Source organism: Cyanistes caeruleus, unplaced genomic scaffold (assembly GCF_971803275.1).
Source record: "Cyanistes caeruleus unplaced genomic scaffold, bCyaCae1.hap1.1 HAP1_SCAFFOLD_171, whole genome shotgun sequence".
In the NCBI taxonomy this organism is placed as follows: domain Eukaryota; kingdom Metazoa; phylum Chordata; class Aves; order Passeriformes; family Paridae; genus Cyanistes; species Cyanistes caeruleus.
Genome location: NW_028255959.1, coordinates 1 through 138985, shown reverse-complemented (window position 1 = coordinate 138985; position 138985 = coordinate 1). Strand labels below are relative to the sequence as shown.

The 138985-nt window shown below is 50.7% G+C and overlaps 4 protein-coding genes and 1 pseudogene across 5 annotated transcripts in view; all 5 read right to left on the bottom strand.

Moving 5' to 3' along the window:
• Positions 1-4062, bottom strand: part of LOC147645789 (axonemal central pair apparatus protein HYDIN-like) — a 56815-nt gene extending 52753 nt beyond the window's left edge. The window contains exons 1-3 of the mRNA XM_086874218.1: positions 3793-4062; positions 2648-2767; positions 1450-1563 (exon numbers count right to left, since the gene is read on the bottom strand). Of these exons, the coding sequence (XP_086730344.1) occupies positions 1450-1563; positions 2648-2722 (189 nt within the window). The 5' untranslated portion in view covers positions 2723-2767; positions 3793-4062. The remainder of the gene's footprint in view (positions 1-1449; positions 1564-2647; positions 2768-3792) is intronic.
• A 399-nt stretch (positions 4063-4461) lies between these two features.
• Positions 4462-9390, bottom strand: LOC147645788 (hypoxanthine-guanine phosphoribosyltransferase-like; annotated as a pseudogene).
• An 11655-nt stretch (positions 9391-21045) lies between these two features.
• On the bottom strand, positions 21046-78282 carry LOC147645787 (axonemal central pair apparatus protein HYDIN-like). 2 transcript variants are annotated; one of them, XM_086874216.1, is made up of 59 exons: positions 77908-78282; positions 76449-76568; positions 75251-75364; positions 73621-73740; positions 71708-71842; positions 70590-70789; positions 69367-69491; positions 67851-68055; positions 65952-66144; positions 65240-65339; positions 63877-63995; positions 62484-62707; positions 60510-60577; positions 59476-59708; positions 58559-58668; positions 57203-57338; positions 56590-56754; positions 55554-55706; positions 53484-53722; positions 52075-52333; positions 51307-51450; positions 49847-49987; positions 49052-49368; positions 47313-47478; positions 46705-46803; positions 45790-45999; positions 44837-44965; positions 43911-44088; positions 43234-43391; positions 42781-42902; positions 41696-41832; positions 40937-41058; positions 40658-40849; positions 40111-40263; positions 38804-39043; positions 38061-38204; positions 37454-37641; positions 37097-37279; positions 36739-36858; positions 35373-35532; positions 35095-35267; positions 34741-34939; positions 33954-34053; positions 33332-33425; positions 32679-32847; positions 32154-32392; positions 31766-31835; positions 30928-31132; positions 30323-30555; positions 29113-29261; positions 27972-28164; positions 27316-27424; positions 26472-26726; positions 25984-26126; positions 25416-25640; positions 24097-24257; positions 23131-23237; positions 22106-22553; positions 21046-21437 (listed from the first exon to the last, which is right to left on the bottom strand). In XM_086874216.1, exons 2-59 carry the CDS (start codon positions 76521-76523, stop codon positions 21275-21277), a joined length of 9711 nt encoding a protein of 3236 aa, XP_086730342.1. In that variant the 5' UTR covers positions 76524-76568; positions 77908-78282; the 3' UTR covers positions 21046-21274. The 2 variants fall into 2 exon arrangements, with proteins under 2 accessions (XP_086730342.1, XP_086730343.1); XM_086874217.1 differs by having other exon boundaries at positions 77622-77915.
• Positions 78283-78287: 5 nt separating this feature from the next.
• Positions 78288-83226, bottom strand: LOC111922339 (hypoxanthine-guanine phosphoribosyltransferase-like). Its single transcript, XM_086874220.1, has 7 exons — positions 82997-83226; positions 82374-82557; positions 81972-82034; positions 81133-81215; positions 80091-80137; positions 79341-79417; positions 78288-78428 (listed from the first exon to the last, which is right to left on the bottom strand). The coding sequence occupies exons 1-7, from the start codon at positions 83146-83148 to the stop codon at positions 78381-78383; spliced, it is 654 nt and encodes a 217-aa protein (XP_086730346.1). The 5' UTR covers positions 83149-83226; the 3' UTR covers positions 78288-78380.
• An 11631-nt stretch (positions 83227-94857) lies between these two features.
• LOC111945220 (axonemal central pair apparatus protein HYDIN-like) lies at positions 94858-137799 on the bottom strand. The gene is made up of 49 exons (XM_086874219.1): positions 137684-137799; positions 136292-136515; positions 134327-134394; positions 133291-133523; positions 132374-132483; positions 131018-131153; positions 130405-130569; positions 129368-129520; positions 127299-127537; positions 125891-126149; positions 125122-125265; positions 123660-123800; positions 122865-123181; positions 121126-121291; positions 120518-120616; positions 119605-119814; positions 118652-118780; positions 117726-117903; positions 117049-117206; positions 116596-116717; positions 115511-115647; positions 114752-114873; positions 114473-114664; positions 113927-114079; positions 112620-112859; positions 111877-112020; positions 111270-111457; positions 110913-111095; positions 110555-110674; positions 109193-109352; positions 108915-109087; positions 108561-108759; positions 107771-107870; positions 107149-107242; positions 106496-106664; positions 105970-106208; positions 105579-105648; positions 104741-104945; positions 104136-104368; positions 102925-103073; positions 101783-101975; positions 101128-101236; positions 100284-100538; positions 99796-99938; positions 99228-99452; positions 97909-98069; positions 96943-97049; positions 95918-96365; positions 94858-95249 (listed from the first exon to the last, which is right to left on the bottom strand). The coding sequence occupies exons 1-49, from the start codon at positions 137729-137731 to the stop codon at positions 95087-95089; spliced, it is 8373 nt and encodes a 2790-aa protein (XP_086730345.1). The 5' UTR covers positions 137732-137799; the 3' UTR covers positions 94858-95086.
• Positions 137800-138985: the final 1186 nt, after the last annotated feature.

Here is a 138985-nt window from a genome sequence, read left to right as displayed (position 1 = left end):
CTGGGAGAGCACGTCTGCCCAGGCCACACTTGGGAAACAGTAGCTCAGCCACCTCTGCTCTGAGCTGCTCAAGAGCTGCTGGGCCACACAGGGCAGGGTATAAAAGAAGCCATATAAAAGGGTATAAAGGGTATAAAAGAAGCCATATAAAAGGATATAAAGGGTATAAAAGAAGCCATATAAAAGGGTATAAAGGGTATAAAAAAAGCCATTTTGGTGAAGGGTGTGTGTGTGCTCAGCTCTCAGGGAGGGAGACACACACCCAGCTCAGCTGAATTGTCACTAATGAACAGTTTTCTTTTGCTTCCACAACTTTGTCCCCTTTAATTGTATTTAAAAGTTAGTGTGTTTCTAACAGAGGTAAAGGCAAAAATACAATAACACAGAAATTAGGAAAAAGACAAATGAGGTGAATGCTGAATGAGGATATGGGTCAGTTCTTTTCTCAGTAACTTGGGTAAGAGTAGAGTTAGTATCTCCTTTTCCCATGAGCTTTAAATGGGTGCTTTCTTGTATATCTCTATTATTGCTGTCTTATTTGATACCATTCTAGAGGCATGTCTGAAATGACACAACAGCAGCAAATGCTTCTGGAGCAGAGACATTGCTTTGAGAAAACTCTCCCCTGTTGTCTGCCTTCTCCAGCCACACTGCTGCCACTCCAGACACACCAGCAGCTCTCCTGTGGGACTGCACTGCTGAAGGGAGTGGCTGCAGCACACTGTCCCTTGGTTGTGCCCTTCTCTGAGCTGCCCCTGACCTCCCTCTCCAGGGCAATCCTTCACCACTTTGTTACTGTCTCTTGCTGCCAATTTCCTGCTCAGCACCCACCTCGGCCACCTACCACATCTGGACTGTGCAATGTACCCAGCCAGTCCTGCAGGAAAAGCAGCTTTAAACACACCTCTAAGTAGGCACTGATCCAGAGAAAGCACATCCATTCCCCCTGCCCAGGGCGAGTCCCCTGTACACCTGGCAGCCTGCAGAATCTCTCAGGCTCCCAACACATTGTTCCAACCCAAAGCATTCATGCAATTAGTTTTGTTAAATCTGCAGTCATTCCTGCAGCTCCTTGGCCTTCAGAGGCCAGCACTGCCACTGTGGATGAAATCCTATGACCCCAAGCATTTGATGGTGACCACAGCAAAGCAAGAGGTGGCTATTTCAGCAGGAGAATGGCAAATGGCAAATTTGTGCCTTTGTGTCCCCACCCTTCCCCCCACTGTTTTAGCAATGGCAGCTCCACTCCAGCAAACCCCAGCAGTTTCAGCAGAAGTTATTTGTGTTGGCTTGGTGCAGACCAGGACTCCAAGTCCACCACTACCAGCAGTTTGCAATGACAACAGCACCTGGACACTGAGGGATTTTGCTGGAGGCGAGCCTGTCACAAGCACACACCCTCTTCAAACCTTGCATCAGACAGAAAGGAAAAGAGCAGAAAAAGGCTACCTTCTGACCAGTCTCACTCGTGTGTAGAAATGGGCCAATTCTGGGCAGACTACTCTCCCCAGCACTGGCCTCATTCTTGTTGAACTTCTCTCTCGAGAATCTAGAGGGAAGCAGCTGAAAGGCAAAAAAAAACCCAGCAAAAGCATCAGAGATGTGCTTGTTCAGAAAGGCTTTTCTTGAACAAGTGGCACTGGTGACTAATTGGTGATCACATCATCTAGGACAGTCCTGGAAGCTCCCTAAGTTACTTGTTGAGATACTTAGCATCAGTAAATTAATAACAGAGCAGAATAGACATACTCCAAACACATGGCTGTGTCCCTCAGCTTCTCCATGATTTGATGGGACATGTTTGGGGATTTCTGCTCTTTGGGCATTTCTTTCCTCTTTAGGTTCACTGGATTGAGGCAGTGATCTTTTCAGAGAGTGGGGAGGAGCTGTCAGAACTCTCTAACTCCATCCCTGCACAACACTCAAAGCTCACAGCGAGGAGATAGCGCTGCTGGGTGAGTCCAGGAGATGCAAGAAAGCAAAGTGGTACCAAGAGTGAGGGGCACAGGAAAGTGTCCAGGTTTTAGTTCTCTCTGTTAATTAGCATTTGCTTGCTCTGTCTGGGCTCCCACAGCCCTCCACAGAAGAAAACACAGGGATCTCCTGGACAGAGCCTCAGCAGCAGGGCATCTTCAGTCAAGCGAGCTCCAGACAGCCAAGGGACCTTTGTGGCCCTGACTCCAGTGCTGTCTGCAGGGCTGGATCTGTGCCCCACGCAGGAGATGAGAGAGAACAGCTGCTCTGGAACCTCTGCTGCTGGGACCAGCCGTGTCTCTCAAGGCTTTGGGCAGAGTTGGAGCTGCCCAGGTGCTCAAGGGCAGCTTTGTGAGAGCAGCACAGTGAGTGCCCAGCCTGGCAGAAGGAATTGCTGTGACAAGGGCAGGGAGAGAAGCGCATGCTCAGGGCTCCAGCTGGACATTGGTTTCACTTGGCCCCGCTGGCACAGCCAGGGAAGACACTGGAGTGTCCCTGGAGCAACACACGCTGTTCCCAAGTGCACCAGGACAGCCCCCAGCAACAGGAGCACGGCACAGAGAGCTGGGGAGGGCTCTGCAGCCTCACAGTGCTGCTGGACAACAGGAGGGGCACGGAGAGGAGGGACACCAGGGGCATTTCCAGCCTTAACACAGCCCCAGAGGCTACTTACACTAAAAGACTTCAGTCTTTCCCTGAGCAAAAGCCGAGGAGGTGTCGTTGTCTCTTCTGGGAATCCAGAAGGCATTTTGAAAGCAGGAAGTCGCAGAAGATCAACAATGCCTCAAGAAAACTGCAAGGAGCAAGAATGGAACTGTGAAAATCCAGAATCCAATTCACGGCAGACTCAAGAGATACACTGATGCTAAAAAATTTATATTACTTAAAAGTAGCCAAGTGCTTGTTTGGTGTGAGTAGCTAGGACTGTTAGGCCTCTAGTTGAACTATATGGCTATGTTGTGCAATTCCAAAATGAATCACACTGAAACCTGGAGCTAAAAATCTGAATAACATTAATAATAGTTAGAGCAGACTGTAAAAGCTGTAGCTTTAATATTATTAGATTCAGTATTATACTACTACTACTACTACTATTATTATTATTATTATTATTATTATTATTATTAATTTAAATATTAATATTATTTAAAAATAGCTAGAATGGACCTCCTCTTCTTTAGGCTAAACACCCCTTGCTCTCTCAGCTGCTCCTCACAGGACGTGTGAGAGACTGGAATGTTATGGCTAATGGCTTAAATCTTGTTATAAAGCATTTTTTGCCCATTGTGACAAATTTGTATAAAGAAGCTGTGACCACCAAAGCCCAGCCTTCCCTGGAAATGCCTGCTGACTGGAACTTTGGACTGTGAGTTAAGCCACCTCTCAGGAACTTGTCCTATGATCTCAGGTCTGGGGAGAAGTCAACAACACTGAGGGAGAAAAATGTATCCACACCAAAGCCAAAGGCAGCAGCTGTCCTGAGAATCAGCTCTGTGTGGCTTCAGGCTGGGGAAGTCGCAGGCACAGACTCATCTGCTGAGGCCAGGTTTGCACACAAACCTCCCCTCAACAGAGGGGCAAGGAGGAAATTTTGGCCGTGTGGCATAGGCTCTGGTAAGAGGCAGTGCACACCCATCCTCCCTCCCACAAAGCGGCTCAGCTCTAAAACCTCCCCCCACAAGAAGGCCACATGCAGGGGACATTGCCATGAGGAGCAGCTGAGGGGGTGTCACAACCCATCCAAGGCCTCCAGCGCGCCCCCAGAGCCCTGCCTGAGGCCTTGCACCAGATGAGTGCAGGGGATGCAGAGTAACACACCAGATCCGAACATCCACAACACAATTCGGGGCACAGATGTGACAAAACCAAAAAGTACAACTTTAGTCCATCTCTGACTTCAAACAAAATTCGGCACTCCCTCCCAGAGACCAAAGCCCCGCGAATTCGGGAGTCCCTGGCAGAAAGCAAAGCCCCGCGAACTCGGGACTCCCTGTGAGAGCAATGCAGCACGAAGTGCCCCGCACAGCCCCATTCCCTGTGAACAATTCCCCTGGCGAGTGGCCCAGGGGAGCCGTGTGCCCGTGCCCAGGCTGCGCACACCCACCGAGGATCGCGGTCTCCACGCAACTGAGCCTGGAGCAGCAGCGCCGCGGCCGCTGCGGCCGCGGTTCCCCGGCAACCCCGAGCCCTGCCCGTGCCCCTGGCTTCCATCTCGGCCTCCGCTCGAGGCCTGTTCCGCCCTCGGAGCTCCCTCGGGCCCCGCCACGAGCCGAAGGAATCCGCTGCGGGGCCCGGAACGTGCCGGGCACGTTTCTCGCTATCGCCAGAGCCCCGCACCCAGCTCCTGCTGCTGCTGCTGCTGCTGCTGCTTCCAGCAGGAAAAATCCCAGCGTCTGCAGAGCTCGTGTTCAGCGCTGCCTACACGTGGCAATGAGCGAGCTGCAGCTCCTGGCACTAACGGGGAGCTTCTCCTGCTGCTCAGGGACACGCAAGTAGCAAAAGTCATTTCCTGATGGCATGCTTTAGATCACCTCAGCAGCAGCCAGAAATCAGTGCTCCAGAAGACTGAGATTATCACATCCTGTATTTCTCTTTGGCCTTCTCTTTCAAAATACAGATGTGCTACAAGAAAAAATAAAAAGTACAATATTTATCCATCTCTATCTTCCAATGAAGTGTAAGACTGATTTGCAGCTGTATTCCCAGCACTGCACTCAAAACACACTACAACCCTAATAGTTGGAAGTTTCCTACTTGCAGTAAACTCCAGCTCTTAGTATTCCTTGCAAGTTTATTTGCAATATATAGGTTGATATATTTGAAAGAACTTAGGTTTCTTAAATTACTGCATGCTCCTTAATGCTGCTGAGCAATGGCACAGACTGTTTGTGTCTTCAGCAGGACTGGTTTGTCTTAGGAAAAAGGCTTTGAAGTAAAAAACTTTCCCAGTTAAACAGAATTAAGGAAGTACTTTGGAAAACAAAGGAGGGAAAAATGATCAACCCTATCAGTTTATGATGTTTCCAAGGCCACTACTCTGTGCAGCCTGAAGAAGCTGTAATGGAATAAGGGAAGAGTTCTTACAGACATGTAAGATGTAAGACATGTTATCCCTAAGTGTATGGAAGACCTTCACACAGAGTCCCTGCAGGGCTGCTTTAAAGACCTGGTGACTGAAGAGCAACATAGGGTTGAACTAAGTCAGACAAATATCCAATCAAAGTCAAATGACAAGTTATTTTCAGATGGGGTCACAGATTGTGTGCTGCTCACCATCTTGGGGGCCCAGAATGTTCTGCAGCACGGCTGAGCCGTGAGACTTGTGGAGTAGAATTATAAAAAGGTGAAGCACAAACATTTCTCATGCACCTACACTGCATTACCAACTCGGCACCTTAAAAATGGTTTTGCTCCTTTATTGGAAGTTTCTAGCTGGAGTTGAAGGTTTTTTAATTGTTGAGAAGCTCTGAGTAGAAGCAAATCTTCTTGCTGGGTACCTGATACTTGGCAGTAGAGGAATGTGCATGTACTTACATTTAGATCTCTGAAGTATTCATTGTAGTCAAGAGCATATCCAACCACAAATTGATCTGGGATTTCAAAGCCTGTATCTATAAGAAAATACAGTTCTTTTTATCCTTCAGTGGTGTAAGCAGCTTTTAAATGCAGAGTTTGTATTCAACACACACTTGAGCTAAGAGTAAAAGGCATCATCTCTTTCAGGGTGCTTCCTTAAGAATCTGAGCTATAAATTGATGACAGAGGTTAGAATCTAAACCATTCCCATCAGTCAGTAATATAATTAAGGTTGTTAAGAGAATTCTGTTTATTAACAAAATAATTGTTTAACACCTGGTTATGAGTTAGTCCTGGGAGAAGAGACAAGGAATGAGATTTTACTTGAGTGAAAGTAGATGAACCGTGATTCAGTAGGACTTTTCAGTTTGGAAACAAGGCAAGTTTAATAATGCAGAGTCAAAACAAATGTCCTCCAGGGCCAAAGCAAAGCAACACACAGTTAAGGTTTGATTCATTTCTGCTATCTAAATAGTTAAATTTGTGTATCAAATAGCTAAACCTGCACTGAGGCCAGCCAGGGGAAAAACAGAGGGTGGTCATGAGGCCTCAGGATGCCATAGCTGGACATCAGTTCACAAGTTTTTATGTAGTTTCTCCCCATTTCTCTTGGCCTTCATGAAACTTCTGTGCAGTTGTCAGATGTGCTTGCCTGAAGGGAAATGGTAAGACTGTGTTTTGGAAAATACTAGAAAAACATGGTACTTACAGTCTGGTCTGTAACCTGGACTCTGACATGTCCTTTTGACGAGCAGGCTGTAAGGCAGAGCAGAGAAGGTTGGTTTTTAAAATATGTCTAAGCTGTAGACTTCCCTTCTGCCACACCTCCCCATAAGCTTGTAAAATCATGCCATTAAATTAAGGCAGTGAGATTATTTCACAGAAAGCAGTAATGTTCAGCCTTGTCGTGGAGGGAGAAGCAAAGGCTCTGATCTAGGTTCATTCTTTATGTCCAAGTGGCTCTAGTTTGTATTCAGTTCCCTCCAATCCTGGGTCTCAGGTCATTGCCCTTCCATGGAGCAATGCCTCAGGACACTGGAACAGCACAGAGGGGGAAGCATGTCCAAGTGGCTGGGAATGATTTTAGTGGGGAGGGAGGGAGAAAAGGACATTTCTTCTGCAAAATCTTATCTAGTCTTGGTTTGCCTGTGCCCTTCAGAAGAAACTGAGAACCTCCTGGACAGTCCCTAGAAGGCCTGTCTGAATAACTGGTGCATAAAGCAACTGTTTTTATAAAGCATTGTGATTACTTGACAGACACAGGGATATTCCACAAAATTTCCTTTTAGAGACCTACTACAAGCAGATCTAGAATGCTGCTTGAAGTCATCTTCCAAGTGCTGACAGACTCTTAGATTCTGGAAACTTCTAGAGTTGAGGATAGTAAGGGATATTCTGAGTGTTGTCATTCCAGCATTGAGGCAACTGAGGCGACGTTAGAAAACTTATGGAAAGACATCAATTTCCTTCAGCCATAAAGTAAGAAACAGGGAATCCATCAGACTTTATGGACACCATAGAAAGAGCCATCAAACCTTCCTTTATTAATTTGAGCAGTGAAGATGGTAGTGCACAGGGAAATTTCCCAGTTTAAGAAACACTTAATTTTCCCACAGCTGGGTAAGGATTGCTTCCTGCGTTTGCTTTCTCCCCCCCAAACTTCAAGCCAAACAAGCACTTGGCAGCATACAATGACTATTCACCCAAATGATTTGAATATGTTAGTTAGCAGCTATATCCTTGTACCTTACAACTTTTACCATCCTTGGTTTCTTGTCTTTTAGTTTTGAAAGCAGTGCTTTCATTGTTCTACCAGTCTCAATAATGTCCTGAAAGTGATAAAAAAAATGAATTATCCTTCAAGTTTGAAAGGAAAATCAGACTGTCAGTGGATTAAATTAGAGTATACCAACCTGGCAGCCCAGTAACTTCAGTAATTATTATTTTATATCTAATATGTATTCATTTGAAAAGAAGGGAGAAAAGAATCTGTGTCATTCCACCCCTCCTTCAGTCATTACTTACCTCTACTACTAACACATTCTGGAAGAGATTACATAGGGAAGGAAGGAAAAGAAAAAAAAAATACTTAAATGGCAATTTTCAGCAAACCAAACAGCCAAGAAAAGCACACTAAAACCCTCAGTTACAAGGAATTTGCCTTGATTTTCAAAGGAGATTGTCACTTGAACTACTGACTTGACTTTGGTGCTTACTGAAGAGTCTTTTTGTAAGTATTTCTGAAAGCTTAAATATGGTGCTAAAGGCACCTGTGTCAGGTCTGTATATTGCTCTGTGTACAGCACCAGTACTCCAGAGGCACTGAATGAGTCAGGTGAGTGTGGTTCATTTCTGGGGGTTCTGGGATAAAATGGGGAATAGGACCTTTGGGAGCACTCATTGCTGATCACTCCAAGTTTCCACTGAGATCAGTGGGAATTATTCACTGCTTCAAAGCCCAGCATTTTAAATCAGTGTTAAGAGACTGGAAGTATGCAGTATCAAAATCTTCAATAAAGATGGATTTCCTGGAAAACACACAAGAAGAGTTGTTTTCCTTTAAAAGCTGAAGATGCCAATTCATACCTTCCCACTTAGTGTAGACAGCTCCTCACCAATAAAACTGATTTTTTTCTGCAGGTGACTCATTCTAGAAGGAGAAAGAAGAGATGGAAGTCACATAAAGCATGCCCCCCAAAGTGTTGTCCTGGATTTGTTTGAAAGGTGAGCTGCTCTTGCTTCTTGCAAGAGGAAGGAGTTGGAGATCTGCCCCTGGCTTTGTCATCTTGAGTGTTCTGCTATGTTTATCCCAGTGAATATATAATATCCACCCTTTGGGGCAGATCAGTAAATCAGTTCCTTTTTAGTATGTAATTTGAAGAGAATGTACACATAAACTCCATTTTTGGGGGGTTCTCACACAAACCACCAGTATTTAGAATGCCAGTCTATGGAGAGAGTCAATTTTCCAAAGAAAAGAAAGTCACTCACACAGTAGCTTTTTATTCTGACAAAATCCACGGTAACGGGCACAGATTTATCACCATTTTGATTCAGTGCTTTTATATGGTCCAGCAAATCAGCAAAGAATTTATAGCCTCCTTTAAGGACACAGAGTGCAACAATGTGATGACTTCCCATGTCTTGCATGATATCTCCAGCCAAACGCTCTGTCCTGGGAGAAAGAAGGAAAAAAAAGGCAATTCTGGAAAGTGTTCTGTATATCAGAGCTGTTTGTGCATATATTAAGCAATGTTCAAGTAAAAATTCTGATCTTGCTGTTAGGTTTTTCTAACTAGCAAATTGTGAGCACAGCAAGTCGTAGGAAAATAAATTAGGTATTTGCACAGCATAAGCAAATTTAACCCATAAACACAAATATTGCAGGATAGGTGGGCTTCAAGAGAGGTGATGGAACATGGAAGCTTGACTGGGCTTGCAGAGGAATCCTCTCCATAAACCCCCTCTTATCCCAGACTTTAGGACAGAAGTGTTAGGGCTGCAGAGTTTCCCCGTTTCCCATGGACTGCACAGGGCAGGACCTCAGGCTTTTTTCATTTGGAGGGACAAAAATGGGCATCACTGTCCCTGTTCTCTCCTGTTTACCCTCATACCTGTCCAGGATGAGTCCGTGAGGAATGAAGACTCTTTCTAAATCCTCTTCATAATGCTTAGGAATGCAAAACAGATTTTTGTTGTAGCCGCTGTCCTCATCTCTTATCTGCAAGGAAAAGGGAAATACATCTAAAACTAGCAACCAAGTCATTCAAGAAAAAGCTTCCAGTCTGTGACAGTGTGAAGAAAAAATTCCTCCCCTCCAATAATGTGTCAAAATAAAAATATTTCTGAGAGTTTTTGATCTTTCTGCTAGAACAATTCACAATCTGATAACTGGAGCTGGTGGCTGAGTTGTGAATGGAGTTGTGAATGCATAACAAGTACTTTGCCCCAGTCATGATGAAATCAATTCTTGGCTATCATCAACTCATTCAAAAAGCCACCCAAAATAGTAACAACCTTCCCCTCTTGTTCCATTTGCCCTTCTGCAGAGCTCAGTAGCTTGCTCGTGTGGTAGACAAGCGAAAATTAAAATGTAAGGCAAGGAGATTGGGATTCCAGGTCAGCATGTCACTTTGGGGTGCTGCTCTACTGTGACCATCGTTCTCCACTGGGTAAAAGAGAAAGCTTTGCCTTCTAAGCATGATTTCACAGCTGAACCTTTGACATTCCAGCCATTAACTCTCTCAGAGGACAGGGGAGATGGCTCACCCAAAAGGAGAAGCTTTGGGATGGCAGTGAGAAGAGGGGAAGCTGCAGAGGGTGCCCATGGATGGGAAGAAGTTGTGCTGTTTGCCCTTGGATCAGAGTGCTCCTCATCGTGGCTGGGGACTGGCCATGGCTACATCCCATAGATTTGGCCTTTAGCCCTTCTGCCTCCAGGATTTAGGGTTACAGTTCTTTATCCAACGTGCTGCTTTCAGGTGGTTGCACCCAGAGGTGTCTGCATGTCTAGAAGCTCCATAATCCCCATTTGGGTTTCTCTTCTGGCCCCAAACAAATCTGTGTCTTTGGATTCTATCTCCCTTCAACACCGTGATGGATGCTTTGTTCATTTATAAAGTGGTGGTACAAAACCAGGCAAGGAAAAATAGAAGGAAGTAGAAAGAATTGTGAGTAAGATTAATATGTAAGTTTTAGAAATAAATTAAGAAAACCCCCCACAAATTCCTGAGATTTTGTCATGCTGATACTGCCCTGCTGTTGTTAGAAATACAGAACTAACTGAAAGAAAAATTCAGAGCTGGCTCAAAGCTTCTCTAGTGAAAAACAGGTTATCTACATACCAGTTACATTCCACAGAACTCAGTAAAACATCTTGCTAAAAGTGCAGACCTGTGGATTCAGCAGTAATAGCATAAAGTATTGCTAACACCAAGTTAACACCTGCAAACTCTTTACACAGATGAATTGTTTTTAATTCTCCTTTTCTTTGGCACAGGAGAGATGAGTGCTTAGGAAGAAAAGACAAATGGACTGTAGGAAACAGTAGTACGTTACTACTTGCAAAACTCACAGCAGCCAAAAGGAAATAACCAAATACTGCCATTTATTTTAAATTGGCCACAAATTGTTGCCGCCTGTTAGTTTACCTTCATTAAGTATGTTTGTTCACCTTTGTTGAGCTTAGAGTTGGTTTGCCCCAGTTACTCCCCACTATCCCGATATGGTTTGTTCCCAGTTGCCTGTCATTGTAAACCTCTCCCCTCTTTCCAGATTGTTCCCCATCCATCACTTTGGTCCTACCCCCAAGCCCTATCAATCTATGTACACCACACCTTTTGTTCTGGTTCCTTCCCTGCTCATCATCCCTTACTCGATGCCCTATTGGTTGTATAGCTATCCTCCCTCCCCCAAGTCCCTACCATTGGATTTGTGTATTGTAACCCCTTCCCACAACACCTCCCCTGCTGCCATATCATTGGTTGTTGTATGAGCCGCCCACGGGCTTTAAAACCTGGCGCACAGAGGTGCCCAGGGTCTCGGCTCGGACTTTCTCCTCGAGATCCCAGCCCTGTCCCTCATCGCCTTCTCCCTGCACCTGCTGGAATAAACTTGTTCCTGGGAAATTGGAGGACTCCGAGCACTCTCTCTCCCTTTACTGCACCTCATGTCGCCCTGCATACTACAGAGCCCAAGCCCAAAGGAGCTCTAGAGGTTCCAGGTCGAGCCACACAGTGCTCACCTGGTTCCCCACTCCTGCCGCCGACGCTTGGCACAAGCTAGCCAGGGCGTGAAGGGCCGAGCGGGCAGCAACAGCTGGCGCCCAACGTGGGGCCTCTCGCAAGGCGTGGAGACCCCCGGAGAGGTTGGTGGATCTACAAATTCCAGTGGATTTCACAGAGACCGTGAGCGGCAGCTGCTCTCGTAGTAGCAGACTCGTTTTTGCCGAGTTGCGCTCCCAGAGGTCGAGGCGGCAGCCGTCAGACGTGCAGACGGTCGCCTCGGGAGGTGTGGACGTCGCCTGCAACAGTCGTCCGGACTTGGGTGAGTGGTCCCTGTGTGTGGGACGAGGGGGCGCCCAGTGTGTGAAAACTCCCTCGGGGGGGAGTGTGTGTGTGTAGCCCGGTCCGGACCCGTGTTTTTATTTCGTTGATTTGTCGTTTGGTTGCAGGGGGCGGTGGGATTGCTGTGCCAGGGCTGACAAGATGGGAGCACGTCTTTCGGCACAGCAAAAGAGAGTCTTTTACCAAGTTGTGGGTACCCTTGAGTGGGGGAATAAGAAGTTTTCTCGTGGGAGGGTAAAGAGGTTTGTGAGATGGCTGTTCCTGCATTTCCCAAATGTGACCCCAGACAAAGCAAATTCTGTAGAATTCTGGAATGCAGTTGGATCAAAATTAACGGAGATAGTTAATGGAGGTGATAATTCGGTTGAAAAATTTGTAACATTATTTATTTTAATTCGGTCTGCTGTAATAGAGGAAAAGAAAATGCAGAAGCAGCCGCCACAAAACTCCCCAGTTTCCCCAGTTTCCCTATCCCCATGTTCCTCTCCCCCTGATCCCGAGTTGAGGGAGACCTGCAGAGCGACCTGCAGGGCAAGTTGTCCTGTTCAGGGATCCCCCAAGGGTAACAGGATCCCTGGCTCCCCACGTCTCTCCCAGAACCCTTGCCCTGGCAGCCCTGGCCAAGCTGCCAGAGTGTCTTCCCATTCCTCAGTTTCCCCAGTTAGCAACCCTCAGTTAAACGTTTCCCAGGTTACAAGTCCCCAGTTTTTACCCTCAGACCCCCATGTCTCAGTTTCCCCCAGTCTCCAAGGCTCCTCCATGTTCCCTGATTCCTCTTCTAACCCCCGTGCCTCAGTTTCCCCCAGTTTTCAATGCTCCCCTATATCCCCTGACCCCTTTCCTAACCCTCAAAATGGCCTCCAAAGGGCACAAGATGGTGGGGACCGCATGGTCGGACCCCCCCCTTGTGCTCCTTCTTCCAAGAACCCCTTTCTTCCCTCAATGACCAACCCTTTCCTCTCTAGCCCCTCCCTTCCATCCTACCCTGACTCCTCCCACCTCCCCTTGGGTGGTTCCTCCTCCTCAGGGGCGTGTCTCCAAAGTGTGACCTCCCAAAACCCCACCCCTTCCGGCCGCTGCTCCTCCCTTCAGCCCTCCTCCTCAGTCGGTCCTCCAGCCCCGCCTCTTCCGGCTTCTGGTTCCCACGCCCCTCCTCCCGGTTCCCACGCCCCTCCTCCCGGTTCCCACGCCCCTCTTCCTGGTTCCCACGCCCCTCTTCCTGGTTCCCACGTCCCTCCTCCCAGCTCCCACACTGTCCCATCCAGTTCCCACGCTTCGGGGACAGGAAGTGACAGGCCTGAGGACCAGAACCCGGAACAGGTAGTGATTCCCTTTGCCGCACCGGTCAGTTTTAGAGGAAGGGGAGGGAGGTACCGAGAATGGGAACCCTTCTCCTTCCAGACAAAGAGGGAGCTGTGCAAAGCCCAGAAAGAGTTCGGCAGGAGAAGTGAATACTTTAAGGGTTTATTAAAAGCCACCTTCTCCGCGAACGAGATGGTCCCCCACGACTTAAAAGAGTTGTTTGCCTGCCTCCTTTCCCCAGCTGATTATAGGCTGTGGAAACTGAGGTGGAAGAAGTCGTTAGAGGCCATCCTTCCTGAGCTGTTGCGCAGCGAGGAGTCCGCGGTTGACGCGGATGAAAACCCCCTCTCGATAGATCACTTGTGCGGTGAAGGGAATTGGGGGAAGCCGGAAGAACAGGCAAGGGTTTTACCACGGCCTGTCTTAGCTAAGATCACGGAGGCCGCAGAGAAGGTATTTAACATCCTGCCAGGGGGGGAACCCCTGGCCAACTTCTCAAATATTAAACAGTTCCCCGATGAGCCATTTACCGTGTTTATTAACCGTTTACAGGAGCAAATAGAAAGACAAGTTGATAAACCTGAGCTACAAGAGCAGCTTGTCTCAGAAATGGCTAAGGCGAACTGTAATGACATCTGCAAACAGGTTATATTTAGTTTGCCCATGTATCCACCGCCAACCTTGGACGTCCTCATTGATGCATGTGAGAAGAAAGTTCCGTTAGTGGGGGCGTCCAGGGTACCACCACCACCACAGGCGGCCAGGAGAACACCAACAGCGGCAGTGACCCAACACCCGTCGGGCCAGTTCATCCTTCCACCAGCAAGAACTACTCAGTGTTACCGATGTGGACAACTGGGTCCCATGGCGAGGGACTGTCCCACCGCCCACCCACGCCAGGGGCTCGTGGGAAATGGATCTGGGGAGAGGGTACTGGAGGGAACAGCTAATAAAAAACAAAAAAACTGAGAGCGCGGCGCGAACCTGCCCCGCGCGATGCAAAAAATGGGGCAGGTATCGCGGAGGTGGGGGGAAAGAATCATCGGACGTGGCAAATTTACCGGACGCGACACCTTATCACCGTCAAAGACATCCTCTTCCGGTCCCAGCACTGGACGGTGGTAGCTGTGGACCCACTGGAGGAGAACCAGCCAGGGAATGGACACGACTGTAAGTATATTGCCATCGGGGACACCAAGCACACACCCCCGGAGATTGAGATTTCTCCGATCACCTTCCCAGGTGGTCCGGAGAACCTCATTCTCCTGGCGCGCTGCACTCACCCACCATACTTCCTCCCTAAAGGCCAGATCATCGCCCAGTTTATCCCCATTCCCGAGGGTATCCCAGTAGACGACCACGCACCAGGCGTCTACTGGGCAGAAGTAGTGGGTGAGGATAAACCCATCATAGACTGCAGCGTCAAGCAGGGTGCAGAATCCTTACAGATGAAAGGTCTGCTTGACACAGGAGCGGATGTGACGATCATCCCCGAAAGGAGATGGCCGTCACATTGGGAGTTGCAACCCGTGGCAGGGAAGATACAGGGTATAGGGGGTACCCAATTGGCTCGCATTTCAAAGAGTGTGGTACAAATTGCGGGGCCGGATGGGCAATTGGCAAACTTACGCCCATTCGTTGCGGATTATCAGGTTCCCTTGTGGGGGAGGGATCTCATGTCTCAGTGGGGGGTGAAGATTGAAATCCCAAAAACCCCTCGGGATTTTTAGAAGCGGCCACTGTGGAGCGCCCTTTCCAGAAGTTAGATTGGACCACTAACGAAGCGGTCTGGATTGATCAGTGGCCGCTCAGGAAAGATAAATTGAAGGCGCTCAACGAACTCGTGGAGGAGCAGTTAGCGAAGGGTAATATAGTCGAGACCACCAGCCCTTGGAACTCCCCAGTATTTGTAATCCGTAAGCCGGGGAAAGACAAGTGGCGGCTCCTTCACGATCTTCGTGAAATCAACAAGATCACTGTAGACATGGGACCTCTTCAACCAGGGATGCCTTCCCCAACCATGCTCCCTCGAAATTGGCAATTGGCAGTAGTTGACATCAAAGATTGCTTCTTCCAAATTCCTCTACACCCTGAAGATGCCCCACGGTTTGCCTTCTCGGTGCCTACCCTTAACCGAGAAGCCCCAATGAGGAGGTTCCACTGGCGGGTATTGCCCCAGGGCATGAAAAACTCGCCGACTATCTGCCAGTGGTATGTCTCCTCATTGCTGTCTCCTGTACGTGCCAAAATGGGGGAGGTCATCATCCATCACTACATGGATGATGTCCTAGTGTGCGCCCCCCATGACGATTTACTCACACGCTCTCTTGACCGAGTGGTTAAAGTTTTAACATCCGCAGGTTTTCAACTCCAGGAGGATAAAGTTCAACGGATGCCACCCTGGAAGTATCTGGGTCTGCGGATTGCTGAGAGGACTGTTGTGCCTCAAAAATTGGCAATAAACAGCAATCCGAAAACCTTAGCGGACCTTCACTCGCTGTGTGGGACCTTAAACTGGGTCAGGCCTTGGCTGGGCCTTTCCACGGAAGACCTAGCCCCCCTCTTCACACTTTTGAAGGGGGAGAAAGAGCTGAGTTCTCCCAGGACTCTGACCCCAGAGGCGAGGAAAGCCCTAGAGAAAGTGGAGGATGCGCTTGTCGAAAGGCAAGCACATCGGTACGAGCCGACCCTGCCTTTTGAATTCATCATACTCGGGAGAATGCCACACCTCAGTGGGCTGATTTTTCAGTGGGACCAGGGCTCTAAGGATCCCCTCTTAATCATAGAGTGGGTTTTCTTGAGCCATCAAAGGTCCAAAAGTATCATCCGGCCACAGGAGCTGATGGCTCAGCTCATCGGGAGAGCTCGAGCTCGGCTTCGGGAGATGGCTGGATGTGATTTTGCATGCGTTCGAGTACCAGTCAGCTTGTCTCGGGACAAAGCGTCTCCAGATAGGCTGACAAAAGAAATGTTTAATCAACTACTTCGGGAGAATGAGACACTCCAGATTGCTTTAGATAGTTTTGAAGGCCAAGTTTTGGTCCATGCCCCTGCCCACAAATTTTTCAATTCTAAATTTGAACCGATTCCAAAAGAAATGCGGAGCAGAAAGCCCCTCAAAGCTTTGACTGTGTTCACAGACGCATCCGGGGCATCTCACAAGTCTGTAGTGACTTGGCGAGATCCCGAAACTCAGCAGTGGGAAGCAGATATTCAATATGTGGAAGGGTCTCCGCAAGTTGCTGAGTTGGATGCAGTCGTCAGAGCCTTTGAGAGGTTTCCTGAACCTTTCAATTTAATCACTGATTCGGCCTATGTTGCAGGGGTAGTTGCCAGAGCAGAGCACGCTGCTCTGAAGGAGGTCTCAAACCCGAAATTGTTTGAGTTGCTTTCTAAGCTAATATATGCTGTTTCCCACAGAAAGCAACCATTTTTTGTAATGCATGTAGGGTCACATACGGATCTCCCTGGCCCGGTAGCCGAGGGAAACCAGGTAGCTGATTCCCTCGCTGCCCCTGTTTCCATGGCTCAGCTCCCAGATCTGTTCCAACAAGCTAAGCTGAGCCATCAGATGTTCCATCAAAATGTGCCTGGTCTGGTCCGCCAATTCCACCTGCGGCGAGATCAAGCCAGAGCCATTGTGGCCACATGCCCACATTGCCAATCCACCGCAATGCCCTCCTTGGGATCGGGGGTCAACCCTCGAGGTCTGGGAAGCTGCGAAGTGTGGCAGATGGACGTAACACACGTCCCTGAGTTTGGCAGGTTTCGGTTCGTACACCTTTCCATCGATACCTTCTCAGGTGCTGTCTTTGCTTCTGCCCACACAGGAGAGAAAGCCGAGCATGTCTGTAAGCATCTAATGCAGGCTTTCTCTGTACTGGGGGTCCCCAAAGAAATAAAAACAGACAATGGCCCAGCATACACCTCCAGGAAACTGGAGGAATTCCTGCAGGAGTGGGGAGTGGAACATAAGAGAGGCATCCCACACTCCCCCACCGGCCAAGCGATCGTTGAGCGAGCCCATCAGTCGCTCAAGCGTGTCCTTTCTCATCAAAGGGAGACTGTGAAGGGCTGCACGCCACAAGAGCGGTTGTGCAAAGCCCTTTACACGCTAAACTTTCTCAATTGTTCCGAACAGGACCCTAGCCCTCCAGTGGCCCGGTATTTCAAGACCAACAAGAACTACCAGTTGCAGCAGCGCCCTCCAGTGCTGGTCCGGGACCCTGAGACCCAGAAGATCTTGGGTCCTTTTGATCTGGTGACCTGGGGGCGGGGGTACGCTTGCATATCCTCGCCCCAGGGACTAAGGTGGATCCCACAAAGATGGGTGAAACCTTACGTCCCCAGACATCCAAGCAGGCCACCAGATAGGGTCGAGGATGTCAGTGACGTCGTGTCCGGATGAGCCATCCCCCATCCCGAGGAGGAGGAAACAACCCAAGCCCCTTTTTGTTACGTCAACCTACCTTTTTCAGTTAAAGCTATGCTTTTCGTATGTTTTGTTTTCAGAAAGAGCCATCGGAAAGATGACCACCCCGATCGTTGCGCCAACCACTGCGCTCCTGATGATGCTGGTGGCCCAGAGACTAATGACTGGGTCACCAGTCTTTTTTCGGGATGGGGGGTCTCCGGATGGCTCTCGTCCATTTTAAAGACTGTTTTATGGATTGTTTTCATCGTTTTCATCGTTTTAATAGCGTTTGCAGTTTTAAAGAGATGTTTAGTTCAATCGCTTTTACATCTTGTATCCCCCTCCCCTCAAGTCAATTTTGTTAGCGCTCCTTCTCCTCCCTCTTCACCTCCTCCTTCTCCCGTACCCCAAGACTGGTTTGTTGAACCCTCTGCACCTCCTGCCGATGCAAACTCCTCTTTCTAAAAAAGAAAGGGGGAGATGTTGCCGCCTGTTAGTTTATCTTCATTAAGTATGTTTGTTCACCTTCGTTGAGCTTAGAGTTGGTTTGACCCAGTTACCTCCCCCACTATCCCATATATAGTTTGTTCCCAGTTGCCTGTCATTGTAAACCTCTCCCCTCTTTCCAGATTGTTCCCCATCCATCACTTTGGTCCTACCCCCAAGCCCTATCAATCTATGTACACCACACCTTTTGTTCTGGTTCCTTCCCTGCTCATCATCCCTTACTCGATGCCCTATTGGTTGTATAGCTATCCTCCCTCCCCCAAGTCCCTACCATTGGATTTGTGTATTGTAACCCCTTCCTACAACACCTCCCCTGCTGCCATATCATTGGTTGTTGTATGAGCCGCCCACGGGCTTTAAAACCTGGCGCACAGAGGTGCCCAGGGTCTCGGCTCGGACTTTCTCCTCGAGATCCCAGCCCTGTCCCTCATCGCCTTCTCCCTGCACCTGCTGGAATAAACTTGTTCCTGGGAAATTGGAGGACTCCGAGCACTCTCTCTCCCTTTACTGCACCTCGTGTCGCCCTGCACACTATAGAGCCCAAGCCCAAAGGAGCTCTAGAGGTTCCAGGTCGAGCCACACAGTGCTCGCCTGGTTCCCCACTCCTGCCGCTGCCCGCTTGGCACGAGCTAGCCGGGGCGTGAAGGGCCAAGCGGGCAGCGACAGTATTGCAATGCCATCGTGTTGCGGCATGTGTTCATTTTAATAGTTTCTTAATTTCTGGTTGTACAGCTAATGGTTTGTTCCTATATTCCTGTGTTCCCCCAAAGTTGGATTGCCCCTAAGTTGTATCCTCCCCTACGCTGCCTATCATTGTGACCCAAGCCCTTACCCCAAACCTTCCCTGCCTGTCACTGCCCCTTCCTTCCAGACCCTTCCCTGTCAATGCCCAGTTGGGCCAATCCCTGATTGCCCCACCCCCCTGTCAATCCCCCAATCCTCGAGGCCCCATTGGCCCGTGTGACCTGTTCTCTCCTCCCCCTTATCCTTATTGGTCCCTGTGCTGTTAATCCCGCCTGATGCTCCTGCCCTGTTGGCTCCTCATTGGTTGACAGGTTGTAGCCACTCTTTCTATTTAATCCCCAGCACAGAGTGCTTGTGGCTTTGTCCGTGACCCGTTCAGAGCATGTGCTCATTCCTGGGTGCTGTTCAGAGAGCCTTCTCCTCGTCCTTTCCCTCTTCCTTGTGCTGACAGCTCTAACGTGCTGTAGGGCAGCGGCTCGAAGGTTCAGCTCCTGCTGTGAAATTCAGGAGCTGTTCCCCACACTTGTCAGGGTGCCTTGGTGGTGGTGAGCTGGCCTGGGACTGTGGCACCGCATCACTATCCCTGAGTTTAAACAGGTTTCAGATACTATTTGTAGCTTATTCTTTTACATAATTTGTAGCAAAAGTGAAAAAATGACTGTGCATGTTGAATTTTCCTTTGTAAACTCTGGTTAGTGGCTGGACTGTTAGGTGTATGGGGATGCACATGATGATTTATGTACTTGTTCACTCTGTGTGGCTCCAGGCTTTGAGAAAGAATAATCCCACTTGGCATTTTGACTCAATTAGGTCTCAGGAATGATGAATCCAGAGTAACTTGTTGAAAGCTGCTGAAAAAATGTCTCTGAAGTTTACAGCACAGCTGAAGTGTTCAGAAGAATGAGAATTCAGTGATTGAATATCCAGTTATCCTATTGGCTATGTCTAATTGTTACCCACTGTTACAGTACAGTGCACAATATCACCAGGAAAATTGTGAATGTCATCTTCAGACTGCTCTATTAACCCACTGTATTTTTGATCAAAGTTACTTTCTACAAATTACCAAGCTCTTTTGCCTTTTTGACACTCTTGCTCTTTTCTTGTGAAGTATTTATATATATAATACAGGTAGCTCCTGAATCTGCTCAAGGAAAACAAAGTTAGCTTTTAGGTCTTCTAAGCTGAGGTCTGTTTGTTTCACCTGTTTGTGAAGCTGCAGTCCGAGAGCAGTGACAGAAGGGTTGCTGCTCTGGGAGCAGGGGTGCTTCTGGCTTGAATTTAAGCCCGAAGGCGTTGTACTAATTTACACTTCTTACAAGGGCTCTGTCAGTGCACAGAATTTCCGTATCTCTTAACAACATCTCTTAAAAATAGAAAAGATAACAAGAACAAGCTCCCCCCATGCCCTGTATGGTGCCTGCCATGGTTTCAATTCCCAGTGTGACGGCCAACTCTTCTCAAAAATGCTGGTGCAGAATGATTGTGGAACTCGCTTGGGGTTCTCTGGATGGTAACGTGAGGAACGCTTTCTCTGCAGCTGTTTTGATCTTTTCAAGGGCCGGCCTTGGCAAAACCCGGGCCTGGTCCTTCGCCTGTGCCCATTCCCCATCGCCGCTCAAGTGCTCGGTTGTTATTTTATTCCCAATGGCATCAAGGGCGCTGTCGGAACTTTGCAATAGCTCAGAACATTCGGCCTGTAATGACCTCTTCCATGCCCCCTCCCATGCAAGATATTCTGATGGGGTAAGGAGGCACGAAAATAAATCATGGAGGTCATACGGGACCGAGAGATTGGAGGAGAGGGTGGCCTTTAAAAGGCCCTTAAAATATTTGCTTCCCTTTCCAAACTCTTTCTGGGCTTTGCAGAGTTCTCTTTTGTTTTGAAATGAGAATGGCTCTCATTCCAGAAGCACACTCCCACATAATTGAACATAATTGGAGTGGCAAGAGGAAGGGTCTCCTGTTCTGGGTTCCGGTTCCTGGGCTCGGCACTTGTGGCTCACAGGGTGTGGGAACCAGAAGGAGGGGTGTGGGATCTGAAAGTCAGAAGAGGGTTGGCGGTGCTGCAGGGGAAAGAGGAGGGCTCAGAGGAGGGGCCATTGTGAAAGGAAGGGGTGGGGACCTTTTCAGGAGGAGGAGCCCAAGTGGAGAAGGAGGGGTCCGAGGGGACAGGAAGGGGAGGGACAACTGGAGGAGGAGAGATAACAGGGGGAGGAGCATCAGGGAAGAAGGGGTTGGAAGTAGGAAGAAGGAAAGGATTTTGGGGAGGAGAAGTACAAGGGAGGGGCCTGGCCATGCGGTCCCCATCATCTTGTGCTCTCCAGGAGCCATTCTGGGTACACCAGGGAGGAGAGGGTGAACGGAGTAACTGGAGACAACTGGGGGGAACCTCAGAATGTACTAACTTGGGGGTTTGAACTGGGGTAGTGGGGTTTAAGGAAAGATCTCTGGCACCATGGCTAACGGTTAACAACTTATTAGCAAGTGTTTATTTACAGTTAACTGAAACTTAAGTTATTTAACAAATTAACAAACAATTATTTAATTAACAAAGTTAATTAAAAGATGATGATGGCTGGAGCTGGGAAGGGCAGCTGCAGAGGTCGCATGTAAAGGGTGGGACACCATCAGCAGTAGGAAACAAGATGTTGCTGGCTCCTGCTGGATGCTCCAGCTGACACAAATGCTGTCACTGTGGTGTTGGTTGCCAGTGCAGCTGCTTCTTGTGTCCCTGGCCTTCCTCTGTCTGCTGTAAGGCAGAGCATTTTGGTTTTTCAAAACGCTTCCACTGCCGGGCTCTGCCTTTCAGAACCACCTGCACCGTCCTGTGAGTCTGCTCCAGGTTAGGAATGCTGGGGAGAAAGGGACTGGTATTAGCCAGAGAAACATTTCCAGCCAGACGCTTTTCTGCCTCCTTGCAGAGCACACAGCATTGCATCCTCCCTCTGTGCAAGCAGTGAGCAGCTCTGTGCCAGAAGCAGAGCTAGGGACTGGCTGGTCCCTGGGTCTCTCATTCAAGATCTTGCAACCCTCCAGGAGCTTAATGTTTCATACAGTGTCTTTTGCCAGTGTCTCCCTACCAAGGCCAGATGATCTCTCTGCGCTCCTGTGGGAGCTGCTGCCTCTCTGGGACTGCTTGTCTCCAGGCCCACCTCCCCATCCCGGTCAGAGGGACTGAAGGGAGGGTGTTAGGGGATGAACCAGGCTGTGCTTGGTGATGCCCAGCAATAGCACAAGAGGCAACGGGCAGAACCTGAACAGGAAGTTGCACCTGAACCTGAGGAAGAACTTCTTCCCTTTGCGGGTGACAGGCTGCCCAGAGAGGGTGTGGAGTGTCCCTCACTGGAATTATTGCAGAGCCCTCTGGACACTGCTCTGTGCCATGTGCTCTGGGATGACCCCGCTTGAGTAGGGAAGTGGGACCAGATGACCTCCTGTGGTCCCTTCCACCCTGTCCCACCCTGTGATTCAGTGATAGCCATCAGAAGTGTGAGTTGGCAAGTGTGTCCATGTTTCCCACCTGCACAGCATGGTGGTCTCAAAGTTCCCCACATCCTTTGGGGAGAAGAGCACATGAAAGGTCTTCTTCTGGCCAGGAGCGATGGTGCCGAAGTTGGGGTTGATGGAGAACAGTGACTGGTCATGGGTGACATCTGGGAGGACTTCCAGGGAGGAAGTGGCACGCTGCGGGGAGAGATTCCATTCCTTGGAGCGGCACCACTTCTTGGAACTCTTCTTCTGCTTGGCATCCAGCTGCTCTTCCTCAGAAAGCTGCTCCTGGTCAGAATCTTGCTGTTCCTGCTCGGAATCCTGCAGCTGTTCCTGCTCGGAATCTTGCTGCTCCTCGGCAAGCCACTGTAGGTGCCGCAGCTCAGAAGGATGCGTCTCAAAAGGATGGTCCTGCTCCCCCCGGAAAAGAAGCACCAGCTTTCTGCGCTGCCTTACAACAGGAGCAGAGATGAGCCCACCTGCAGAGAGGAAGAGGACACCATTCAAAGACAAAATCTGTGTTGCCAGCAACGCTGCCTCCTGCAGCAGCACATAGGTGGAAGAGAGCTGGGATGCACTCGGAGCATCTCTGGCCAAGTTCCCAGCAGGGAACAGAGCTTCTGGGAGCAGGGTCTCTGCTGCAGCACACACTCCTGTGCCAAAGCAGGAGCTGGTTTTAGACAGTGACTTTGCAGCTGCCCTGGAGTGGGGAACTGCACACAGACAGTGGCTGCAGGGCAGCTCACTCGTTACACCATTGCTCTCCCCAGACTCAGACTTCTCAAAGCAATGACCTGATGTCCCCCCTCCCAGTCCTGACCCAGCACGTGGCTCTCCCCAGAGCCTGGCTCAGCTCCTTTGCAGAGCTGAAGTGGCAGAGCAAGAACAAAAGGGGCTGAAAGGCAGAGGGGGCAAGGAGAAAACTCTCCAGCTGCAGCTGGGAAGATGCTGATGAAAGTGAACGTGTGGACAAGGAGGAAAAAGGAATTCAAGTTTTGGGGTGAAGGGGCAGGGTCTTCTCCCCAGGCCCTCAGCTACCAAGTGAAATGCCCTTACCCATCAGAGAGGTTGAATATGGCATCCTCACTGCTTCACTATCTGCAGGAGCAGCTTCCTCCCAGAAGTATTCCAGGGCCACCTTCCCTGTGTTGTGCATCCTGAAACTGAAAAGCAAGAAGGAGGAATTAAAAAAAAAAGTCCAATAAATAGAAAGCAAATAGTACAGTAACATTGTCTGAGGGACTCCTGCTACCACTTTCTGCTGAGGAGCATCTTCTTCCCCAGGCAACCCTGCCATGCTCAGACTGCTGTCCTTCCTGGGTGGCCCAGAAAAGTATTTCGAAGTCTGGAAGTTGAAGAGGAAAGGGCCAACATGGTGCCCAGGACATTGAAGCTAAGGGGCTTACTTTGGACTTTCTTTAGGTCTTGTTTGACTGCAAACTTATTCTTGAGCAGATGAGGACAGGTGACACGCAGTGAAAGCAAACCCGTGGCTGTTCTCAGCAGAAAATGGCAGCATTGAGCCTCTCCTGACCACCCTCTCCTGCTTGGCTTGGCATGCATGTGAACAAGCCTGTGCTGGTTTTGGCTGGGGTGGAGTTCTGGGAAGCAGGCACTGGGTCAGCCCTGGGCAAAGGTGTCACAGCATTGTCACAGTACAGCTGGTCTGGACTGGACACAGTGAATGTGGCCATAACACAAATCCAATTCAGCTGGCCTAGTTCATGCCTGAACGTGTTCCCAGGTAAGTTACAGGGGACCCTTGGCCAGCCCCATCCAAGCTGAGAAGTGAGCACAGCACTGGCCAGGAAGTTGGGCAGGAGAGAGATCTCAGCCAATGGCTGTCTAGCTCAGGAGATTTGCATTGGGTATTTCAGTGAGCTCTGAATAATGAACGAGGCTGTTTTGTCTCCTGAGCACCTGGAGCTCGAGTCGTGAGTTTTGTCTCCCCAGCCACGGCCAGCACAAAGTTCCACAAAGGCAGCTCCCGCTGGCAGGGCCCTGCCTGGCCTCAGCACTCACGTGGCTGTCCTTGTCTGGAAGGGCAAGGTGTCCTTGAGCTGAACCACGACTGTGTCCAGTTTGAACTGGGCGTAGGCAACCAAGGCACTGAGGCACAGCTCGGCCTCCTGGCCGCTCTTCTTCAGCACAGTGTGAGCCGGTTCTGGGACTGTCTCCACTGTCTGCAAAAGAGGAGAAAAGAATCGCTGAGCAGAGCCCAGAAAGTCAGGCTGAGAAGGGAATCTTTGGGCCTCCAACATCAGCCTCATAGAGGGACTAGAAAGGACCATTCACTTTTACTTCCCTGGAAAGATGACAGAATTGGGACTGTTGTGCTGCAGTAGTTGTTTCTGCCCACTGATCAAAGCAGTCCTAGCACAGCTGTTAATGTACCCATGGAGACTACAGCGGCGTTCCAATCCCTGTACTTCAACCTTGGAGAGGGACTGACTTTTTCCCTGGTCCCCTAGAAATCCAGCAGGTCTCAAAATTAGGGTTAAGTTCCCCTGCTGGAGCTCTGTGGGTGGAGAACCCCATGACTGCAGACTTCTAGGAAGCACTTTTTTCTTCTTGTCTTAGGAGAAAGTGCTCTCCAGATGTCACCTGTGGAGCAACAGCCACACTGCTGGCAGCTGGGGATGGGCATTTTGGGATGTGAAAGATCTCACTAGGAAAGTGTCCAACTGCAGATGTTCTGATAGAAAAGAGGATGGTTTAGAGGCCTTAAAATGGTCCAGAAACTTGGAAAGAGCCTTCACCCAAGCTGAGTGTGTTTGGCAATAATGACAATAAAAGCAAGAGTCTCCAGAGATGATCCTTCTCCGGACTCCTCCATACGGTCACACAGTGCCTGGGCTACTCCATGATGAGATAACCCTCCCAATACAGAGACCACAACCAAAATCTCTGGTATCCATGGAGACAAACCTTGGCGTTCACCAGCAGGTGCAGTAGAAGTGTATTTGTCTCCACTTCTAAAGAAGAGACAGAGTGCAGCAGACTTAACTCCTTGTTGGTGAAAAGGCACCAAATCATATGGAGAGATTTCAAACACCATAAAATGAGATAATCAAAAACATTGTCTCCCATTCAACATGGGCTGCAGCACTTGTGCTTGTGGCCCAGACTGATAGTGTGTGGCTAATGGTCTCTTGTCTAAAGGCTTTCCCTCTTGTGTGAGGGTCATGTGCATCCACCTCTCCCCTAGAATGCCCTGCTGGTGAACCTCAGGGCTGTCCAGTGTCCAGAGGAAGCAGGAGCTGCTCAGCCAGCAGTGATGGTGTTATGGTGGTTCTTTTTGGAAAAGCTGTGGTGGCTTTGTTTGCCATTTTGCTTCTTACCTTCTCTTTTTCAGGCCATTGGGCTGCTGGCTCCTGGTTCCCGGTGATGTCCTTCCACATGACAGTGCACATTTCGTCATCCCAGTCCGGAACATTCCATAGTGGCAGCTCAAATTTGATCTTGGTCACCTTACATTTCACAAGGTGCCTCCTGAAGGTGGCTGGGACATCTGATTTCAAGGTCACTGTGATGGCCTTGGTGCAGCCAGGGTGGAGATGTCCCACCTAGGGAGAATCAGGGAATCAAGACCAAACTGGAAGCACTGCCAAGGGCAGGACTGATATAGCAAAGGGGACTGATGTGGTGAGCAGCTGTGCCAGGAACCTGCACCTCAGTGTGGATTTCTGTGAAGTTTGATAGACAAAAGTATGAAGAGAAGGTACCACCTCCCATAACGCGAAGCCTTTTCTGCAAGGCTGGCAGCCTTGGCCCAGCCAAGCCAGGGAGTGCATCTCCTGTGTGGCACTGGAATGGGCTAGCACTGGCATGTGAGGTCTCCCTGCCAGCTCCCAGGAACGCCAGGGCAGGGCTTGAGCAATGGGGAAAGGCAGAGCAGCCCCCACTCACCCTGGGGGAGAACTGGAATGGGACGTCTGCCTCCCACTCGAAGCGCATGAACATCATGCCGGTGTGGTTGGTGATGGTGAAGATCCTGTGGCAGGGCTTCCCAACAGGACAGTCCCCAAACTGGATGTGGTTCAGTCTGACAGCTGTTAAGGAGGAAAGCAAGGGATCTCAGCATGCAGGGAGTTCCACCCCACCCCCCTCACATGCACAGACTCCTGTATGTTCAATGCTTCCTTGCTCCAAGCCTTCCTCCCTCTGGCAGGGAGCTCCCCAGGCAGTTCCCCATCCCACCACTTTCAGGGAAACACCCTGGCACACCCCTGAGCCAGCGCCATGCAGCACAGCACACACTGCTCTGCATGCATGGCTGCCACACCCACAGGCCTCCATGTCCAGGGGTGACAGCCCAGGCCTGCCTAGAGAGAGGACACACATGATCAGATATTTTCTTCTTCCTTGTTCCACCTTGGCAGCCTCTCCTCTCTTACCATCAATGATGTCTTTGTTCAAACTGCTCTTATCATTCCTCAACTGTGGGTCTTCCTCTAGACAGTCGAAGCTGAATTCATCCTTGTGGCCTTCACCCACCAGCTCTATCAGGGTCTTGTCAGAGTAGGTGTCCCCCACTAAAACGCGGATCTTCCCTTCCACACGTTGAGCCAGGGTGGGATTGAAAATGACATCAAACTCTGCCGATTGCCCACGATGCAGAAGCAGGAGAGGCTTCCCTGGGGGCTTGCTCTCTGCACAGCAATGGAAATCAGAATTAAGTGATACAGTTGTACAGAGGAAATATTTCCATATATGAGGAACAGAAGGTTGAAACCAGCTGCCTTCTGAGCACAGGTTGTTCTACCCGCAGTGGTTCCCGACCCTCTTCTTATGTTCACAAGACTGCCATCTCCAGACACATCACCACTTAAGCAGCTTAACCTCAGGTTGATGCCCAGCCCTCATTCCATCGCTTCCAGACAGCTCCAGCCACATGGAAAGCTGAGCCAAAGAGCACTTTGGGCTTCTGCTGGCTGCCTGTGTGCTCAAGGGCTGTGTCCGTTCAGGCTGGGACCTTGCCACATGCTGCAAATACCTCAGAGGCTGCACTGAGGCAGTGAGAGTCCCCCAGAACCCAGCCCACCACGTCTAGAAGAACACAAGAACTTCCTACTCCTTGCTAGGAGGAAACCCTGGAAAAGGTCCCCATGAAAAGCTCGGGGGACAGAGAGCCCAAGGAAAGAAAGTGTGTCCAACATCTGGCTGCAGCTCAGAGAAGCCAAGAGCAGGGCACACGTTTTCCCTCTGTGCACCATCGCACTTCATGGTTAACGAATTTACCATTTTCAACAGAGTCCTCTCCCACATCTTCAGTGTGGAATCTCTCCAGTGTGGAGCGCCTGGCTTTCAAGAAGAATGCTCCATGCTCATCCTCCAGGTGTAACATAAACTGAGAAAAGGGAACACAGAGCACAATGATACTGGTGTGAGTACAGGATGGCACAGGGACTGACACCACAGTGCTGCTGGTCCTGCATAGGAACCCAGCACCTCTCCCACTGCAAACAGCACTGAGCACAAAAGTTAAGTCAAACCAGCTGGGAAAAAGGGCTCTTTAGAGCCATTTGGATTGAACCAACACGGAACCAAACAGGACAGAAAGCAATAAGCAGAATATAATTAAACCACAACTAAGTTTGCTTAAAATATAGTAAACTGGGGAATACAACCTAATGGAACTGGAAAATCACACATTCCTTGAGAACAAACCTGAAAGATGGGGGGAAATACTCCACCACCTTCCTTGTGTTCAACTTAAAGAAGAAAGACTGGATGGAAAATTTTCAAGAACTCCCTTCTTGGAGAACAGATGTCAGTCCCTTGCTTAAAAAGAATTTGTGACACCTCTTGCCAGGTCTGCCATGGTTTTTGGGACCCTCCCCCTGTGCCACAAGCACTTATTCCCAAACCAGACCATTCCTTGAGCAGGTCCTCACCTTGACAGGTACGATGCCGTTGTTACGGACGACCAGGGGGAGCATCTCTAAATCCCCCAGCTGGAGCCTCTGGAAGCGCAGCACGGCATTTCCTCTCTTGCTGCGAGCTCTCGGGCACACGACTGTCACCTGCGGCTCGTGCCCCCTCCCACTGATGGTGAAGCTCAGGATTTGGGGCTTGATTTTCACAGAGCTGCAGGAGAGGCACACAAACAATTCCAGCTGGCACTAACCCATTTCTCACTGGGCAAGCCAAGCAGCAGGGGCAGTCCACACTGTTTTCCCTGCCTGGTGCTCCTGTACCCCACAACACAGCCCCCCACCAGCCTCTTCCCAATCCCCTCAGGGCCATTCACAAGAGGAACCTGTCCAAAGAGCCAGAGCCTTCCACAGTAACAGTTAAAAGTAATTTCACTTAATTCAATCATGCAGTACAGCAGATACATAATGAGGCACCAGATGAGATATGGCAAATCCCCTGGCTGCAGTGAGATGAGACATAGGCAACAAGCAAAAAAAGCACAGCATGAAAGCAGTACAAAAGCAAGAAGGCAAAAAGAAATCATTGTCACCATCCACCAAGATCATTTCCAAGAACAATAGAAAAGCAATTGCTTATTAGCAATTAGACTTCTCTGGCTCCAATTCAGCCACTAAAGGCTTGAGGAAGGGCAGGTCAAAGCCCCTGTACACAGGTCCCAGTGCAGAGGAACAGGGCTCCTCTTTCATACCAGCTCCCATCACTCACATGAAATAGCTTCATGAATGCAGGGAATCACAGAGGATCATTAATGTCACAGAAACCAAGAGGAAATTGTGACTGCTGACTTGCTGCCACAGAAACTGATCCATCTAAGCTTCTGTCCTTGGAAATGCCCAGCTCAGCTGTAGCACATCTCAGTAACTTCCAGTTGGCTACCTATTTCCCTGTCTTCCTATTTGCTCATACAGGCTAAACCTGTATGACAAATCTGCCTCATTTTTCTGCTCTATCCAACAGTGACTGCCTCCCAGATCATCTCATGCCAAGTACTCTGCCTAAGGCTGCTGAGAGCATTAGAGCTAACAAGAGGTCTGTGCCTTCCCAGTGGAGAGGCAGCTGTCAGAGAGGCCTCCCCCAATATTTCTCAGGGTCAATTACCATTTGGGGATGACAAGGGAAGCCTTAAAAGTGCAGTCGTAGTTCTGCTCGTCTGGAGGGGTGAAGGTCACTGTAGCAACAGCGTGGGATGAGCCGGGAATGGACATCTGGACTGGATGCAACTTGAAAACGGTGATAGGGCCTTTTTCCTTGGGGGAAGCCAGAGAGCAGTGTTAGGAGAAAACACCTTCCAGCACGACACAGTTTCATTCATAAAAGCATTACTGAAAACAGCATGTCTGTAGTGGTTTAGATTTGCTAATTGGAGTTTCTCAGTCAATGCACTAAATAATGTGGTGGGGTTTAGCACTGGCTAAAATCACCAGGACACTTATACATTTTTTGTTGTGAACTATGGATTAGGAGAAGGGTAAAACAGGTTTAAAACTTAAAAGGAATAAAGAAATTTTATCAACAGGACTACAGGAATAAGAAACATCAGAATAAAACCTCCAGAACACTTTTTCTCCCCCTACCCAACTTTTTCTTTTCCCACTTTTGACCACTGGGAGACAAAACCTGGGATGGTAAAGCAGTATCAACTCTACAATAGTCTTTGATCAGTCCTTGTAAGAAGAAGAGTTTTTTCTTGTCATGCTATGGAGACTTTTCTACAAGAAGCAGTTTTCTCCTGGCTTCTCTTTTCCATGAATAGCAGCCAGCCAGGCAAAAATCTTGCATTGTGACAGCTCTTCCCATTTTCACAGCCCTCCTAGAGGTGTGTTTATGGGCTGTGAACTCAGGGGTATTGTTTTAAGGATGAGTTGTTCAAGCAGGGAATGCTGACCTTGTGCTAAAGCATTGTGTGTTCTGAGTGCTGGCAGCTGCCCTGCCCTATGTGGGAGGTGGTCACTGCATGGAAAACCCTGCAAATAACCTACAACTGGCCTTCAGAGAGAGGAAAAGCCAGGGAGCCTGAGGAGATGCTCTGCTTTGAGCCCTGGCATGTCAGTTGATAACAGCCCCTCTCTGAGTGTGCTTCCAAGAGAGGTTCAGAAGGATTCACTTCTCCCACCAAAGACCCAGAGGTGTGAGCCAAAACCTTGCCCAAGACATGAGAATTCAACACAACTGTTCCCTGGCTCTGCTGCTCTGCCCTGAAGTTTGACCTACACTGAGCTAGTGTGGGCCACAGAAAGCAATCTGGAGAACAAAACAGCTTTCACATGGCCCTTAGAGGGCAACCATCTCCTTGGCCTCCTGTTCTTACCTGTCCTGGCAGGGGGCTGATGGAGAGGACCACGTCACACGGCAGAGCACTTGTGTTGTAGATGTTGAAGTGGGCTTCAGCCTCTTGCCCAACCAGAATCTTGTTGAAGATGAACTTGTTTTCATCTCTCACAAACAGGCCCACACCGTGCACAGAGAGCAGCTTGTGGCTGAGGTCAGTGCTGCTGCAGATCGGGTATTCTTCGAAGATTAACATCGCATCCTCAGCAAATGCTGTGGACAGACCAGAGGGATGAGCATGAAGAAGCCTCCCTGATGAATTCATCTGGGCCTTGCTGGCCTCTGAGAAGGCTTGGTAAGCTCTTTCTGCCCAGGTAACTGCTAAACCCAGCTTTGGGTGGGGGAGCTGGCTATGAGGATGGAGCTCAGTCAACCTGAGTCTTAAAGAGCATTGCTTTCCTTTTATCCTTCCATGCATCCCTCTCAGCTGGGGAGGGATGAATTCACCAGTGGACTTAAGAGGGCTGGAAACTCTGAAGATTTCAAGGGGGGACACCAGGGCTAGCATGCCTCCCTATCCAAGCAGCAAGTTGAGGTGCTGATCAGCAGCAGGTCTGGCCAAGGGAACCTGTGGAGAGCACGTACCTGGCAGGCAGGACTCGGCAGTCAGGGTAAAGGGAATGCCGAGGGGATTGTCCCTGGGGTCTCTGCCCACGATGTCAATGTACAGCTGCTCCTCACAAGTCCCCTCCTGCCCTGCCAGGCACTCCACCGTGATCTGCTGCTGGCCCCACGGAGCGATGGAGTCGGAGCAAGGGGACACCGTGAACATGCCCACATTGAGCTGACCCTGCAGAAGAAGTTCCAGGAGAGGCTGAAGGGTAATAGCTGTGCCTTGAGCACCCCAGCAAAGAGTATGTCCTGCCTTGGCCTCCAGCTGGGCCCAAGCAGCCAGTCCCAGGGCAGGGAAAGATGACTCCATGGCCCAAAGGCAGCTCCAGGTTGAGCCCAACAAGCCAAGAGGAGCTGCAAGCCTGTCTCAAGTGGCAGAGAGAAAGGAGATTGAGTGTAAAGAATGAAGGTGGTAGCTGTGATCCTCAGCCTCCAGAGGTAACAGGAGAGCAGAAACAGCTGTGAGAAATGATGGGAGAGAGGTAGGGGAATGAGATGAAGAAAAGGAAGAAAAAAAAATGTTGTCTGAGCTCTGTGGACCGGGAGTTCAGGGGGGATGTTTTTGCTTCTGTGGTGTTCACAGACACATGCTGGCCAGCAGCTATCACACACAGGACCTGCTCCCCTCTGCTGAGCCCACAACTGCAGGTCAGAGCCAGAGTACAGGACTGTCAATGGGACTGAGCAGATCCTGGACTCCATCCTGCAGACCACGTCCCACCCAATGGAGATGAGCCCCCAGCCTGGGCACAGCAGCATCTTCTCACATCCCCTGCAGCAGCAGCATTGTTGGGGAGCAGGAGTCACCCACCTGTGTCAAGCTTGATTTCCTTCCCGCTGAGCACTTCCTAGCTGATGGAACAGATTCCCCTTGCTTTGAACTGAGAGGAGAAAGCAGAGGTATCTGTCATGCTGAGCTCCCCTGCCTTTCTCTGAGGCCAAAGCTGGCCTTCCTCCTCACAGAGGAAAGCCTTCCTGCTCCAGATGGTTCCCAGAGAGCAGCCTGCAGCACCCATTGCTGGACAGAGCAGCTCGAGCACCAGCTTCCTACTACACATGGGGACACTGAGGCGTGTTTTGCTCCCTCTCCCCAAGGCAGGGATGCAAATGGGCGATAGCCCAGGTCTGGCTGCCTGCCACATCTCAGCCGTGGGCTGGTGCCTCCTCAGGCAGGAAGGGTGGTGCAGGGCTTCTCGTACCTTTTGCTTTCCAGTGAAGATGCATCCTCGGTTGCTGGCTGGATGTGGAATTTGAAGCTGATCGTGCCTGTGTTCTCCAGCACGACAGTCTGGGTCTTCTTGCTGCCCTTCATCATGGCACCGAAATTGATGGGTGAGGCAGGCTCAATACTGAACTTGCTGTACGCAGCTCTGGCCGACACCCTCACTGGGATGTTGGCGACAGTCTGGCCTCCTTCCCCTGCGATGGCATCTATCACCTGTGTCCACAGGAAGGGGTGGTAAACAAAGCAAAGAGGCCAGCCAGCCTCTACTCCAGTCCCCAGCCTCCACCCCAGGCCTCCATCAGTTCACCCACCCAGTTAAAGCACCTCCTCCAGAGTCAGATTCTCAGCTCCCTTAGGAAGCCTCCCAAATGGTTTTGAAGACTTTGTTTGTGTACGTAGGAGAGAGGATTCTCCAGTTAAAGCCCTCCTTCCATTAGACACCTGTCCTGTTTATGCTCCCAAAACACCGTGTGGTAACAGCCTGGCCCAGGCAGCTCACCTGGCAGTACAGGATGGGGCTGTTCTTGAGGAGCATTTCCCTTGTGGGGTGGAAGAATATCTCAATATTCACACCAGGCTGGGAGGCGATCAGCTTGCCCGACTGAGGCTTGACAGTGAAGTGGGATGCCAAGTCTCGCATCCTGGGACCTGCACCCTTCAGCATCAATCTGGGGAGAAAGGGAAGGAATGGAGATCTCTGCAGTTACAAGTAGAGGTGCTGCCAGCACAGCCAGGACTTTGCATAGGACCAGAAAAAGAAGAAAAGGGAGAGTGCAGCTCTGCTCAGGGAATCCTGGATGCTGACAGAGAGCACAGACAGTCATGAGGTTATTGCAAGAAGCCTTGACACTGAAATTTTTCATTCACTCTTTTACAGAGTCTCAGAAGGAGAAAGGAGGTGACCATCAAAGAAAGGCAATGAATCTCAGCATTTCAGTGCCTGAAATTCTTGGGGCTCTCCTTTGGGTTCCCTGCTGAACTGTGGAGAACTGCTAGTTTGTGGCTGGAATCTCTGGTGAAATAGCTGAGGGAGCCCAGGTTTTGTGTTTATTGTGAGGTAGCCAGCATGGAAACAGGTTCTAACCATTGACAGAAGGAGACTGCAGGCCTGGGAACCCAGGGAAATGCTCACCACCAGGCAGCTGGACTCACCTGTACTCAATGTTGTACAACCCTTTGTTCTTTAGAGTCAGGACGGTCTTCACATTATCCAGGACATGGATGGTTCCAAAATCCAAGGTTTCATCTGCAGACAACGCACAGAGCGAGATCAGACATGGTATTTGTGAGCTGCTGCAGAATACACCAGGTCCCAAGCTACATGGAGGTCCCAGCACAAAACCCTTTTCAGCAAGTTGCTGTTCTTGGAAGGGTTTTCCAGCTACTTGTCTGCCCTTTCTCTTCTTACTCAAAATATCTGCAGGCTTAGTAGCTAAGGAGCTCGGCTTCCATTTCCTCGCTTCCAAGCACAAATCCCATCACTTTACATGCTGTGCTGAGCCTGTGGGAATTGCCAACTGCCTGTTCACGTCACTGGTGTTTCAAAGCCCCCAAATCCAACCTGCACGTGAAGCTGCACACTTCAAAGTTCAGAGGGGAGAGACTTAAGGCTGCCAGTGCCCTGACAGTGCTTTATTCCATGCAGCTTGCAGGGTATGTGCTTTATGTATCCATGCCATCCTTGCATCCCATCCCATCCCAAGTGCTTTGGTCACCCACCACCCAAGGTCAGGCAGTGCAGCTGGACTGCTGTGTTTGGGAGACATCCACTGACCTTCAGGCAGGACCATGCTCAGGAGAACATCATACACCTCTGCAGACAGTTTGATGTTTTCAACCTGAACAATCCCCAGGATGTTTTCTGTATCTGAAACCTGAGGAAGCAAGAAACAAACACTGTTCAGATTATTCTTTTGCTAGACAGCCTCTAAGTCCTTGTCTCTGCTGGCTGCTTCCCCTATGGCCTCCCCAGCTTCACAAGTGTTGGTGGACACCCAAGCTTTCCTAACCCGTTCATCTCATGGGCTGTCCCAGTGGGATTCTGCTGCAGTAAAAAACCCCATCAGCCCAACTCTGCATTCCTACAGCAGGGAATGCTGCTGCTAAAGCTTCCTTGAGAGGCACAGGGATGTAAGAACAACCACAGGAAGTGTAGGGTGTCTCAGAGCAGGTGGCATTGACAACCCTTTGCAATCACCTAGCACCCTCTCTGAAATGCAGCCCCTAAACCATGGGGAACAAAATGCCAGGGGCAGAGTTTGTTGCACGATGCCAGAGGTTTGGACAAGCTCCAGGAGAAATGCAGAGATCACGCTGCAGTCTGTACAACCAAACAACAACCTTCAACCATTCACAGGGCCAAGGTGCTTGTGCTACAGGCTCAGGGTGCAGTGTCTGCTTATCTGGGGGATGTGGATGCACTGCACGTTCTGGCAAACGCTGTGTAGAGGCACAAGTTGGGGTCACAGCACCCTTGTGTCTGTCAGGGGCAGCTCTTCCTGACTCTGTCCCTAAGAGCACGTGGCTGCTCACTGTGCCAGGCAGGGCACAGTCCCTCTCACCTCTAGTCGAAGGGTCTTCTCAATGGTGCCAATCTGCTGGGCCTTGAAATTCACTGTCACTTCAAACTCTGAGCGGGGATCAATGGTGCCGTTATCTTGTGACAGTGAGAAGTCCTCAGCAAGGTCATCCAGCCCACTGAGCTGCCAGGCCATGGGCAGTAGGGTGTTGTTTTTCAGGACCAAGGTCCTGCTGTCAGTCCTGCAGAGACAGGAGGCACTTGGCATCAGCTGCTGGCTGGTCACACCAGCCTCGCCACTGAATGCAACCTGGAGCAGCTCCATCCGAGCCCTGGAAAGCAGAGTCAAATGTTTTGTCTTTGTCACAAGTCTTGGAGTGCTTGTGGGATGACTGACCTGTGCAGAAGCAGCTTGTCAAAAGACAGCTCCAGGGGGCTGACCTCCAGCTTCACGTGCACCCCGTGGCAGCACACGCTGAAGACCACTGGCTCTGGGTTCTTGTCAATGCAGCAGATGAGTTTGTCTTCCAGGAAGCCAGGGGAAGTGGGGTATGCCCAAATGGTCAGCTCCTGGACCCGGCCCCACGGAAAGAAATAGAAAGAGCTCTGTGTGTGAGCAGGAGCAGCAGCTCCTGGGCACTTCTACGGTGCCTGCTCTACCTGCCCCTCTCCTACCTGCTTCTTCTTTGGTTTCAGGGTCATGCTGGGAGGGTCCAGAAGGAACGTCTCTGCTTTTCCATCATCCTCAAAGAAGAACTGGACCTCTACGTCCATGGGGGAGTTGTTGAGGATGGTTATATTCTCCGAGTTGGCAGGACAGTTCTGGGCCTTGTACCTGTCCACAAAAGGGGAAAAGGCTGCAGAGGAGACTGTTGCCTTTGCCACGCATCGAGGAAAGCACCGTGTGCAGCCGAGGAAGCGGTGCTGGAGGACCCTGCTCTAACAAACAAGTGAGGGAAGTGGATCCCAGCCAGGGGCGTGGGCATGTGCTCATCCTTGCCTGACTTTGATGCCTTCCCCTGTACTTGGGGCCTCCACCCCAGAAGCCTGATGATGCTCAGGCCACTTCAAGTGTTTTTAATACAATGTAAATTCAAAGGTGCCTAGAAAAATAACAGTACACCAGGCCCATGGGTTCTTTCCCCTTCTTTCTTGGGGTGCCTTCCCTGCAGGGTATAAAGAAAGGCTTTTGGAAAAAGAGTTTAGCTGATCTATTTCCAAAAAGTCATGAAACTGCTTTGGATTTCATGGCTTATCACAAAATCTGAGAAAGAAATATAAAGCATCATTTCCCAAGAGGAATGCAAAAAGATAACAAGTGACCCTTCTCTCAGGTGTGGAAATGACTTTGGAGTGAAAGGGTTAAAGAGGCAAACAGAAATCCCAGACCATCCCATAAACCTGGCTAAAGATTGTCTGGTTTTTGAAACTGTGTTGTCAAAATAGATTTAGCCCTCCAGAGCTCCCATGGAGACAAGAACTTAATGTTAAATACTATTTTTTAAAAAGTGACAGTAAAAGTAGAAATGCACAATAGCTTCAATGACAACGTTTTCAGGCAGACTTTATCCAGCAGTGATGATGCAATGTCATTACAGGCAAATGTAGTTCCTGCTGTACATACCCCCTGACACCCACTGGCAGGTCAACCATAAAATCTTATTAATAATTACAGATCAATGATAGCTTTACAAAACCACCTACAGAATAATTGCTCACTCAGGCTAACTGCCGAGCTCAAAGCACTTCAAAAACCACCATACATTTCCTAAGGGGTGAAGCTGAGATGTGGAGGCAGACAAAAGTTGCCCCAAGTCCCCTCTGGACTGGCAGCAGCCTGGGGCTCTGGCCAAGGCACCCAGCAGGCAGGCAGAGCGGCACCCCCAAGGCTCATTTGCCTCTTGTATGCTCAGGTTCACACATCTGTGCTCCTTCAAACCCAGGTGTGTGCCAGGACTCTGCCAGGGACTGCCCTGGATTGTGTCCATGTCCCCAAGCGTGTCCAGGAAAGAAAGTACAACACCCAGCAGGGAGCACATACCACTCTCTTGATTTCCCACACAGCAGCGGTCCAAAGTGGAATTGCTTGGTGCTCTCAACATATTCCTTGAAGATGATTTCACCTTCCTTCATGGTCCTCCTCCACTGTGGAAACACCAGCCTGGGCAGAGAAAGCAGGGAAGGAGGAGCTATGAGATGCTGCAGGTAGGAAATGCAGTCAGAAAGCCATAACCCATCCTGGTGGCTCAGGGACCATCTGCCTTCCCAGCTCCCAGCACAGAAAGAGATGCTGGGTGACGTCAGGCAGCACCATGTGCCCAGGCCAGAATGCCCAAGGAGCAGCCCTGGCTGTGAGCTCGGGGGCAGCAGTGTGGGAGGCTGCCAGGGGCCAGCCTTACCGTGGGTTCTGGCTGATGCTGGGGTACAGGCCGGTGCCACTGCAGGGCAGCTCGTACTGCCGCTTTGTCCCCACCAGCTCAAACCTCAGCGTCTGCTCAAACTCCCCTGGCTTTTTGGTGGAGAAGTGGACCTTCAGTTCCACCTCACCGAGGGCAGGCACTATCCAGCGGTACCGTTTCAGCCTGGCAATTAAAGAGGAGGCTTCAGACATGGCTGAGGAGCAAATGAAACAAGGAGGGTGCACTGGCCATCCCATGGAGGCCCTGGCACAGGGTTCCTGTGCAGCTGGGGACGATGGACCTTGTTTGGCAAGAGGACCAAGAAGCAGAGGCATCACCTCCTCCTGTGCAGCTCACCTGAGGAATTCTGTGGGGACTGAGGCACTTTCCAGTGTACATTTGGACCTTGTGCTGGAGGATTCCCAGGGACTTTCTGTTCTCTGTGTAGATATTTGGCTCCCCTTTGGAGACTTGTCTCTGCTGGCTGCTTTACCCTTCTTTGGCTGGCCCTCAGCAGAACTGCCCATCTCATCTGGGGTCTTGGCCTAAAGGGAGAGAGAAAAGGGAGAGAGGGGTGAGCCCTGAGACATTCCCATCCTGGAAAGAAAAATGGGCCTTCGTTCACCGATGGAAGAGAGAATAAATAAGTGCACCTGCCCAGGAACTTGGTCTTCCTTACTGGGGTTTGTTTTGTCTAGGACACCCCTTCTAACTCAGGATCCTCTCCTCAAAGGAAGTTGGTGGTTTTAAGTGATTTTTCCCCTCTTACAGAACTGCTCTGTCTCCAGCAAAGCTGTCTCTTTTGCCCCATCCCTGACAGAAAGGAGACCTGCAGACGTGGGGCCCCATCACATCTTCACTACCTCTCCACAATGATCCTTTTCCATCCACCTGTCCCTCATGCCCCTATCTAGCCTGGTCCCTGCCCTGGCACCTTCAGTGCCAGCATCACTGCAGTACCCACCAGATTGTCTTCAGGTGTAACAATGGTGAAGGGCTTCACATGCTCTGCAGAGCCCAGCTGCTCCTCTGGGCTGTCAACTCTGGAGAGGACAGCAGCAGGGGGAAGGGGAGGCCCTTGGGGATGCAGTCCCAGATGCCTCAGCATCTAAAAGACGAGAGAAAATCCTGTTTATACTTCTGTCACCTTCATCCTCACAACTCCTTCTTTGAAGGCACTGAGCTTTTGGCAATGGGCTTTTTGATTTCCATCACGTACAAGTATTTTGTTATGCCCAGTGGGGTGAGCAGGCTCCAGAGCAGAGGCAAGAGCTACAAGCAGGACTGGGAGAGAAACCCCTCCCAAGTGACTCATCTGAAGAAAACAATGACCATGAGCTGCTCACTGCCTGCAGCCACACTAGCCACACTAGCCAGGACTGCACTCTGCCAGCAAAGCCCTGAGAACCAGTGGAGTTTTCTGCCAGAGCACATGCCCAGCCCAAGTCATGTCCAGCCTGCCAGCAGGGAAGAGAAACCATATGCAAGATTCCTTTTCTCACCTTTCATCCCACAGATGCAATAAACCCATTTTCTGTCTCCTCCCTTCCTCCCAACAACACAAACTCTTTAAATCCTCCCACAGCACATCAGCAGAGCTGGCTTTGCCCTGGGCATTGCCTCCATCTCCCTGACACAAGCCTGGGAAGATTGGAGTGCTGTGAAGCTTGGGCAGCATGTACACGGGGACCAGACCTGCCTTCTCACCTTCTCCTCCTCCAGGTACTGCTCATCAAAATCCAGGGAGTAAAACTCGATGGGGAATTTGCATGGGTTCTTCACCACCACTGTGGCCTCCACCCCATCGTTGTCCACCAGCCCCCATCCCATCTTTAGTGCTGGGGGACTGAACTCCAACCGTGGCTCCAGACCTTGCCCCGAGAGGTGCAGACTTAAGTGATTGCTGCTCCCATGAATGTTAAGTTTCAGTTCATACTTGTAAGACCTCTGAAAAGAGAAAAGTGCAGAAAACTTATCCATGAAGCCCCAGGACCCCAAATACAGCGCTTGCCCCAAGGCCAGGGTGTTATCAGTCCCTCCAAGGTGAACAGAAACCAGATATTCACTTCTGCGAGGGACTACAGCGCCTGTGTCTGGGTGTGAGTAACTGGGATGAGTCCTGGTGTGCACTGTCACTGGGTATTGGGTACCAGATGGATGGACAGTGGACTGCCAGGCGTTTTCACCCAGGCATGCAGGAGTGCAGTGCTCAAGAGAAGGGCCCTTGGGGTTACAGTGTCCACACCCAGTCCTGGCACTGCTGCATCAGGCAAACGCCAGCTCCAGGAGAGAGGCAAATGAGCTCTGGGTGGCCAGAAATAAGGGTCACCTTCTCTGCTTGGTGTTTGGCTCTGATCAAAGCCAGACACAAGATGTTTACATCTCTTGAGCAATTAAAAGGTCCCTGGGACTGTCTGTGGGCACAGAAGCACTTGTGTCCATACTGCTACACACTGTCAGTTTCCAAGACCCAGCGGCCCCAGGCAAAGTACTTTTGGGAATGCTGCATCCTTTTCAGTTGAATCCCCAGCTGTGTGGGAATGTGCAGGCAGGCCAGAGCCCCAGGGACTGACTGCTGGCAGCACACCACGACAGGTGACTGTCCTGCCATGCTCAGGAAGGTGTCTGGTGGCTGTTTTGCCAGTCAGTTGTGCAGCAGGATGGGCCTAGAGCGGCCATTCCAGGATTATCCTCTGCGAGTGTGCAGCTGCTCTGCACCGAGTGTCGCAGCTGCAAACAGGGCCAGGCAAGGGGGAGGCTGAGGGGAGCTGGGCACATCCCTCCCCTGTGCCGAGAGGCAGCCACAGAGCCCTGATGCTCTCTGTGCAAGCTCCCTGTGGGCATTTCAGAGCACATCTCCCGGGAGTGCTCTGTGGGCTGAACTGAGCCACGCTGAGCACGGCGCTTGCAGAAAGCCCCCTGTGAAGGCAGAGCTCGTCCCACACTCTCTGCACCAGGCCCTCATTTCCAGATAGCCCTGACAGGCCTCCTGGGCTGACAGCTGCCAATCTCACCTCCTCCTTGGGTGCAAACTGGATTTGCAAGTTCTGCCACGCTCCTGCATCAAGGGTTCCTTTGGAGGGCGTCACTTCAAAGGGACAGCGCCTTTCCTCCAGTGCCTGCTGCTTCTGACCTTGGGCTGGTGTCATGTATCTGAGTTGATTGCTCTGGACACAGAAACCAATGGGGTGAGGTCTCCTCAGCCTGTGAGGACAGAGCCTCAGTTCCTGTAGTGCTCTGAGACACTGATACAGCGCTGACAGCACCCACAGCCAAACCAAGTGTGGCCCCAAAGCCTAGAGCTGGAGGGAAAACCTGTAGACAGGGCAGGCTGAGGGAACTGCTGTCCTCAGAGGAGGAGGAATGGCTGAAGATGGCACAAAAGCAAAGCAGCAGCTAATGGAACAGGTCTAGGAAAACCAGCCTTGATCTAGACCCTCAGAAGCTTCTTCAAACACGCCACAGACCCAAGTGCTCGGGCAGCCACAGGAGCAGAAAGGGCAGGAGACACAAAGAAAACCCAGCCAGGAAGTTGTGTGTTCAGTGCTGCCTGTGCTTTACCTTCGTAACAGGCTTGATGGCAGTGATGAACCATTTGCAGGGCACTTGGAACCCGTTGTAGAGCTGGACTGTCTCAACCTGGCACTGCCCAACGAGGATACTGGGGAACTGCAGTGTGTTCTGGGAGAGGTCGAGCGACAGTTCCAAGACAGTGGCACGAAGGCGGATGTGAGACGTGGGGCCTTTTGTTACCTGTAGAAGGACAGAGAATTCAGCAGAGGGTGCAGGTGACATCTGCTGCTGTGCCCAGCCTGCTGCCTGCCCCAAGAGCTGTGGTACCTGTATGGGCAGCAGCACATCCACGTCACCCTGTGGTTGCTGGGCACTTTCAAAGCACACATCAAACCTCAGGGTGTGCATGTGGGGCAGACTCTTCATCTGGCCCAGGTCCACGCTGAAACCTTGAATAGATGAAAACAAAGCAGCTGAGATACACAGGAAACACAAGCAATGTGTCAGAAGCACGTTAAGGCCTTACAGCTGTCCTGGTGAGAGGTCTGGGAAAAACCCCAGGCTGTGCTGTGACCTGGACAAAAACTCAGAGTGCACCTGAACGCCCCTCGACACAGCGAGCCACTGTGTGATGCAAGTGCAGCCTTGCCTCAAGGCCTCTTCTGGAAGCCTCTTTTGATCCACCAGAGGATCTCACAGGCTGTTTCCTCAAGAAAGGCTGAATACAAGTGCTGTGACAGTGTGAACTCCAAACAAAGCACTTCCAAAACACAGCAGACACCACTGGTTCACAAAACAAGGCCACAGAGTGCCCAAAGAAACTTGATGCTCGTGGGAGCCAAGGGCAGAAGATGCTGAGAGGTGACCAGGGTGATGAGCCCATCTGGCCCCACACTGGAGTGTCAGGGCACTTGTAGGCAGGCCAGGTCCCTGGGCATGGCTGGACAGGAGGATTCTGCCTCTGAAGCTCCCAGCAGGGGCAGGGAGAAGAAAAAGCTGAAAAACCTCCCCAAGTTCAGTGGCTTCAGCTAATCTGGGTGAGACACCTCCTCCATGCCCACAGGAAGTGTCTCCAGCACTGCTTACCTGTGTCCTGCAGGACAGATGCATCGACCCAGAAGGACACTGGGATCTGCCCAGGGTTGGTGATCTCCAGAGTGCGTCTCTCAGTGAAACCCTTCAGGACAGTGCCCATGTCCAGGACATACTCGGGCAGCTCAACTCTGCAAGGAGGAGTAAGGACAGTCCTTAAACCACAGCCTGCCTCCATGTCCAGGTGGATGGAGGATACAAATCAAATGGCTATTTCTTTATTCACTGCTGCAAAAACTCAGCTCAAGCCCGTGAAACCCATGGCCTGACCACCTGGCAATGACTTTGGGAAGTCAGGAGGAGTGCAGGTCCTAGGTTTTATCAGCTACTAATGGTACCTGGAAATAAAATTAGTTTAAAATGGAAACTGTCCACAGCTCCTCTGCCATGAAAAGCCAGTAGAGGTGAGTCCACTGGGCCTCCACTGGACTAAATGAAACCACTTAGGCTGGTGTACAGCCTGAGCCTGAAATTGCTTTGGGGCCTAGCAATAAGATTTGCCTGCACAGGAAATCTTCACTGCTCTGCAGCCAGATCACCTGATCTGTTCTGCAGAGCATCTTCCTGAATTGAAGCCTCCCTTGCTTGTGCTGCATCATGATGGTGCAAAGGGACAGACCAAGTTAATTAGATAAGCCCTGCCACCCCACCAGGATTCAAGCCATCTGATTTTGGGCTTTCAAGGGTTTGCTGACATGTGCAGTTCCCTCCTCCTTTTGTTTAGTGTGCTCTGTTAGTTGGAACCAAGACATCAGCTGGGAATTGTCTCTTTCAGAGCTAGTCAGCAGGGACAGAATTGAAGCTGTCTGGAAGGGCTTGAAGGTCTGCAGTGGGTCCCCTCAGCTCTAGGGACAGAACCCCACAGCTGTGGGGAGCTGAGTCCAAAGCTCAGCGTGGTGCTGGGGAAGGGAGGGCACTCAGCTGCTCACACGCAGCGTGTCACAGCCACCGGGACAAGAGCCTCGCTGCAGTCCAGGCTATTCCCAGCTCTGCAGAAACAAGGAGCTCTCAGGAGAAGGGGACATTGCTGGCTGTTCCCCACGGGGCACCTGGAGATGGGGATGGGAGTCCCTACTCACTTGACAAGGCTCTGGCACAGCTTTTTGTCAGGGAACTCGGTCTTTGGGGGATGGCACGTGAGCTTCTTCTGCAGCTCCAGAGCAGCCTTCTCGATCATCTTTATCTGCAGCCGAGTGTTTGCCTGAGGAAACGGAAGACAGACAGTGTCTGGTTAGCAAAGGTCTTTCCCGAGGTTTGCACCTGAGAAAGGATCCCACCCTGCTCTTGTTGAGAGGGGTGTGGGGTTCTCCTGTCTGGCTGCTCGGTGTCTGACAAGCTGGTGCAAGCCAACCCCCAGAGAGACCATGGCCAGAGTGGCAGCCCTAGGGGCAATGCTGAGGTGACACATGGTTCTAAGTGGGCAGGGAGGTCCCAGGTGCCATCAGGGCACCGGGAAACTGCTGTGGGCTGCAAGGGGCTCAGGCGACATGGACACAGTGGCATGTGCCAAACGGGGCTGCAGCTGTTCTTACTACAATGTCAGAGCCTCCAGGCATGCAGGGCTGCAGCTTCCCAGTCTTCACATCTGGACTTTTTAAGGGCTGAGCTGCTGGGATCTGAATTTTCAGGGTCTCACTGTATTGCTGCCTGTGTTCTGCAAGCCGTAGTGGCTTTCCACATTTCTCATTTCCTGAAGGAAGAAAACATCCACCAAGAGAAGTGTGAGCAAAGTGCCAATCCCACTTAAATTGGGAAGTCCCTAGCTCCCAAACACTGCTTTCTTCCAGAAAGAAATCCCTCAAGCCATCTATGGAAAGTGGATGCTGCTGCTCCTCTCGGAATGCTCACGTTCGCTCCCATCCATCTTCCTCCCCACAGAGGAACATCTCATCCCCTGCAATGTCACGCAAATCCAACCCTGCCAGAAGCCCTGCCAGCCTCTCTTACAGCTTTCCCAAGCCTTTCAGGCCAGCCATCATCCTTCAGGACCCTGCCAGATGTGCTGGCAAGCTCTGCAGGATGGTTCCTGGGACAAAGGCCACATGGGATCCTCTGCTCAAGACTCACAAAGCAGTCAGATGGCTTGAGTGGCTCTGGGAGTCCTGCAGCCCTCCAGGCTTGGTGCAGGTGGGCATGAGCTGCCCTGTGGGCATTTGGTAGGGAACAAAACCAGAGGGGCCCTTCCTGGGGGCACACAGGCAGTGCCCACCTTTGATGTTCCAGGGCAGGTTGACACTGATCATAGGAAAGGACGCTTCTCCTTTCAGGCAGATCTTTTCCGGCTCCAGGTCACCCACTTTAAGCTGGTATGTCCTGCTAAAGGCTCCTGGTACTCCTGGCATGTAAGAGAATCTCAGCACTTGCTTCCTGCCACATGCAATGGAGCCCTGCAGGAATGGCAGAGGAGGAAGGGAATACATCAGAGTGTTTGATGGGGGATGGCTCAGGGGACAGACAGGCTGACAAGACAGGTTCTCTATCTAGAAGAAACCATCAGACCACATCACCTTTGTGATAAATACATTATAGTGTTGCCTTGCACAGTTGTTAGAGTAAATACTGTGTGTTTTATAATGTTGGCTTTTGTCAAAGAATTTTTGCTAAAGTTTAGAATTTTTTTAAGGCAAATGTTTTGTGGTGATACCAGTGTTGGGGAAGAGTTGCTGTAATATTAACATTTAACCAATGAAGTTAATGGGAACCTGTTGAATGTGTCAAAAAGTACCAAATGACCAGGACTAGGGCAACTGTACATGCTCCAAAAAGGTAGGATGGAGGAAGAACTATGTTAAAATATTTGAATATGTGTAACCATTTGTGAATTTGTATTAGGCTGTTGCAGTACCCAGGGTCTATAATGGATGTGGTTGTGTTGACTGGTGTGCCTCTGGCTATGGCTAAGCACACGAGCCAAGCACCCACCACTGTTCCTTTTGCTTTATTGACTTTCAATAGCACTGGTTTGACTTTCTCTGCCCCCAGAAGAAATTGCTTACAGCCCTCTCTATCTCGTGGCTGAGTTTGGGGTTTTCCCCTCGGACCTTTTTCCCCCTTTTCCCCCTCCCCCTCTTTTGTCCCTTTAACACTCTCCTGGGCCACCTGACAGGGCTGGGGTCAGTCACTCGTGCTACTTACAGTGGTGGGCTTGACCAGAAACACACCAGGCAGGTCTTGGTCTGCAGTGCTGGGTTCTAGCACCCAGTTGAATTTAATCTTGCTGGTGTTTGCCAGGATGACCGTGCTGTGATGAACTTCGTTAAACATCTGCAGAGAAGGCAGAGAGCGGGAAGTTACAGAGCCAGGCCTGCTGCTGGGAATCTCCTTCCTCTCTCCTGGCCTTGAAAGCAGACACCTGATGGGAGCAGGGACCAGAGAGGAGATGGGGGCACTTGGGAACCCGGGGAACCCCCAGGCACAGGGCACCTGCACAGGACCAGGGAGCTCTGGCAGCACCCAGAGGTGTGGCAACAACCATGGGAGGGCCAGTAATAAATGAACACATTTCATTGTGGGGACACAGGCCCTCTGAGGGGTCACCAGCAGCCAGGAGAAACAGAGACAGCACGGAGGCACTCCAAAAGAAAAGGCACCTGCATGCAAGTATTGGCAAGCAGCATACAGGCAACAAGGGAGTCACACAGAGCAACACCGACAGGGCCAGCAGCTGGAAATAGCTGTGGGCTTTCAACTGAAAAAGAGTGAAGTGGGGATCATTCTGGGACAGTGTCTCCAGCTATAGTGACTGGAAGCCCAAGATCTTCCCCTGATTATTGCATGGATTAAGAAGAGCGTTCGACAAGAGCATCTCCTTGGAGGTCAGGCTTTTGGAGTGGATCAGCAGAGGGACGTCCAGAGCATCCCCCTGCGGTGCCTCAGGAGGCAGTGTTAAGTCCCCTGAACAAGAGGCATTCCCAGCATTTTGGAGAGGGTTGGAGACGGCCATTTTACAGCTTGGATGCCAGATGTGTCCCACAAAGGTTGTACTTCCAAGCCCCAGAGACAACAAAGGGGCTGGGAAGGGAGCCCTGGAGCGAGGTGGGCAGGAAGGCAGCGAGGCGAGGAGCTGTGCCCGGGGACCCGTGGGGTACCTGGGAGCCGCAGTTGATCTCCCGGGCGCTCAGGGAGAAGCTGACACGTGAGGCCTCCCCGGTCAGCTTCACCTCGTAGGTGGGGCCTCCCTCCACGTGGCACAGCGCTGTGACTTGGGCCATGGTGTTGAGGTGGCCAGTGAAGGTGAAGAAGACCTCCTGTCTCTCTCCCGGCTGCAGCACACCCGACAGCGGCAGGATCCTGAAAACCTGCACGGAGAACAGGAGAGACTGAGGTGCTGAGCATGGAAATGGATGCACAAGAGCACCTTGGAGCAAAGTGCAGCTGTAGCCAGAGGGATCTATTCCTCAGACAACACAGCCAGAATCATCCTGATCTCATCCTGTATCCATGCCACTGACCAGTGGAGGCACCATGAGGAAAATCTTCTCCCATACTCACGGATCAGTGCAGTAATACACTACATTGAAGTGAACTGGGATGTCTCCTGGCAGTAGAAATTCTCTCTGACACACAACTTGCCTTTAAAAAGCATTTATGACTGCTTTTAGAAAAGCGGGACACGCAGAGTGAGAGCTCTTGGAGCTCAGGGAAGGACCCCAGCCCAGCTCATCTGACTCCTGAGGCTTTTCCCCTCTCTCTCTCTCTCTGATTTATCTGCTGCTTTTTCAAGGTGCTACAGCAAAAGCTCCTGCAAAACTTTCCTACGGACCACCTGATGATGTCCAGGGGGAGCAATGCCCTCCACAGGTGCTGCACAGCGTCCTTGGGCCTCCCTACAGCATGTCCTGCGTGGCCTCTCCAATAACCAGTTGCTTCAGCAGCACTTTGTGATGGGTCTGGAGGGATGCCAGGCCCCTCTGTGGGCAATGCTGAGGGCCACCAGTGGGGCTGGCAGCTACAGCCCTGCTTGCCACACTGAAAACGTGGAAGTGAGACAGATTCCCTCTTACCTTCTCCACTTTGAGGGGAATCCATGGTACATCCACGGAGTGACTGAATCCTGCCAGCCCCACTGGGATGTAATGCCTTCCACGAATATATGTTGGCAGCTGAAAAACAAGCCATTTTCTATGCTGAGAGGAAGAGAGAGACACTTGGCAAAGTCTCATTTTAGAAGACAGCTTCAGGGCCACCACTGCAATACCAGTTCTCAGGTGAAAGCAGACACCTGGAAACAGGTGGTCTGGCAGGGTTGGGAAGAGGGTACATGGAGATCAGGACTCATCACAGCTTGCTCTGGGAAGGAAGCTGGAGGTCTTAGCATCATGATGCAGATGAAAGCCTCATCTTACATTGTGAAGAGAACAAGGCCAAAAAATCCCACACTCAACACAGATCTGTGTTGAGCTTAGATCTGTAGGATCTGAGCAGGCTTCTCCAAGGAAAACTCTCCTGCTCCTCCCTCCCACACAGCCCATGTCCATCCACAGGCCCCGCTGCCCAGCCCACTCTCAAGGCACAAACCAGCAGGGCAGCAAAAAGGGAGGTCAGCATGAGCATGACTTGGTGGTGGCAAGCTGGGGAGACAACACAGCACTGGGTGTACAACAAAATCTACCTCTGCTCTTGAAGATTGGCCAAGATCCTGTGGTTCTTGCAGGTCTGTGTCTGGCTCCTCCACATTTTTAATACTGCAGTGGCTCCATTGAGATGCTGAGCAATTCAAACAGGTACTCTTCAACTTTGGTGGTGAGGGTCTGAATTTAGGTGGGCAAAGTTCATATCTGGAAAAAAACATAACTGTGAGCAGGGACCTGCAGTGGGAGGGAAGGACACCTGCATGAGGAGCTCCTGGTCAGGATGCAGCCCCTGGCTGGGTGCTGGTGCACTGAACTCAGGAATGGTTTGATCCAGCCCTTCCCAATCCAGGCTGGAGCAGGTCTGTTCTAAACCAGCCCAGGGATGACACTGAGGTAGCAGTGGTGCAGGCAGCTGCAACTGCTTGCATTGAGGAACTACAGAGGACAGGGATTAACACCTTGTGAGGATGCAAAAAGCACAGTGGGAGAGGAAAAGACAGAGAAGGAGGAGAGCAAAAAGTGAGATTTGAGACACCAAGGGCACACCCAGGCAGTGATGAGCCAGCACAGCCCTGCCAATGCCCAATGCCAGAAACTCTGCAGCTCTCCCAGGTATTTATCAGGAATGTTTCCCTGACAGTGCAGGCAGGGGTGGTTGGCATTTCCCAACACTCCCAGCTGGCTCAGGTCACATTCCCCACTTTAGATTGAAGCAGGTGCTCAGGGTAACTCTGCTTGTGTTTCTAATGCCACGTGAGGACACAGTTGGGCTGTGCCTGCCTGTCACCCTGCTGAGCTGCAAGAGCTCCCCTACAGCCAAACACGGCCTGAATGCTCCATTCCCAGACAGGCATTCAGTGCCAATAATGACCTGCTCCCCAAAGAATAACTGTCTTTAGCTTTGTGGCTTCTTATCTAAGGCTGGGTTTCATTTCTGGATGAGAGGATCTCTCATCATAACCCCCAAGAGATCCCATATCATCTATTCCACTGCCTTTAGTTTGAATCAATGGTTTGAGGCAACTTCCCAGGACCATGGTGCCCAGACAATGGCATTTTTCACTCTAAAATAGAAACTCTCTGGGAGGCAGGGACAGGAGATGGTGTGATGAACAAGTCCTGCTGTCCAGCACTACAGAACCCATAAGGGACGTGTTGCAGTGGGGAAAAGTCAGAATGAGTAACAAGTGTCACCAAAAAAGGGAGTGAAGAATCCAAGGTGTCCACCAAGAGTTGAGCCTTGGGAAAGAAATCACCCTGGCACTAAAGGAGTTGTCTCAGAAAAGAAGGAAAGGTAACGAGATGTTCTGCATCAGCCCAGGTGCTGAGTAGCTCTTTCTCTGCTGTTGGGACTTTCTGGGCATCCTCCAGCACAAGGCAAGGGAGGAAGGCAAGGAGCAGAGAGCAGCTCCTGCACAGAGGACCCATCCCAAAGCAGAGGGGCCAAAAGGGCACCCCCAAAAGGGCCTCCAGCAGCACTGTGGGAGCTGGGATTAGGAGCCCTTCATCAAGGTGGACATCGCCTCAGGCCACAGAGCTCTGAGAAAGCAGCTTTGGCCCCAGCTTTCCATCCCAAGGGAAACCACTGTGGGGGCTACACAGCACCAAATTGGTGGAAAACCTATTCCCTGAGCATGCAGCCTGAGCACAGCTGGTCAGTGTTATTTGCACAAGGAGAAGTCAGAGCAGTCTGTCAGATCCTAGACAAACAGCTCTGTTCTTTGCAAAGCACAAACAGGACAGCAGGAAGAAGAGGAGAGGGCAAAGGTGCACATACCTGAACTTGTGCACCTGGCTGTCTGCCTGCAATGCCCAGTGGTACTCCACAGGAAGGGGGCTGCAGTTGCTCATCCTCAGAGAGCGCACTGCTTCCGTGCCAGCCACGATGCAGCCAAACTCCAGGCTGCTGGGCTGGATTCGGAGATTTGGGAAGTGGACTTCTCCCCAAAGCTCGATATACTCCACATAAGGATGGTCCCTAACCATGTCTATCTTCAGAATCTTCTGTTCTTTCCAGCTGTGAAGCTCCAGTTTGTAAGCTGGGTCAAATGCGATGTAGACATGGCAGGTCTCCTCTACACCCACTCTCACAGGCTGCAAGGAGATGGACAGTAATTAATGACATGCCAAGGTCTGACAGCATGAAACAGTAAATGCTCCAAGTGTGGCCCCAGCATGGGCTTCTCAGTTCATCATTCACTTCTTTATAGCAAGGGTGTGACTGCAGGCACCACAGTCCAGTCCAGGATTCCCTCAGGCTCACGTTTCTGTGCTCAGCAGCAATACAAGGGGATGGCTGCTGGAGAGCTGGGATGCTTTCCAGGAGACACCTTTACTGCATGGCTTGCCCAGACCAAATTGCCTGCTCCCTCCTCCTTGTGCCTTAAAGCCAGGATGGAACTTCTCAATTCAGGTAATCTTTTGATTCCTTCAGCAGCTCTGCTGATGCAGCTCAGGCCAGCCCACTGCTGATGCTACACAATAAACTTGTTGACTCAAGGACCTCCCAAGAGAAAGGCACCAGCACATCCCTCCTCTTCCAGCCCCACTGGAGGAGTCCAGGGCTGCTCACCTGGCCATCTGGGAGGGGCTGCTGGTCCTCATCACACACCAGGAACGGCTGCTCCACGTCCAGCACGAGGTCGAGCGGCAGGGAGCAGGTGTTTGTTAAAGCCAAAGGCTGGTACTGCAGAGTTAGGACATCACTGGGTTTCTATGGAAACAAGGAAAAACAGCCTCAAGTAGCCAGAGACCTCCTCCTGCTTCTGTTGCATCTCACATTTTTCAGCCCCAGAAGTGCACACATGCTATTGATCCTTTCTATTTGTTTCTACTTTCCCAGGAGATGTTTCTTTATAGCAGATGCTTGTCATGTTTAGAAACCACAGCATCCTCTGGGGACAGGGCACCACTCCCATGTACAGATGAGGGAATAGGAGAGGAGGTGGCTGCTTGAACAAGACCTAAAGCAGAAAGTGAATCCAGACCATTTGTGTCCAGTTTTGTCTCTCTATTGGGCAGAACAGCACTGGAACATCTTCACTCACATGCTGTCATTTCTTACAACCTTATTGGCTCTAGCAGCCTCAAAAAAGCAGTCAGTCTGCAACAAGTGTCCTCCAGCTCCTGCTACAGGGACAAGGTGTGTGTGGTCTCAAAGCTGTGATCAGCCTAGGCTCTTCCTTCCTGTCTGTGCATTGTGCTGGGCTTCCTGCATGCTTTAGAGAAACCAGAGAGTTTGGGAAACTGCTTCTGGATGTACTGATATCAAACAGGTGCTGTGCCATAGTATGCAATCAATCAGTTGGTGTGTGTGGCATTGAGCAGAACCCAGGCAGAATCAGGGAGAGCTGAAAGGCTTCTAATTACATCTGAACTGCCTGTTCCAGGGATTCTGTACTTCAGTGGAAGCCTGGGAGCCAAACGAGAGGCCTGAAAGTACAGAAACCAAATCATGAAACATACTCTCTTTTTCAGACAACTTGCAGGAGAGGGAAAGATGATGCTGGAACTGGGATCCAGAGACTAAAGGGCACCTGCTCTGCCTCAGTGTTATCATCACTGCAGGATGTCTGGGGGTCTTTTGAAGCAGGTGAGGCCTAGGGAAATGCACAGAGCTATACCTTATAGCTATACCCTAAAGCATCCATGCCAACAGCAGAGAAGGCAGAGACACAGGAGATGATGGGTTTTTCCTCGTTAGCCTGAGGAATTCACAGAAATTTCCATTCTTCCCCCCAGCTTGCCTACAGCTTCAGTGTACAGACATCATCGTGCCTTGGAGGATCCTTAAAAACCTCCCTTTACAGTGTGCAGAGAAACTGGCATTTCTCTGCAAGTGGCCATGATCCCCACAGCAGTGCAGCTGTAACTGCAGTTTTGCTTTGGGGCAGTTAAATACCAGTCTCATCTCTAAAAGCATCTTCACTCACTTGACCAAGTGCCTCAGGCAGAGCAAAGAGGGGCTTTAACACAAGGACACACCCCCCTCAGCCATGCTGCTAAATGCCAGGATGCAATCCAGAGACTTACCTTCTCCACCCGGAAAGAGAATTTTCTGGCTGATACTTCTATAGAGGGATCTATGAACTTGCAGCTAATGATGGTTTCTATGATCTTCTTTGTCACCACGCTTGTGCCAACGACAGCTTCACACCTCATGTAATCCCTCACCTCCTGCATGCAAGAGTCACTTGTCACCAGTGGAGGGTGGCAGGGCACCAGCAAATGCCCTGCACTGGCTCAGCACCCAGCACAGCCCCTATTCCTGCCACACAGTTACAGTGGGCACTGCCTCCTTTTCTTGCCGTGATGCAGCTGATTTATTCTGCACTCAGTTGTCTGTAACACTGCACCCCAATGCCCACAAAAGGCACTTGTGAGAACTCCCCTCCCTTCACATGGCTTTTGTTTTATCTGTGCTTACCCCAGATAAACCATTGGCACTTGTTGAATTCCCTTTCTTTTTGTGCTCCTAGTCTAAGTGTAACTTATTTGTCTGCCCTTCTTTGCTGACTCAGCGTGCAACACCGTTTGCCCCAAAAGAGCATTATTTCCTTCCAGCCCTGCTTTGGGATCAGCACTGGGTTTTGGTAGCTGTGGAATCCCAATAAAGCCTTGGCTGCTCTGATGGTGGCCAGCAAGGAAAGCAACTGGTGCTGCCACAGAAACGTGCGGCCTTAAAGCAGTTTCTTGAAGGGCCTTGCTCATTTCCCCAGGCAAATGTCAAGGCACTGTGGAACAAGGCCAGGGGAGGGGATGTGAGGGCTCCCCAGGCTCAGCCCTTGGTGGGGACCTCACCTGTGGCATGTGGGAGAAGCCTCGCAGCACCATGGCCACAGACTGGCCTGGCTGCAGGTGCCAGGAGCCTGGCTCCAGCCCGAACACGGCGCTCGTACGACTGCGGCTCTCGAAATCATCTTCGGCCTTGGGGCTGCTGAGGGCTGAGACGCTCTGGCCCTTCCTCTTGGCTGGCCTGTAGCATTCCACGCTCCAGAAGAGCCGATGGAAATGGTGGCCCCTGTTTGTTACTTGGAACTGATGAGTACTGGGAAGGTGGCTACAAGAGAAGCCAGGATGGAAAATGGTGTGGGAGCAGCTGTTTCCCTGCTCATCAGATTGCTCCTGATGAGCAATCTGAGGTGTTCATAACTTGGGGACTGTCTTCATTTCCAGCTCTTAATGTGGGCCAGAAACTGTCTGACAAGCTGCCCTTCTGGTGTCATTATTGCAAAGAGAAATCTGCTTATAATGCTAATGTAGCATTTTCAAGGTGAGACTAACAGGACCTGATGTTTTCCTCCAAAATGTTTGTTCTGGGCTGATTTCGTACTGTTACTGTATTTTGCATTGCTCGGTGCCCCACACTGTCCGTGAATCTTTGAGATGCTGCCCTTGAGGACCTTGTGTGTGGGGTATGATTGCAGGCATTTCTAAAAGCCAGCTCAGAGGCAGCTTCTGCACGATCCCAGCAAGCTGGTAAAAATCGTCTGCCTGCTCCAGGAGAGGAAACCAGGGCAGCAGGGCCCTCTCCTTGGTAGCAGCTTTGGTTTTGCACTGAGAGCCATTTGTAGAACTTCATTTTGCAATTAGAAACTGTTTTGAAGTGAACTTTGCAAACTCTGCTGGCAGCAAAAAAGCCATCGAGGCCCTGGGCACAGCAGGGCAGCAGCAGGGCCCAGGAACAGCAGGAGGAAGCGGCAGTGGCACTGCGGGCCCCACACAAAGCAGCAGTTTCCATCTGGCCCTGGAACTGCTCTGGGGGCTCCTGCCTTCCTGGGGGGGTTGGTGCCCTCCTGTCTCTCTGTTCCCAGGCCCTGCTTGCCTGGGAAGTGCCATTTCAGAAGGGAAGGCTGTGAGGCCATCTGCCCTTGGTCCCTCAGCCCCACGGAGGGACCGCCTCACCCGGGCGCCCTTTTGGGAACCTTTTGTTCTGGGGCAGCTGTGACACCACTGCTTGATCAAGTGAGGACATAAATGTATTACAACTAAAGACAATTCAGTGGCCATTTAGCAACTGGTTTCCCTTCCAGTGGCTTTTGAGGGTATCTAACAACTCTCAACTGGCCACCACACGTTTCTGAAGGAATCTCTGCCTTCAGGGAAGGACTCAGGGATTGGAACACTGAAGAAGATCTTGCCTGAAGGACTACAGCAAAACTGCTCCTTGTTGAGCCAGGAGGAGAGGTGGGAGTGGGGAGATCTCCTACCTGAATTGGTATCCCAAGTTGAGCTCTGGGGCCAGTGGTTTGTCTGTGACAATTGTGGTGCCAGTGCCCATAGCCCTCAGTAAGAAGCTGAAGCAAAAGCTGTTCTCGATGAAGAGCTGGATGGAGTCAGCAAAATGCCCAGTGTCATCCAGGATGGCTGTGACAGTCACAGGAACCTCACCCCTAGCGGGGATCACTCCTTCTTGGGTTTCAAGAACAAAGCACTGGGGTTTATCAGCCTGTAAGACAAGCAGAAGATGCATTTAGGATGGAAACCATGCACCGTGATCTCTTGTGGGATATAAGAAAAGGACAGACTAAAGAGGGGAGGATAAAAATCATAAAGGCTTCATTTCCCTAAATTTGAGCTGCAGTCTCAGGCAACAGCAGAGCTCATACAACCTGTATTTTCCTCTCCTTTAACAGACTCACCTAATGACCCCAGCTCTGCCCAACCCAAGGGATGTTTATCCTCAGGAGAGTGTTCCTTCCCCACTCTTGCTCTGGAGTGTGTGCCAGGGAAAGCTGCTTTCTCTCTCTCCTGCCTTCTCACAAAGGCTCAAGGCCAGAGGAAGCCAGGACTGCTCAAATCCCACTCCAGAAACCACATAGCTGGAGGACACTGCTGAGATCCTGAAGAATATCACTGCAATACCAGTTGCAACCCCAACACCAAACTATTCTTGCCCAAGGGGCCATCAGTGCTTCTCAAGATCCCCTGAAGGACTGAAGCCCTCACTTCCCACTGACCATCAGCTGTAGAGAGGTGCCCCAGTGCCCTCTGCTTTGGAAAAGCCACCTCAAAATGGTTACAGCAGAGCAGAAAAGCAAGAAGCAGAAAGGAAACTGGATGATGTGTGCTCTGTGCACATGGCCCACTCTTCCCAAGAACTCTTGTCATCTGCTTTCTCATGGACTCCATGGATTGGGCAAGAGAGCTGGAAGCTGCTCAGAGCAGGGAGGAGAGGTCTGGCACCAGCACAGCTGTACAGACACAGCTCTGCAGGCCCAGCCCTGCTAGGAGCACGTGAAACCCATCATTTCCATGCCAGGCCCACCCAGCCAAGATGCACTGCTCCCTGCAAAGGCTGAAAGCAGAATTTCATTGTGGAGTTAGAGAAAGCTGTCCTGGAAAAACCCCTCACTTGAAGGTGGCATTTATCCCCCAAAGAGCTGGAAAAGCAGCAAGTTCAACTTCACAGCCCTCCTCCTTGGCCCACGAGGCTGTGGCTGGACTCTCCCACATGGCCTGATGCTTTAGCCACAAACACAAACAAGGCCATAGGATCAGGTTTGAAGCAGCTCCACAAGTTCAGCACATCCAGCATGAAGAAAAACAAACCTCAAGCCCCTCCCAGATCTCCCCCTCCAGCAGACAACCCAGCCAGCCCCAGCCCCAGCCTACAAGCCCTTCCTGGCTGTGCCAGCCCTGCTCTCCCTGCCAGGGGAGCAGCCCCAGCTCCTTCTGCCCTGTGCAACCTCCACATATGAAAACAGCCTTTCTCTGCAGCTGCTCCCCAAAGATGCTCTTCAACAGCACAAAGATCACAGGCTGGGGGGGTGCACAACCCCCACACATCTTCGTGTGCACAGCCCAACTGGCTTGAGCCACAGGAGCTGTGACAATTGCAGTCTGAGGACAGAGCTCACACCCTGCTCTCCACTACAAACAGCACTTGGGCACAAAGCAAATGCAGCTGGGACAGGGAAACCATAGGGAAATCCAGGCTCTCTGGGGAGCAAAGGAACACAGGTTTCTCTGATCTCAGAGCTCCAAAAATGTCACACGCACATCTGAAGACCTTCCAGAAAGTGAAGGGAGGACCTGTCACCACAATCCAGACTTGTTTCTGCTCCAACATCTCTGCACCTGATTTCACCGAGGGCCCCAGCTAAAACCACTCCAGAGCCAGGATCCTCTTGCCTCGCTCCGATGGAATATTGGAGTATCCTGCCACCTCTCACACCAGATGGGCCAGATGGAAATCTTGCATATCAAAACCAGTCATAAAAAGTCCTGGCTGCTACTGACCAGTCAATTCCCTGGAAAACAGCCCCACAGGTACTTACAATCTTGATCCTGAAGTCTACAGGGACGAGACCTGTGTTGAAGAGGGTAAGAGTTTGTGAGCTCGGCTGTAGCACTGGGATCATGCCAAAGTCTATCTTCTTTGGAGTTCCATAGATTTCTGCCAGCTCTCCAGAGCTCAGGAATTCTGCTCTCTGTTCCAGGAAGAAGCAGGAAAGAAAGATTTTTATAAAAGCCAAAACAAACCACAACAGGGAAACCTAAAAAAGCTTAAACAGCTCAACTCTACTCAAGTTATTTATTATTTATTATTTATTATTTAACCCCTCTCCAGCTGAAATGCTGGGCTTTTGGGGAAAAAAAATTAAAGTTACATATTCACCTCCAAATTAAAAAGGATTAAGGTAAGAGAAACTGTCAAAATACAAATGATTGGCCCAAGGTAAAAGCTTTGCAAGAAATGTCTAGTTAAGACCAGGCTGACAGGTAAACAATTGGTTATTCTGGTGAGGAGAAACCCTCCTGCTTAAGGTAAGCAGCCTGACAGTTGAAAGCAACTGTTGTGTCAAACTTCAGGCTCCCTGGCACAGCCTGCACTGCCTGTCCTTCCTGCTGACTGATTTACATGCAGTGTCACAATGGCCCAGGGTCAGATACTTGGTGCCATCCAGGGAATTTGCCATCATCACTTCCATGCGTTTTAATGTAAGTTTAAATCCTTGCAACTACTCTTCAAATGCCAGCTTTCCTTTCTTTTCCACAAAGCTCAACCTTCCCAGAAGTCTTCTGACATCCTCTTTTGTGCTTAAAGAGATGACATTTGAAAACAGGTATTTCCAAAGTTACTAGCATTTTAAAGATTAATTTAACTAAAATTATCCTCAATTCCAGCTTAGGAACTACATTCAGAGTCAGACACTGAGATTACCACCTATAAGGCATAAGCTCTTTATGGCACCAGTCCCTTCTGTCCTTCTCCACAGCAGCCTGTGCCTGTTTTTCCCAGAAGAATCCCTGCACACTCTGCACCCTGCCAGGAGGAGCTGCACAAAGGCACACATCTCCCCTTGCACTCACCAGTGGGTTTCTTTCATCCCCAAACACGCCGATCAGAACATTGGTGCGATGATCGCCCAATGTTTGCACTTGGATTGTAACCGGAATCTCTGCAGTGCTGCGAGGCTGGACAATGCCACAGGGTTTGGGGCTGGAGTACAACACAGGAGAGTCCTCCTTGCGTTTCTAGAAGGGACACAATCAAATGCAGCTTCAGAGGGACCTCCAAATTCAGCTTGAAACTCCTTAACATCCACCGCCACAGCAACTCACACACGTTTTTCAAAATCCCCAGGACAAAGGTAAAAGGCCCAAAGAAGATGCAAGAATTGCAGGCTTAGCATTCTCAGGGGGTCCTGCAAGGAGGCTGCCAGCACAGCTGTTGGTGTCTGTGGCTGCAGCAGCTTTTCACAACCCTCTAAGATCTCCCACCAGAGAACACCCTGAAGACTAGAACATAAACTGTTTCCTCAGGAGGTTAAACTGCCTCCTAAAGTTTACATTCAGGTAGGATCCTGCTCTCAGCAGATTTTTAAGGCTGAACAGAAAACAGCAAGGTCTTATCCAAACCCTTTTTTCCCCTAATAATCTCCTCAGCAATATTTGAGAGGAGGAGGTGGATGCAATGACAAACCTGGGGAATGAGCCCGTAGCAGCCAGGAAGGTGAGTTTTATTGGTGATGATGAACTTCTTCTCGTATGGCTCCTTCAGGTGGCACTTATTGCAGTGCATGATTTGGGGGTACACTTGCAGCTCAGGAACCAGACATCTGGGCAAAGAGATGACCCCAAGGGAATCAGAGATACTGAGAGAACAGAGAACATTTACCCCCAAAGATAACCCATTTGTCACTGTCAAACAGACATTTAACAGCCCTGCAGTGAGAAATTGCCTTCAAAGCCTTCCCACTCCAACACGGCTTGTCAAGGAGGGGCAAACCCTGAGAGGCAGCAGCCAGAGGCTGCCAAGTGCCCCAGGCAGAGCACTTACTTTGTCCCACAGCTGCCTCAGCCTCTCCTTTAGCCCAGAAGGCTTGCAAGGACTCCTGTAACAGTCCCGGTGATCCATGAGCTCTGGGGGAGCATTCCCAACACGGATCAGTGCTCACTAAGGCTCAAGGAACACACGACTCCGGTGTCTCAGTAAAAATGACTCCCTTCTCTCCCACGGGGCTGTTGCCCTGCCTGAAAACTCAGCTGTTTGCCCCAGCTTTGGAGGGCATGGGACACCACCTGCCCTACAGAGTGGGTGATCACCCCCTCCCAGTTCCTACAGCTCCCTCGGTCCTTCACTCCACAGCTCCATGCACTGACTGTCCCCATTTGCACTTGCTTGACAAAACTGCAGCCCAGGCACTGACTGCATGGCTCTGCCTGCGAGAGGGAGCAGCACCAGGGAACTGCATCCCTCTCGACATTAAACTGGCAGGATGGAATTCTGCTGCAGCAAGAGCAACTTTTGGTTTAAGTCTGAAAACATTCAAGCTCAAAATGGGAAGCAGAGGAAAGGAGAAAAACTAGAGCTGACTTGCCACATCAAGGGCTCTTTTCCCCTCGTAAGATCTTGCCCTCACCACTCTGGCTGTGAGCCACTTCCCCACTGTCACGTGCCCTCATGAACAGAACCAGACCCTGACTCTCAGCAGGCTGCTTGGTGTGTCCCAAACCAAAGCAGGGGGGTCTCAACCCAGCACAGCTCCATCTCTTGCAGGAAGAAGGAGAGCAGGTCCTCGGGAAATTTGTTCCAGCTCAAGCACCAAAAACCAGGCCAATAAATGATTTCATTCCTGGTCCCTCTAGAAAAAGGCCCAGGACTGTGCTGGGCTGTGAGCAGGGCTGCTTTTCACCACAGGCTGCTTTCCAAGCACTGCTGTTCTCGTGTCCAGCTGGTCACAACATGAGAACATTAAACAACACTTCCCTTGGGAGCTGCAGCCAGCAAACCCTGTGCCAGGCAGTGTGCTGGGAGAGGCCAGGGAAGTGCTGGTACCTGGCTGTGATGATCACTGATGCCACTTCCTTGCCAACACCCTCCAGGCCCACCAGGTCCACCAGCATTTTCCGGTAGTATTCCATCACCGTGTTGGAGCACAGGGTCACCTGGTGGAAGAGAAGAGCAGTAAATTCTTCCTTATAAAAGCTCATTACCCACACGTGGTATTCTCCAGTTCTTGTTTCATGGGAAGGAAAGGGAGGATTTTGCCTTAATTACTCTGCTGATCCATGTGTAGAGCACAGTCTCTGAGAGTAACAAAAGCCTTCTGGCAATACCAGATTTGTTAAACACACCTTGCTATCATGGCATAGGTCAGCTAAATTCAAACATTAGGCTAAAGCTCTACACACCACTGTACCCAAATTAAGGGGCCAATTTTTCATCTGACTACAATGACACAAATGCAGATGAAATCTGCTGACTTGGACAGAATGAGTTCAGCTTTACAGCAGGAAGCTGAGGGCAAATGTGGCCCAGCAGGTGCTAGGCAGTTCATGGCTGCAGAGCTTTTTGTCTCCACTGGAGATCCCTGCAATGAACACAAATCATTCTGCTCCCCAGGAGAGGAGACATGAGACCAAGAAGAAAAGCAAACTGCTTTCTACAATGACACCTCTCATTCTGTCCTCATCCTTCCTCTGCCCACTTGCAATCAAAGAAACTGCTCTCAAAAACACAAGGATGGCTCCAGTACTTTACCATACGGTTTGTGATCTCAGCGTATGATTTTGGGAACAAAACAGTGCTGCTTCAGTTACATCCTGAGTAACCCAGCTAACAGAGGCCTCAGGCCAGTGCAGATCTCTCACTCACATGATCCTCAAAGCTGGCATCAGAGCTAAAGCCCTCGCACACTCCAGTGAAGCTTTAGCCCTGGGGCTGAAGCGTGTGTGGCTGGACTCTTCCCATACCTCGATATCCTGGTGTCCCTGGGGGAGGATGGTCCCTTGGCTGGGATTCATTGTAAACTCCCTTGGCTCCACATAAAAATGAATTCCCTTCCTCCAGGATGGGTCACCTTCCTTGCAGATTTGATCCAAGCTGCTGACAGCAGGCTGCGTGCCATCGTCCGACATGCGGAGCTTGAATGTCACGGCCAGCGGGGAGGTGTTAGTGAGGCGACAGGTCATGGTGCGGGGAAAACCTGGGAAAAGGACACAAATATCCATTTAGGCACCAACTGTGTCATGACTCCTGGTGTGAACAGCCTGGTAGGATGAAAGGGTGACTGCAGTTTAGCTCTTTACTATGTGAACTACAGCTCACCGAGAAGCTACGTGAGGAATTAATGGAATCTGGAGCTAGAAGGTGATGCAAAGCACCCTAATGCAGTTTCTCTCTGCAGCATCCTTAAGGCATCTCCTGGTTTGGGCCAAACAGACTGAGCAGGTGACAGCTCAGAGCACATTCCACTGGAGGCAAACCTGAGCCTTGCTTCGAGAGCAGTGATTAGGAACCATGTCCCACCTCACCCAACAAAGGGGGCCATCACAGCCCTGCTGCTCCCTGTGATTGCTGCCTGCAAGGGTTTACCCCACTTGAGCTCTGAGATTTGCTTTCCATCCTGGAAAGCCAGAGCTCCAGCCACACATGGTGGGGATGTCCTGCAGAGCCCGGCCACCGGCCACCACTGCTCTGCACTGGACATCTGGCTTGGCTGGCCAGCTCTGTGGGGAGGAGACTTCTCCCAGGCCTGCTCACCAAGAGTCATTTGAACACAGATGGGGGGAAAAAACAACTGCAGGCACAGCCCAGAGCTTCTATTCCTTGGTTCTATTTGATCTGACAAGGGCAAAATGCTACCTGAGGCACCAGCAGCCCTGGAGTTCCCAGCCTGAAGAGGCTGCTGTGGCAGAAGACGAGTGATGGATGTTTTTATGTTCAAGTGGTTCATTGTGGAACGCACAGATCCCTCACGCTGTGCCCAAGCCCAGGGAACACTCACCGAAGGAGATGTCACCGAAGTGGAGCTCGTGGAGGTCGAAGTGTAAAGCCGGCCCAGTGACACACCCCCTGCGATGACGAGCACAGAGCAGGAGGAAATGCCTCGGTTAAAGGGAGTCACAAAGCGTGTGGCAGCCCTGGCTCGGGGACATAAAGCCTGGGGTCAGGGGCACCGTGGGCTTCAAATCAACACAGCACCATGTGCTCAGCACAGTGTCCGTGTGGGCAGGAGGCAGCTAAAGCCAAGTGGCCGGCAGCCAACAGCCACTGGTGGGGATTTGGGCACAGGGCAGGCAGGAAAAGCCCCCAGTTGCTGGTGGTGCCATGAAGGACCCTGAACACACACCCACACATGGCTCCATTGCCTCAGTTTCCCCATCTGTAATGTGATGGACATAAAAGTCCCCACAAACTTCTGTAACCAGCCTTTCCAGCCACGGGCTCCCTGCCTTGCTGCTTCTTAGCTCCAACTGGTGTTCCCATGGAGGAGCTTTCTCAGCAGATTTTGAGCCACACAATCATTACTGACAGACTTTAGAGACATGAAGCCAGGGGAGCCCCAAGCATCCTCTGAAAAGAGCAGCAACAGTTCTGCACAGTGGGCAGATGAATCCTAGAGGAAAGGACCAGCCTGGCACCAGTGCAGCAGCCGGCACAGCCAAGGGCAATGGCTTCAACAACCAAACACGGGTGTCCTGAATCTACCACGCCACCTCACCTGTCCTTGAACTCAGCAGACAGGCTCCAAAAGTCACCAACATCCACTGAAATCAGCACTTGAAGCTGCACAACACTCACGAGTTTATTTTGTGGGTGACACCAATCCATGCCCACTCTGCTTTTTGGTTAAAAATCAAGGACCAGTGAACTGTGCCTTCTCTTGTGTTCCCAGGACTGCCACTGGCTCTGCTCTACACATCTCTACAAGAGACACCTGCCCTTGCCCAAGGAGAAAGCTGCTTATGCAATAATGTCCCAGGAGCAGATTGGGGGGAGACAGAGGAGAATCAATTGATGGTGAAAGGTTCCCTCTTGATTTCCAAAATAACAGAGCAGCACTTTTCCTCCAAAAACAAAGCCAGCATAATTGTTTCTCCACTGCAGGCAGACCTACTCACCACTTTCCTCTTGCTAAGTCCTAATTTTCTTATTCTTTTTTGATCCATCTCCCTTATCTCATTGGTATAATCAAGTGCAGGGTGCATTCATTTCTTTATTGCCTTGATCCAGTGCCTCCCAACAGCAGCAGCCTAGCTGCAAAGCTCCAGAGCAGCCAGCATCAGCTTTCCTGCTTGCAGGACATTATCCTACCAGCACATGGCTCAGGCTGGCAGGGACAATCCCTCGTGCTGCTGTGGAACTGAGGACTGAGCTCTGCCTCCCCTGTTATCACCCCTTCTCCCTTTGCTGGGCCAGGATTATCTCTTGCAGTGGCACCAGCCCATGGGATGATGCCCATGTCCTTGGCACATTCCTGCTGCACAGTTCCCTGTCTCCCAGCCCTTTCCTGGCTGTGGAAAGGAGGGACTGGAGCACTCTCTGCACAGGAGTTGGGAGCACAGCTTGTCCCCCACAGCATGGCCATGAGAGGTGAGGTGAGGCTGCTGCTGCCCATTTGGGATGGATTATGAGCAGAAGTTTTTAAAAACACTGCTGCTGCTGCAGAATCACCCAGGCTGCCCCATCTCCAAAGCCCTGGGAGCTTTGCTGGGTGTTGAGCTGGGACAGCCCAGAGCAGCTACTGCCCAAAGCTGATCCATCCCACTGCCTGCCATGGCCCAAGGCAGAGGGAGATCCCTGCAGGGAGGAGTCATTCCAGCCCCCGGGCACCCTACACTGGGGCAGTGCCAGGATCAGAGCAGAGATGAAGAGCTCAGGAAACTCCTTTTTCCTCTGCTCGACCCCAAAATGAGGGAGGTGGGGGATGTCCCAGAGACAGCTACAGATGTGCCCAGCAAGCTCCCAGAGTCCTTACCAGACTGTCAGGATCACAGGCGTAGGAGATGCAGCCACACGGAACTGGAATTGTTCCTCAAAGCTCCCCAGGACGGTGGCATTGAAGGAGATGTGAATCGTCTGGATCCCACCTGCTGCAATGACGCCCTCCTCGGGGGCAAACTTGAAGCAGCGGCCCACGGTTGTGGCTGAAGGGATGTAGGTGAAGGGAGCATCTATAGCTCCTCGGTTCATCAGTTTCACCTGCAGCAGCAAGAAAGCAAAAGGGAAATTCATGTGCAATCTTCCCTTCTTGTCAGTTATTTTCTAATGATGCAATTCCCACCCAGAAAAGGCAGAAGATGCTTTGTGCTGCTGAAAGGCAGAAGTCCAAAAATACAACAGGACAAGTTCTGCCTTTGGGTTTTCATGCAAAGCAGCAGTAATTGCACATAACCAGAGTCACCCTGGGCTTCTCCCATGGACACAGAGCACTCCAGCTCTGGCCAGCATCACCAAGCTCATTCAGAGCTGGCCCTGAGAGCAACGTGGGGCAGCTGCGTAGTCAATCACCAGAGAGCTGCCACTGCCCCACTTAGCACAGCTCCAACAGTTCCATCTACTCATTCACCTTTTCCCAAATCATGACAACAACACATTGATAACGAGGCATCACCACCAAATACAGAGACAGCACCATCTTTTGGTAAAAAAACCCAGGGTGTTTTTCCTTTCCACAGCCAAGCTTTTGAAAGAGTCTGGCATGATGCAGTGCCTTATTTTCTCCCTCTTTCAGTTGCTCTCTATTTTTTTTGCAAACTTGACACTATTTTGAGGGAGAGGCAAAGAGGTAGAAAGATCCTTAGCTTTATTCCCAGGAACACTTTTGTCTTTCTAGAGTCAGGGATGCAGCAAGGCTGGAGTGTGGTGAGGGAGTGGTCAGCAAAGGAAAGAATCCCAAGCCCTTTGCAAGGGCCAGCACTGAGCCAGGAGGCTGGATGGCTTTCCTGTGACTCCCAGGAATAAGCAGGAGACACTCCACTGAGAATTGTTTGCAGGGTACTGAAGCTCAACACAGCCAGTTTGTTCCAGCTGCTTCTGAACAGTCCAGTGCAAAGGTGCCTTGTGTCTGGGGCTGCCACAAAAGCCTCTGAACGTGCAGCTTTTTGACCCAGTCTGGGTTTCATATGCCAAGGGGTTGTTTTTCAGGAAGCTTCTGAGCTGACCCCCAAGGAAGGCTGCCAAAAATTGGCATTGCCAAGGGACTGGGGCTTCATGAACAGCAGACACACCTTTCTGACCCCACCAGATCTGCCCAGTACGTCCAATATTCCCTGCTCACAACTGCCCGTGTTGTCAGGAATTCCACAGGTCCACCAGGCTTGCTGCTGCCTCAGGAGCCATCAAGATCCATCCCAACCCCTGCTGCTCACCTCATAGACGTGGGAGGTGTTGACAAAAATGTTCCCAAGTTTCAGCATTTGACGGCTGAATTCAACCACGGGTCCTTGGCCTTCCCCTCGGAGGTGCAGGGGCAGCCTGCTCCCACGGCCTGGGGAGAGATGCTCATTTCAGTACAATAATTCCCACTGTTACACTCTATTTTCCAGCCTGCCTGAACGCTGGCCCCTGACTCTGAGCTGGATAAAACCAGCTCCTGATATTGCAAGAGAAGATTTGGACCCTTCTCTTCCCTCAGGACATTTCCCTTGGGGCTGACTTCCAATTTCTAACCCATTCCTTGGGCTGGTTTCCAATTTTAGCCACCAGTTTGCTGAGTTTTAAACATCTCTCATGTCCTGAAGTGACAGCCCAAGGAGTAATGGGTATCAATGGAAAGAAAGGAAATTTAGGTGAGGTATTAGGAAGAAATGTTTTACTGTGAGGCTGGTGAGACACTGGAGCAGGCTCCCCAGGGGAGTTGTGGAGGTTCCAGCCCTGAAAGTGTTCAAAGCCAGGCTGCTTGGGGCTTGGAGCTACCTGCTCTAGTGGGAGGTGTCCCTGCCCAGGGCAGGGCTCTTGGGACTACATCATCTTTAAGGTCCATTCCATCCCTAACACACCATGATTCTATGGTTTCCTTCCCATGCACCTAGAGGAGCTTTGAAATCCATTCAGTGAAGGCACAAGCTCATCAAGAGTTTGGCAATTGTACCTGGCAGACTGCTGGGCAGCAATTGCCAAACTACCTGGCCCAGTAGCACAAGACTTTGTTGCCCAAGCCCTCAACTTCTGGCACTCAGCATTGTGTTCTATCTCCACAGACTGGGAGCTGCAAGGTGCCAATTCCCACACAGGGAGAGAAGCAGGTGCTGGCCAAGGCTGGTCCCTCTACAAAGACCCTGGGCTCAGTGGGGCTCAGCCACCTCTGGTCTGGTGGTGTGTGGGCAGTGGGAGGTGATCCAGGCTCAGGGAGCACATTTCTAACTCAGCTCCTGCTGCCTGATGATGGATCCATGCCAAATGGACCCATCCTGGAGGTCACTGGTCTAGAGGGGCTTAGTGCTTGTTCTCTCAAGCTGTTCTGCTCTGGCCTTTGAGGAAATGCTGGCAAAGCCGTGCCATGAAAACATCTCCCTGCAGTGCCTGGGTTGTTCTGGGATCAGTAACCCAGACCCAGGATTCTGACCCTGGCCTTGCACAGGAGACTCCCTGGAAGCTGCAGGGGCAGTGGCATGTGCCAGCACTGCCCTGCTGCCCAGGGACTCTTCCCAGCAGTTCCAGGGGAGCCCAGTGGGCTCTGGCTTGCACCATGGCTTCAGTAGGCCTGAGAGAAGCAGGGGAAAGGAGCTGTACCTGAGATGTTGCAGTAAGCCACACTCCGATACTCTCGGGCCTTTAGGGGTTTAAAGGTCACCTTGATTTGGACTGAACTATTTGGCCCGATCTCTCCCTCCTGAAACAGAAAGAGACAGCAAAACATTTCTCTTCAAACTTCCCATTTCTTGTGTACAACCACAGTCCTGCAAGCCTTTATTTAGAGCATCAGTGATGAGTGAACAACACAAGGAGCCCAAGGAAACGCTCCAAACCCAGCTCAATACACCACTGGAAGCTCTCAATGCTCAGCTGATCAGCTCCCACTCTCCACAACATTCCCACTGCTCTGACACAAGCTGTTGGTCACATCATGCTGCTGTCAGCTGCAGTATGTAACTGCCTCTGCACTGGTGCACTTGGCAAGAAGAGAACATGATCCCCTTCCCTGGAAATAAAAATATTAGTTTAACCTGTTTGGAAAGAAAGCAGGGGTTGGGATTATTCTGGGGTTTACTCCAAGATGAGAAGGGATTTTGCACTGTGCAGACACCAGGCATTCATCATCTCTCACAATGCCAATCCTCAGAATCAGGGCTCTGGTTGATGGGAGAACGTGGGGGTTCACTTGCATAAACAGAAGAGGAGGAGGAAGAAGGGGAAGGGGAAAAGGAAGAGTTAGAGTTAGAGAGTTAGGGAGTTAGAGTGTTAGAGTTAGAGGAAGAAAGTGAGGCTCTCAGCTATCACTTACCAGTGGCTCAAGGGAAAAAGCATCATTGGAGAATAGCATGGGGTCTTCTTTCACCATCATCATCTTCTCCCGGACGCTGCTCTTCAGGATGGCGCGGCGATCTTCACAGGAACCCTTCTTCTTCGCTCTTCTTCTCTCTCCCGTCGTGTTGTCCACGCAGGCCTCTCTCGGTGATCGCAGCAAGTAACACTGCCTGCAGCCACAGGGACAGACAAAGCCAGCAGATGGTTCAATGAGCCCGAGATTTGCAGAGAGAAGTGGAAGTGCAGGAGAGCAAAGCACCTGGGGAGGAGCAGCAGCAGCTCCCAGCAAGGGCTGACCCCAAGCCATGGCAGTCCCAAGTGGATCAGAGCATAACTTGTTCACTGGTACAACAGGTAGTTTTACTGCACACTTGCAAACACAGGAGAGGTTTGGAAAGCCAGCATCCCTTAAGAGAACCTCCAGCCTCAAAGCCTCTGCCAAAACTGAGGGACAATCCAGCAGCCACCTCAACTGGCTTTTCCTACCACTGAGATGCTCAGGGGAGGAGATAAAGATCATGGAGCAGGACTTCCCTGGGAAGGGGAGATGAAGCTGGGTCACAGCTCTGTGTTACCAGCATCACTCTTGGTTTCTTCTCTTTGGGACCTGCCCTGTTCCCTGCTCTGCCTTTCTCAAGAGCATCCCAGAGCACTTCCAAAGGAAAAGGATGAATTCAGGCACTGCATCCCTTCAATGACATTCAAGGTTTTATATGCATGAAAACAGAGGCTCTGAGAAGGGAAGGGACTTGGTTGTGCAGGAGGGGGGCAGCAAACTCCTGGAGAGACCTTTTTGTGATCCAGAGCTTTATGGGTCCCATCCCAGTGCATGGTAGTAGAATCCTGTAGTAGTCCTGAGAGGAAAAGGATCCTACACTATCTCCTCTCATAAAAAAAAGTCTTCTCTGCTCCAAGACCTCAAAAGCTTCTCTGACAGCAGGACAGTGGCCTTGGAGCTAAAACCATCCCTAGGACTGGAAATAAGGAAGAATGAAATGTCATGGTGACAGTCTAGGACTGTCATAAAAATGGTGTGAAAACAGATGCTTTTGGAAAAAAACCCATAAAACCAAAACCAGGCTGAAGTTTCCTTTGGGGAAACCTTGTTGCTTCTGAGGGGAAAGTGGATCACCTGGGGTCCAGGCTGAGGCAGGCAAGTGGGAAAAATGGAAATAAACAGCCCAGGGAAGCAGCCAGAGAAGGTCACAGGGTTTTCTTTTAACACACAGAGCTTGTATGAAAGTCAGACATCGTGTAAGCAGATAGAGAACAGTGGAAAACCAAGAAGCCCAGGGCACTAAAGGACCCTCTTGCCAGCCATTCAAGTGGGCCAGTGTTCATCTCCTGGTCCTTTGCAGGCAGCTTAAAATGGCTCTGAGGAGTGCAAATGACCTGGCCCACAGCAAGCAGGGGCTTTCCAGGGCAGTTTTGGCAGGGCAGTTCTGGCAGGGCAGTTTGCACAAGCAGGCTGAGCAGAAAGGATGCAGCCACCCACCCTCCTTCTGTAGTGGGTTGTGTCTTTTGGCTGGTTGTGAGGTGCTTGCCTTTTATTTTCTTTTTGCTTTCTTCCCTTTTTTTCCCCTCCAGCAATGGTTTACAAATGACCAAAAGCCATTGCTGCTGCTGCCCCGTTAGAACTTGAGGAAATCCAGTCATTGCCATCAACCTTTCCTTCCCAAAATGCCATCCCTGGCTGGGGTATAAATGGAACTGGAATGTCAAGTGCTGAGCTCCTGAAGCCCAGGGACACACCCCCTAATGCCAGGGATGCTTTACTTGGCCTGAGCCATTCCAAAGCACCAACACCCTCCTGAGGCCGTACGTTAGTTTTAGTCTTGGCCCATGGATCTCACTGAAATGCATCTTTCAAACCAACCTCCTCTTCTCTTCATTCTCATCTTCCTCACTAGGAAAAGTCTTCCACTGGAACTGGGCTCTGATGTTACTCCTGTTCTCGATGAACATTGCTGTGTGGCTTGACGTGGTGATGAAAGTCTTCTTCAGCTCCACGGAATACGTCCTCAACCCGATGCTGACATCTACAGCTTCTCCCTGAAGGTTTGTGTGGATCCTTTCTTCACCTGGAACAAAGCAAAGGGGAGCCTTTGCTCAGCTCAGTTGCTGATGAAAGCCCAAGGAACAGAGCAAACCACAGGTGACAGAAGAAATAGAAAGAAAATAGAGCTTTTAGCTCTATTTGCAGTTCTAGGGGTCAGCACATTTATAACGTCCTGACAGCTGTGTGTGTGCAGCGTGAGGGTGTCCTGGGCACCTCCTAAAACAGCTCATTTTGGAGTGTGTTTGTGGAGATTTGGCCCCAAGGTACAGTGAGGTTTGTCAGGTGTGCTCAGGTGACCCACTCAGATCACCAGGATTTCTGCATCCAAGTCCTTCAGGTGATGCTGAGGAGCCCTGTTCAGTCCTGACTTGCCTGGGGTTTCCCCTGGGCATCCCATGAGATTCCTGTCTCTCCTGATCCCTTGGATCCCTTGCTGCTGACAAGCAAATCCACCTGGGGGCATGTGAGCAGAAAAAGGAGGCCCAGAGGAACAAGTGAGGTGAAGCCCACAGCAGGAGGGGACCCAGGTGAGGAAACACAACCAGCCTGGCTCTGCAATATGACAAACCACTACAAAATGAACACCATGAAAATCATCAGCAGCAGCAGCTCCCTGTCCAAACACACAGCCACATCAGTCTTGAAATATTTGATATTGTTCTGATCTCAAAAACCAAACTGGAGCATTTCAAATTGAATAAAAAAGGGACCAAGGAAAGATCAGTAAGTACAGAGCAGCTTCCACATGAAGCCTGAATGGGATTCCTCAGTCAAGAAATCAAATGGGAGATAGATGTGAGAGGTGTGCAACAGCATGAATGGCCTGGGAAATGGGGACAAGGAAAAAATTGTCTTGATTTGTCACCAAAAAGTACTTGAGGATTTGAAAATGTTATTGGACAGAAACTATATATATGTGTAGAGGGCAACACAGTACAAGGGTCTATGACAAGCCAGTGGAGCAGCAGCCTATGGGACAGAGGTGTGCAAGAAATACACTGCATTGGAGAGAGTCTGATGGAGACCTCACACCTCACACACAGCACTGGCCAGAATAAAACAAAACTTCAGCCAGGCATAGCCACATGGCAGTGGAGAATCAGGGCTCCTCCTTCCTCCACTCAGTAACTCTCAGCAAAACAGGAGCCCAAAAATCTTAGTCCTGTTAGAGGGGATGCACTTTATCAGCCCCCTAAGCACCAACTGGTTCTGAGTTTTCTTTGGGGTTGAGCTGGAACAGGGGAGGTACACCTAGAGGGAATTGAGGTGGCTGGCACAACAGGGAGTGGTGCTGGAGAAGTGTCCTGTGCCCCGTGCAGTGCCCAGCACTCACCTGTGTTGTAGCACACCACCATGGACCCAAAATGGGCACCAGTGGTCAGCGGGTGAAATCCCACTGTCACCTGCACGCTGTCACCAGCACCCAGAGCTCCCATGGCCGGAACCACGGAGAAAGGACTGCAACACAAAGAGAGAGATCAGGACTCAGGGGACATCTGGGGATGATATTCCTTCTGCAGCGCAGGTCACTTCGGCTCCCTTGGGCAAGCAGGGAGCACAGAAACCTCAGGCAACAGAAAAGAGACAAAACAGGATCAGAAACAGCTGCTGACCCACTTCTGAGGGGATACAGACCTCAGGAGATCCCGTGGGATAAAATGACCTCATCTGCCCCATACTCTGCATCCAGCTCTCTGCAATGAGACCCAAGGATCCCACTGCCAGCAATCCCATCAGAGAATGGTTTGTGAAACCACTGAGAGCATTAAGAGCTGTCTGCATGCACAACTTGACACTGACTGCCTCACGAATTTCTCTTGTCCTGCTGCCTATCAACCTCATCTCCAGAGATGCAAATGTTAGGCCACTACCTGTCCTGTGAGATTACAGCCTAGGAATCAGACAGGGAGAAGGAACTTTTCCTTGAAGACCAAGAAATAATTACTGTTGAATTTGCAGCGTGGCTCTTTGGTTTATTTTTATAATTATAAAATAATATTTTATTATTTTATTTAATATCCCGATTTAGCCTATAAAGGGCACATTTTATCAGCATTTCAATGAAAGCTGCTCTAAGAAAAGGAGCAGTCAAAACTCTGGAAGAGTGTAAATGCAGATGAGAGCAATACAGAGACATGGAAACAAGACCCAAAGGGAGGATGCCATTTACAATCTGAAGGATCCAAGCCCAGCTAAATGAAGCACCATTAGCAGGGCAGCTCATGAGAGGAGCACTGGGCAGCCACGTGCCTGTGGCCTCCCAGAGAATGGGGCTATTTGGCTGACTCTGGTAACCATTTCAGAAGCTGCTGGTGCTCAGGAGGGTGCAAGGCAGCTCCTCACATGTTCCAGCACCCTCCAAGAAATGTGGGACAGAGAAAGCTCAAAGGCTGCATCCTGCTAGGAGCACTGAAAGCAAGAGCAGATGCCATCCATCCTGCTCACTTCCAGACAGAGCTGCAGTGCAGCCCTGATGCTCAGCTTCCTTTTGTTGCTCTTTGCCAAGCCTATTATCACCCAAAGGTGTTTTGCACAAGGACAGAGGAGCTGCCTCACCTCTGGGTGCTGATGTAGTAATGAGCCTCCAGGTTGCCAGTGTTGCGAAGCAGCAGAGTCTTCTTGGTGCTGCTCTTGACCGGACACTCCGAGAAGTTCAGCTGGTCTGGGATGGTCAGGATAGCTCGGGCAGCAATGGCCCGAATTGGCACAACTATCCTTTCTGTTTTAGTGATGCAGACCAGCTCATGGGAATAATCCTGCAGGAAAAGAAACTAGCTCAGCATGGGGCATTTAGTGCCATTCCCATGGCAGAAGAAAACAATGGCCTAGAACCCTTCAAGGGCATCTATTCTATTCTATTCTATTCTATTCTATTCTATTCTATTCTATTCTATTCTATTCTATTCCACCCCAAAATGAACACTAAGTTCTACCAATAATATTATTATTACTAAAGGCACCAGTTCACTTTGCAAAACCTATCTCAGTGGCATTAAGCTCTCATGTCATTAGGGTCATACAGAGAACTGCCCTAGGCCACAACTTTTACCCTAAAGTTTAATGATGTTAAATAATTTCCAAGTCCCTTCTAAAGAACATGGAGCTAGGGAACACAGGCCATTCCTCTTTAGGTTCCTGTATTCCTGCTGTTTGAGAATAGGACCAAGTGTTAAACTGACTCTAAGCAGCAAAAGGAAAGGAAGGTGAGAAAACAGCTGCACCCAAAAAGGTCCTGCACCTCTGGTCTAGTGTAGAAACATGAGTTGGCTCACAACTCCCCTCTAACTTTGCCTCTCCAAGCAAGTCAGGAGAAGAACAGTGCTAAGAGGTAGCAGGATGCTGTTGGATGTTGTTTGTTTCCCTTCCTCCCTTCCCTGCCATGTCCTAAACCCTTCTGTATGAACAAACCTCCAGATCCCAGCACTGAGAACAGAGCTCCAGGGCCTTGGCACTGCTGCTCAAATCTCCCCAGCAAAGCACGTTTGGCACGGAATGGGGGCCAGTGGACAGAGCAGCCCCAGTGACAGGCATGAAGACAGAGCCACAGCAGTGTCACTGCCACAGGCTCTGGGCTCACAGCTCTGCCTACAGGTTGTACCTGCCCTACAGCAGCTCTTTCAGCAGGTGGAAAACCATGGCTCTGGAGATAATGGTGTGTTTTGGCTCAGTCTCACCTTGCTCTCGTTGGGGGTGAACTGAATGCGCACACGGGCAGTCGCACCTCGTGGCACAGCACGGTACGCGTCGTTGGGGCACACCAGCCTGAAATAAGGCGAGCTCTGCATGGAGACCTGCACCAGCTGAACACACTGCAGGGAAGACATGAAACAATGATTGTGCCACTTGTGCAAACAGGCTGAGAGGAGACCTGTCCGTGCCCTGGTGACATCCTTCCTTGATCCCTTTCCCAAAGCACTTTCAGCTGTGCAGGTACAGGCACATCATTCACAAGGGACAACTTGAATCCCTTCTGTCTGGCTCATTTTGGCCAGGGGCACTAGGGCAGTGCCCCGTGGGAAGGAAGGGCCCAGCAGGTCAGTACCAGCAGGATGGAGACAGAGCACCTGCACCAAGTCATCTGCACATTCAACAAGGCCAAAAAACCTGCTGGCTGCTGCCTGCACACAGCCATGCAGTGGTGTTCCAGACAGGGGATGTGCTACCTGAAAGCAAAGCAGCACATTATCCTGGGGGAAGGAAGGAATTCCCTTCTAGCAGATCAGGTTTTCTAGGGCAGGTCTGGGGATACAGTCAGGCAGGCAGACCAGCAAGAGAGGAGACCAAACACTGTGGCCTCCCTGGGAATAAAAGCAAACCTGAAAAGGCAAAGAAGGAACACAGCAAGAAAATCCCTAAATCATGGAGATGGCAAAAGAGAATTTAAATGAGCAACTACAGCAGCAAGGAAGAATCATAAAACCAGGACAGCAATCACTTTGCCAAAAGTGATGGAAATACAGACAGGCTGTGCCTATTGACTGTGGGCTTCAAAGGCATTTTCTGCCTGGACAAACATGACCAGTGTTGACTCACATTGCAGCATTAAAGCAATCTTGGCTCCCCAGGGGCTCTTGCTGCCTGTGCAGGTGAGCTGGGCTGCTGGGCATTCCTGCCTGCAGCCAGCAGGCCAGGTTCTGCCCTCTGGGATACACAGACACAGCAAATGTGCATTTTCTAGCACATAGATATCAACCCCTGAGCACCCAAATGCTCTCAAAAAGTCTAAACCAGATGATTTTGACTCCCTCCTGGCTCTTCCCACCAGTCCACTCTCGGCACAAGCCTCACTTGAGAAAATGTTTCCCTGACTGAAATTCAAATGGTTTCAATTTTCCTCTTTACAGTGGAACACAACTGCTGACATTTTTCAACTTTTTCCCCTCTCAACTCTCTTGGGAAACTGCAAAATAATCACAATTGCCTCAAGTGAAGGTGAAATCCTCCAGGAGCACATGACTTTGGATGTGCTGTGGTTCTCCAAAGGGAAAGCAGAGCACCACGTTGCTTTTGGAAAACCTGAGCAGAGCTGGATGAAGCTTAGCAGGAGCCTGAAGTGGCACCTAAAGGCCTCTCACTGCTTCTGCTGCATCAGTCTGACTCCAGGGCTGTTTCAGAACACATTTCCTGCAGTAACAATGCCATCAGTGCTAAGTGATTCCAGCATAAAGTGGAGAAGACTCAGCCCATGAGCTTTGACTGTGAGCTACACAAAGGGAGCCAAACAGGCTGAGAGAGGCAGAGATTCCTACCAGGATTCCTACCAAGATTAACCAGGGAGACACAGCATGTGGTATAGACCCAAGGCAAAGCATGAAAGCAGGTTGGAACTGTACAGCCCTCAACATTCCTATCAATCCAGAGCTTTCAAGAGAAAGCAAATCCTTGGGGATAGATACCATCAATGCATAGGCAAACTCAGGGGAGAATTCCCAGCACAGCAAGATTTCCAGCATCCTGCAGAACAAAGGTGCTGAGACATTTTCTTCTGGATGTGCTGCAGCAGGGAACTTGCTTTGCTGCACACCATGGGAATGACACCCCTCTCCTCTTCCAGCACAGTGTTAAAGCTCCAGGCCCCAGCACTCACCTTGCTCTCATTTGTGAGAGACAGTTCCATTTCAGAGACTTCATGAGCCACGAAGTTCTGAAACACCACCTCTGGTGGGGAAACACGAAACGAGCTCTGTTTCGGGAGAACTGGCAACAACTGGAGAGACAAGAGAGAGCAGGGAGAGGTTCAGCTGCTGGGAGGAATGTTCATGAGGGAGACTCTTCCTCTGATCCCCAGTGAAGTACAGACTCTGGGAGAGCACGTCTGCCCAGGCCACACTGGGGAAACAGTAGCTCAGCCACCTCTGCTCTGAGCTGCTCAAGAGCTGCTGGGCCACACAGGGCAGGGTATAAAAGAAGCCATATAAAAGGGTATAAAGGGTATAAAAGAAGCTATATAAAAGGGTATAAAGGGTATAAAAAAAGCCATTTTTGTGAAGGGTGTGTGTGTGCTCAGCTCTCAGGGAGGGAGACACACACCCAGCTCAGCTGAATTGTCACTAATGAACAGTTTTCTTTTGCTTCCACAACTTTGTCCCCTTTAATTGTATTTAAAAGTTAGTGTGTTTCTAACAGAGGTAAAGGCAAAAATACAATAACACAGAAATTAGGAAAAAGACAAATGAGGTGAATGCTGAATGAGGATAAGGGTCAGTTCTTTTCTCAGTAACTTGGGTAAGAGTAGAGTTAGTATCTCCTTTTCCCATGAGCTTTAAATGGGTGCTTTCTTGTATATCTCTATTATTGCTGTCTTATTTGATACCATTCTAGAGGCATGTCTGAAATGACACAACAGCAGCAAATGCTTCTGGAGCAGAGACATTGCTTTGAGAAAACTCTCCCCTGTTGTCTGCCTTCTCCAGCCACACTGCTGCCACTCCAGACACACCAGCAGCTCTCCTGTGGGACTGCACTGCTGAAGGGAGTGGCTGCAGCACACTGGCCCTTGGTTGTGCCCTTCTCTGAGCTGTCCCTGACCTCCCTCTCCAGGGCAATCCTTCACCACTTTGTTACTGTCTCTTGCTGCCAATTTCCTGCGCAGCACCCACCTCGGCCACCTACCACATCTGGACTGTGCAATGTACCCAGCCAGTCCTGCAGGAAAAGCAGCTTTAAACACACCTCTAAGTAGGCACTGATCCAGAGAAAGCACATCCATTCCCCCTGCCCAGGGCAAGTCCCCTGTACACCTGGCAGCCTGCAGAATCTCTCAGGCTCCCAACACATTGTTCCAACCCAAAGCATTCATGCAGTTAGTTTTGTTAAATCTGCAGTCATTCCTGCAGCTCCTTGGCCTTCAGAGGCCAGCACTGCCACTGTGGATGGAATCCTATGACCCCAAGCATTTGATGGTGACCACAGCAAAGCAAGAGGTGGCTATTTCGGCAGGAGAATGGCAAATGGCAAATTTGTGCCTTTGTGTCCCCACCCTTCCCCCCACTGTTTTAGCAATGGCAGCTCCACTCCAGCAAACCCCAGCAGTTTCAGCAGAAGTTATTTGTGTTGGCTTGGTGCAGACCAGGACTCCAAGTCCACCACTACCAGCAGTTTGCAATGACAACAGCACCTGGACACTGAGGGATTTTGCTGGAGGCGAGCCTGTCACAAGCACACACCCTCCTCAAACCTTGCATCAGACAGAAAGGAAAAGAGCAGGAAAAGGCTACCTTCTGACCAGTCTCACTCGTGTGTAGAAATGGGCCAATTCTGGGCAGACTACTCTCCCCAGCACTGGCCTCATTCTTGTTGAACTTCTCTCTCGAGAATCTAGAGGGAAGCAGCTGAAAGGCAAAAAAAAACCCAGCAAAAGCATCAGAGATGTGCTTGTTCAGAAAGGCTTTTCTTGAACAAGTGGCACTGGTGACTAATTGGTGATCACATCATCTAGGACAGTCCTGGAAGCTCCCTAAGTTACTTGTTGAGATACTTAGCATCAGTAAATTAATAACAGAGCAGAATAGACATACTCCAAACACATGGCGGTGTCCCTCAGCTTCTCCATGATTTGATGGGACATGTTTGGGGATTTCTGCTCTTTGGGCATTTGTTTCCTCTTTAGGTTCACTGGATTGAGGCAGTGATCTTTTCAGAGAGTGGGGAGGAGCTGTCAGAACTCCCTAACTCCATCCCTGCACGACACTCAAAGCTCACAGCGAGGAGATAGCGCTGCTGGGTGAGTCCAGGAGATGCAAGAAAGCAAAGTGGTACCAAGAGTGAGGGGCACAGGAAAGTGTCCAGGTTTTAGTTCTCTCTGTTAATTAGCATTTGCTTGCTCTGTCTGGGCTCCCACAGCCCTCCACAGAAGAAAACACAGGGATCTCCTGGACAGAGCCTCAGCAGCAGGGCATCTTCAGTCAAGCGAGCTCCAGACAGCCAAGGGACCTTTGTGGCCCTGACTCCAGTGCTGTCTGCAGGGCTGGATCTGTGCCCCACGCAGGAGATGAGAGAGAACAGCTGCTCTGGAACCTCTGCTGCTGGGACCAGCCGTGTCTCTCAAGGCTTTGGGCAGAGTTGGAGCTGCCCAGGTGCTCAAGGGCAGCTTTGTGAGAGCAGCACAGTGAGTGCCCAGCCTGGCAGAAGGAATTGCTGTGACAAGGGCAGGGAGAGAAGCGCATGCTCAGGGCTCCAGCTGGACATTGGTTTCACTTGGCCCCGCTGGCACAGCCAGGGAAGACACTGGAGTGTCCCTGGAGCAACACACGCTGTTCCCAAGTGCACCAGGACAGCCCCCAGCAACAGGAGCACGGCACAGAGAGCTGGGGAGGGCTCTGCAGCCTCACAGTGCTGCTGGACAACAGGAGGGGCACGGAGAGGAGGGACACCAGGGGCATTTCCAGCCTTAACACAGCCCCAGAGGCTACTTACACTAAAAGACTTCAGTCTTTCCCTGAGCAAAAGCCGAGGAGGTGTCGTTGTCTTTTCTGGGAATCCAGAAGGCATTTTGAAAGCAGGAAGTCGCAGAAGATCAACAATGCCTCAAGAAAACTGCAAGGAGCAAGAATGGAACTCTGAAAATCCAGAATCCAATTCACGGCAGACTCAAGAGATACACTGATGCTAAAAAATTTATATTACTTAAAAGTAGCCAAGTGCTTGTTTGGTGTGAGTAGCTAGGATTGTTAGGCCTCTAGTTGAACTATATGGCTATGTTGTGCAATTCCAAAATGAATCACACTGAAACCTGGAGCTAAAAATCTGAATAACATTAATAATAGTTAGAGCAGACTGTAAAAGCTGTAGCTTTAATATTATTAGATTCAATATACTACTACTACTACTACTACTATTATTATTATTATTATTATTATTATTAATAATAATAATTTAAATATTAATATTATTTTAAAATAGCTAGAATGGACTTCCTCTTCTTTAGGCTAAACACCCCTTGCTCTCTCAGCTGCTCCTCACAAGACGTGTGAGAGACTGGAATGTTATGGCTAATGGCTTAAATCTTGTTATAAAGCATTTTTTGCCCATTGTGACAAATTTGTATAAAGAAGCTGTGACCACCAAAGCCCAGCCTTCCCTGGAAATGCCTGCTGACTGGAACTTTGGACTGTGAGTTAAGCCACCTCTCAGGAACTTGAGACAAACTAGAGGTGACACTATTGTCCTATGATCTCAGGTCTGGGGAGAAGTCAACAACACTGAGGGAGAAAAATGTATCCACACCAAAGCCAAAGGCAGCAGCTGTCCTGAGAATCAGCTCTGTGTGGCTTCAGGCTGGGGAAGTCGCAGGCACAGACTCATCTGCTGAGGCCAGGTTTGCACACAAACCTCCCCTCAACAGAGGGGCAAGGAGGAAATTTTGGCCGTGTGGCATAGGCTCTGGTAAGAGGCAGTGCACACCCATCCTCCCTCCCACAAAGCGGCTCAGCTCTAAAACCTCCCCCCACAAGAAGGCCACATGCAGGGGACATTGCCATGAGGAGCAGCTGAGGGGGTGTCACAACCCATCCAAGGCCTCCAGCGCGCCCCCAGAGCCCTGCCTGAGGCCTTGCACCAGATGAGTGCAGGGGATGCAAAGTAACACACCAGATCCGAACATCCACAACACAATTCGGGGCACAGATGTGACAAAACCAAAAAGTACAACTTTAGTCCATCTCTGACTTCAAACAAAATTCGGCACTCCCTCCCAGAGACCAAAGCCCCGCGAATTCGGGAGTCCCTGGCAGAAAGCAAAGCCCCGCGAACTCGGGACTCCCTGTGAGAGCAATGCAGCACGAAGTGCCCCGCACAGCCCCATTCCCTGTGAACAATTCCCCTGGCGAGTGGCCCAGGGGAGCCGTGTGCCCGTGCCCAGGCTGCGCACACCCACCGAGGATCGCGGTCTCCACGCAACTGAGCCTGGAGCAGCAGCGCCGCGGCCGCTGCGGCCGCGGTTCCCCGGCAACCCCGAGCCCTGCCCGTGCCCCTGGCTTCCATCTCGGCCTCCGCTCGAGGCCTGTTCCGCCCTCGGAGCTCCCTCGGGCCCCGCCACGAGCCGAAGGAATCCGCTGCGGGGCCCGGAACGTGCCGGGCACGTTTCTCGCTATCGCCAGAGCCCCGCACCCAGCTCCTGCTGCTGCTGCTGCTGCTGCTGCTGCTTCCAGCAGGAAAAATCCCAGCGTCTGCAGAGCTCGTGTTCAGCGCTGCCTACACGTGGCAATGAGCGAGCTGCAGCTCCTGGCACTAACGGGGAGCTTCTCCTGCTGCTCAGGGACACGCAAGTAGCAAAAGTCATTTCCTGATGGCATGCTTTAGATCACCTCAGCAGCAGCCAGAAATCAGTGCTCCAGAAGACTGAGATTATCACATCCTGTATTTCTCTTTGGCCTTCTCTTTCAAAATACAGATGTGCTACAAGAAAAAATAAAAAGTACAATATTTATCCATCTCTATCTTCCAATGAAGTGTAAGACTGATTTGCAGCTGTATTCCCAGCACTGCACTCAAAACACACTACAACCCTAATAGTTGGAAGTTTCCTACTTGCAGTAAACTCCAGCTCTTAGTATTCTTTGCAAGTTTATTTGCAATATATAGGTTGATATATTTGAAAGAACTTAGGTTTCTTAAATTACTGCATGCTCCTTAATGCTGCTGAGCAATGGCACAGACTGTTTGTGTCTTCAGCAGGACTGGTTTGTCTTAGGAAAAAGGCTTTGAAGTAAAAAACTTTCCCAGTTAAACAGAATTAAGGAAGTACTTTTGAAAACAAAGGAGGGAAAAATGATCAACCCTATCAGTTTATGATGTTTCCAAGGCCACTACTCTGAGCAGCCTGAAGAAGCTGTAATGGAATAAGGGAAGAGTTCTTACAGACATGTAAGATGTAAGACATGTTATCCCTAAGTGTATGGAAAACCTTCACACAGAGTCCCTGCAGGGCTGCTTTGAAGACCTGGTGACTGAAGAGCAACATAGGGTTGAACTAAGTCAGACAAATATCCAATCAAAGTCAAATGACAAGTTATTTTCAGATGGGGTCACAGATTGTGTGCTGCTCACCATCCTGGGGGCCCAGAATGTTCTGCAGCACGGCTGAGCCGTGAGACTTGTGGAGTAGAATTATAAAAAGGTGAAGCACAAACATTTCTCATGCACCTTCACTGCATTACCAACTCGGCACCTTAAAAATGGTTTTGCTCCTTTATTGGAAGTTTCTAGCTGGAGTTGAAGGTTTTGTAATTGTTGAGAAGCTCTGAGTAGAAGCAAATCTTCTTGCTGGGTACCTGATACTTGGCAGTGGAGGAATGTGCATGTACTTACATTTAGATCTCTGAAGTATTCATTGTAGTCAAGAGCATATCCAACCACAAATTGATCTGGGATTTCAAAGCCTGTATCTGTAAGAAAATACAGTTCTTTTTATCCTTCAGTGGTGTAAGCAGCTTTTAAATGCAGAGTTTGTATTCAACACACACTTGAGCTAAGAGTAAAAGGCATCATCTCTTTCAGGGTGCTTCCTTAAGAATCTGAGCTATAAATTGATGACAGAGGTTAGAATCTAAACCATTCCCATCAGTCAGTAATATAATTAAGGTTGTTAAGAGAATTCTGTTTATTAACAAAATAATTGTTTAACACCTGGTTATGAGTTAGTCCTGGGAGAAGAGACAAGGAATGAGATTTTACTTGAGTGAAAGTAGATGAACCGTGATTCAGTAGGACTTTTCAGTTTGGAAACAAGGCAAGTTTAATAATGCAGAGTCAAAACAAATGTCCTCCAGGGCCAAAGCAAAGCAACACACAGTTAAGGTTTGATTCATTTCTGCTATCTAAATAGTTAAATTTGTGTATCAAATAGCTAAACCTGCACTGAGGCCAGCCAGGGGAAAAACAGAAGGTGGTCATGAGGCCTCAGGATGCCATAGCTGGACATCAGTTCACAAGTTTTTATGTAGTTTCTCCCCATTTCTCTTGGCCTTCATGAAACTTCTGTGCAGTTGTCAGATGTGCTGCCTGAAGGGAAATGGTAAGACTGTGTTTTGGAAAATACTAGAAAAACATGGTACTTACAGTCTGGTCTGTAACCTGGACTCTGACATGTCCTTTTGACGAGCAGGCTGTAAGGCAGAGCAGAGAAGGTTGGTTTTTAAAATATGTCTAAGCTGTAGACTTCCCTTCTGCCACACCTCCCCATAAGCTTCTAAAATCATGCCATTAAATTAAGGCAGTGAGATTATTTCACAGAAAGCAGTAGTGTTCAGCCTTGTCGTGGAGGGAGAAGCAAAGGCTCTGATCTAGGTTCATTCTTTATGTCCAAGTGGCTCTAGTTTGTATTCAGTTCCCTCCAATCCTGGGTCTCAGGTCATTGCCCTTCCATGGAGCAATGCCTCAGGACACTGGAACAGCACAGAGGGGGAAGCATGTCCAAGTGGCTGGGAATGATTTTAGTGGGGAGGGAGGGAGGGAGAAAAGGACATTTCTTCTGCAAAATCTTATCTAGTCTTGGTTTGCCTGTGCCCTTCAGAAGAAACTGAGAACCTCCTGGACAGTCCCTAGAAGGCCTGTCTGAATAACTGGTGCATAAAGCAACTGTTTTTATAAAGCATTGTGATTACTTGACAGACACAGGGATATTCCACAAAATTTCCTTTTAGAGACCTACTACAAGCAGATCTAGAATGCTGCTTGAAGTCATCTTCCAAGTGCTGACAGACTCTTAGATTCTGGAAACTTCTAGAGTTGAGGATAGTAAGGGATATTCTGAGTGTTGTCATTCCAGCATTGAGGCAACTGAAGGCGACGTTAGAAAACTTACGGAAGGACATCAATTTCCTTCAGCCATAAAGTAAGAAACAGGGAATCCATCAGACTTTATGGACACCATAGAAAGAGCCATAAAACCTTCCTTTATTAATTTGAGCAGTGAAGATGGTAGTGCACAGGGAAATTTCCCAGTTTAAGAAACACTTAATTTTCCAGCAGCTGGGTAAGGATTGCTTCCTGCATTTGCTTTCTCCCCCCCAAACTTCAAGCCAAACAAGCACTTGGCAGCATACAATGACTATTCACCCAAATGATTTGAATATGTTAGTTAGCAGCTATATCCTTGTACCTTACAACTTTTACCATCCTTGGTTTCTTGTCTTTTAGTTTTGAAAGCAGTGCTTTCATTGTTCTACCAGTCTCAATAATGTCCTGAACGTGATAAAAAAAATAAATTATCCTTCAAGTTTGAAAGGAAAATCAGACTGTCAGTGGATTAAATTAGAACATACCAACCTGGCATCCCAGTAACTTCACTAATTATTATTTTATATCTAATATGTATTCATTTGAAAAGAAGGGAGAAAAGAATCTGTGTCATTCCACCCCTCCTTCAGTCATTACTTACCTCTACTACTAACACATTCTGGAAGAGATAACATAGGGAAGGAAGGGAAAGAAAAAAAAATACTTAAGTGGCAATTTTCAGCAAACCAAACAGCCAAGAAAAGCACACTAAAACCCTCAGTTACAAGGAATTTGCCTTGATTTTCAAAGGAGATTGTCACTTGAACTACTGACTTGACTTTGGTGCTTACTGAAGAGTCATTTTGTAAGTATTTCTGAAAGCTTAAATATGGTGCTAAAGGCACCTGTGTCAGGTCTCTATATTGCTCTGTGTACAGCACCAGTACTCCAGAGGCACTGAATGAGTCAGGTGAGTGTGGTTCATTTCTGGGGGTTCTGGGATAAAATGGGGAATAGGACCTTTGGGAGCACTCATTGCTGATCACTCCAAGTTTCCACTGAGATCAGTGGGAATTATTCACTGCTTCAAAGCCCAGCATTTTAAATCAGTGTTAAGAGGCAGGAAGTATGCAGTATCAAAATCTTCAATAAAGATGGATTTCCTGGAAAACACACAAGAACAGTTGTTTTCCTTTAAAAGCTGAAGATGCCAATTCATACCTTCCCACTTAGTGTAGACAGCTCCTCACCAATAAAACTGATTTTTTCTGCAGGTGACTCATTCTAGAAGGAGAAAGAAGAGATGGAAGTCACATAAAGCATGCCCCAAAGTGTTGTCCTGGATTTGTTTGAAAGGTGAGCTGCTCTTGCTTCTTGCAAGAGGAAGGAGTTGGAGATCTGCCCCTGGCTCTGTCATGTTGGGTGTTCTGCTATGTTTATCCCAGTGAATATATAATATCCACCCTTTGGGGCAGATCAGTAAATCAGTTCCTTTTTAGTATGTAATTTGAAGAGAATGTACACATAAACTCCATTTTTGGGGGGTTCTCACACAAACCACCAGTATTTAGAATGCCAGTCTATGGAGAGAGTCAATTTTCCAAAGAAAAGAAAGTCACTCACACAGTAGCTTTTTATTCTGACAAAATCCACGGTAACGGGCACAGATTTATCACCATTTTGATTCAGTGCTTTTATATGGTCCAGCAAATCAGCAAAGAATTTATAGCCTCCTTTAAGGACACAGAGTGCAACAATGTGATGACTTCCCATGTCTTGCATGATATCTCTAGCCAAACGCTCTGTCCTGGGAGAAAGAAGGAAAAAAAAGGCAATTCTGGAAAGTGTTCTGTATATAAGAGCTGTTTGTGTATATATTAAGCAATGTTCAAGTAAAAATTCTGATCTTGCTGTTAGGTTTTTCTAACTAGCAAATTGTGAGCACAGCAAGTCGTAGGAAAATAAATTAGGTATTTGCACAGCATAAGCAGATTTAACCCATAAACACAAATATTGCAGGATAGGTGGGCTTCAAGAGAGTTGATGGAACATGGAAGCTTGACTGGGCTTGCAGAGGAATCCTCTCCATAAACCCCCTCTTATCCCAGACTTTAGGACAGAAGTGTTAGGGCTGCAGGGTTTCCCCGTTTCCCATGGGCTGCACAGGGCAGGACCTCAGGCTTTTTTCATTTGGAGGGACAAAAATGGGCATCACTGTTCCTGTTCTTTCCTGTTTACCCTCATACCTGTCCAGGATGAGTCCGTGAGGAATGAAGACTCTTTCTAAATCCTCTTCATAATGCTTAGGAATGCAAAACAGATTTTTGTTGTAGCCGCTGTCCTCATCTCTTATCTGCAAGGAAAAGGGAAATACATCTAAAACTAGCAACCAAGGCATTCAAGAAAAAGCTTCCAGTCTGTGACAGTGTGAAGAAAAAATTCCTCCCCTCCAATAATGTGTCAAAATAAAAATATTTCTGAGAGTTTTTGATCTTTCTGCTAGAACAATTCACAATCTGATAACTGGAGCTGGTGGCTGAGTTGTGAATGGAGTTGTGAATGCATAACAAGTACTTTGCCCCAGTCATGATGAAATCAATTCTTGGCTATCATCAACTCATTCAAAAAGCCACCCAAAATAGTAACAACCTTCCCCTCTTGTTCCATTTGCCCTTCTGCAGAGCTCAGTAGCTTGCTTGTGGGGTAGACAAGCGAAAATTAAAATGTAAGGCAAGGAGATTGGGATTCCAGGTCAGCATGTCACTTTGGGGTGCTGCTCTACTTTGACCATCGTTCTCCACTGGGTAAAAGAGAAAGCTTTGCCTTCTAAGCATGATTTCACAGCTGAACCTTTGACATTCCAGCCATTAACTCTCTCAGAGGACAGGGGAGATGGCTCACCCAAAAGGAGAAGCTTTGGGATGGCAGTGAGAAGAGGGGAAGCTGCAGAGGGTGCCCATGGATGGGAAGAAGTTGTGCTGTTTGCCCTTGGATCAGAGTGCTCCTCATCGTGGCTGGGGACTGGCCATGGCTACATCCCATAGATTTGGCCTTTAGCCCTTCTGCCTCCAGGATTTAGGGTTACAGTTCTTTATCCAACGTGCTGCTTTCAGGTGGTTGCACCCAGAGGTGTCTGCATGTCTAGAAGCTCCATAATCCCCATTTGGGTTTCTCTTCTGGCCCCAAACAAATCTGTGTCTTTGGATTCTACCTCCCTTCAACACCTTGATGGATGCTTTGTTCATTTATAAAGTGGTGGTACAAAACCAGGCAAGGAAAAATAGAAGGAAGTAGAAAGAATTGTGAATAAGATTAATATGTAAGTTTTAGAAATAAATTAAGAAAACCCCCTCAAATTCCTGAGATTTTGTCACGCTGATACTGCCCTGCTGTTGTTAGAAATACAGAACTAACTGAAAGAAAAATTCAGAACTGGCTCAAAGCTTCTCTAGTGAAAAACAGGTTATCTACATACCAGTTACATTCCACAGAACTCAGTAAAACATCTTGCTAAAAGTGCAGACCTGTGGATTCAGCAGTAATAGCATAAAGTATTGCTAACACCAAGTTAACACCTGCAAACTCTTTACACAGATGAATTGTTTTTAATTCTCCTTTTCTTTGGCACAGGAGAGATGAGTGCTTAGGAAGAAAAGACAAATGGACTGTAGGAAACGGTAGTACGTTACTACTTGCAAAACTCACAGCAGCCAAAAGGAAATAACCAAATACTGCCATTTATTTTAAATTGGCCACAAATTGTTGCTGCCTGTTAGTTTACCTTCATTAAGTATGTTTGTTCACCTTCGTTGAGTTTAGAGTTGGTTTGCCCCAGTTACTCCCCACTATCCCGATATGGTTTGTTCCCAGTTGCCTGTCATTGTAAACCTCTCCCCTCTTTCCAGATTGTTCCCCATCCATCACTTTGGTCCTACCCCCAAGCCCTATCAATCTATGTACACCACACCTTTTGTTCTGGTTCCTTCCCTGCTCATCATCCCTTACTTGATGCCCTATTGGTTGTATAGCTATCCTCCCTCCCCCAAGTCCCTACCATTGGATTTGTGTATTGTAACCCCTTCCCACAATACCTCCCCTGCTGCCATATCATTGGTTGTTGTATGAGCCGCCCACGGGCTTTAAAACCTGGCGCACAGAGGTGCCCAGGGTCTCGGCTCGGACTTTCTCCTCGAGATCCCAGCCCTGTCCCTCATCGCCTTCTCCCTGCAGCTGCTGGAATAAACTTGTTCCTGGGAAATTGGAGGACTCTGAGCACTCTCTCTCCCTTTACTGCACCTCATGTCGCCCTGCATACTATAGAGCCCGAGCCCAAAGGAGCTCTAGAGGTTCCAGGTCGAGCCACACAGTGCTCACCTGGTTCCCCACTCCTGCCGCCGACGCTTGGCACAAGCTAGCCGGGGCGTGAAGGGCCGAGCGGGCAGCGACAGCTGGCGCCCAACGTGGGGCCTATTGCGAGGCGTGGAGACCCCCGGAGAGGTTGGTGGATCTACAAATTCCAGTGGATTTCACAGAGACTGTGAGCGGCAGCTGCTCTGGTAGTAGTAGACTCGTTTTTGCCGAGTTGCGCTCCCAGAGGTCGAGGCGGCAGCCGTCAGACGTGCAGACGGTCGCCTCGGGGGGTGTGGACGTCGCCTGCAACAGTCGTCCGGACTTGGGTGAGTGGTCCCTGTGTGTGGGACGAGGGGGCGCCCAGTGTGTGAAAACTCCCTCGGGGGGGAGTGTGTGTGTGTAGCCCGGTCCGGACCCGTGTTTTTATTTCGTTGATTTGTTGTTTGGTTGCAGGGGGCGGTGGGATTGCTGTGCCAGGGCTGACAAGATGGGAGCACGTCTTTCGGCACAGCAAAAGAGAGTCTTTTACCAAGTTGTGGGTACCCTTGAGGGGGGGAATAAGAAGTTTTCTCGTGGGAGGGTAAAGAGGTTTGTGAGATGGCTGTTCCTGCATTTCCCAAATGCGACCCCAGACAAAGCAAATTCTGTAGAATTCTGGAATGCAGTTGGATCAAAATTAACGGAGATAGTTAATGGAGGTGATAATTCGGTTGAAAAATTTGTAACATTATTTATTTTAATTCGGTCTGCTGTAATAGAGGAAAAGAAAATGCAGAAGCAGCCGCCACAAAACTCCCCAGTTTCCCCAGTTTCCCTATCCCCATGTTCCTCTCCCCCTGATCCCGAGTTGAGGGAGACCTGCAGAGCGACCTGCAGGGCAAGTTGTCCTGTTCAGGGATCCCCCAAGGGTAACAGGATCCCTGGCTCCCCACGTCTCTCCCAGAACCCTTGCCCTGGCAGCCCTGGCCAAGCTGCCAGAGTGTCTTCCCATTCCTCAGTTTCCCCAGTTAGCAACCCTCAGTTAAACGTTTCCCAGGTTACAAGTCCCCAGTTTTTACCCTCAGACCCCCATGTCTCAGTTTCCCCCAGTCTCCAAGGCTCCTCCATGTTCCCTGATTCCTCTTCTAACCCCCGTGCCTCAGTTTCCCCCAGTTTTCAATGCTTCCCTATATCCCCTGACCCCTCTCCTAACCCTCAAAATGGCCTCCAAAGGGCACAAGATGGTGGGGACCGCATGGTCGGACCCCCCCCTTGTGCTCCTTCTTCCAAGAACCCCTTTCTTCCCTCAATGACCAACCCTTTCCTCCCTAGCCCCTCCCTTCCATCCTACCCTGACTCCTCCCACCTCCCCTTGGGTGGTTCCTCCTCCTCAGGGGCGTGTCTCCAAAGTGTGACCTCCCAAAACCCCACCCCTTCCGGCCGCTGCTCCTCCCTTCAGCCCTCCTCCTCAGTCGGTCCTCCAGCCCCGCCTCTTCCGGCTTCTGGTTCCCACGCCCCTCCTCCCGGTTCCCACGCCCCTCTTCCTGGTTCCCACGCCCCTCTTCCTGGTTCCCACGTCCCTCCTCCCAGCTCCCACACTGTCCCATCCGGTTCCCACGCTTCGGGGACAGGAAGTGACAGGCCTGAGGACCAGAACCCGGAACAGGTAGTGATTCCCTTTGCCGCACCGGTCAGTTTTAGAGGAAGGGGAGGGAGGTACCGAGAATGGGAACCCTTCTCCTTCCAGACAAAAAGGGAGCTGTGCAAAGCCCAGAAAGAGTTCGGCAGGAGAAGTGAATACTTTAAGGGTTTATTAAAAGCCACCTTCTCCGCGAACGAGATGGTCCCCCACGACTTAAAAGAGTTGTTTGCCTGCCTCCTTTCCCCAGCTGATTATAGGCTGTGGAAACTGAGGTGGAAGAAGTCGTTAGAGGCCATCCTTCCTGAGCTGTTGCGCAGCGAGGAGTCCGCGGTTGACGCGGATGAAAACCCCCTCTCGATAGATCACTTGTGCGGTGAAGGGAATTGGGGGAAGCCGGAAGAACAGGCAAGGGTTTTACCACGGCCTGTCTTAGCTAAGATCACGGAGGCCGCAGAGAAGGTATTTAACATCCTGCCAGGGGGGGAACCCCTGGCCAACTTCTCAAATATTAAACAGTTCCCCGATGAGCCATTTACCGTGTTTATTAACCGTTTACAGGAGCAAATAGAAAGACAAGTTGATAAACCTGAGCTACAAGAGCAGCTTGTCTTAGAAATGGCTAAGGCGAACTGTAATGACATCTGCAAACAGGTTATATTTAGTTTGCCCATGTATCCACCGCCAACCTTGGACGTCCTCATTGATGCATGTGAGAAGAAAGTTCCGTTAGTGGGGGCGTCCAGGGTACCACCACCACCACAGGCGGCCAGGAGAACACCAACAGCGGCAGTGACCCAACACCCGTCGGGCCAGTTCATCCTTCCACCAGCAAGAACTACTCAGTGTTACCGATGTGGACAACTGGGTCACATGGCGAGGGACTGTCCCACCGCCCACCCACGCCAGGGGCTCGTGGGAAATGGATCTGGGGAGAGGGTACTGGAGGGAACAGCTAATAAAAAACAAAAAAACTGAGAGCGCGGCGCGAACCTGCCCCGCGCGATGCAAAAAATGGGGCAGGTATCGCGGAGGTGGGGGGAAAGAATCATCGGACGTGGCAAATTTACCGGACGCGACACCTTATCACCGTCAAAGACATCCTCTTCCGGTCCCAGCACTGGACGGTGGTAGCTGTGGACCCACTGGAGGAGAACCAGCCAGGGAATGGACACGACTGTAAGTATATTGCCATCGGGGACACCAAGCACACACCCCCGGAGATTGAGATTTCTCCGATCACCTTCCCAGGTGGTCCGGAGAACCTCATTCTCCTGGCGCGCTGCACTCACCCACCATACTTCCTCCCTAAAGGCCAGATCATCGCCCAGTTTATCCCCATTCCCGAGGGTATCCCAGTAGACGACCACGCACCAGGCGTCTACTGGGCAGAAGTAGTGGGTGAGGATAAACCCATCATAGACTGCAGCGTCAAGCAGGGTGCAGAATCCTTACAGATGAAAGGTCTGCTTGACACAGGAGCGGATGTGACGATCATCCCCGAAAGGAGATGGCCGTCACATTGGGAGTTGCAACCCGTGGCAGGGAAGATACAGGGTATAGGGGGTACCCAATTGGCTCGCATTTCAAAGAGTGTGGTACAAATTGCGGGGCCGGATGGGCAATTGGCAAACTTACGCCCATTCGTTGCGGATTATCAGGTTCCCTTGTGGGGGAGGGATCTCATGTCTCAGTGGGGGGTGAAGATTGAAATCCCGAAAACCCCTCGGGATTTTTAGAAGCGGCCACTGTGGAGCGCCCTTTCCAGAAGTTAGATTGGACCACTAACGAAGCGGTCTGGATTGATCAGTGGCCGCTCAGGAAAGATAAATTGAAGGCGCTCAACGAACTCGTGGAGGAGCAGTTAGCGAAGGGTAATATAGTCGAGACCACCAGCCCTTGGAACTCCCCGGTATTTGTAATCCGTAAGCCGGGGAAAGACAAGTGGCGGCTCCTTCACGATCTTCGTGAAATCAACAAGATCACTGTAGACATGGGACCTCTTCAACCAGGGATGCCTTCCCCAACCATGCTCCCTCGAAATTGGCAATTGGCAGTAGTTGACATCAAAGATTGCTTCTTCCAAATTCCTCTACACCCTGAAGATGCCCCACGGTTTGCCTTCTCGGTGCCTACCCTTAACCGAGAAGCCCCAATGAGGAGGTTCCACTGGCGGGTATTGCCCCAGGGCATGAAAAACTCGCCGACTATCTGCCAGTGGTATGTCTCCTCATTGCTGTCTCCTGTACGTGCCAAAATGGGGGAGGTCATCATCCATCACTACATGGATGATGTCCTAGTGTGCGCCCCCCATGACGATTTACTCACACGCTCTCTTGACCGAGTGGTTAAAGTTTTAACATCCGCAGGTTTTCAACTCCAGGAGGATAAAGTTCAACGGATGCCACCCTGGAAGTATCTGGGTCTGCGGATTGCTGAGAGGACTGTTGTGCCTCAAAAATTGGCAATAAACAGCAATCCGAAAACCTTAGCGGACCTTCACTCGCTGTGTGGGACCTTAAACTGGGTCAGGCCTTGGCTGGGCCTTTCCACGGAAGACCTAGCCCCCCTCTTCACACTTTTGAAGGGGGAGAAAGAGCTGAGTTCTCCCAGGACTCTGACCCCAGAGGCGAGGAAAGCCCTAGAGAAAGTGGAGGATGCGCTTGTCGAAAGGCAAGCACATCGGTACGAGCCGACCCTGCCTTTTGAATTCATCATACTCGGGAGAATGCCACACCTCAGTGGGCTGATTTTTCAGTGGGACCAGGGCTCTAAGGATCCCCTCTTAATCATAGAGTGGGTTTTCTTGAGCCATCAAAGGTCCAAAAGTATCATCCGGCCACAGGAGCTGATGGCTCAGCTCATCGGGAGAGCTCGAGCTCGGCTTCGGGAGATGGCTGGATGTGATTTTGCATGCGTTCGAGTACCAGTCAGCTTGTCTCGGGACAAAGCGTCTCCAGATAGGCTGACAAAAGAAATGTTTAATCAACTACTTCGGGAGAATGAGACACTCCAGATTGCTTTAGATAGTTTTGAAGGCCAAGTTTTGGTCCATGCCCCTGCCCACAAATTTTTCAATTCTAAATTTGAACCGATTCCAAAAGAAATGCGGAGCAGAAAGCCCCTCAAAGCTTTGACTGTGTTCACAGACGCATCCGGGGCATCTCACAAGTCTGTAGTGACTTGGCGAGATCCCGAAACTCAGCAGTGGGAAGCAGATATTCAATATGTGGAAGGGTCTCCACAAGTTGCTGAGTTGGATGCAGTCGTCAGAGCCTTTGAGAGGTTTCCTGAACCTTTCAATTTAATCACTGATTCGGCCTATGTTGCAGGGGTAGTTGCCAGAGCAGAGCACGCTGCTCTGAAGGAGGTCTCAAACCCGAAATTGTTTGAGTTGCTTTCTAAGCTAATACATGCTGTTTCCCACAGAAAGCAACCATTTTTTGTAATGCATGTAAGGTTACATACGGATCTCCCTGGCCCGGTAGCCGAGGGAAACCAGGTAGCTGATTCCCTCGCTGCCCCTGTTTCCATGGCTCAGCTCCCAGATCTGTTCCAACAAGCTAAGCTGAGCCATCAGATGTTCCATCAAAATGTGCCTGGTCTGGTCCGCCAATTCCACCTGCGGCGAGATCAAGCCAGAGCCACTGTGGCCACATGCCCACATTGCCAATCCACCGCAATGCCCTCCTTGGGATCGGGGGTCAACCCTCGAGGTCTGGGAAGCTGCGAAGTGTGGCAGATGGACGTAACACACGTCCCTGAGTTTGGCAGGTTTCGGTTCGTACACCTTTCCATCGATACCTTCTCAGGTGCTGTCTTTGCTTCTGCCCACACAGGAGAGAAAGCCGAGCATGTCTGTAAGCATCTAATGCAGGCTTTCTCTGTACTGGGGGTCCCCAAAGAAATAAAAACAGACAATGGCCCAGCATACACCTCCAGGAAACTGGAGGAATTCCTGCAGGAGTGGGGAGTGGAACATAAGAGAGGCATCCCACACTCCCCCACCGGCCAAGCGATCGTTGAGCGAGCCCATCAGTCGCTCAAGCGTGTCCTTTCTCATCAAAGGGAGACTGTGAAGGGCTGCACGCCACAAGAGCGGTTGTGCAAAGCCCTTTACACGCTAAACTTTCTCAATTGTTCCGAACAGGACCCTAACCCTCCAGTGGCCCGGTATTTCAAGACCAACAAGAACTACCAGTTGCAGCAGCGCCCTCCAGTGCTGGTCCGGGACCCTGAGACCCAGAAGATCTTGGGTCCTTTTGATCTGGTGACCTGGGGGCGGGGGTACGCTTGCATATCCTCGCCCCAGGGACTAAGGTGGATCCCACAAAGATGGGTGAAACCTTACGTCCCCAGACATCCAAGCAGGCCACCAGATAGGGTCGAGGATGTCAATGACGTCGCGTCCGGATGAGCCATCCCCCATCCCGAGGAGGAGGAGGAAACAACCCAAGCCCCTTTTTGTTACGTCAACCTACCTTTTTCAGTTAAAGCTATGCTTTTCGTATGTTTTGTTTTCAGAAAGAGCCATCGGAAAGATGACCACCCCGATCGTTGCGCCAACCACTGCGCTCCTGATGATGCTGGTGGCCCAGAGACTAATGACTGGGTCACCAGTCTTTTTTCGGGATGGGGGGTCTCCGGATGGCTCTCGTCCATTTTAAAGACTGTTTTATGGATTGTTTTCATCGTTTTCATCGTTTTAATAGCGTTTGCAGTTTTAAAGAGATGTTTAGTTCAATCGCTTTTACATCTTGTATCCCCCTCCCCTCAAGTCAATTTTGTTAGCGCTCCTTCTCCTCCCTCTTCACCTCCTCCTTCTCCCGTACCCCAAGACTGGTTTGTTGAACCCTCTGCACCTCCTGCCGATGCAACCTCCTCTTTCTAAAAAAGAAAGGGGGAGATGTTGCCGCCTGTTAGTTTATCTTCATTAAGTATGTTTGTTCACCTTCGTTGAGCTTAGAGTTGGTTTGACCCAGTTACTCCCCCACTATCCCATATATAGTTTGTTCCCAGTTGCCTGTCATTGTAAACCTCTCCCCTCTTTCCAGATTGTTCCCCATCCATCACTTTGGTCCTACCCCCAAGCCCTATCAATCTATGTACACCACACCTTTTGTTCTGGTTCCTTCCCTGCTCATCATCCCTTACTCGATGCCCTATTGGTTGTATAGCTATCCTCCCTCCCCCAAGTCCCTACCATTGGATTTGTGTATTGTAACCCCTTCCTACAACACCTCCCCTGCTGCCATATCATTGGTTGTTGTATGAGCCGCCCACGGGCTTTAAAACCTGGCGCACAGAGGTGCCCAGGGTCTCGGCTCGGACTTTCTCCTCGAGATCCCAGCCCTGTCCCTCATCGCCTTCTCCCTGCAGCTGCTGGAATAAACTTGTTCCTGGGAAATTGGAGGACTCTGAGCACTCTCTCTCCCTTTACTGCACCTCGTGTCGCCCTGCACACTATAGAGCCCAAGCCCAAAGGAGCTCTAGAGGTTCCAGGTCGAGCCACACAGTGCTCGCCTGGTTCCCCACTCCTGCCGCTGCCCGCTTGGCACGAGCTAGCCGGGGCGTGAAGGGCCAAGCGGGCAGCGACAGTATTGCAATGCCATCGTGTTGCGGCATGTGTTCATTTTAATAGTTTCTTAATTTCTGGTTGTACAGCTAATGGTTTGTTCCTATATTCCTGTGTTCCCCCAAAGTTGGATTGCCCCTAAGTTGTATCCTCCCCTACGCTGCCTATCATTGTGACCCAAGCCCTTACCCCAAACCTTCCCTGCCTGTCACTGCCCCTTCCTTCCAGACCCTTCCCTGTCAATGCCCAGTTGGGCCAATCCCTGATTGCCCCACCCCCCTGTCAATCCCCCAATCCTCGAGGCCCCATTGGCCCGTGTGACCTGTTCTCTCCTCCCCCTTATCCTTATTGGTCCCTGTGCTGTTAATCCCGCCTGATGCTCCTGCCCTGTTGGCTCCTCATTGGTTGACAGGTTGTAGCCACTCTTTCTATTTAATCCCCAGCACAGAGTTCTTGTGGCTTTGTCCGTGACCCGTTCAGAGCATGTGCTCGTTCCTGGGTGCCGTTCAGAGAGCCTTCTCCTCGTCCTTTCCCTCTTCCTTGTGCTGACAGCTCTAACGTGCTGTAGGGCAGCGGCTCGAAGGTTCAGCTCCTGCTGTGAAATTCAGGAGCTGTTCCCCACACTTGTCAGGGTGCCTTGGTGGTGGTGAGCTGGCCTGGGACTGTGGCACCGCATCACTATCCCTGAGTTTAAACAGGTTTCAGATACTATTTGTAGCTTATTCTTTTACATAATTTGTAGCAAAAGTGAAAAAATGACTGTGCATGTTGAGTTTTCCTTTGTAAACTCTGGTTAGTGACTGGACTGTTAGGTGTATGGGGATGCACATGATGATTTATGTACTTGTTCACTCTGTGTGGCTCCAGGCTTTGAGAAAGAATAATCCCACTTGGCATTTTGACTCAATTAGGTCTCAGGAATGATGAATCCAGAGTAACTTGTTGAAAGCTGCTGAAAAAATGTCTCTGAAGTTTACAGCACAGTTGAAGTGTTCAGAAGAATGAGAATTCAGTGATTGAATATCCAGTTATCCTACTGGCTATGTCTAATTGTTACCCACTGTTACAGTACACTGCACAATATCACCAGGAAAATCGTGAATGTCATCTTCAGACTGCTCTATTAACCCACTGTATTTTTGATCAAAGTTACTTTCTACAAATTACCAAGCTCTTTTGCCTTTTTGACACTCTTGCTCTTTTCTTGTGAAGTATTTATATATATAATACAGGTAGCTCCTGAATCTGCTCAAGGAAAACAAAGTTAGCTTTTAGGTCTTCTAAGCTGAGGTCTGTTTGTTTCACCTGTTTGTGAAGCTGCAGTCCGAGAGCAGTGACAGAAGGGTTGCTGCTCTGGGAGCAGGGGTGCTTCTGGCTTGAATTTAAGCCCGAAGGCGTTGTACTAATTTACAGTTCTTACAAGGGCTCTGTCAGTGCACAGAATTTCCGTATCTCTTAACAACATCTCTTAAAAATAGAAAAGATAACAAGAACAAGCTCCCCCCATGCCCTGTATGGTGCCTGCCATGGTTTCAATTCCCAGTGTGACGGCCAACTCTTCTCAAAAATGCTGGTGCAGAATGATTGTGGAACTCGCTTGGGGTTCTCTGGATGGTAACGTGAGGAACGCTTTCTCTGCAGCTGTTTTGATCTTTTCAAGGGCCGGCCTTGGCAAAACCCGGGCCTGGTCCTTCGCCTGTGCCCATTCCCCATCGCCGCTCAAGTGCTCGGTTGTTATTTTATTCCCAATGGCATCAAGGGCGCTGTCGGAACTTTGCAATAGCTCAGAACATTCGGCCTGTAATGACCTCTTCCATGCCCCCTCCCATGCAAGATATTCTGATGGGGTAAGGAGGCACGAAAATAAATCATGGAGGTCATACGGGACCGAGAGATTGGAGGAGAGGGTGGCCTTTAAAAGGCCCTTAAAATATTTGCTTCCCTTTCCAAACTCTTTCTGGGCTTTGCAGAGTTCTCTTTTGTTTTGAAATGAGAATGGCTCTCATTCCAGAAGCACACTCCCACATAATTGAACATAATTGGAGTGGCAAGAGGAAGGGTCTCCTGTTCTGGGTTCCAGTTCCTGGGCTCGGCACTTGTGGCTCACAGGGTGTGGGAACCAGAAGGAGGGGTGTGGGATCTGAAAGTCAGAAGAGGGTTGGCGGTGCTGCAGGGGAAAGAGGAGGGCTCAGAGGAGGGGCCATTGTGAAAGGAAGGGGTGGGGACCTTTTCAGGAGGAGGAGCCCAAGTGGAGAAGGAGGGGTCCGAGGGGACAGGAAGGGGAGGGACAACTGGAGGAGGAGAGATAACAGGGGGAGGAGCATCAGGGAAGAAGGGGTTGGAAGTAGGAAGAAGGAAAGGATTTTGGGGAGGAGAAGTACAAGGGAGGGGCCTGGCCATGCGGTCCCCACCATCTTGTGCTCTCCAGGAGCCATTCTGGGTACACCAGGGAGGAGAGGGTGAACGGAGTAACTGGAGACAACTGGGGGGAACCTCAGAATGTACTAACTTGGGGGTTTGAACTGGGGTAGTGGGGTTTAAGGAAAGATCTCTGGCACCATGGCTAACAGTTAACAACTTATTAGCAAGTGTTTATTTACAGTTAACTGAAACTTAAGTTATTTAACAAATTAACAAACAATTATTTAATTAACAAAATTAATTAAAAGATGATGATGGCTGGAGCTGGGAAGGGCAGCTGCAGAGGTCGCATGTAAAGGGTGGGACACCATCAGCAGTAGGAAACAAGATGTTGCTGGCTCCTGCTGGATGCTCCAGCTGACACAAATGCTGTCACTGTGGTGTTGGTTGCCAGTGCAGCTGCTTCTTGTGTCCCTGGCCTTCCTCTGTCTGCTGTAAGGCAGAGCATTTCGGTTTTTCAAAACGCTTCCACTGCCGGGCTCTGCCTTTCAGAACCACCTGCACCGTCCTGTGAGTCTGCTCCAGGTTAGGAATGCTGGGGAGAAAGGGACTGGTATTAGCCAGAGAAACATTTCCAGCCAGACGCTTTTCTGCCTCCTTGCAGAGCACACAGCATTGCATCCTCCCTCTGTGCAAGCAGTGAGCAGCTCTGTGCCAGAAGCAGAGCTAGGGACTGGCTGGTCCCTGGGTCTCTCATTCAAGATCTTGCAACCCTCCAGGAGCTTAATGTTTCATACAGTGTCTTTTGCCAGTGTCTCCCTACCAAGGCCAGATGATCTCTCTGCGCTCCTGTGGGAGCTGCTGCCTCTCTGGGACTGCTTGTCTCCAGGCCCACCTCCCCATCCCGGTCAGAGGGACTGAAGGGAGGGTGTTAGGGGATGAACCAGGCTGTGCTTGGTGATGCCCAGCAATAGCACAAGAGGCAACGGGCAGAACCTGAACAGGAAGTTGCACCTGAACCTGAGGAAGAACTTCTTCCCTTTGCGGGTGACAGGCTGCCCAGAGAGGGTGTGGAGTGTCCCTCACTGGAATTATTGCAGAGCCCTCTGGACACTGCTCTGTGCCATGTGCTCTGGGATGACCCCGCTTGAGTAGGGAAGTGGGACCAGATGACCTCCTGTGGTCCCTTCCACCCTGTCCCACCCTGTGATTCAGTGATAGCCATCAGAAGTGTGAGTTGGCAAGTGTGTCCATGTTTCCCACCTGCACAGCATGGTGGTCTCAAAGTTCCCCACATCCTTTGGGGAGAAGAGCACATGAAAGGTCTTCTTCTGGCCAGGAGCGATGGTGCCGAAGTTGGGGTTGATGGAGAACAGTGACTGGTCATGGGTGACATCTGGGAGGACTTCCAGGGAGGAAGTGGCACGCTGCGGGGAGAGATTCCATTCCTTGGAGCGGCACCACTTCTTGGAACTCTTCTTCTGCTTGGCATCCAGCTGCTCTTCCTCAGAAAGCTGCTCCTGGTCAGAATCTTGCTGTTCCTGCTCGGAATCCTGCAGCTGTTCCTGCTCGGAATCTTGCTGCTCCTCGGCAAGCCACTGTAGGTGCCGCAGCTCAGAAGGATGCGTCTCAAAAGGATGGTCCTGCTCCCCCCGGAAAAGAAGCACCAGCTTTCTGCGCTGCCTTACAACAGGAGCAGAGATGAGCCCACCTGCAGAGAGGAAGAGGACACCATTCAAAGACAAAATCTGTGTTGCCAGCAACACTGCCTCCTGCAGCAGCACATAGGTGGAAGAGAGCTGGGATGCACTCGGAGCATCTCTGGCCAAGTTCCCAGCAGGGAACAGAGCTTCTGGGAGCAGGGTCTCTGCTGCAGCACACACTCCTGTGCCAAAGCAGGAGCTGGTTTTAGACAGTGACTTTGCAGCTGCCCTGGAGTGGGGAACTGCACACAGACAGTGGCTGCAGGGCAGCTCACTCGTTACACCATTGCTCTCCCCAGTCTCAGACTTCTCAAAGCAATGACCTGATGTCCCCCCTCCCAGTCCTGACCCAGCACGTGGCTCTCCCCAGAGCCTGGCTCAGCTCCTTTGCAGAGCTGAAGTGGCAGAGCAAGAACAAAAGGGGCTGAAAGGCAGAGGGGGCAAGGAGAAAACTCTCCAGCTGCAGCTGGGAAGATGCTGATGAAAGTGAACGTGTGGACAAGGAGGAAAAAGGAATTCAAGTTTTGGGGTGAAGGGGCAGGGTCTTCTCCCCAGGCCCTCAGCTACCAAGTGAAATGCCCTTACCCATCAGAGAGGTTGAATATGGCATCCTCACTGCTTCACTATCTGCAGGAGCAGCTTCCTCCCAGAAGTATTCCAGGGACACCTTCCCTGTGTTGTGCATCCTGAAACTGAAAAGCAAGAAGGAGGAATTAAAAAAAAAAGTCCAATAAATAGAAAGCAAATAGTACAGTAACATTGTCTGAGGGACTCCTGCTACCACTTTCTGCTGAGGAGCATCTTCTTCCCCAGGCAACCCTGCCATGCTCAGACTGCTGTCCTTCCTGGGTGGCCCAGAAAAGTATTTCGAAGTCTGGAAGTTGAAGAGGAAAGGGCCAACATGGTGCCCAGGACATTGAAGCTAAGGGGCTTACTTTGGACTTTCTTTAGGTCTTGTTTGACTGCAAACTTATTCTTGAGCAGATGAGGACAGGTGACACGCAGTGAAAGCAAACCCGTGGCTGTTCTCAGCAGAAAATGGCAGCATTGAGCCTCTCCTGACCACCCTCTCCTGCTTGGCTTGGCATGCATGTGAACAAGCCTGTGCTGGTTTTGGCTGGGGTGGAGTTCTGGGAAGCAGGCACTGGGTCAGCCCTGGGCAAAGGTGTCACAGCATTGTCACAGTACAGCTGGTCTGGACTGGACACAGTGAATGTGGCCATAACACAAATCCAATTCAGCTGGCCTAGTTCATGCCTGAACGTGTTCCCAGGTAAGTTACAGGGGACCCTTGGCCAGCCCCATCCAAGCTGAGAAGTGAGCACAGCACTGGCCAGGAAGTTGGGCAGGAGAGAGATCTCAGCCAATGGCTGTCTAGCTCAGGAGATTTGCATTGGGTATTTCAGTGAGCTCTGAATAATAAATGAGGCTGTTTTGTCTCCTGAGCACCTGGAGCTCGAGTCGTGAGTTTTGTCTCCCCAGCCACGGCCAGCACAAAGTTCCACAAAGGCAGCTCCCGCTGGCAGGGCCCTGCCTGGCCTCAGCACTCACGTGGCTGTCCTTGTCTGGAAGGGCAAGGTGTCCTTGAGCTGAACCACGACTGTGTCCAGTTTGAACTGGGCGTAGGCAACCAAGGCACTGAGGCACAGCTCGGCCTCCTGGCCGCTCTTCTTCAGCACAGTGTGAGCCGGTTCCGGGACTGTCTCCACTGTCTGCAAAAGAGGAGAAAAGAATCGCTGAGCAGAGCCCAGAAAGTCAGGCTGAGAAGGGAATCTTTGGGCCTCCAACATCAGCCTCATAGAGGGACTAGAAAGGACCATTCACTTTTACTTCCCTGGAAAGATGACAGAATTGGGACTGTTGTGCTGCAGTAGTTGTTTCTGCCCACTGATCAAAGCAGTCCTAGCACAGCTGTTAATGTACCCATGGAGACTACAGCGGCGTTCCAATCCCTGTACTTCAACCTTGGAGAGGGACTGACTTTTTCCCTGGTCCCCTAGAAATCCAGCAGGTCTCAAAATTAGGGTTAAGTTCCCCTGCTGGAGCTCTGTGGGTGGAGAACCCCATGACTGCAGACTTCTAGGAAGCACCTTTTTCTTCTTGTCTTAGGAGAAAGTGCTTTCCAGATGTCACCTGTGGAGCAACAGCCACACTGCTGGCAGCTGGGGATGGGCATTTTGGGATGTGAAAGATCTCACTAGGAAAGTGTCCAACTGCAGATGTTCTGATAGAAAAGAGGATGGTTTAGAGGCCTTAAAATGGTCCAGAAACTTGGAAAGAGCCTTCACCCAAGCTGAGTGTGTTTGGCAATAATGACAATAAAAGCAAGAGTCTCCAGAGATGATCCTTCTCCGGACTCCTCCATACGGTCACACAGTGCCTGGGCTACTCCATGATGAGATAACCCTCCCAATACAGAGACCACAACCAAAATCTCTGGTATCCATGGAGACAAACCTTGGCATTCACCAGCAGGTGCAATAGAAGTGTATTTGTCTCCACTTCTAAAGAAGAGACAGAGTGCAGCAGACTTAACTCCTTGTTGGTGAAAAGGCACCAAATCATATGGAGAGATTTCAAACACCATAAAATGAGATAATCAAAAACATTGTCTCCCATTCAACATGGGCTGCAGCACTTGTGCTTGTGGCCCAGACTGATAGTGTGTGGCTAATGGTCTCTTGTCTAAAGGCTTTCCCTCTTGTGTGAGGGTCATGTGCATCCACCTCTCCCCTAGAATGCCCTGCTGGTGAACCTCAGGGCTGTCCAGTGTCCAGAGGAAGCAGGAGCTGCTCAGCCAGCAGTGATGGTGTTATGGTGGTTCTTTTTGGAAAAGCTGTGGTGGCTTTGTTTGCCATTTTGCTTCTTACCTTCTCTTTTTCAGGCCATTGGGCTGCTGGCTCCTGGTTCCCGGTGATGTCCTTCCACATGACAGTGCACATTTCGTCGTCCCAGTCCGGAACATTCCATAGTGGCAGCTCAAATTTGATCTTGGTCACCTTACATTTCACAAGGTGCCTCCTGAAGGTGGCTGGGACATCTGATTTCAAGGTCACTGTGATGGCCTTGGTGCAGCCAGGGTGGAGATGTCCCACCTAGGGAGAATCAGGGAATCAAGACCAAACTGGAAGCACTGCCAAGGGCAGGACTGATATAGCAAAGGGGACTGATGTGGTGAGCAGCTGTGCCAGGAACCTGCACCTCAGTGTGGATTTCTGTGAAGTTTGATAGACAAAAGTATGAAGAGAAGGTACCACCTCCCATAACGCGAAGCCTTTTCTGCAAGGCTGGCAGCCTTGGCCCAGCCAAGCCAGGGAGTGCATCTCCTGTGTGGCACTGGAATGGGCTAGCACTGACATGTGAGGTCTCCCTGCCAGCTCCCAGGAACGCCAGGGCAGGGCTTGAGCAATGGGGAAAGGCAGAGCAGCCCCCACTCACCCTGGGGGAGAACTGGAATGGGACGTCTGCCTCCCACTCGAAGCGCATGAACGTCATGCCGGTGTGGTTGGTGATGGTGAAGATCCTGTGGCAGGGCTTCCCAACAGGACAGTCCCCAAACTGGATGTGGTTCAGTCTGACAGCTGTTAAGGAGGAAAGCAAGGGATCTCAGCATGCAGGGAGTTCCACCCCACCCCCCTCACATGCACAGACTCCTGTATGTTCAATGCTTCCTTGCTCCAAGCCTTCCTCCCTCTGGCAGGGAGCTCCCCAGGCAGTTCCCCATCCCACCACTTTCAGGGAAACACCCTGGCACACCCCTGAGCCAGCGCCATGCAGCACAGCACACACTGCTCTGCATGCATGGCTGCCACACCCACAGGCCTCCATGTCCAGGGGTGACAGCCCAGGCCTGCCTAGAGAGAGGACACACATGATCAGATATTTTCTTCTTCCTTGTTCCACCTTGGCAGCCTCTCCTCTCTTACCATCAATGATGTCTTTGTTCAAACTGCTCTTATCATTCCTCAACTGTGGGTCTTCCTCTAGACAGTCGAAGCTGAATTCATCCTTGTGGCCTTCACCCACCAGCTCTATCAGGGTCTTGTCAGAGTAGGTGTCCCCCACTAAAACACGGATCTTCCCTTCCACACGTTGAGCCAGGGTGGGATTGAAAATGACATCAAACTCTGCCGATTGCCCACGATGCAGAAGCAGGAGAGGCTTCCCTGGGGGCTTGCTCTCTGCACAGCAATGGAAATCAGAATTAAGTGATACAGTTGTACAGAGGAAATATTTCCATATATGAGGAACAGAAGGTTGAAACCAGCTGCCTTCTGAGCGCAGGTTGTTCTACCCGCAGTGGTTCCCGACCCTCTTCCTGTGTTCACAAGACTGCCATCTCCAGACACATCACCACTTAAGCAGCTTAACCTCAGGTTGATGCCCAGCCCTCATTCCATCGCTTCCAGACAGCTCCAGCCACATGGAAAGCTGAGCCAAAGAGCACTTTGGGCTTCTGCTGGCTGCCTGTGTGCTCAAGGGCTGTGTCCATTCAGGCTGGGACCTTGCCACATGCTGCAAATACCTCAGAGGCTGCACTGAGGCAGTGAGAGTCCCCCAGAACCCAGCCCACCACGTCTAGAAGAACACAAGAACTTCCTACTCTTTGCTAGGAGGAAACCCTGGAAAAGGTCCCCATGAAAAGCTCGGGGGACAGAGAGCCCAAGGAAAGAAAGTGTGTCCAACATCTGGCTGCAGCTCAGAGAAGCCAAGAGCAGGGCACACGTTTTCCCTCTGTGCACCATTGCACTTCATGGTTAACGAATTTACCATTTTCAACAGAGTCCTCTCCCACATCTTCAGTGTGGAATCTCTCCAGTGTGGAGCGCCTGGCTTTCAAGAAGAATGCTCCATGCTCATCCTCCAGGTGTAACATAAACTGAGAAAAGGGAACACAGAGCACAATGATACTGGTGTGAGTACAGGATGGCACAGGGACTGACACCACAGTGCTGCTGGTCCTGCATAGGAACCCAGCACCTCTCCCACTGCAAACAGCACTGAGCACAAAAGTTAAGTCAAACCAGCTGGGAAAAAGGGCTCTTTAGAGCCATTTGGATTGAACCAACACGGAACCAAACAGGACAGAAAGCAATAAGCAGAATATAATTAAACCACAACTAAGTTTGCTTAAAATATAGTAAACTGGGGAATACAACCTAATGGAACTGGAAAATCACACATTCCTTGAGAACAAACCTGAAAGATGGGGGGAAATACTCCACCACCTTCCTTGTGTTCAACTTAAAGAAGAAAGACTGGATGGAAAATTTTCAAGGACTCCCTTCTTGGAGAACAGATGTCAGTCCCTTGCTTAAAAGAATTTGTGACACCTCTTGCCAGGTCTGCCATGGTTTTTGGGACCCTCCCCCTGTGCCACAAGCACTTATTCCCAAACCAGCCCATTCCTTGAGCAGGTCCTCACCTTGACAGGTACGATGCCGTTGTTACGGATGACCAGGGGGAGCATCTCTAAATCCCCCAGCTGGAGCCTCTGGAAGCGCAGCACGGCATTTCCTCTCTTGCTGCGAGCTCTCGGGCACACGACTGTCACCTGCGGCTCGTGCCCCCTCCCACTGATGGTGAAGCTCAGGATTTGGGGCTTGATTTTCACAGAGCTGCAGGAGAGGCACACAAACAATTCCAGCTGGCACTAACCCATTTCTCACTGGGCAAGCCAAGCAGCAGGGGCAGTCCACACTGTTTTCCCTGCCTGGTGCTCCTGTAGCCCACAACACAGCCCCCCACCAGCCTCTTCCCAATCCCCTCAGGGCCATTCACAAGAGGAATCTGCTCCAAAGAGCCAGAGCCTTCCACAGTAACAGTTAAAAGTAATTTCACTTAATTCAATCATGCAGTACAGCAGATATATAATGAGGCACCAGATGAGATATGGCAAATCCCCTGGCTGCAGTGAGATGAGACATAGGCAACAAGCAAAAAAAGCACAGCATGAAAGCAGTACAAAAGCAAGAAGGCAAAAAGAAATCATTGTCACCATCCACCAAGATCATTTCCAAGAACAATAGAAAAGCAATTGCTTATTAGCAATTAGACTTCTCTGGCTCCAATTCAGCCACTAAAGGCTTGAGGAATGGCAGGTCAAAGCCCCTGTACACAGGTCCCAGTGCAGAGGAACAGGGCTCCTCTTTCATACCAGCTCCCATCACTCACATGAAATAGCTTCATGAATGCAGGGAATCACAGAGGATCATTAATGTCACAGAAACCAAGAGGAAATTGTGACTGCTGACTTGCTGCCACAGAAACTGATCCATCTAAGCTTCTGTCCTTGGAAATGCCCAGCTCAGCTGTAGCACATCTCAGTAACTTCCAGTTGGCTACCTATTTCCCTGTCTTCCTATTTGCTCATACAGGCTAAACCTGTATGACAAATCTGCCTCATTTTTCTGCTCTATCCAACAGTGACTGCCTCCCAGATCATCTCATGCCAAGTACTCTGCCTAAGGCTGCTGAGAGCATTAGAGCTAACAAGAGGTCTGTGCCTTCCCAGTGGAGAGGCAGCTGTCAGAGAGGCCTCCCCCAATATTTCTCAGGGTCAATTACCATTTGGGGATGACAAGGGAAGCCTTAAAAGTGCAGTCGTAGTTCTGCTCGTCTGGAGGGGTGAAGGTCACTGTAGCAACAGCGTGGGATGAGCCGGGAATGGACATCTGGACTGGATGCAACTTGAAAACGGTGATAGGGCCTTTTTCCTTGGGGGAAGCCAGAGAGCAGTGTTAGGAGAAAACACCTTCCAGCACAACACAGTTTCATTCATAAAGGCATTACTGAAAACAGCATGTCTGTAGTGGTTTAGATTTGCTAATTGGAGTTTCTCAGTCAATGCACTAAATAATGTGGTGGGGTTTAGCACTGGCTAAAATCACCAGGGCACTTACGCATTTTTTGTTGTGAACTATGGATTAGGAGAAGGGTAAAACAGGTTTAAAACTTAAAAGGAATAAAGAAATTTTATCAACAGGACTACAGGAATAAGAAACATCAGAATAAAACCTCCAGAACACTTTTTCTCCCCCTACCCAACTTTTTCTTTTCCCACTTTTGACCACTGGGAGACAAAACCTGGGATGGTAAAGCAGTATCAACTCTACAATAGTCTTTGATCAGTCCTTGTAAGAAGAAGAGTTTTTTCTTGTCATGCTATGGAGACTTTTCTACAAGAAGCAGTTTTCTCCTGGCTTCTCTTTTCCATGAATAGCAGCCAGCCAGGCAAAAATCTTGCATTGTGACAGCTCTTCCCATTTTCACAGCCCTCCTAGAGGTGTGTTTATGGGCTGTGAACTCAGGGGCTGTTGTTTTAAGGATGAGTTGTTCAAGCAGGGAATGCTGACCTTGTGCTAAAGCATTGTGTGTTCTGAGTGCTGGCAGCTGCCCTGCCATATGTGGGAGGTGGTCACTGCATGGAAAACCCTGCAAATAACCTACAACTGGCCTTCAGAGAGAGGAAAAGCCAGGGAGCCTGAGGAGATGCTCTGCTTTGAGCCCTGGCATGTCAGTTGATAACAGCCCCTCTCTGAGTGTGCTTCCAAGAGAGGTTCAGAAGGATTCACTTCTCCCACCAAAGACCCAGAGGTGTGAGCCAAAACCTTGCCCAAGACATGAGATTTCAACACAACTGCTCCCTGGCTCTGCTGCTCTGCCCTGAAGTTTGACCTACACTGAGCTAGTGTGGGCCACAGAAAGCAATCTGGAGAACAAAACAGCTTTCACATGGCCCTTAGAGGGCAACCATCTCCTTGGCCTCCTGTTCTTACCTGTCCTGGCAGGGGGCTGATGGAGAGGACCACGTCACACGGCAGAGCACTTGTGTTGTAGATGTTGAAGTGGGCTTCAGCCTCTTGCCCAACCAGAATCTTGTTGAAGATGAAGTTGTTCTCATCTCTCACAAACAGGCCCACACCGTGCACAGAGAGCAGCTTGTGGCTGAGGTCAGTGCTGCTGCAGATCGGGTATTCTTCGAAGATTAACATCGCATCCTCAGCAAATGCTGTGGACAGACCAGAGGGATGAGCATGAAGAAGCCTCCATGATGAATTCATCTGGGCCTTGCTGGCCTCTGAGAAGGCTTGGTAAGCTCTTTCTGCCCAGGTAACTGCTAAACCCAGCTTTGGGTCGGGGAGCTGGCTATGAGGATGGAGCTCAGTCAACCTGAGTCTTAAAGAGCATTGCTTTCCTTTTATCCTTCCATGCATCCCTCTCAGCTGGGGAGGGATGAATCCACCAGTGGACTTAAGAGGGCTGGAAACTCTGAGGATTTCAAGGGGGGACACCAGGGCTAGCATGCCTCCCTATCCAAGCAGCAAGTTGAGGTGCTGATCAGCAGCAGGTCTGGCCAAGGGAACCTGTGGAGAGCACGTACCTGGCAGGCAGGACTCGGCAGTCAGGGTAAAGGGAATGCCGAGGGGATTGTCCCTGGGGTCTCTGCCCACGATGTCAATGTACAGCTGCTCCTCACAAGTCCCCTCCTGCCCTGCCAGGCACTCCACCGTGATCTGCTGCTGGCCCCACGGAGCGATGGAGCCGGAGCAAGGGGACACCGTGAACATGCCCACATTGAGCTGACCCTGCAGAAGAAGTTCCAGGAGAGGCTGAAGGGTAATAGCTGTGCCTTGAGCACCCCAGCAAAGAGTATGTCCTGCCTTGGCCTCCAGCTGGGCCCAAGCAGCCAGTCCCAGGGCAGGGAAAGATGACTCCGTGGCCCAAAGGCAGCTCCAGGTTGAGCCCAACAAGCCAAGAGGAGCTGCAAGCCTGTCTCAAGTGGCAGAGAGAAAGGAGATTGAGTGTAAAGAATGAAGGTGGTAGCTGTGATCCTCAGCCTCCAGAGGTAACAGGAGAGCAGAAACAGCTGTGAGAAATGATGGGAGAGAGGTAGGGGAATGAGATGAAGAAAAGGAAGAAAAAAAAATGTTGTCTGAGCTCTGTGGACTGGGAGTTCAGGGGGGATGTTTTTGCTTCTGTGGTGTTCACAGACCTATGCTGGCCAGCAGCTATCACACACAGGACCTGCTCCCCTCTGCTGAGCCCACAACTGCAGGTCAGAGCCAGAGTACAGGACTGTCAATGGGACTGAGCAGATCCTGGACTCCATCCTGCAGACCACGTCCCACCCAATGGAGATGAGCCCCCAGCCTGGGCACAGCAGCATCTTCTCACATCCCCTGCAGCAGCAGCATTGTTGGGGAGCAGGAGTCACCCACCTGTGTCAAGCTTGATTTCCTTCCCGCTGAGCACTTCCTAGCTGATGGAACAGATTCCCCTTGCTTTGAACTGAGAGGAGAAAGCAGAGGTATCTGTCATGCTGAGCTCCCCTGCCTTTCTCTGAGGCCAAAGCTGGCCTTCCTCCTCACAGAGGAAAGCCTTCCTGCTCCAGATGGTTCCCAGAGAGCAGCCTGCAGCACCCATTGCTGGACAGAGCAGCTCGAGCACCAGCTTCCTACTACACATGGGGACACTGAGGCGTGTTTTGCTCCCTCTCCCCAAGGCAGGGATGCAAATGGGCGATAGCCCAGGTCTCCTGGCTTCCTGCCACATCTCAGCCGTGGGCTGGTGCCTCCTCAGGCAGGAAGGGTGGTGCAGGGCTTCTCGTACCTTTTGCTTTCCAGTGAAGATGCATCCTCAGTTGCTGGCTGGATGTGGAATTTGAAGCTGATCGTGCCTGTGTTCTCCAGCACGACAGTCTGGGTCTTCTTGCTGCCCTTCATCATGGCACCGAAATTGATGGGTGAGGCGGGCTCAATACTGAACTTGCTGTACGCAGCTCTGGCCGACACCCTCACTGGGATGTTGGCGACAGTCTGGCCTCCTTCCCCTGCGATGGCATCTATCACCTGTGTCCACAGGAAGGGGTGGTAAACAAAGCAAAGAGGCCAGCCAGCCTCTACTCGAGTCCCCAGCCTCCACCCCAGGCCTCCATCAGTTCACCCACCCCTGTTAAAGCACCTCCTCCAGAGTCAGATTCTCAGCTCCCTTAGGAAGCCTCCCAAATGGTTTTGAAGACTTTGTTTGTGTACGTAGGAGAGAGGATTCTCCAGTTAAAGCCCTCCTTCCATTAGACACCTGTCCTGTTTATGCTCCCAAAACACCGTGTGGTAACAGCCTGGCCCAGGCAGCTCACCTGGCAGTACAGGATGGGGCTGTTCTTGAGGAGCATTTCCCTTGTGGGGTGGAAGAATATCTCAATATTCACACCAGGCTGGGAGGCGATCAGCTTGCCCGACTGAGGCTTGACAGTGAAGTGGGATGCCAAGTCTCGCATCCTGGGACCTGCACCCTTCAGCATCAATCTGGGGAGAAAGGGAAGGAATGGAGATCTCTGCAGTTACAAGTAGAGGTGCTGCCAGCACAGCCAGGACTTTGCATAGGACCAGAAAAAGAAGAAAAGGGAGAGTGCAGCTCTGCTCAGGGAATCCTGGATGCTGACAGAGAGCACAGACAGTCATGAGGTTATTGCAAGAAGCCTTGACACTGAAATTTTTCATTCACTCTTTTACAGAGTCTCAGAAGGAGAAAGGAGGTGACCATCAAAGAAAGGCAATGAATCTCAGCATTTCAGTGCCTGAAATTCTTGGGGCTCTCCTTTGGGTTCCCTGCTGAACTGTGGAGAACTGCTAGTTTGTGGCTGGAATCTCTGGTGAAATAGCTGAGGGAGCCCAGGTTTTGTGTTTATTGTGAGGTAGCCAGCATGGAAACAGGTTCTAACCATTGACAGAGGGAGACTGCAGGCCTGGGAACCCAGGGAAATGCTCACCACCAGGCAGCTAGACTCACCTGTACTCGATGTTGTACAACCCTTTGTTCTTTAGAGTCAGGACGGTCTTCACATTATCCAGGACATGGATGGTTCCAAAATCCAAGGTTTCATCTGCAGACAACGCGCAGAGCGAGATCAGACATGGTATTTGTGAGCTGCTGCAGAATACACCAGGTCCCAAGCTACATGGAGGTCCCAGCACAAAACCCTTTTCAGCAAGTTTCTGTTCTTGGAAGGGTTTTCCAGCTACTTGTCTGCCCTTTCTCTTCTTACTCAAAATATCTGCAGGCTTAGTAGCTAAGGAGCTCGGCTTCCATTTCCTCGCTTCCAAGCACAAATCCCATCACTTTACATGCTGTGCTGAGCCTGTGGGAATTGCCAACTGCCTGTTCACGTCACTGGTGTTTCAAAGCCCCCAAATCCAACCTGCACGTGAAGCTGCACACTTCAAAGTTCAGAGGGGAGAGACTTTAGGCTGCCAGTGCCCTGACAGTGCTTTATTCCATGCAGCTTGCAGGGTATGTGCTTTATGTATCCATGCCATCCTTGCATCCCATCCCATCCCAAGTGCTTTGGTCACCCACCACCCAAGGTCAGGCAGTGCAGCTGGACTGCTGTGTTTGGGAGACATCCACTGACCTTCAGGCAGGACCATGCTCAGGAGAACATCATACACCTCTGCAGACAGTTTGATGTTTTCAACCTGAACAATCCCCAGGATGTTTTCTGTATCTGAAACCTGAGGAAGCAAGAAACAAACACTGTTCAGATTATTCTTTTGCTAGACAGCCTCTAAGTCCTTGTCTCTGCTGGCTGCTTCCCCTATGGCCTCCCCAGCTTCACAAGTGTTGGTGGACACCCAAGCTTTCCTAACCCGTTCATCTCATGGGCTGTCCCAGTGGGATTCTGCTGCAGTAAAAAACCCCATCAGCCCAACTCTGCATTCCTACAGCAGGGAATGCTGCTGCTAAAGCTTCCTTGAGAGGCACAGGGATGTAAGAACAACCACAGGAAGTGTAGGGTGTCTCAGAGCAGGTGGCATTGACAACCCTTTGCAATCACCTAGCACCCTCTCTGAAATGCAGCCCCTAAACCATGGGGAACAAAATGCCAGGGGCAGAGTTTGTTGCACGATGCCAGAGGTTTGGACAAGCTCCAGGAGAAATGTAGAGATCACACTGCTGCAGTCTGTACAACCAAACAACAACCTTCAACCATTCACAGGGCCAAGGTGCTTGTGCTACAGGCTCAGGGTGCAGTGTCTGCTTATCTGGGGGATGTGGATGCACTGCACGTTCTGGCAAACGCTGTGTAGAGGCACAAGTTGGGGTCACAGCACCCTTGTGTCTGTCAGGGGCAGCTCTTCCTGACTCTGTCCCTAAGAGCACGTGGCTGCTCACTGTGCCAGGCAGGGCACAGTCCCTCTCACCTCTAGTCGAAGGGTCTTCTCAATGGTGCCAATCTGCTGGGCCTTGAAATTCACTGTCACTTCAAACTCTGAGCGGGGATCAATGGTGCCGTTATCTTGTGACAGTGAGAAGTCCTCAGCAAGGTCATCCAGCCCACTGAGCTGCCAGGCCATGGGCAGTAGGGTGTTGTTTTTCAGGACCAAGGTCCTGCTGTCAGTCCTGCAGAGACAGGAGGCACTTGGCATCAGCTGCTGGCTGGTCACACCAGCCTCGCCACTGAATGCAACCTGGAGCAGCTCCATCCGAGCCCTGGAAAGCAGAGTCAAATGTTTTGTCTTTGTCACAAGTCTTGGAGTGCTTGTGGGATGACTGACCTGTGCAGAAGCAGCTTGTCAAAAGACAGCTCCAGGGGGCTGACCTCCAGCTTCACGTGCACCCCGTGGCAGCACACGCTGAAGACCACTGGCTCTGGGTTCTTGTCAATGCAGCAGATGAGTTTGTCTTCCAGGAAGCCAGGGGAAGTGGGGTATGCCCAAATGGTCAGCTCCTGGACCCGGCCCCATGGAAAGAAATAGAAAGAGCTCTGTGTGTGAGCAGGAGCAGCAGCTCCTGGGCACTTCTACGGTGCCTGCTCTACCTGCCCCTCTCCTACCTGCTTCTTCTTTGGTTTCAGGGTCATGCTGGGAGGGTCCAGAAGGAACGTCTCTGCTTTTTCATCATCCTCAAAGGAGAACTGGACCTCTACGTCCATGGGGGAGTTGTTGAGGATGGTTATATTCTCCGAGTTGGCAGGACAGTTCTGGGCCTTGTACCTGTCCACAAAAGGGGAAAAGGCTGCAGAGGAGACTGTTGCCTTTGCCACGCATCGAGGAAAGCACCGTGTGCAGCCGAGGAAGCGGTGCTGGAGGACCCTGCTCTAACAAACAAGTGAGGGAAGTGGATCCCAGCCAGGGGCGTGGGCATGTGCTCATCCTTGCCTGACTTTGATGCCTTCCCCTGTACTTGGGGCCTCCACCCCAGAAGCCTGATGATGCTCAGGCCACTTCAAGTGTTTTTAATACAATGTAAATTCAAAGGTGCCTAGAAAAATAACAGTACACCAGGCCCATGGGTTCTTTCCCCTTCTTTCTTGGGGTGCCTTCCCTGCAGGGTATAAAGAAAGGCTTTTGGAAAAAGAGTTTAGCTGATCTCTTTCCAAAAAGTCATGAAACTGCTTTGGATTTCATGGCTTATCACAAAATCTGAGAAAGAAATATAAAGCATCATTTCCCAAGAGGAATGCAAAACGATAACAAGTGACCCTTCTCTCAGGTGTGGAAATGACTTTGGAGTGAAAGGGTTAAAGAGGCAAACAGAAATCCCAGACCATCCCATAAACCTGGCTAAAGATTGTCTGTTTTTTGAAACTGTGTTGTCAAAATAGATTTAGCCCTCCAGAGCTCCCATGGAGACAAGAACTTAATGTTAAATACTATTTTTTAAAAAGTGACAGTAAAAGTAGAAATGCACAATGGCTTCAATGACAACGTTTTCAGGCAGACTTTATCCAGCAGTGATGATGCAATGTCATTACAGGCAAATGTAGTTCCTGCTGTACATACCCCCTGACACCCACTGGCAGGTCAACCATAAAATCTTATTAAAAATTACAGATCAATGATAGCTTTACAAAACCACCTACAGAATAATTGCTCACTCAGGCTAACTGCCGAGCTCAAAGCACTTCAAAAACCACCATACATTTCCTAAGGGGTGAAGCTGAGATGTGGAGGCAGACAAAAGTTGCCCCAAGTCCCCTCTGGACTGGCAGCAGCCTGGGGCTCTGGCCAAGGCACCCAGCAGGCAGGCAGAGCGGCTCCCCCAAGGCTCATTTGCCTCTTGTATGCTCAGGTTCACACATCTGTGCTCCTTCAAACCCAGGTGTGTGCCAGGACTCTGCCAGGGACTGCCCTGGATTGTGTCCATGTCCCCAAGCGTGTCCAGGAAAGTACAACACCCAGCAGGGAGCACATACCACTCTCTTGATTTCCCACACAGCAGCGGTCCAAAGTGGAATTGCTTGGTGCTCTCAACATATTCCTTGAAGATGATTTCACCTTCCTTCATGGTCCTCCTCCACTGTGGAAACACCAGCCTGGGCAGAGAAAGCAGGGAAGGAGGAGCTATGAGATGCTGCAGGTAGGAAATGCAGTCAGAAAGCCATAACCCATCCTGGTGGCTCAGGGACCATCTGCCTTCCCAGCTCCCAGCACAGAAAGAGATGCTGGGTGACGTCAGGCAGCACCATGTGCCCAGGCCAGAATGCCCAAGGAGCAGCCCTGGCTGTGAGCTCGGGGGCAGCAGTGTGGGAGGCTGCCAGGGGCCAGCCTTACCGTGGGTTCTGGCTGATGCTGGGGTACAGGCCGGTGCCACTGCAGGGCAGCTCGTACTGCCGCTTTGTCCCCACCAGCTCAAACCTCAGCGTCTGCTCAAACTCCCCTGGCTTTTTGGTGGAGAAGTGGACCTTCAGTTCCACCTCACCGAGGGCAGGCACTATCCAGCGGTACCGTTTCAGCCTGGCAATTAAAGAGGAGGCTTCAGACATGGCTGAGGAGCAAATGAAACAAGGAGGGTGCACTGGCCATCCCATGGAGGCCCTGGCACAGGGTCCCTGTGCAGCTGGGGACGATGGACCTTGTTTGGCAAGAGGACCAAGAAGCAGAGGCATCACCTCCTCCTGTGCAGCTCACCTGAGGAATTCTGTGGGGACTGAGGCACTTTCCAGTGTACATTTGGACCTTGTGCTGGAGGATTCCCAGGGACTTTCTGTTCTCTGTGTAGATATTTGGCTCCCCTTTGGAAACTTGTCTCTGCTGGCTGCTTTACCCTTCTTTGGCTGGCCCTCAGCAGAACTGCCCATCTCATCTGGGGTCTTGGCCTAAAGGGAGAGAGAAAAGGGAGAGAGGGGTGAGCCCTGAGACATTCCCATCCTGGAAAGAAAAATGGGCCTTTGTTCACCAATGGAAGAGAGAATAAATAAGTGCACCTGCCCAGGAACTTGGTCTTCCTTACTGGGGTTTGTTTTGTCTAGGACACCCCTTCTAACTCAGGATCCTCTCCTCAAAGGAAGTTGGTGGTTTTAAGTGATTTTTCCCCTCTTACAGAACTGCTCTGTCTCCAGCAAAGCTGTCTCTTTTGCCCCATCCCTGACAGAAAGGAGACCTGCAGACGTGGGGCCCCATCACATCTTCACTACCTCTCCACAATGATCCTTTTCCATCCACCTGTCCCTCATGCCCCCATCTAGCCTGGTCCCTGCCCTGGCACCTTCAGTGCCAGCACCACTGCAGTACCCACCAGATTGTCTTCAGGTGTAACAATGGTGAAGGGCTTCACATGCTCTGCAGAGCCCAGCCGCTCCTCTGGGCAGTCAACTCTGGAGAGGACAGCAGCAGGTGGAAGGGGAGGCCCTTGGGGATGCAGTCCCAGATGCCTCAGCATCTAAAAGACGAGAGAAAATCCTGTTTATACTTCTGTCACCTTCATCCTCACAACTCCTTCTTTGAAGGCACTGAGCTTTTGGCAATGGGCTTTTTGATTTCCATCAAGTACAAGTATTTTGTTATGCCCAGTGGGGTGAGCAGGCTCCAGAGCAGAGGCAAGAGCTACAAGCAGGACTGGGAGAGAAACCCCTCCCAAGTGACTCATCTGAAGAAAACAATGACCATGAGCTGCTCACTGCCTGCAGCCACACTAGCCACACTAGCCAGGACTGCACTCTGCCAGCAAAGCCCTGAGAACCAGTGGAGTTTTCTGCCAGAGCACATGCCCAGCCCAAGTCATGCCCAGCCTGCCAGCAGGGAAGAGAAACCATATGCAAGATTCCTTTTCTCACCTTTCATCCCACAGATGCAATAAACCCATTTTCTGTCTCCTCCCTTCCTCCCAACAACACAAACTCTTTAAATCCTCCCACAGCACATCAGCAGAGCTGGCTTTGCCCTGGGCATTGCCTCCATCTCCCTGACACAAGCCTGGGAAGATTGGAGTGCTGTGAAGCTTGGGCAGCATGTACACGGGGACCAGACCTGCCTTCTCACCTTCTCCTCCTCCAGGTACTGCTCATCAAAATCCAGGGAGTAAAAGTCGATGGGGAATTTGCATGGGTTCTTCACCACCACTGTGGCCTCCACCCCATCGCTGTCCACCAGCCCCCATCCCATCTTTAGTGCTGGGGGACTGAACTCCAACCGTGGCTCCAGACCTTGCCCCGAGAGGTGCAGACTTAAGTGATTGCTGCTCCCATGAATGTTGAGCTGAAGCTTATACTTGTAAGACCTCTGAAAAGAGAAAAGTGCAGAAAACTTATCCATGAAGCCCCAGGACCCCAAATACAGTGCTTGCCCCAAGGCCAGGGTGTTATCAGTCCCTCCAAGGTGAACAGAAACCAGATATTCACTTCTGCGAGGGACTACAGCGCCTGTGTCTGGGTGTGAGTAACTGGGATGAGTCCTGGTGTGCACTGTCACTGGGTATTGGGTACCAGATGGATGGTCAGTGGACTGCCAGGCGTTTTCACTCAGGCATGCAGGAGTGCAGTGCTCAAGAGAAGGGCCCTTGGGGTTACAGTGTCCACACCCAGTCCTGGCACTGCTGCATCAGGCAAACGCCAGCTCCAGGAGAGAGGCAAATGAGCTCTGGCTGGCCAGAAATAAGGGTCACCTTCTCTGCTTGGTGTTTGGCTCTGATCAAAGCCAGACACAAGATGTTTACATCTCTTGAGCAATTAAAAGGTCCCTGGGACTGTCTGTGGGCACAGAAGCACTTGTGTCCATACTGCTACACACTGTCAGTTTCCAAGACCCAGCGGCCCCAGGCAAAGTACTTTTGGGAATGCTGCATCCTTTTCAGTTGAATCCCCAGCTGTGTGGGAATGTGCAGGCAGGCCAGAGCCCCAGGGACTGACTGCTGGCAGCACACCACGACAGGTGACTGTCCTGCCATGCTCAGGAAGGTGTCTGGTGGCTGTTTTGCCAGTCAGTTGTGCAGCAGGATGGGCCTAGAGCGGCCATTCCAGGATTATCCTCTGCGAGTGTGCAGCTGCTCTGCACCGAGTGTCGCAGCTGCAAACAGGGCCAGGCAAGGGGGAGGCTGAGGGGAGCTGGGCACATCCCTCCCCTGTGCTGAGAGGCAGCCACAGAGCCCTGATGCTCTCTGTGCAAGCTCCCTGTGGGCATTTCAGAGCACATCTCCCGGGAGTGCTCTGTGGGCTGAACTGAGCCACGCTGAGCACGGCGCTTGCAGAAAGCCCCCTGTGAAGGCAGAGCTCGTCCCACACTCTCTGCACCAGGCCCTCATTTCCAGATAGCCCTGACAGGCCTCCCGGGCTGACAGCTGCCAATCTCACCTCCTCCTTGGGTGCAAACTGGATTTGCAAGTTCTGCCACGCTCCTGCATCAAGGGTTCCTTTGGAGGGCGTCACTTCAAAGGGACAGCGCCTTTCCTCCAGTGCCTGCTGCTTCTGACCTTGGGCTGGTGTCATGTATCTGAGTTGATTGCTCTGGACACAGAAACCAATGGGGTGAGGTCTCCTCAGTCTCTGAGGACAGAGCCTCAGTTCCTGTAGTGCTCTGAGACACTGATACAGCGCTGACAGCACCCACAGCCAAACCAAGTGTGGCCCCAAAGCCTAGAGCTGGAGGGAAAACCTGTAGACAGGGCAGGCTGAGGGAACTGCTGTCCTCAGAGGAGGAGGAATGGCTGAAGATGGCACAAAAGCAAAGCAGCAGCTAATGGAACAGGTCTAGGAAAACCAGCCTTGATCTAGACCCTCAGAAACTTCTTCAAACACGCCATAGACCCAAGTGCTCGGGCAGCCACAGGAGCAGAAAGGGCAGGAGACACAAAGAAAACCCAGCCAGAAGTTGTGTGTTCAGTGCTGCCTGTGCTTTACCTTCGTAACAGGCTTGATGGCAGTGATGAACCATTTGCAGGGCACTTGGAACCCGTTGTAGAGCTGGACTGTCTCAACCTGGCACTGCCCAACGAGGATATTGGGGAACTGCAGTGTGCTCTGGGAGAGGTCGAGCGACAGTTCCAAGACAGTGGCACGGAGGCGGATGTGAGACGTGGGGCCTTTTGTTACCTGTAGAAGGACAGAGAATTCAGCAGAGGGTGCAGGTGACATCTGCTGCTGTGCCCAGCCTGCTGCCTGCCCCAAGAGCTGTGGTACCTGTATGGGCAGCAGCACATCCACGTCACCCTGTGGTTGCTGGGCACTTTCAAAGCACACATCAAACTTCAGGGTGTGCATGTGGGGCAGACTCTTCATCTGGCCCAGGTCCACGCTGAAACCTTGAACAGATGAAAACAAAGCAGCTGAGATACACAGGAAACACAAGCAATGTGTCAGAAGCACGTTAAGGCCTTACAGCTGTCCTGGTGAGAGGTCTGGGAAAAACCCCAGGCTGTGCTGTGACCTGGACAAAAACTCAGAGTGCACCTGAACGCCCCTCGACACAGCGAGCCACTGTGTGATGCAAGTGCAGCCTTGCCTCAAGGCCTCTTCTGGAAGCCTCTTTTGATCCACCAGAGGATCTCACAGGCTGTTTCCTCAAGAAAGGCTGAATACAAGTGCTGTGACAGTGTGAACTCCAAACAAAGCACTTCCAAAACACAGCAGACACCACTGGTTCACAAAACAAGGCCACAGAGTGCCCAAAGAAACTTGATGCTCGTGGGAGCCAAGGGCAGAAGATGCTGAGAGGTGACCAGGGTGATGAGCCCATCTGGCCCCACACTGGAGTGTCAGGGCACTTGTAGGCAGGCCAGGTCCCTGGGCATGGCTGGACAGGAGGATTCTGCCTCTGAAGCTCCCAGCAGGGGCAGGGAGAAGAAAAAGCTGAAAAACCTCCCCAAGTTCAGTGGCTTCAGCTAATCTGGGTGAGACACCTCCTCCATGCCCACAGGAAGTGTCTCCAGCACTGCTTACCTGTGTCCTGCAGGACAGATGCATCGACCCAGAAGGACACTGGGATCTGCCCAGGGTTGGTGATCTCCAGAGTGCGTCTCTCAGTGAAACCCTTCAGGACAGTGCCCATGTCCAGGACATACTCGGGCAGCTCAACTCTGCAAGGAGGAGTAAGGACAGTCCTTAAACCACAGCCTGCCTACATGTCCAGGTGGATGGAGGATACAAATCAAGTGGCTATTTCTTTATTCACTGCTGCAAAAACTCAGCTCAAGCCCGTGAGACCCATGGCCTGACCACCTGGCAATGACTTTGGGAAGTCAGGAGGAGTGCAGGTCCGAGGTTTTATCAGCTACTAATGGTACCTGGAAATAAAATTAGTTTAAAATGGAAACTGTCCACAGCTCCTCTGCCATGAAAAGCCAGTAGAGGTGAGTCCACTGGGCCTCCACTGGACTAAATGAAACTACTTAGCCTGGTGTACAGCCTGAGCCTGAAATTGCTTTGGGGCCTAGCAATAAGATTTGCCTGCACAGGAAATCTTCACTGCTCTGCAGCCAGATCACCTGATCTGTTCTGCAGAGCATCTTCCTGAATTGAAGCCTCCCTTGCTTGTGCTGCATCATGATGGTGCAAAGGGACAGACCAAGTTAATTAGATAAGCCCTGCCACCCCACCAGGATTCAAGCCATCTGATTTTGGGCTTTCAAGGGTTTGCTGACATGTGCAGTTCCCTCCTCCTTTTGTTTAGTGTGCTCTGTTAGTTGGAACCAAGACATCAGCTGGGAATTGTCTCTTTCAGAGCTAGTCAGCAGGGACAGAATTGATGCTGTCTGGAAGGGCTTGAAGGTCTGCAGTGGGTCCCCTCAGCTCTAGGGACAGAACCCCACAGCTGTGGGGAGCTGAGTCCAAAGCTCAGCGTGGTGCTGGGGAAGGGAGGGCACTCAGCTGCTCACACGCAGCGTGTCACAGCCACCGGGACAAGAGCCTCGCTGCAGTCCAGGCTATTCCCAGCTCTGCAGAAACAAGGAGCTCTCAGGAGAAGGGGACATTGCTGGCTGTTCCCCACGGGGCACCTGGAGATGGGGATGGGAGTCCCTACTCACTTGACAAGGCTCTGGCACAGCTTTTTGTCAGGGAACTCGGTCTTTGGGGGATGGCACGTGAGCTTCTTCTGCAGCTCCAGAGCAGCCTTCTCGATCATCTTTATCTGCAGCCGAGTGTTTGCCTGAGGAAACGGAAGACAGACAGTGTCTGGTTAGCAAAGGTCTTTCCCGAGGTTTGCACCTGAGAAAGGATCCCACCCTGCTCTTGTTGAGAGGGGTGTGGGGTTCTCCTGTCTGGCTGCTCGGTGTCTGACAAGCTGGTGCAAGCCAACCCCCAGAGAGACCATGGCCAGAGTGGCAGCCCTAGGGGCAATGCTGAGGTGACACATGGTTCTAAGTGGGCAGGGAGGTCCCAGGTGCCATCAGGGCACCGGGAAACTGCTGTGGGCTGCAAGGGGCTCAGGCGACATGGAGACAGTGGCATGTGCCAAACGGGGCTGCAGCTGTTCTTACTACAATGTCAGAGCCTCCAGGCATGCAGGGCTGCAGCTTCCCAGTCTTCACATCTGGACTTTTTAAGGGCTGAGCTGCTGGGATCTGAATTTTCAGGGTCTCACTGTATTGCTGCCTGTGTTCTGCAAGCCGTAGTGGCTTTCCACATTTCTCATTTCCTGAAGGAAGAAAACATCCACCAAGAGAAGTGTGAGCAAAGTGCCAATCCCACTTAAATTGGGAAGTCCCTAGCTCCCAAACACTGCTTTCTTCCAGAAAGAAATCCCTCAAGCCATCTATGGAAAGCGGATGCTGCTGCTCCTCTCGGAATGCTCACGTTCGCTCCTACCCATCTTCCTCCCCACAGAGGAACATCTCATCCCCTGCAATGTCACGCAAATCCAACCCTGCCAGAAGCCCTGCCAGCCTCTCTTACAGCTTTCCCAAGCCTTTCAGGCCAGCCATCATCCTTCAGGACCCTGCCAGATGTGCTGGCAAGCTCTGCAGGATGGTTCCTGGGACAAAGGCCACATGGGATCCTCTGCTCAAGACTCACAAAGCAGTCAGATGGCTTGAGCGGCTCTGGGAGTCCTGCAGCCCTCCAGGCTTGGTGCAGGTGGGCATGAGCTGCCCTGTGGGCATTTGGTAGGGAACAAAACCAGAGGGGCCCTTCCTGGGGGCACACAGGCAGTGCCCACCTTTGATGTTCCAGGGCAAGTTGACACTGATCATAGGAAAGGACGCTTCTCCTTTCAGGCAGATCTTTTCCGGCTCCAGGTCACCCACTTTAAGCTGGTATGTCCTGCTAAAGGCTCCTGGTACTCCTGGCATGTAAGAGAATCTCAGCACTTGCTTCCTGCCACATGCAATGGAGCCCTGCAGGAATGGCAGAGGAGGAAGGGAATACATCAGAGTGTTTGATGGGGGATGGCTCAGGGGACAGACAGGCTGACAAGACAGGTTCTCTATCTAGAAGAAACCATCAGACCACATCACCTTTGTGATAAATACATTATAGTGTTGCCTTGCACAGTTGTTAGAGTAAATACTGTGTGTTTTATAATGTTGGCTTTTGTCAAAGAATTTTTGCTAAAGTTTAGAATTTTTTTAAGGCAAATGTTTTGTGGTGATACCAGTGTTGGGGAAGAGTTGCTGTAATATTAACATTTAACCAATGAAGTTAATGGGAACCTGTTGAATGTGTCAAAAAGTACCAAATGACCAGGACTAGGGCAACTGTACATGCTCCAAAAAGGCAGGATGGAGGAGGAACTATGTTAAAATATTTGAATATGTGTAACCATTTGTGAATTTGTATTAGGCTGTTGCAGTACCCAGGGTCTATAATGGATGTGGTTGTGTTGACTGGTGTGCCTCTGGCTATGGCTAAGCACACGAGCCAAGCACCCACCACTGTTCCTTTTGCTTTATTGACTTTCAATAGCACTGGTTTGACTTTCTCTGCCCCCAGAAGAAATGGCTTACAGCCCTCTCTATCTCGTGGCTGAGTTTGGGGTTTTCCCCTCAGACCTTTTTCCCCCTTTTCCCCCTCCCCCTCTTTTGTCCCTTTAACACTCTCCTGGGCCACCTGACAGGGCTGGGGTCAGTCACTCGTGCTACTTACAGTGGTGGGCTTGACCAGAAACACACCAGGCAGGTCTTGGTCTGCAGTGCTGGGTTCTAGCACCCAGTTGAATTTAATCTTGCTGGTGTTTGCCAGGATGACCGTGCTGTGATGAACTTCGTTAAACATCTGCAGAGAAGGCAGAGAGCGGGAAGTTACAGAGCCAGGCCTGCTGCTGGGAATCTCCTTCCTCTCTCCTGGCCTTGAAAGCAGACACCTGATGGGAGCAGGGACCAGAGAGGAGATGGGGGCACTTGGGAACCCGGGGAACCCCCAGGCACAGGGCACCTGCACAGGACCAGGGAGCTCTGGCAGCACCCAGAGGTGTGGCAACAACCATGGGAGGGCCAGTAATAAATGAACACATTTCATTGTGGGGACACAGGCCCTCTGAGGGGTCACCAGCAGCCAGGAGAAACAGAGACAGCACGGAGGCACTCCAAAAGAAAAGGCACCTGCATGCAAGTATTGGCAAGCAGCATACAGGCAACAAGGGAGTCACACAGAGCAACACCGACAGGGCCAGCAGCTGGAAATAGCTGTGGGCTTTCAACTGAAAAAGAGTGAAGTGGGGATCATTCTGGGACAGTGTCTCCAGCTATAGTGACTGGAAGCCCAAGATCTTCCCCTGATTATTGCATGGATTAAGAAGAGCGTTCGACAAGAGCATCTCCTTGGAGGTCAGGCTTTTGGAGTGGATCAGCAGAGGGACGTCCAGAGCATCCCCCTGCGGTGCCTCAGGAGGCAGTGTTAAGTCCCCTGAACAAGAGGTATTCCCAGCATTTTGGAGAGGGTTGGAGACGGCCATTTTACAGCTTGGATGCCAGATGTGTCCCACAAAGGTTGTACTTCCAAGCCCCAGAGACAACAAAGGGGCTGGGAAGGGAGCCCTGGAGCGAGGTGGGCAGGAAGGCAGCGAGGCGAGGAGCTGTGCCCGGGGACCCGTGGGGTACCTGGGAGCCGCAGTTGATCTCCCGGGCGCTCAGGGAGAAGCTGACACGTGAGGCCTCCCCGGTCAGCTTCACCTCGTAGGTGGGGCCTCCCTCCACGTGGCACAGCGCTGTGACTTGGGCCATGGTGTTGAGGTGGCCAGTGAAGGTGAAGAAGACCTCCTGTCTCTCTCCCGGCTGCAGCACACCCGACAGCGGCAGGATCCTGAAAACCTGCACGGAGAACAGGAGAGACTGAGGTGCTGAGCATGGAAATGGATGCACAAGAGCACCTTGGAGCAAAGTGCAGCTGTAGCCAGAGGGATCTATTCCTCAAACAACACAGCCAGAATCATCCTGATCTCATCCTGTATCCATGCCACTGACCAGTGGAGGCACCATGAGGAAAATCTTCTCCCATACTCACGGATCAATGCAGTAATACACTACATTGAAGTGAACTGGGATGTCTCCTGGCAGTAGAAATTCTCTCTGATGCACAACTTGCCTTTAAAAAGCATTTATGACTGCTTTTAGAAAAGCGGGACACGCAGAGTGAGAGCTCTTGGAGCTCAGGGAAGGACCCCAGCCCAGCTCATCTGACTCCTGAGGCTTTTCCCCTCTCTCTCTCTCTGATTTATCTGCTGCTTTTTCAAGGTGCTGCAGCAAAAGCTCCTGCAAAACTTTCCTACGGACCACCTGATGATGTCCAGGGGGAGCAATGCCCTCCACAGGTGCTGCACAGCGTCCTTGGGCCTCCCTACAGCATGTCCTGCGTGGCCTCTCCAATAACCAGTTGCTTCAGCAGCACTTTGTGATGGGTCTGGAGGGATGCCAGGCCCCTCTGTGGGCAATGCTGAGGGCCACCAGTGGGGCTGGCAGCTACAGCCCTGCTTGCCACACTGAAAATGTGGAAGTGAGACAGATTCCCTCTTACCTTCTCCACTTTGAGGGGAATCCATGGTACATCCACGGAGTGACTGAATCCTGCCAGCCCCACTGGGATGTAATGCCTTCCACGAATATATGTTGGCAGCTGAAAAACAAGCCATTTTCTATGCTGAGAGGAAGAGAGAGACACTTGGCAAAGTCTCATTTTAGAAGACAGCTTCAGGGCCACCACTGCAATACCAGCTCTCAGGTGAAAGCAGACACCTGGAAACAGGTGGTCTGGCAGGGTTGGGAAGAGGGTACATGGAGATCAGGACTCATCCCAGCTTGCTCTGGGAAGGAAGCTGGAGGTCTTAGCATCATGATGCAGATGAAAGCCTCATCTTACATTGTGAAGAGAACAAGGCCAAAAAATCCCACACTCAACACAGATCTGTGTTGAGCTTAGATCTGTAGGATCTGAGCAGGCTTCTCCAAGGAAAACTCTCCTGCTCCTCCCTCCCACACAGCCCATGTCCATCCACAGGCCCCGCTGCCCAGCCCACTCTCAAGGCACAAACCAGCAGGGCAGCAAAAAGGGAGGTCAGCATGAGCATGACTTGGTGGTGGCAAGCTGGGGAGACAACACAGCACTGGGTGTACAACAAAATCTACCTCTGCTCTTGAAGATTGGCCAAGATCCTGTGGTTCTTGCAGGTCTGTGTCTGGCTCCTCCACATTTTTAATACTGCAGTGGCTCCATTGAGATGCTGAGCAATTCAAACAGGTACTCTTCAGCTTTGGTGGTGAGGGTCTGAATTTAGGTGGGCAAAGTTCATACCTGGAAAAAAACATAACTGTGAGCAGGGACCTGCAGTGGGAGGGAGGGACAACTGCATGAGGAGCTCCTGGTCAGGATGCAGCCCCTGGCTGGGTGCTGGTGCACTGAACTCAGGAATGGTTTGATCCAGCCCTTCCCAATCCAGGCTGGAGCAGGTCTGTTCTAAACCAGCCCAGGGATGACACTGAGGTAGCAGTGGTGCAGGCAGCTGCAACTGCTTGCATTGAGGAACTACAGAGGACAGGGATTAACACCTTGTGAGGATGCAAAAAGCACAGTGGGAGAGGAAAAGACAGAGAAGGAGGAGAGCAAAAAGTGAGATTTGAGACACCAAGGGCACACCCAGGCAGTGATGAGCCAGCACAGCCCTGCCAATGCCCAATGCCAGAAACTCTGCAGCTCTCCCAGGTATTTATCAGGAATGTTTCCCTGACAGTGCAGGCAGGGGTGGTTGGCATTTCCCAACACTCCCAGCTGGCTCAGGTCACATTCCCCACTTTAGATTGAAGCAGGTGCTCAGGGTAACTCTGCTTGTGTTTCTAATGCCACGTGAGGACACAGTTGGGCTGTGCCTGCCTGTCACCCTGCTGAGCTGCAAGAGCTCCCCTACAGTCAAACACGGCCTGAATGCTCCATTCCCAGACAGGCATTCAGTGCCAATAATGACCTGCTCCCCAAAGAATAACTGTCTTTAGCTTTGTGGCTTCTTATCTAAGGCTGGGTTTCATTTCTGGATGAGAGGATCTCTCATCATAACCCCCAAGAGATCCCATATCATCTATTCCACTGCCTTTAGTTTGAATCAATGGTTTGAGGCAACTTCCCAGGACCATGGTGCCCAGACAATGGCATTTTTCACTCTAAAATAAAAACTCTCTGGGAGGCAGGGACAGGAGATGGTGTGATGAACAAGTCCTGCTGTCCAGCACTACAGAACCCATAAGGGACGTGTTGCAGTGGGGAAAAGTCAGAATGAGTAACAAGTGTCACCAAAAAAGGGAGTGAAGAATCCAAGGTGTCCACCAAGAGTTGAGCCTTGGGAAAGAAATCACCCTGGCACTAAAGGAGTTGTCTCAGAAAAGAAGGAAAGGTAACGAGATGTTCTGCATCAGCCCAGGTGCTGAGTAGCTCTTTCTCTGCTGTTGGGACTTTCTGGGCATCCTCCAGCACAAGGCAAGGGAGGAAGGCAAGGAGCAGAGAGCAGCTCCTGCACAGAGGACCCATCCCAAAGCAGAGGGGCCAAAAGGGCACCCCCAAAAGGGCCTCCAGCAGCACTGTGGGAGCTGGGATTAGGAGCCCTTCATCAAGGTGGACATCGCCTCAGGCCACAGAGCTCTGAGAAAGCAGCTTTGGCCCCAGCTTTCCTTCCCAAGGGAAACCACTGTGGGGGCTACACAGCACCAAATTGGTGGAAAACCTATTCCCTGAGCATGCAGCCTGAGCACAGCTGGTCAGTGTTATTTGCACAAGGAGAAGTCAGAGCAGTCTGTCAGATCCTAGACAAACAGCTCTGTTCTTTGCAAAGCACAAACAGGACAGCAGGAAGAAGAGGAGAGGGCAAAGGTGCACATACCTGAACTTGTGCACCTGGCTGTCTGCCTGCAATGCCCAGTGGTACTCCACAGGAAGGGGGCTGCAGTTGCTCATCCTCAGAGAGCGCACTGCTTCCGTGCCAGCCACGATGCAGCCAAACTCCAGGCTGCTGGGCTGGATTCGGAGATTTGGGAAGTGGACTTCTCCCCAAAGCTCAATATACTCCACATAAGGATGGTCCCTAACCATGTCTATCTTCAGAATCTTCTGTTCTTTCCAGCTGTGAAGCTCCAGTTTGTAAGCTGGGTCAAATGCGATGTAGACATGGCAGGTCTCCTCTACACCGACTCTCACAGGCTGCAAGGAGATGGACAGTAATTAATGACATGCCAAGGTCTGACAGCATGAAACAGTAAATGCTCCAAGTGTGGCCCCAGCATGGGCTTCTCAGTTCATCATTCACTTCTTTATAGCAAGGGTGTGACTGCAGGCACCACAGTCCAGTCCAGGATTCCCTCAGGCTCACGTTTCTGTGCTCAGCAGCAATACAAGGGGATGGCTGCTGGAGAGCTGGGATGCTTTCCAGGAGACACCTTTACTGCATGGCTTGCCCAGACCAAATTGCCTGCTCCCTCCTCCTTGTGCCTTAAAGCCAGGATGGAACTTCTCAATTCAGGTAATCTTTTGATTCCTTCAGCAGCTCTGCTGATGCAGCTCAGGCCAGCCCACTGCTGATGCTACACAATAAACTTGTTGACTCAAGGACCTCCCAAGAGAAAGGCACCAGCACATCCCTCCTCTTCCAGCCCCACTGGAGGAGTCCAGGGCTGCTCACCTGGCCATCTGGGAGGGGCTGCTGGTCCTCATCACACACCAGGAACGGCTGCTCCACGTCCAGCACGAGGTCGAGCGGCAGGGAGCAGGTGTTTGTTAAAGCCAAAGGCTGGTACTGCAGAGTTAGGACATCACTGGGTTTCTATGGAAACAAGGAAAAACAGCCTCAAGTAGCCAGAGACCTCCTCCTGCTTCTGTTGCATCTCACATTTTTCAGCCCCAGAAGTGCACACATGCTATTGATCCTTTCTATTTGTTTCTACTTTCCCAGGAGATGTTTCTTTATAGCAGATGCTTGTCATGTTTAGAAACCACAGCATCCTCTGGGGACAGGGCACCACTCCCATGTACAGATGAGGGAATAGGAGAGGAGGTGGCTGCTTGAACAAGACCTAAAGCAGAAAGTGAATCCAGACCATTTGTGTCCAGTTTTGTCTCTCTATTGGGCAGAACAGCACTGGAACATCTTCACTCACATGCTGTCATTTCTTACAACCTTATTGGCTCTAGCAGCCTCAAAAAAGCAGTCAGTCTGCAACAAGTGTCCTGCAGCCCCTGCTACAGGGACAAGGTGTGTGTGGTCTCAAAGCTGTGATCAGCCTAGGCTCTTCCTTCCTGTCTGTGCATTGTGCTGGGCTTCCTGCATGCTTTAGAGAAACCAGAGAGTTTGGGAAACTGCTTCTGGATGTACTGATATCAAACAGGTGCTGTGCCATAGTATGCAATCAATCAGTTGGTGTGTGTGGCATTGAGCAGAACCCAGGCAGAATCAGGGAGAGCTGAAAGGCTTCTAATTACATCTGAACTGCCTGTTCCAGGGATTCTGTACTTCAGTGGAAGCCTGGGAGCCAAACGAGAGGCCTGAAAGTACAGAAACCAAATCATGAAACATACTCTCTTTTTCAGACAACTTGCAGGAGAGGGAAAGATGATGCTGGAACTGGGATCCAGAGACTAAAGGGCACCTGCTCTGCCTCAGTGTTATCATCACTGCAGGATGTCTGGGGGTCTTTTGAAGCAGGTGAGGCCTAGGGAAATGCACAGAGCTATACCTTATAGCTATACCCTAAAGCATCCATGCCAACAGCAGAGAAGGCAAAGAGACACAGGAGATGATGGGTTTTTCCTCGTTAGCCTGAGGAATTCACAGAAATTTCCATTCTTCCCCCCAGCTTGCCTACAGCTTCAGTGTACAGACATCATCGTGCCTTGGAGGATCCTTAAAAACCTCCCTTTACAGTGTGCAGAGAAACTGGCATTTCTCTGCAAGTGGCCATGATCCCCACAGCAGTGCAGCTGTAACTGCAGTTTTGCTTTGGGGCAGTTAAATACCAGTCTCATCTCTAAAAGCATCTTCACTCACTTGACCAAGTGCCTCAGGCAGAGCAAAGAGGGGCTTTAACACAAGGACACACCCCCCTCAGCCATGCTGCTAAATGCCAGGATGCAATCCAGAGACTTACCTTCTCCACCCGGAAAGAGAGTTTTCTGGCTGATACTTCTATAGAGGGATCTATGAACTTGCAGCTAATGATGGTTTCTATGATCTTCTTTGTCACCACGCTTGTGCCAACGACAGCTTCACACCTCATGTAATCCCTCACCTCCTGCATGCAAGAGTCACTTGTCACCAGTGGAGGGTGGCAGGGCACCAGCAAATGCCCTGCACTGGCTCAGCACCCAGCACAGCCCCTATTCCTGCCACACAGTTACAGTGGGCACTGCCTCCTTTTCTTGCCGTGATGCAGCTGATTTATTCTGCACTCAGTTGTCTGTAACACTGCACCCCAATGCCCACAAAAGGCACTTGTGAGAACTCCCCTCCCTTCACATGGCTTTTGTTTTATCTGTGCTTACCCCAGATAAACCACTTGGCACTTGTTGAATTCCCTTTCTTTTTGTGCTCCTAGTCTAAGTGTAACTTATTTGTCTGCCCTTCTTTGCCGACTCAGCGTGCAACACCGTTTGCCCCAAAAGAGCATTATTTCCTTCCAGCCCTGCTTTGGGATCAGCACTGGGTTTTGGTAGCTGTGGAATCCCAATAAAGCCTTGGCTGCTCTGATGGTGGCCAGCAAGGAAAGCAACTGGTGCTGCCACAGAAACGTGCGGCCTTAAAGCAGTTTCTTGAAGGGCCTTGCTCATTTCCCCAGGCAAATGTCAAGGCACTGTGGAACAAGGCCAGGGGAGGGGATGTGAGGGCTCCCCAGGCTCAGCCCTTGGTGGGGACCTCACCTGTGGCATGTGGGAGAAGCCTCGCAGCACCATGGCCACAGACTGGCCTGGCTGCAGGTGCCAGGAGCCTGGCTCCAGCCCGAACACGGCGCTCGTACGACTGCGGCTCTCGAAATCATCTTCGGCCTTGGGGCTGCTGAGGGCTGAGACGCTCTGGCCCTTCCTCTTGGCTGGCCTGTAGCATTCCACGCTCCAGAAGAGCCGATGGAAATGGTGGCCCCTGTTTGTTACTTGGAACTGATGAGTACTGGGAAGGTGGCTACAAGAGAAGCCAGGATGGAAAATGGTGTGGGAGCAGCTGTTTCCCTGCTCATCAGATTGCTCCTGATGAGCCATCTGAGGTGTTCATAACTTGGGGACTGTCTTCATTTCCAGCTCTTAATGTGGGCCAGAAACTGTCTGACAAGCTGCCCTTCTGGTGTCATTATTGCAAAGAGAAATCTGCTTTTAATGCTAATGTAGCATTTTCAAGGTGAGACTAACAGGACCTGGGGTTTTCCTCCAAAATGTTTGTTCTGGGCTGATTCGTACTGTTACTGTATTTTGCATTGCTCTGTGCCCCACACTGTCAGTGCATCTTTGAGATGCTGCCCTTGAGGACCTTGTGTGTGGGGGATGATTGCAGGCATTTCTAAAAGCCAGCTCAGAGGCAGCTTCTGCACGATCCCAGCAAGCTGGTAAAAATCGTCTGCCTGCTCCAGGAGAGGAAACCAGGGCAGCAGGGCCCTCTCCTTGGTAGCAGCTTTGGTTTTGCACTGAGAGCCATTTGTAGAACTTCATTTTGCAATTAGAAACTGTTTTGAAGTGAACTTTGCAAACTCTGCTGGCAGCAAAAAAGCCATCGAGGCCCTGGGCACAGCAGGGCAGCAGCAGGGCCCAGGAACAGCAGGAGGAAGCGGCAGAGGCACTGCGGGCCCCACACAAAGCAGCAGTTTCCATCTGGCCCTGGAACTGCTCTGGGGGCTCCTGCCTTCCTGGGGGGGTTGGTGCCCTCCTGTCTCTCTGTTCCCAGGCCCTGCTTGCCTGGGAAGTGCCATTTCAGAAGGGAAGGCTGTGAGGCCATCTGCCCTTGGTCCCTCAGCCCCACGGAGGGACCGCCTCACCCGGGCGCCCTTTTGGGAACCTTTTGTTCTGGGGCAGCTGTGACACCACTGCTTGATCAAGTGAGGACATAAATGTATTACAACTAAAGACAATTCAGTGGCCATTTAGCAACTGGTTTCCCTTCCAGTGGCTTTTGAGGGTATCTAACAACTCTCAACTGGCCACCACACGTTTCTGAAGGAATCTCTGCCTTCAGGGAAGGACTCAGGGATTGGAACACTGAAGAAGATCTTGCCTGAAGGACTACAGCAAAACTGCTCCTTGTTGAGCCAGGAGGAGAGGTGGGAGTGGGGAGATCTCCTACCTGAATTGGTATCCCAAGTTGAGCTCTGGGGCCAGTGGTTTGTCTGTGACAATTGTGGTGCCAGTGCCCATAGCCCTCAGTAAGAAGCTGAAGCAAAAGCTGTTCTCGATGAAGAGCTGGATGGAGTCAGCAAAATGCCCAGTGTCATCCAGGATGGCTGTGACAGTCACAGGAACCTCACCCCTAGCGGGGATCACTCCTTCTTGGGTTTCAAGAACAAAGCACTGGGGTTTATCAGCCTGTAAGACAAGCAGAAGATGCATTTAGGATGGAAACCATGCACCGTGATCTCTTGTGGGATATAAGAAAAGGACAGACTGAAGAGGGGAGGATAAAAATCATAAAGGCTTCATTTCCCTAAATTTGAGCTGCAGTCTCAGGCAACAGCAGAGCTCATACAACCTGTATTTTCCTCTCCTTTAACAGACTCACCTAATGACCCCAGCTCTGCCCAACCCAAGGGATGTTTATCCTCAGGAGAGTGTTCCTTCCCCACTCTTGCTCTGGAGTGTGTGCCAGGGAAAGCTGCTTTCTCTCTCTCCTGCCTTCTCACAAAGGCTCAAGGCCAGAGGAAGCCAGGACTGCTCAAATCCCACTCCAGAAACCACACAGCTGGAGGACACTCCTGAGATCCTGAAGAATATCACTGCAATACCAGTTGCAACTCCAACACCAAACTATTCTTGCCCAAGGGGCCATCAGTGCTTCTCAAGATCCCCTGAAGGACTGAAGCCCTCACTTCCCACTGACCATCAGCTGTAGAGAGGTGCCCCAGTGCCCTCTGCTTTGGAAAAGCCACCTCAAAATGGTTACAGCAGAGCAGAAAAGCAAGAAGCAGAAAGGAAACTGGATGATGTGTGCTCTGTGCACATGGCCCACTCTTCCCAAGAACTCTTGTCATCTGCTTTCTCATGGACTCCATGGATTGGGCAAGAGAGCTGGAAGCTGCTCAGAGCAGGGAGGAAAGGTCTGGCACCAGCACAGCTGTACAGACACAGCTCTGCAGGCCCAGCCCTGCTAGGAGCACGTGAAACCCATCATTTCCATGCCAGGCCCACCCAGCCAAGATGCACTGCTCCCTGCAAAGGCTGAAAGCAGAATTTCATTGTGGAGTTAGAGAAAGCTGTCCTGGAAAAACCCCTCACTTGAAGGTGGCATTTATCCCCCAAAGAGCTGGAAAAGCAGCAAGTTCAACTTCACAGCCCTCCTCCTTGGCCCAGGAGGCTGTGGCTGGACTCTCCCACATGGCCTGATGCTTTAGCCACAAACACAAACAAGGCCATAGGATCAGGTTTGAAGCAGCTCCACAAGTTCAGCACATCCAGCATGAAGAAAAACAAACCTCAAGCCCCTCCCAGATCTCCCCCTCCAGCAGACAACCCAGCCAGCCCCAGCCCCAGCCTACAAGCCCTTCCTGGCTGTGCCAGCCCTGCTCTCCCTGCCAGGGGAGCAGCCCCAGCTCCTTCTGCCCTGTGCAACCTCCACATATGAAAACAGCCTTTCTCTGCAGCTGCTCCCCAAAGATGCTCTTCAACAGCACAAAGATCACAGGCTGGGGGGGTGCACAACCCCCACACATCTTCGTGTGCACACCCAACTGGCTTGAGCCACAGGAGCTGTGACAATTGCAGTCTGAGGACAGAGCTCACACCCTGCTCTCCACTACAAACAGCACTTGGGCACAAAGCAAATGCAGCTGGGACAGGGAAACCATAGGTAAATCCAGGCTCTCTGGGGAGCAAAGGAACACAGGTTTCTCTGATCTCAGAGCTCCAAAAATGTCACACGCACATCTGAAGACCTTCCAGAAAGTGAAGGGAGGACCTGTCACCACAATCCAGACTTGTTTCTGCTCCAACATCTCTGCACCTGATTTCACCGAGGGCCCCAGCTAAAACCACTCCAGAGCCAGGATCCTCTTGCCTCGCTCCGATGGAATATTGGAGTATCCTGCCACCTCTCACACCAGATGGGCCAGATGGAAATCTTGCATATCAAAACCAGTCATAAAAAGTCCTGGCTGCTACTGACCAGTCAATTCCCTGGAAAACAGCCCCACAGGTACTTACAATCTTGATCCTGAAGTCTACAGGGACGAGACCTGTGTTGAAGAGGGTAAGAGTTTGTGAGCTCGGCTGTAGCACTGGGATCATGCCAAAGTCTATCTTCTTTGGAGTTCCATAGATTTCTGCCAGCTCTCCAGAGCTCAGGAATTCTGCTCTCTGTTCCAGGAAGAAGCAGGAAAGAAAGATTTTTTAAAAAGCCAAAACAAACCACAACAGGGAAACCTAAAAAAAGCTTAAACAGCTCAACTCTACTCAAGTTATTTATTATTTATTATTTATTATTTAACCCCTCTCCAGCTGAAATGCTGGGCTTTTGGGGAAAAAAAATTAAAGTTACATATTCACCTCCAAATTAAAAAGGATTAAGGTAAGAGAAACTTTCAAAATACAAATGATTGGCCCAAGGTAAAAGCTTTGCAAGAAATGTCTAGTTAAGACCAGGCTGACAGGTAAACAATTGGTTATTCTGGTGAGGAGAAACCCTCCTGCTTAAGGTAAGCAGCCTGATAGTTGAAAGCAACTGTTGTGTCAAACTTCAGGCTCCCTGGCACAGCCTGCACTGCCTGTCCTTCCTGCTGACTGATTTACATGCAGTGTCACAATGGCCCAGGGTCAGATACTTGGTGCCATCCAGGGAATTTGCCATCATCACTTCCATGTGTTTTAATGTAAGTTTAAATCCTTGCAACTACTCTTCAAATGCCAGCTTTCCTTTCTTTTACACAAAGCTCAACCTTCCCAGAAGTCTTCTGACATCCTCTTTTGTGCTTAAAGAGATGACATTTGAAAACAGGTATTTCCAAAGTTACTAGCATTTTAAAGATTAATTTAACTAAAATTATCCTCAATTCCAGCTTAGGAACTACATTCAGAGTCAGACACTGAGATTACCACCTATAAGGCATAAGCTCTTCATGCCACCAGTCCCTTCTGTCCTTCTCCACAGCAGCCTGTGCCTGTTTTTCCCAGAAGAATCCCTGCACACTCTGCACCCTGCCAGGAGGAGCTGCACAAAGGCACACATCTCCCCTTGCACTCACCAGTGGGTTTCTTTCATCCCCAAACACGCCGATCAGAACATTGGTGCGATGATCGCCCAATGTTTGCACTTGGATTGTAACCGGAATCTCTGCAGTGCTGCGAGGCTGGACAATGCCACAGGGTTTGGGGCTGGAGTACAACACAGGAGAGTCCTCCTTGCATTTCTAGAAGGGACACAATCAAATGCAGCTTCAGAGGGACCTCCAAATTCAGCTTGAAACTCCTTAACATCCACCGCCACAGCAACTCACACACGTTTTTCAAAATCCCCAGGACAAAGGTAAAAGGCCCAAAGAAGATGCAAGAATTGCAGGCTTAGCATTCTCAGGGGGTCCTGCAAGGAGGCTGCCAGCACAGCTGTTGGTGTCTGTGGCTGCAGCAGCTTTTCACAACCCTCTAAGATCTCCCACCAGAGAACACCCTGAAGACTAGAACATAAACTGTTTCCTCAGGAGGTTAAACTGCCTCCTAAAGTTTACGTTCAGGTAGGATCCTGCTCTCAGCAGATTTTTAAGGCTGAACAGAAAACAGCAAGGTCTTATCCAAACCCTTTTTTCCCCTAATAATCTCCTCAGCAATATTTGAGAGGAGGAGGTGGATGCAATGGCAAACCTGGGGAATGAGCCCGTAGCAGCCAGGAAGGTGAGTTTTATTGGTGATGATGAACTTCTTCTTGTATGGCTCCTTCAGGTGGCACTTATTGCAGTGCATGATTTGGGGGTACACTTGCAGCTCAGGAACCAGACATCTGGGCAAAGAGATGACCCCAAGGGAATCAGAGATACTGAGAGAACAGAGAACATTTACCCCCAAAGATAACCCATTTGTCACTGTCAAACAGACATTTAACAACCCTGCAGTGAGAAATTGCCTTCAAAGCCTTCCCACTCCAACACGGCTTGTCAAGGAGGGGCAAACCCTGAGAGGCAGCAGCCAGAGGCTGCCAAGTGCCCCAGGCAGAGCACTTACTTTGTCCCACAGCTGCCTCAGCCTCTCCTTTAGCCCAGAAGGCTTGCAAGGACTCCTGTAACAGTCCCGGTGATCCATGAGCTCTGGGGGAGCATTCCCAACACGGATCAGTGCTCACTAAGGCTCAAGGAACACACGACTCCGGTGTCTCAGTAAAAATGACTCCCTTCTCTCCCACGGGGCTGTTGCCCTGCCTGAAAACTCAGCTGTTTGCCCCAGCTTTGGAGGGCATGGGACACCACCTGCCCTACAGAGTGGGTGATCACCCCCTCCCAGTTCCTACAGCTCCCTCGGTCCTTCACTCCACAGCTCCATGCACTGACTGTCCCCATTTGCACTTGCTTGACAAAACTGCAGCCCAGGCACTGACTGCATGGCTCTGCCTGCGAGAGGGAGCAGCACCAGGGAACTGCATCCCTCTCGTCATTAAACTGGCAGGATGGAATTCTGCTGCAGCAAGAGCAACTTTTGGTTTAAGTCTGAAAACATTCAAGCTCAAAATGGGAAGCAGAGGAAAGGAGAAAAACTAGAGCTGACTTGCCACATCAAGGGCTCTTTTCCCCTCGTAAGATCTTGCCCTCACCACTCTGGCTGTGAGCCACTTCCCCACTGTCACGTGCCCTCATGAACAGAACGAGACCCTGACTCTCAGCAGGCTGCTTGGTGTGTCCCAAACCAAAGCAGGGGGGTCTCAACCCAGCACAGCTCCATCTCTTGCAGGAAGAAGGAGAGCAGGTCCTCGGGAAATTTGTTCCAGCTCAAGCACCAAAAACCAGGCCAATAAATGATTTCATTCCTGGTCCCTCTAGAAAAAGGCCCAGGACTGTGCTGGGCTGTGAGCAGGGCTGCTTTTCACCACAGGCTGCTTTCCAAGCACTGCTGTTCTCGTGTCCAGCTGGTCACAACATGAGAACATTAAACAACACTTCCCTTGGGAGCTGCAGCCAGCAAACCCTGTGCCAGGCAGTGTGCTGGGAGAGGCCAGGGAAGTGCTGGTACCTGGCTGTGATGATCACTGATGCCACTTCCTTGCCAACACCCTCCAGGCCCACCAGGTCCACCAGCATTTTCCGGTAGTATTCCATCACCGTGTTGGAGCACAGGGTCACCTGGTGGAAGAGAAGAGCAGTAAATTCTTCCTTATAAAAGCTCATTACCCACACGTGGTATTCTCCAGTTCTTGTTTCATGGGAAGGAAAGGGAGGATTTTGCCTTAATTACTCTGCTGATCCATGTGTAGAGCACAGTCTCTGAGAGTAACAAAAGCCTTCTGGCAATACCAGATTTGTTAAACACACCTTGCTATCATGGCATAGGTCAGCTAAATTCAAACATTAGGCTAAAGCTCTACACACCACTGTACCCAAATTAAGGGGCCAATTTTTCATCTGACTACAATGACACAAATGCAGATGAAATCTGCTGACTTGGACAGAATGAGTTCAGCTTTACAGCAGGAAGCTGAGGGCAAATGTGGCCCAGCAGGTGCTAGGCAGTTCATGGCTGCAGAGCTTTTTGTCTCCACTGGAGATCCCTGCAATGAACACAAATCATTCTGCTCCCCAGGAGAGGAGACATGAGACCAAGAAGAAAAGCAAACTGCTTTCTACAATGACACCTCTCATTCTGTCCTCATCCTTCCTCTGCCCACTTGCAATCAAAGAAACTGCTCTCAAAAACACAAGGATGGCTCCAGTACTTTACCATACGGTTTGTGATCTCAGCGTATGATTTTGGGAACAAAACAGTGCTGCTTCAGTTACATCCTGAGTAACCCAGCTAACAGAGGCCTCAGGCCAGTGCAGATCTCTCACTCACATGATCCTCAAAGCTGGCATCAGAGCTAAAGCCCTCGCACACTCCAGTGAAGCTTTAGCCCTGGGGCTGAAGCGTGTGTGGCTGGACTCTTCCCATACCTCGATATCCTGGTGTCCCTGGGGGAGGATGGTCCCTTGGCTGGGATTCATTGTAAACTCCCTTGGCTCCACATAAAAATGAATTCCCTTCCTCCAGGATGGGTCTCTTTCCTTGCAGATTTGATCCAAGCTGCTGACAGCAGGCTGCGTGCCATCGTCCGACATGCGGAGCTTGAATGTCACGGCCAGCGGGGAGGTGTTAGTGAGGCGACAGGTCATGGTGCGGGGAAAACCTGGGAAAAGGACACAAATATCCATTTAGGCACCAACTGTGTCATGACTCCTGGTGTGAACAGCCTGGTAGGATGAAAGGGTGACTGCAGTTTAGCTCTTTACTATGTGAACTACAGCTCACCGAGAAGCTACGTGAGGAATTAATGGAATCTGGAGCTAGAAGGTGATGCAAAGCACCCTAATGCAGTTTCTCTCTGCAGCATCCTTAAGGCGTCTCCTGGTTTGGGCCAAACAGACTGAGCAGGTGACAGCTCAGAGCACATTCCACTGGAGGCAAACCTGAGCCTTGCTTCGAGAGCAGTGATTAGGAACCATGTCCCACCTCACCCAACAAAGGGGGCCATCACAGCCCTGCTGCTCCCTGTGATTGCTGCCTGCAAGGGTTTACCCCACTTGAGCTCTGAGATTTGCTTTCCATCCTGGAAAGCCAGAGCTCCAGCCACACATGGTGGGGATGTCCTGCAGAGCCCGGCCACCGGCCACCACTGCTCTGCACTGGACATCTGGCTTGGCTGGCCAGCTCTGTGGGGAGGAGACTTCTCCCAGGCCTGCTCACCAAGAGTCATTTGAACACAGATGGGGGGAAAAAACAACTGCAGGCACAGCCCAGAGCTTCTGGGCTTCTTGGTTCTATTTGATCTGACAAGGGCAAAATGCTACCTGAGGCACCAGCAGCCCTGGAGTTCCCAGCCTGAAGAGGCTGCTGTGGCAGAAGACGAGTGATGGATGTTTTTATGTTCAAGTGGTTCACTGTGGAACGCACAGATCCCTCACGCTGTGCCCAAGCCCAGGGAACACTCACCGAAGGAGATGTCACCGAAGTGGAGCTCGTGGAGGTCGAAGTGTAAAGCCGGCCCAGTGACACACCCCCTGCGATGACGAGCACAGAGCAGGAGGAAATGCCTCGGTTAAAGGGAGTCACAAAGCGTGTGGCAGCCCTGGCTCGGGGACATAAAGCCTGGGGTCAGGGGCACCGTGGGCTTCAAATCAACACAGCACCATGTGCTCAGCACAGTGTCCGTGTGGGCAGGAGGCAGCTAAAGCCAAGTGGCCGGCAGCCAACAGCCACTGGTGGGGATTTGGGCACAGGGCAGGCAGGAAAAGCCCCCAGTTGCTGGTGGTGCCATGAAGGACCCTGAACACACACCCAGACATGGCTCCATTGCCTCAGTTTCCCCATCTGTAATGTGATGGACATAAAAGTCCCCACAAACTTCTGTAACCAGCCTTTCCAGCCACGGGCTCCCTGCTCTGCTGCTTCTTAGCTCCAACTGGTGTTCCCATGGAGGAGCTTTCTCAGCAGATTTTGAGCCACACAATCATTACTGACAGACTTTAGAGACATGAAGCCAGGGGAGCCCCAAGCATCCTCTGAAAAGAGCAGCAACAGTTCTGCACAGTGGGCAGATGAATCCTAGAGGAAAGGACCAGCCTGGCACCAGTGCAGCAGCCGGCACAGCCAAGGGCAATGGCTTCAACAACCAAACATGGGTGTCCTGAATCTACCACGCCACCTCACCTGTCCTTGAACTCAGCAGACAGGCTCCAAAAGTCACCAACATCCACTGAAATCAGCACTTGAAGCTGCACAACACTCACGAGTTTATTTTGTGGGTGACACCAATCCATGCCCACTCTGCTTTTTGGTTAAAAATCAAGGACCAGTGAACTGTGCCTTCTCTTGTGTTCCCAGGACTGCCACTGGCTCTGCTCTACACATCTCTACAAGAGACACCTGCCCTTGCCCAAGGAGAAAGCTGCTTATGCAATAATGTCCCAGGAGCAGATTGGGGGGAGACTCAATTGATGGTGAAAGGTTCCCTCTTGATTTCCAAAATAACAGAGCAGCACTTTTCCTCCAAAAACAAAGCCAGCATAATTGTTTCTCCACTGCAGGCAGACCTACTCACCACTTTCCTCTTGCTAAGTCCTAATTTTCTTATTTTTTTTTGATCCATCTCCCTTATCTCATTGGTATAATCAAGTGCAGGGTGCATTCATTTCTTTATTGCCTTGATCCAGTGCCTCCCAACAGCAGCAGCCTAGCTGCAAAGCTCCAGAGCAGCCAGCATCAGCTTTCCTGCTTGCAGGACATTATCCTACCAGCACATGGCTCAGGCTGGCAGGGACAATCCCTCGTGCTGCTGTGGAACTGAGGACTGAGCTCTGCCTCCCCTGTTATCACCCCTTCTCCCTTTGCTGGGCCAGGATTATCTCTTGCAGTGGCACCAGCCCATGGGATGATGCCCATGTCCTTGGCACATTCCTGCTGCACAGTTCCCTGTCTCCCAGCCCTTTCCTGGCTGTGGAAAGGAGGGACTGGAGCACTCTCTGCACAGGAGTTGGGAGCACAGCTTGTCCCCCACAGCATGGCCATGAGAGGTGAGGTGAGGCTGCTGCTGCCCATTTGGGATGGATTATGAGCAGAAGTTTTTAAAAACACTGCTGCTGCTGCAGAATCACCCAGGCTGCCCCATCTCCAAAGCCCTGGGAGCTTTGCTGGGTGTTGAGCTGGGACAGCCCAGAGCAGCTACTGCCCAAAGCTGATCCATCCCACTGCCTGCCATGGCCCAAGGCAGAGGGAGATCCCTGCAGGGAGGAGTCATTCCAGCCCCCGGGCACCCTACACTGGGGCAGTGCCAGGATCAGAGCAGAGATGAAGAGCTCAGGAAACTCCTTTTTCCTCTGCTCGACCCCAAAATGAGGGAGGTGGGGGATGTCCCAGAGACAGCTACAGATGTGCCCAGCAAGCTCCCAGAGTCCTTACCAGACTGTCAGGATCACAGGCGTAGGAGATGCAGCCACACGGAACTGGAATTGTTCCTCAAAGCTCCCCAGGACGGTGGCATTGAAGGAGATGTGAATCGTCTGGATCCCACCTGCTGCAATGACGCCCTCCTCGGGGGCAAACTTGAAGCAGCGGCCCACGGTTGTGGCTGAAGGGATGTAGGTGAAGGGAGCATCTATAGCTCCTCGGTTCATCAGTTTCACCTGCAGCAGCAAGAAAGCAAAAGGGAAATTCATGTGCAATCTTCCCTTCTTGTCAGTTATTTTCTAATGATGCAATTCCCACCCAGAAAAGGCAGAAGATGCTTTGTGCTGCTGAAAGGCAGAAGTCCAAAAATACAACAGGACAAGTTCTGCCTTTGGGTTTTCATGCAAAGCAGCAGTAATTGCACATAACCAGAGTCACCCTGGGCTTCTCCCATGGACACAGAGCACTCCAGCTCTGGCCAGCATCACCAAGCTCATTCAGAGCTGGCCCTGAGAGCAACGTGGGGCAGCTGCGTAGTCAATCACCAGAGAGCTGCCACTGCCCCACTTAGCACAGCTCCAACAGTTCCATCTACTCATTCACCTTTTCCCAAATCATGACAACAACACATTGATAACGAGGCATCACCACCAAATACAGAGACAGCACCATCTTTTGGTAAAAAAACCCAGGGTGTTTTTCCTTTCCACAGCCAAGCTTTTGAAAGAGTCTGGCATGATGCAGTGCCTTATTTTCTCCCTCTTTCAGTTGCTCTCTATTTTTTTTGCAAACTTGACACTATTTTGAGGGAGAGGCAAAGAGGTAGAAAGATCCTTAGCTTTATTCCCAGGAACACTTTTGTCTTTCTAGAGTCAGGGATGCAGCAAGGCTGGAGTGTGGTGAGGGAGTGGTCAGCAAAGGAAAGAATCCCAAGCCCTTTGCAAGGGCCAGCACTGAGCCAGGAGGCTGGATGGCTTTCCTGTGACTCCCAGGAATAAGCAGGAGACACTCCACTGAGAATTGTTTGCAGGGTACTGAAGCTCAACACAGCCAGTTTGTTCCAGCTGCTTCTGAACAGTCAGTGCAAAGGTGCCTTGTGTCTGGGGCTGCCACAAAAGCCTCTGAACGTGCAGCTTTTTGACCCAGTCTGGGTTTCATATGCCAAGGGGTTGTTTTTCAGGAAGCTTCTGAGCTGACCCCCAAGGAAGGCTGCCAAAAATTGGCATTACCAAGGGACTGGGGCTTCATGAACAGCAGACACACCTTTCTGACCCCACCAGATCTGCCCAGTACGTCCAATATTCCCTGCTCACAACTGCCCGTGTTGTCAGGAATTCCACAGGTCCACCAGGCTTGCTGCTGCCTCAGGAGCCATCAAGATCCATCCCAACCCCTGCTGCTCACCTCATAGACGTGGGAGGTGTTGACAAAAATGTTCCCAAGTTTCAGCATTTGACGGCTGAATTCAACCACGGGTCCTTGGCCTTCCCCTCGGAGGTGCAGGGGCAGCCTGCTCCCACGGCCTGGGGAGAGATGCTCATTTCAGTACAATAATTCCCACTGTTACACTCTATTTTCCAGCCTGCCTGAACGCTGGCCCCTGACTCTGAGCTGGATAAAACCAGCTCCTGATATTGCAAGAGAAGATTTGGACCCTTCTCTTCCCTCAGGACATTTCCCTTGGGGCTGACTTCCAATTTCTAACCCATTCCTTGGGCTGGTTTCCAATTTTAGCCACCAGTTTGCTGAGTTTTAAACATCTCTCATGTCCTGAAATGACAGCCCATGGAGTAATGGGTATCAATGGAAAGAAAGGAAATTTAGGTGAGGTATTAGGAAGAAATGTTTTACTGTGAGGCTGGTGAGACACTGGAGCAGGCTCCCCAGGGGAATTGTGGAGGTTCCAGCCCTGAAAGTGTTCAAAGCCAGGCTGCTTGGGGCTTGGAGCTACCTGCTCTAGTGGGAGGTGTCCCTGCCCAGGGCAGGGCTCTTGGGACTACATCATCTTTAAGGTCCATTCCATCCCTAACACACCATGATTCTATGGTTTCCTTCCCATGCACCTAGAGGAGCTTTGAAATCCATTCAGTGAAGGCACAAAGCTCATCAAGAGATTGGCAATTGTACCTGGCAGATTGCTGGGCAGCAATTGCCAAACTACCTGGCCCAGTAGCACAAGACTTTGTTACCCAAGCCCTCAACTTCTGGCACTCAGCATTGTGTTCTATCTCCACAGACTGGGAGCTGCAAGGTGCCAATTCCCACACAGGGAGAGAAGCAGGTGCTGGCCAAGGCTGGTCCCTCTACAAAGACCCTGGGCTCAGTGGGGCTCAGCCACCTCTGGTCTGGTGGTGTGTGGGCAGTGGGAGGTGATCCAGGCTCAGGGAGCACATTTCTAACTCAGCTCCTGCTGCCTGATGATGGATCCATGCCAAATGGACCCATCCTGGAGGTCACTGGTCTAGAGGGGCTTAGTGCTTGTTCTCTCAAGCTGTTCTGCTCTGGCCTTTGAGGAAATGCTGGCAAAGCCGTGCCATGAAAACATCTCCCTGCAGTGCCTGGGTTGTTCTGGGATCAGTAACCCAGACCCAGGATTCTGACCCTGGCCTTGCACAGGAGACTCCCTGGAAGCTGCAGGGGCAGTGGCATGTGCCGGCACTGCCCTGCTGCCCAGGGACTCTTCCCAGCAGTTCCAGGGGAGCTCAG

Excerpts from the sequence above, each read along its gene's own strand:
- LOC147645787 (XM_086874216.1), bottom strand. The coding sequence starts at position 76,523 with ATGCCTTCTGGATTCCCAGAAAAGACAACGACACCTCCTCGGCTTTTG. Across the intron at positions 51,451-52,074 it reads GCTTCTCCCACATGCCACAG|GAGGTGAGGGATTACATGAG; the intron begins GTGAGGTCCCCA and ends TCTTGCATGCAG. Across the intron at positions 27,425-27,971 it reads ACGGCATCGTACCTGTCAAG|TTTATGTTACACCTGGAGGA; the intron begins GTGAGGACCTGC and ends CCCTTTTCTCAG.
- LOC111922339 (XM_086874220.1), bottom strand. The coding sequence starts at position 83,148 with ATGCCTTGGTTGCTAGTTTTAGATGTATTTCCCTTTTCCTTGCAGATA. Across the intron at positions 82,558-82,996 it reads CACGGACTCATCCTGGACAG|GACAGAGCGTTTGGCTAGAG; the intron begins GTATGAGGGTAA and ends TCTTTCTCCCAG. Across the intron at positions 82,035-82,373 it reads TCAGAATAAAAAGCTACTGT|AATGAGTCACCTGCAGAAAA; the intron begins GTGAGTGACTTT and ends TTCTCCTTCTAG.
- LOC111945220 (XM_086874219.1), bottom strand. The coding sequence starts at position 137,731 with ATGCTGAAACTTGGGAACATTTTTGTCAACACCTCCCACGTCTATGAG. Across the intron at positions 119,815-120,517 it reads TTCCCCTCAAAGTGGAGAAG|GTTTTCAGGATCCTGCCGCT; the intron begins GTAAGAGGGAAT and ends TTCTCCGTGCAG. Across the intron at positions 107,243-107,770 it reads GAGCATGGTCCTGCCTGAAG|ATGAAACCTTGGATTTTGGA; the intron begins GTCAGTGGATGT and ends CGTTGTCTGCAG.